Here is a 144179-nt window from a genome sequence, read left to right on the forward strand (position 1 = left end):
ACCATACCCAGTGCCTAACCACTTAGAAGATCAATGTCTTTGATAAACAAATTTTTATTGATTTGACAAAAAGACACCAGCCATACATTACGACACCATGAAGACCAAGAGTACAATCAATGATCTGCGCGACCCATTTTATGAATACAATTGAATATAAAACACATGTTAGGACATTCCCCTTGAGACTAAACTATTCCTCTCAACCACTTCCCCTAGTTCTTACGATATTTCTTAGGACACCGATGTGCTTTATACATAGTTTTTTCTTGCATGGCACACCAGTCAGCCCCGGTCCGCCAGCGTCTGACACATGGGTGTCAGGGCATTTCCATGAGGCAGCTATGTCCCTTTTAGCCGCCACCATTGCTCTAGTAAAAAATAACTTGTCATTCCTAGACCCATCCAGCCCATCAGTGATGCCCAGGATCGTGTGTTTCTGGTCATGTGGGATTTACCATCCCAGTATTTCAGTGAGTTCCTCCTCAATGTCCCCCCAGAACCGCGTCAAGCAAGGACATGCCCGTACCATATGGAGAAAATCAGCTGGGTCATGAACACATCTAGTGCAAGCGGAGGTCTGGATAAATCCTGCTCGATGAAGGCGTACAGGGGTGAGGTAAGCTGCATGCAAACAGTAGAGTTGTACAATACAAAGCCTGGCAGGGACCGTCCTGGGGGCCATAAGGGCGTGATGCCAATCTTCTAGAAGATCAAGGTCTACCCTTCATCCACCTCCAATAACTGATCAGAAAGCAGAGGCTCCTCAATGTGTTATGTGTTTTAACCAGAACAAGGGCTCAAGGGATTGACGAAAGAACAAAGTGCAGCGCATGCAAGTCTCAAAGGGCAAACATGTTTTTATCTGCATCTAGTTTCTTCCAAGATGAGGTTTTCAGCCGAGCAGTTGATCTAAACAGCAAAGCAAATGTATTTGCAGTGGATTTGTATGCCCACCTGAACTGCATGCCTGCATACATACATTCAATAATATAAATGTACAATGAGCTCCCAGCAGCAACATAACAGCCATCCTTCAGTTCAGTTTGCACTCTTTGAAAAAACAAATTAAGTTTTAAAGCCATTCTTGAGTTCCGGCTACGGATTCACACACAGTGAAATAATGGTCAACATTGATGAAACTGCATTGATCCATAATAATGAAATTAAGATTTTTCTGGCTAGTGTGTACAATAACAAAATTCATTTTTTTTGTCTAACAAAAAGAATGAGCCACTTCAGGTGTTCTCAGCTGATTTGACTCCTGAAGTTCTTGCTGCCAAAATAACATCACAAGATGCAGTAAAATCAGCAAGAACCATTTTTGGGAACTTCCTGAAAGATTTAGTTTTGTTGTAATTACATTTTTTCATGCCTCAGTGCTACGCAAATCATGGGTCTACAAGAATGCCTGATGTCGCCTTAAAATGTTGGTTATAAATCAAAAGGAGCAGCTCCTTTTGATTTATAACCTATATCCTACGGGGAAGTGAACTAGCTACCTCAGTTCCTCTCTCTCCTTCTTGATATTTTGCCTTAAAATTTTGCACATTATTGTTTAATATCAGCAAAGCAAAACTGTTACAAACTAAAGTTCTTTAGTTCAGAACAGAAGCCAACAAAATTGACGATGGCTTTGAAGATATAAGCAAAGAAGTGGAAGACAATCTATTGAACTTACAGGCTTATGCTGTGCAAATGTACTGTCTTTTCCAAATCACGCTTAATGAATTACATCACAGCAAAAGAAAATACTGCTACACATGACTGCTCGTGCAATCTATGATCAGTGCAAAAGTAGATGCTAATCAATTCAATGAATGAGATTGGTGTATCAACAAGTTATGATATAATGCGGAGCAGGAACTTGTTAGTAGCTCATGCTAACAAATCTTGTGAATCTGACAGCACACCACATCCAGCCTATGATACTGCCATGGTGCTTTTTTCAAGACTGTACCAATGAAGTAGCTGCTAGAAAACAAAGTGGGTTAGCTGTAGGCATAAACATAGCTACAAACTTATAATCCAGCTGCCTTGCCAAAGTGTGCAAAATCATGACAAGCCATCAAAACGGCCCAGTCTACCTGACAGTTTCAAATTGGCTGCGTACACTGATCGTCTACATGATGCTGTGATCCGCAAAACTGATATAATTGAATTTATCATATTGCTTATTCTGTGCGATCTGAAGGATGAAGAAGAACAGTAGTTACTTACCTGTAATCTGTGGTTCTCCAGTATTGGTGTCTTTCATAGATTTACATGCCTGAATCATTCCCCGTCGTCTGAGTGGGAGTCCCACGGTACATAAAAAAGCAATAATATGCATATAATAACCAAAAACCTTGGTAATAACCAACTAGGAAGTACAGTAGCCCTAAGCTACAATAGCAAATCTTCCACACTTATGACTAATGACTATCCTAGTCATTTTGTATAGACCAAACTGCAGCCAATCAGGCGACAGCACCCACTAGAAAGTTCTCTCCAGAGGCTCAGGCTCTCAGATTTTCTCGCACAGGAGTGAAGCCAACATAATCGCCTTAGGAGCCTCTGAGGGGAGGTGGGCGGGTGCATGTGAATCTATGAAAGACACCAATACTGGAGAACCACAGATTACAGGTAAGTAACTATTGTTCTTCTCCAGTATTGGGGTGTCTTTCATAGATTCACATGCCTGAATCAGAGTAGATAGCAGTACAAATCATAATGCTCATAGACGCTCCTTGTATCATAGTACATATGCATTTTTTGTAAAAGAGAATAACATGTAAAATAAGAGTCTAAAAATAGCATAGAGGAGGAGGGAGAACAGAGGCTCACTTATTTCAAAAGATTGTGAAGAACTACTCGTCCCACTGAGGAATCTGCATCACTTGCAGCATCCAAACAGTAATACTTGGTGAACGTATGCCTGCTGGACCAAGTTGCCGCTCTGCAGATCTGATGGAGAGGCACACCAGCGAAAAGAGTTGTAGAAGAGGAACCGCTCTTGTAGAATGTGCCCTTGGCAAAGACTGTAGAGGTCTTCCCGCTTGTTGATGACACAGACTGATTGCTGAGGACACCCAGTGGGCTATAGTCTGCTTGGATACAGCGTATCCCTGACGTAGCCTTCCATATGCTACAAATAATTGATCCGTCTTTTGCAATGTTGCAGTTCGTTGGAAATAGAATTTGAGACATCTCCTGATGTCTAGGGAATGAAAGGCTTTTTCTGCCGCTGTTTGCGGATTAGGAAAAAATGGCTTTAGTATTACTGGCTCATTAAGATGAAAGTCAGAGGGAACTTTAGACATGTAACTTGGATTGGTACGAAGCACCACTGAATTTAAAGTGAATTGTAAAAAAGGAGACTTGATGGTGTACGCCCGAGTGTTGCTGACCCTACGTGCTGACGTCAGTGCAAAAAGTAGAGAAACCTTCCATGAAAGGAACTTGAGATCCACTTTATGAATAGGTTCAAAGGGGTGACGCATGAGCTGAGCGAGCACCACATTTAAATACCAGGATGGAGGTGGAAGTCGAATAGGAGGAAACATTCGAAATAGACCTTTAAAAAATTGTCAAATTATTCTAGCAGAATAAAGAGTGTTAGAGCCATCATGACGGAATCTGGAAATGGCTGCCAAAAACACCTTCAGTGTGGAATGAGATAAGCCGATCTAGCCAAATGAAGAAAGAACGGCAAGATCTGTTCTGGTTTAGCATGAATTGGATGTAAATTGGCAGAGTGACACCAGGTACAGAACCTTTTCCATTTAAGCGTGTAAGTCTTAATTGTGGCAGGTGCTCTAGCATTGGCTAAAACCTCTTGACAATCCGCAGGGATATCTAAATGGGTGAATTCAATGTGTTGAGGAGCCAAGCTGCTAATTTCAAGGAAGCTGGGTCCGGGTGACAAATTTGACCCCCTTGCATGGTCAGTAGATTCGGTATTGGTGGAAACTGAATGGGATCGCACTCCGAGAGGAAGAGAAGCTCGGTGATCCAATATTTGCGAGGCCACCTGGGCGCAATGAGAATGAGGCGACACAGCTGTCTCTTCATTTTCCGGATGACTCTGGGAACCAAAGGAATCAGAGGAAAGGCATATGCATATATCTGAGACCAATTCATCGAAAGCGCATCCCCGTATGAGTCCTTGTGGGGAATCCAGCTTAAAAAGTGTGGGCATTTTTCGGTTCTGAATTGTTGCAAACAAGTCCAGGTCGGAGTGACCCCACTCTCGAAAGACTCGGTCCAAAGTTGGTTGATGGATCTCCCATTCATGATGGGATATTGCAGATCTGCTGAGAGAATCCGCTAGTACATTGGACATCCCTGGAACATGAACTGCCAAAAGATTTATCTTGTGATCCAGAGCCCAATCCCAAATTTCCTGGGCTTGCTGAGAAAGAAGGGCCAATTTTGTACCCCTTGCTTGTTTAAGTAATGCATACTAGTATCGTCTGTCCGGATTAAAACTGCGGACCCCTTGATTACTGTTCAAAAGGACTTCAAGGCCAGAAAAATAGCTCGCAGCTCTAGCAGATTTATGTGCCACTTCTTTTGTTGCATATTCCACTTTCCGTTGACAGTCATTCCCTGAAGGTGTGCCCCCCATCCTTCGAGGGAAGCATCTGTGGTGATGCTATAACTTGGCACTTCCGTCAGGAATGTACATCCCTCTTGCTAATTTTTCCTTTGAATACACCAGTGAAAGGCTTCTCTCATACGGTAAGTTATGCTGATCCTGTAGTCGAACGACCCCGAAACCTGCACCCATTGGAGGCTGAGTTCCTCTTGTAAAGGTCTCATTCGGAGAAGACAGTTGGGTATCAGAGGGATGCAGTATGAGATCATCCCTAGAAAAGATTTGAACATCCAAACTGAAACGTACTCTTTTTGTTGTAAGAAGAGAGCCATCTTGCAAATCTTGAGCTGCCTTTCTTTTGAGACGAAAGGCTGAGTGACTAGTGTGGCTCCCAGAAACCACTTCCTTTGAGACAGAGTTAGATGGGATTTTTCGAGATTGATTGAGAGACCCAGAGACTGGAATAGTGACAGGCATCTTTTAACATGCACTCTTGCTGTTCCTAAAGAATTGGCCTTGATAAGGCAATCGTCCAAGTATGGAAAAATTTGAATGCCTTCCAAGCAAAGATGTGCCGCCACTGGAGCTAACATTTTTGTGAACACACGGGGCGCTGAACGAAGTCCAAATGGGAGAACCTTGAATTGAAAATCCCTGCCAGCCACCCTGAATCTGAAGAACTTTCTGTGCCTGGGAAGGATCGGTACATGAAAATAAGCATCCTGAAGGTCGAGGGTGGCCATGTGAGAGAAGCTGAAGGATTTCTTGAAGCGTTAACATCTGGAAGGATTTGTTGAGGTATTTTTTGAAAGCACGCAGGCCGAGGATGGGGTGCCATTCTCCTGACTTCTTGCGTATGAGGAAGAACCTCGAAGGGGGGGGGGGGCGTGGCTTGAGCGCCGAGGGAAATGGCGGCGTGAGCCCGGAGCTCCGTGCCTCTTCCCCACGATAATCCTGTCAAAAGGGCCGGAGAGCCCGTGTGTGCCCCGGCGCCGATTGAGGACTCGTTGGTGACTGGCTGGGCAGGGTTTGAGCTGCTGGCGGCACTGCGGCATTGAGAACGGCCGCCGATCGCAGCGGCCGCCGGAGCGGAGAAAAAGAAAGCGGCGCGCAAGATGGCTGCCGCGGCGGAGCCCTGGAAGACTGAGGGCTAGACAGCGGACCGCACTGCCGGAGCACACGGAAGGGGCGCGGTCGCCGGCACGGACGTCTCCAGCGGCGATACCCCCCACAGCGGGAGACGTTCCTTGGCCCCCGGCTGCGGTGCGCGGAGGCCGCGGAAGCTGGCAGGGAAGACCGCCCGGGTGCGCCACTGCAGGCGGAGCTAGCAGGCAGCCTCCATTGCCGAGAGGGCGGAAAGACGAACAGCGACCCAGCCCTGGGCCTCGGACATGCCAGCAGGTGAGTGGGGGCCGCTCTGAGCGGTGGACCACGGGGGACGGAACACGGCGCAACACATCTCGGCCCCCCCCCCCCTCGCCCCCGCCGCGGAGGCTTGCGTTGAGTGTGGGGACAAAGCGGAGAAGCCCATAGGCCAGCGGAGGGACCTCGGCGGTGCCAGGCTCCCTGTGGCGCGACACGCCAGAAACGCTAACCCAGGTGGGTGAGGACAGACTGCCGCAGATCCCGGGGGACGAGCATCACGGCAGGCGCTACTTCTGAAGTGCGGTATCTGCGCAGCGAGTCCCCATAGCGCACAGGAGCTGGCCACGTGGCTGAGGCCCGGGGGAAGCAAGCAGTCGAGAAGGACGTGAGCGGCGAGGCCGGCTACAATGGGGAAGCCGAGAGCCAAGGCGGAGGAGGCGGCGACGTCTGATGTGGCGGAGGGGGGCCCCACTGAGCAGACGGACCTGCAGCGATTGCAGGATCGGATATTGGACGCCATAACGGCCACTCGAGATGCGCTCCACAACGATATAGCGCAGGTGGCGTCGGGCTGGGCTTGCTCCGGGCGGACCACGACAAACTGAAGGACAGGGTCAAGGATGCTGAAACGGTGATCGAAGACCTGGCGCCAGCTCACAAGGTGATGGAGGGTAAGCTAACGGAGGCCCTGGACCGCATACGCACCCTGGAAAGGCGAGCGGAGGACGCAGAAAATAGAAGCCGGCGCAGTAATGTGCGGATCGTAGGCGTGCCGGAGACGGAGGGGACGAGGGACATGGTTGCCTACATGGAGGAATGGCTGAAAACAGTGGTGGCGCCGGAAGGGCTTTCGCCATTCTTCACTCTGGAGCGTGCTCATAGAGTCCCCTCAGGGCCTCCCAAGCCCGGGCTCCCGCCCAGACCGATCATAGCCAAGCTGCTTCACCACAAGGACAGAGATCTGCTCCTGCGAAAAGCTCGGGAGGATGGCCCCTTCTAGATTGCGAACAGCAGGGTCACACTTTTCCCAGATTTCACCTTCGAGACGCAGAAGCAGCGGGCCTCCTTCCTTACAATCAAAAAGGAACTGCGGACTGAAGGAATTGCCTACTCCTTGCTTTTCCCAGCCAGGCTACGAGTGGTGGTGGACGACAAGGCGATCTTTAGCACGTCAGCGGACGCCTGGGACTGGTGGGAGACATACAAGGCTGGAACTGACGGTGCCAAGGCACAAGAGGAGCGGGAGAAGGAGCGGGAACGCTCGCCAACACGGCTGCGGAAATCGAAGAGGCTGAGGAAACCAGGGCAGGGGAAGCTGGGGCCGACGACCTCCCAGACTGAAGCAGAACGGCAGGCCGCGTTACTGGAAGTGGGGAAGCTGGGACGAGCGGAGGGCCCCGGCTCTAGGGGGGCCACGGACTCGGACACTCATGTCTCGGCCTCAGGCTCGGAGTCGGACCTTTCTGGGATTCATCGGACTGAAGGGCCGCTGGTGACACCGCAAACGGCGGATGAGATCCTGAATATCTGAACTGCTGGCAGAGGACAATTGGTAATGTTTGGATAGCTGGGAGGGGAACCCATGCCTACGTACATAGCGGGGGTCGGGGCACACCGGGGTGCTCAGAGCAGGGAGGTCATGGGAAATTGGGGAGGGAGCGAGGAGCTGGGCAGCGCAGCCCCCCTCTGGACGAGGCCGCGCTCCGTAGGCCCTTAAGGCACCCACAGCTACGGCTGTGTAGTTGAGACCTGGGTCAATCAGGTGTGGGAGTTTGGATGGGGACTGATATCTCGATATTGGGGCCTGTTCTGGGGGAGGAGGGGGGCTCCACAGTTGGGGATTGTTTATTCTTTTTGAAGTTATTGACCCTGGGTATACCATGGGTAGGACTGTTGAGAAGCTTTGTTTTGTTCAGGGGGGGCACCACCACCGTCGAAGGGCAGGAACTGGAGGGAGTGTTTCGACCGGATCACTGGGACAATGGCTAATGTGAATAGGCTGAACTGTATTACCTGGAATGTGCGGGGCCTACATACTATGCAGCGCAGACATAAAGTGCATGCTTATTTAGTGCGGAGGGGAGTGCACATAGCAATGCTGCAGGAGACGCATCTCACACGACAGGAGGGGGCGGCACTACAGAGGAGATGGCGGGGACAGGTTTTTCACACCAGCTACTCGGCCTATGCTAGGGGAGTACTAATATGGATTAGGGCAGGCACACCTTTCCAGCTCACGCGCCAATGGGTGGACCAGGAAGGGAGGTATGTGGTGGCGGAGGGGAAGCTAGAAGGTAGGGATGTTGTATTAGCTAGTATATATGCCCCGAATACGGACCAGTTGGCTTTCCTCGCGACACTGTCAGGGACGCCGGCTCACTCCCTGGCGGGCCCGGTCCTGCTGGGGGGCGACTTTAATTCCATTGCAGACCCCTCATTGGATAGGTCCCACCCCCCACTACACGATTCCCCGGTACACAGGCTATCTAAAGGTAGAAGGGAGTGGCAGGAGAGCTGGGAACTTACGGATGTCTGGAGAGGGCAACACCCGACTGACCGGGATTACTAATTTTTCTCCGGGCTGCATGATTTGCATGTCCGATTAGACACGATACTCTGCTCCCGGGGGGTGCTGCCGTACGTTGCTGGATCGGAGTACCTGTCGAGAACGATCTCAGACCATAATCCACTCCTGATCCGGCTAGCGTGGGTAGCGGAGAAACCCAGGGTCCCGATCTGGAAACTACGGCCTGAGACCCTGGAAGACCCCCTATTCGAGGCGGCCCTGGCGGAGGGGGTGGCTTTATATTTCACGGAGAATGAAGGGACGGCGACCTCTAGGGCGACGGAATGGGACGCCTTTAATGTAGTGGTGAGGGGTATCTGTATCAAGGATTATGTAGGCGTGCGGAAAGTGTTGCTGGGCGATTTGGCTAAGGCGGATACCAAGCTGAGGGAGGCGGAAAGGGAGCGGCCCGGACACCCAGAACTCCAGGAGACGCTTTGCTCGGCTAGGGAGGCGGTAGCCATTGAAGTAGAGAGGCTCCGAGCCTTTGACTATAAGCGATATGTGCTGCGCTCCCATGTGGACGGCGATAAGGCGGGCACCCTCCTGGCGTGGCTTTCGAACCCCACTAGGCGATGCGCTCCCATACTTCAACTGAGGGATACATCGGGCGTGGTACAACACACTCAGCTGGGCATAGTTGACGGCTTCCAGAAATATTACGAGGGCCTGTATAAGAGTGCCCCGGGAGACCGGACGGGGCTGGCAGAACCCTTCTTGACTGGTTTACCCCTACAACGGCTGGAGGCAGAGCAGGCGAAAGACCTGGGATCGGACATTGAACTAGGGGAGATCAGGTCGGCGGTGCGGCGCATGGCACGGAACAAGTCGCCGGGAATAGACGGGCTCCCCATAGAGTTCTATGGTAAATATCTAGATGTCCTGGCGCCGCGACTCCTGACCGTTTATAAAGAGGCCAAGGCAGCGGGCCGACTACCGCAGTCAATGCGGGAGGCATTAGTGGTTCCACTGCTGAAGCCCGGCAGAGAGAGTAGTGACCCCGCGTCTTATCGACCACTCTCTATGCTCACCGCAGATTATAAGATCCTGAGCTCCATACTAGCGGCGAGGCTCCTGCCTCACATGACGGGACTCGTGCACGAAGACCAGAACGGTTTTATACCGCCGCGCAACACCACAATAAATATCAGAAGGCTTGTCCGTCTCATGGACGGGTTGGACGGCGGGGCTGGGACGGAACTGGTTCTCTCGGTCGACATTGAAAAAGCCTTCGACAGTCTAGAGTGGGACTACCTCTATGCTGTAATGGAGCGATTTGGGCTGGGAGCTGGCTATATTCATTGGACGAAGGTCCTTTATGCGGAGGCGATAGCAAGGGTGAGGGTGGGATCGACGGTGTCCCTCCGCTACCCGGTAGAACGAGGCACTCGACTGGGCTGCTCCCTCTCGCCGCTTCTATTTGCATTGGCTATAGAGCCGCTGGCGGCTGAGGCCCGGACGGGGCGGGGCGGCACTTCCGTGGGGTGCGGGCCCGAGACGGGCAACATTTCATCTCGCTATATGCCGATGATTTACTGCTATTCCTCCACGACGGTGTTGAGGACTTGCAGGGAGCGGAAGCGCTACTAGAGAGCTTCGGAGAGATGTCGGGCCTGAGGGTTAACTGGCCCAAGACGAGTTTGTTCCCGCTACTGGAGGGCGCTGCCCAGCCACAACACCGGTCGGAGGCGGCCTGGGAACCTGCCTGTATTAAGTACCTGGGGGTCCATATTTACCATAAGGCGGATGACTTGCTTGAGGGCAACCTGGGGCGGTGCGTGCGAGGACTGAGGGGCTGCATGGCCTTCTGGGCCACGTTACCGCTCTCGGTGGCAGGCCGGATCTCCTTGCTGAAGATGGTTGCCCTGCCGAGATTATTGTATTACTTCCGGACGCTCCCAATCTGGATACCTAGCTCCTTCTTTAGGCTGCTTAAATCTCTGATTACGACGTTCATTTGGGGAGCGGGACGGTGCAGAGTGGCGCTGGCCACGCTTTCTCGCCCGAAAGATGAGGGGGGTCTGGCGGTGCCGGACTTTGAGCTTTATTATCTAGCGGCCCAACTGCAGATCTTCACGCAGGAGGTGGCGAGAGTGTTTCGGGGCCCAGAGGACGAAAGCTTGCGGGGGACGCCCAGACACGTCCTGGCGTATATTACCCTCCATCAGCGGCTGGACAGTCGGGATTTGTCGCTGGAACAACGCACGTACCGTCAATGCTGGAACCGGGCACACAGGAGGGCAGGAATTCAGCGCCCATATGCGCCAGAGATCCCTCTGGGCATGCTAACAGCCTTACCGCATGGCGGCGACTGGTCGCATCTGCAAGGGTGGGAAGAAGCGGGAGTACAGGTGGTTGGGGACCTTTATGAAAATGGCACGCTGCTCCCGTTCCAGGAGTTAATGGAGCGCTTCGACATCCCGAGAGGGGGATTTTTGCTTCATGCGGCAGTAACCAGGGCAGTGCAGGCCCACTGGGGTACGGGACTTGAGAAACCGGAGACGGCAGCAGCATGCCAGTACACTATGATGGCGGCGGGCACGCTCAAGGCGGTCACGTGCCTTTACAATCGAATGGTTAGAGAGAATATCCCTCCTCTTACATCCCTGAAAGCCAAGTGGGAGGCGGACCTGGGTAAAGACATACCTGATACAACGTGGGCACAGCTTATCCGTAGGGCTCGCAACAGCACGAGAAACGCTAGATTTCAACTAATCCACTACTATGTATTGCATAGGGCGTACATGACCCCGGGAAGGATCAGGCGGTATTTTGGCGCGGTAACAGCGACCTGTCCTCGGTGCCCGGAAGAGGGGGCCGAATTAGTGCACATGCTGTGGGCGTGCCCGGCCCTACGGGATTATTGGCAGGACATTGGGGATGTGTTGAACGAGGTGACTGAAAGGGCCATAGAATATGGACCAGCGGAATGTCTCTTACACTGGTTTCCCCATACCCCCAAAAACAAACTCACGAGCAAGTTTATTGATATGGGGTTGATGGTGGCTAAGAGGGAGATCACTAGGAACTGGAAGGCGAGGGTGGGGCCAACTCCACGGAGGTGGCGGCAGGAATTTCTAAAATGGGCGAAGGCTGACAGCACACACAGGTACCAGCTTGCGCGCAGGACCCCTAGCCAGACAGCGGCTGACACTGCGACCTCGTGGGAAGTAATGGTACAGGCACTCAGGGATAGCGAGGCTGACGAGGAGGAGGAGGCCCCCGAGGCAGGTAGGGCGGAGGAGGCAAGCTGAGGCCCTAGGAGCAGCAGATATGCAGGGGGGCTGACACCAGTACTTCAGGAATGACCGCTATAAAAGCCTTAGACGGGTGGTGGTGAGTGGGGTGGGACAGGGGGGGGGGGGGAGTTTTAGGTTTTGCGCAGGGGGTGGGAGTTGGGGATTAGCGCATAGTTGAGTAGAACTGCAAAAGTAGTCATGCACACAATCCGGACACCAACTACTCCTTTATCTTGAACGTCAGGCATGGAAGAGCAGAGACATCATCGCCGCCCAACCCCCGGGTTGTGGGCATGACGGCTGTGTACTGATCAACAAATCATATTTTATACCTGCTCAATTTTATGAAGCTGCTTATATATGTAAGGGCCTGTACAGGTATGACTACAATAAAAATTATTTAAAAAAAAAAAAAAAAAAAATGAGGAAGAACCTCGAATAGAACCCTCTTCTTTTTTGCAATTGAGGAACCATTTCGATTTCTCCTTTCCGAATCATTATATTTATCTGGGAGAACATCTCCTTGAGGTGAGCTGGTGGTGGACCTTTGGGAGGAGAATTTGGAGGGGTTTTAAAAAATTCTAAAGTGTGGCCCCTGGCCACTACATCCAGGACCCACCTGTCCATAGTAATATTGGACAAATTCGAGAAGAAATGGGATATTCTTCCTCCAACTTTCGACCTGGGGATGGGCAGAGGTGGTGGCACGTGGTATGTCTCATTGCTTCCTGGAGGAATCTCGTCCCCGGTAAGAAGACTTCCTTGTTCCTTGCGAGTAACTGTTACCTCGCTGTCGGTATGTTTGCTGTTTATACGGTTGATACCGCTGGTTACCTTGCGAGAATTGGTACGAGCGTTGCTAAGAGTAGCCCCCTCTATTGGAAAAAGATTCATGTCCTTCGGCACCACAACGGGGAAGAAGCCGAAGACATTATCATTTAAGACCTCAGCGATGAAAAGGTAACCGTCGACGTTGAGGAAGCGTCAGTGATGTTGATCATCGACGGAGGAGCCGTCGACGACACGGTCGTCGACGAGGTCGTTTTCTGAGGTAAAACTTTCTGTGACAGTCTTTTTGATTGCAAAGACTTTCCAGACTTTCTCGGGGGCGTACTAAGTCCAGATCTTTTTTTGCGGTAGAGGAGGAAGGAAAGCTAGAATCCTTGGTGGATTGAGCTTTTCTTAATACCTTAGCCCCAGGAGAAGATACCTCTTCCTCAATCTTCCTCTTTCTAGAGGACATAGTTGACCCAGAGGCCACACTTCCTACCTCTGATAGGGGGTTGTCCTGGTCCTTGATCTTCTGCAGCCACAGGAGAAGATGACCTTCCCTGTCTCTGACGGTCTTCTGAGGAAAGGTCCTAGAGATCTTACAATCCTTTACCTCATGGTCTGGATACAGGCAATAAATACATTTTTTGTGGGGATCTTCTTTAAAAAGCCTAAGCTTCCCACAGGATTCACAAGGCCTGAAGAGAGATTTAGAAGATGACATATTTAAAGTAGGTAAAAACCCAGCCAAATTTGAGAAGTACTGAGCAGAGCTCAGGGAGACTCCCTTCACACGACGTGCAGTAGAAAATCTGAGAGCCTGAACCTCTGGGGAGAATATTCTGGTGGGTGCTGTCGCCTGATTGGCTGCAGTTTGGTCTATACAAAATGACTAGGATAGTCATAAGTGTGGAAGTTTTGCTATTGTAGCTTATGGCTACTGTACTTCCTGATTGGTTATTACCAAGGTTTTTGGTTATTATATGCACATTATTGCTTTTTTATGTACCGTGGGACTCCCACTCCATCGACGGGGAATGATTTAGGCATGTGAATCTATGAAAGACACCCCAATACTGGAGAAAAGCCAGTTCATCCGTGGGTGGAATTTATGCTCTGATCTCCCAGAATATGGTCCCACTGAAGAAGGTTGGATTTTTACCAGTAATACCATCTCCTGTCACAAAATACTCAACAGTATGCACTGCTCTAAAAAGAAAATTCCATACGTTGTTGCTCAGTTTGAAGGCCAAGTTTCAATGTTTTCCGAATTGTAGCTGACATTTTTATCAGCAATTCAGTAGAACTTGATTATCTTTATCCAATGATGGGTGTTTTCCACATGACAAAAGTTGTGTTGCGGTGTGCAGGAAGTTCTCAGTGAATGTGGCATAGACAATGCACTTATTGAAGCTGCAATCTTTGGAAGCAAAGCTTTCCAGTCAGAATTGAGCATAACTCATTATGTTTGTTACAAGGTATGTTAATCATATCTGAGGTTATAGAAACATTGCATTGGAATGCTTTCTGGGAAAAGAATAACAAATTATGTTTTGCATATTTTATATCAGAAGTGAACAAGGCACATGGTGCACTTCATTCAAAATACATAATGCAACGCCAGGCAATGTTCAATACACACTGTTCAAAATCAGAAAACCAAGTTTGTAGAGTTGGTCAAAGAACGTGAAGAAAAATCACAACTTTGCAAGTACTGGGGAAATGTTTTACATATGATCGCTCTAGTGAAAAACCTAGTACATGCTGGTACAAGGTGATTGGGAGCTACAGGTGAAGACGGTGGAGTCACTGATTACTGTATCACAAATTTGATTGCATAATCTACCTGAGATATGGGTCCTGGTATTTGGAAAAAGTGAAGAAGATAGAGGTGGAAAAAACATACCTCTACAGACAATGAATCAAAAAACATTTTGTGGTGGAAGACAGGAGAAAGCTTCAATGCTGTGGCTCCAGATATGAAACTGGAGCAGACGATCCAGAGATTATAGAAAAGCTCCAAGGGAATTGTTGGTCAGGCATGTGAATATGTTGCTCAATATCAGCTAGTTTACCATGAAGTCCTTTCTATTTGCAATGTTTTCAGAGATGACAAATGAAATTTAATGGATGATCGTGAAACTATTCCTCACTACGAACTTGTGGGAAAAAGAGGTGAACGTTTTAATTAACATGTTGACAGCCTTCTTCATTTCATGCAGATGCAATAAAACCACATTGAAATGCCTGTGTGACTACACAACTTTGTGATCAAACAATACGTGGCTAACAATATAAAGATGTTAACTAGATGTCCTGGAACATGGACTGAAACTATGAACGAACTGATACCAGAGAGATTTCTATTGAAAGAGAAAATGTTGTTTGACAATCTCTAAAGCTAAACTTCCACACTTTAATTGCCTTAGTAAGAGTTTTCTTCAACCAGCCACTACAAAACAAGTTACAAAAAGCAACTTTAGCGAGCAGAGAGATGAATGTAGCAACAGAAAGGGGTGAATTTATCAAGGACATTCTGTCGCATGATCTTCCAACAAATAATTTGATGGAGATGCTGCAACCAAACCAGTGAAGCACAAACTCATACAAGAGCTCGAAATAAAAACCTTTCACCTGAAGAATTTCAATAGGAAAAGTTCTTCTCATTAGAAAATGCTGTTGTTATGGACTACATGTCACAATTTTGAATGGTCAAGATTTCAGCCATGCAAAACTTCAAAGGTCGTTGAGACAGTTCAATAGATCTCAAAGCCAGTGTGCACCATGCAAGAACTGCACATTGTCTTTGACAGTTATCTTGAACTATTCGCCAAAGAATGTGAGAGAATCAGAAAATGGTCTGCAAGTGGAACAATTGACCATGCCTGCATCAAAAATTCGACACATATATCTGTGCAACTTGATAAATTCTAGTCATCAAAATCAAACAAGATGAACTTGGAGATGTTAACTCGCCAACAGATTGCTGATGCTTCAGTGAACGCTGAATGTCCTAATATTGCAAGTGAAATGATTGTCAATAAGGAGTTGGTGCCTGCAGAGATTTATTCAAGAGGTACGGGCCATGTTGTTCAAGAACTTACCAGCAAATTGGAGGAAGCTGACCTTCGTGCTGTGCCACATAGTGGGCTGTTCAAAATGGTCCCAATTGAGACACTGTACTGTCAGAGGAGACAGATATTATTGTGCTACTTAGATTTGCTGCAATGCTCATAAGTCAAGGATTGTCAGTTATGGATATGCTATGGAACAGGCAAGAAAATACACAATCCCGCTTTATCTTATGTAAGTGAAACTTGACCCAGAGATGCCCAGTGTTCTTATCAATGTACTTTAGAAATGGTAAGATGCACACTGACGTAATCCCGTTTTTTTTTTTTTTTTTAATCAAGGCGTATACTCTTATGGGTGATAACACTGAGCAAAATTGGAATAAAGCTTGTAGCTTTAACTGCTGATCCTGTGAAGTTTCTAAAAGGATTTGCTGAGGCAGAAGAAGAGTGTGACTTTAAAGATATAGAAAAATACCTTGTGCATGTGTGGAAAAAGAGTGGACCGTCACACAATTGCCGATCTCCGGTACAGTCAATTCAAGAGATCAGTCCCATTAAGTGAGCTTCCACCGATGACATATTCTGTACGTGGACACATTAAAAGAGTCCTCCTGATCAGAAAATCTGTAAATGTTTTGGATTGCGTAAATGTAGAGAAAGATCTGTGTGAATTTGGATGGAATGAAATTGATGGAGTGCTAAAACCTACAAAATTTCTAAAGCCTCTACACACAGAACTTACAAGTACTTACAAAACCTATGCTACAAAGACGTCCCTGTTGATATACTCTTCTCAAATGTTTAACATTCTGCAAATGTATCACAAGCGATTGCCGAAACAAAGTGAACTATGAAAATGTGTCAGGAGTGATACATTTTTTTCATATTTAGATCATAAACATTGTTTGGTGTATACATTATTTGTTTAATTTCTATATAGGTCTCTTCTTACTCTAAAATAACCGATATTTTGGAACATGGGGAAAGGGTTTCTCTGAGGAGTTATTTTCTGTCTGTATAAGACTATTTGACACCCAAACCTATATTTTGGCACCAAAATGAAAAACTAGGTCTCATGGTTCCTGAAATATTACATCATCACTGCAACACATCCGCCATTTTTTAAAAGGTCATCCAGAAACATTTGTCCCGGATCAGGGGGCTGGGATTCGCTCAACATGTAGTGAGATCTGGCAAAAATAATCACAGAGCAGGGACCCACAAGTTTCCTCTAAAATTCTGGCCTGGAGTTTATTTTATTTTTTTAACCGTTCAACTGAAAGTTTTAAAGGCTGCACTCAGTGCTTGGTACGGAGTCAGGAAGTTTCAGGGTAGTAGGTACTCTTCAGATTTCACACCACTTGGGACTCCCCTGGTGTCAGGGTTGAGCTGAAGAAGGCTGAGAGGAGTGGGTGGTTTACAGTGCATGGGCTATTTCCTTGGAAAGCTGTTAGGGCTAGGACTGGGGTCTCCCAATCAAGATTTTAATACTTGCAGCTCTCCTCTTGGTATGCAAGTGCCAATCTGGAGAGCGGCAGAGCCTGTGAAGTTGAGTCACTCTTGCAAGATGTGCGGCCCATCAATAAAGAGGTTTCCATATGGTACTGGATGCTCTTGGACGGTGACAATAGAAACCTGGAGGCCCCATATATGTGATTTGGGAGGGGGTGATCCCAGGGTGTGAGCTATTACATCTGTGTCAAGCATCCTTGAAATTGCTGTACTCTACGGTTATGCCGGCTAATTTACAAATGAAAAATTATTTCACCTGCAATAGAATATTGTTGCCCCCCCCCCCAAAAAAAAAAAGATTGCAAGATTTGTTCAGAACCAGTTTACAAGATGCAGAAAATGCGGCCACCACGAAGCAAACTAACATGTTTGCCACCTGTCCTTCAATCAGCGGGTACTGGGATATTGCGAGAAGTACCATTGAGGAAATTCTGAGAGTTGGAATCAAGCTGAGCCCCATGTTGGTGCTGTTGGGTGTAGATACTGCATCACTTGGCCTCTTGGGTACACCTTGCAGTATTTGCTGTTTTATCTTGTGCTTCTTGCTAGAAGGGAGATCTGTAAACGCTGGTTAGAACCATTACATCCCTCCCCAGAGGTTTGGCTAAAAGCTTCACATCAGACCTGCAGACTGGATCTAGGGAGCACTCCAGGAAGGGTGGATGCTATCTAGGCTGATTTTGAGGTAGACTGGTGGGTCATTCCCGGAAAGTCGAGTAGTCCCACGATTATACCAAAGCACAGATATTATGGGCTTCTTAGCCCAGGTTGGTGTGGTGAGGCCAATCCAAATTAATCAGCCTTGAGGCCGGTTCCCTAACGTCACCCGAGTTTTGCAGCAGCTTGACTGGCCCTGGGAGCGAGGGGGTGCTAGTAAGAAGCATTGCTCAAGCTTTTGTTAGAGGGGGCGATATTGCAGCACTGATGCAAAACAGGCCCCCAGTGACAAAACCAGCCCCCCACAGCCACTGAACAGGCCCCATGGCCACAAAACCAGCCGCCACAGCAAAATCGGACAACACATCGCCCTTGCCCCTATCAGGATATTTTCCAAGATCCTGACGAGACCCCACATTGATCTGGCCTCGCACTGCTTTGGGTACTAATACCATTCACACTCACCCGGGTATCAGACCACGGTTACCGCAAATATTGCAAATAGTGGTTGGCAGATAGTAAACGTGTCACACGAGGACACTTTCCAGTGCAGACATGGTCACAATTGCATCCAGATGGGCAACTTCACAGGCATCATTTCTTGTGTCCTGATCATGATCCCCCAACCTTAGCTAGGAAAGAAACTTTTTCAACTTTAGTGCCTTGACTTAATTAGTTTAATCTATATTGTTTATGAGCAAACATACTTTGCAATTGTGACTCACTGATTGTGCATTTACTTCACAGTCACTCAAATGTATAATGCCGGAGGTCTGGAAATCTCATGATTCCATGTGTTTGCCAACTTATCTTTTGGTTTTTATGGTTTTGAAATATTGTTCAGTTAAATACATGATCTAATTTTCCATTTGGAGAGGATTAACAGTTTTCATTGTATCTCAGTTTCATTGTTTATCACTTCAGGAAGGGACCATTGTTTTTGTTATAGACAGCAACCAGCGATTAGGGCTTCTAATAAAATAAAAAAAACCTCAGTAGGCCCTCAAAGAGCTTTTGGCTTATCAAAAACCAGATAAAAATGGTAAGGGCAATCGCCCTCCTCCGGATGAGTGAAGGACACTCCACTGACATGTTCAGAACTGCATATACTCCCTACTAGAGGAGCTACGCAATGACTGATGCAAGAATTCCATAAGGAGATTCATGCCTTATGGCAAGATATGAATAAACCACTAAAAGACCATGATCAATCTATAGTCACAACCAACACTGAAATCACAAGTTGTAAATAACCTAACCAAGCAAAGTCACACCGAGATGAATTGATGGACAGAACGACATATTTGGGCTATCAAACAGTCTGACAAGAACAGACAAACCTGGGTCAATATTCGCTTAGTAGGGCACCTCACTGATTTTGCATATCACGCTAAAATAAATCTTTCTCTCTCTAGACACTGAAAAGGCTTTTGATAGGGCTGAGTGAAGGTACTTAAGAAAAGTTACTTTATCGGACAGAACTGTTGGGTAACATGCAGACCTATGTATTAGTTAATTTAAAAACACCCAAGGCAAAAATAGAGATCAATGATGAATTGTTGGCTAATCTTACTTTGAACAGAGGTTCTAAAAAGGGATGCTCTCTTGATATTTTCCCAGTTTACACAGCTGCTTACAGGCACGATTCAAAACAATCCAAAATATTACAGGTTAAACACTAAAACTGAAAAGAATAAACTAGCTCCTTTTGCTGGGGAGGTCGTGTATGCTGTAAATTTCCTTTACCGCTCTGTACTGGGAACCTGAACTTGTCCCTGCAGCTTCAGGGTTCAGAGTTAACCATAATAATTCAACAGGAATTAGCAATTTGCGTACCCGAGGGGAAGCGAACTCCACACATTCTGCTGATGTCCAATAAATATGTAGGGTTCTACCGCCGTCAACATGATTGACCTGTGTAGCTGACGTTCCACATAGTTTAGAAGTTATTATCTAAAGATTTATATATATGGGGAAAGCTAAAGACTTTTTACTTTGAAACACCTCTTCTCTGCTTTAAGTCAACAGTAGTAAAAGAAATCACTAACCTTTACAAAATGCTGAGAGAACATACTCCACACCAAGCGCACACAACAAGCACTGGAAAAGCAATTGGTCTGAGTTGAATGTGCTAATGGCTGAAGGTGATAGCACATTAGATGAAGACACAAAGGAAGCCATCACAAGCGGACAGAACAGTCGATAGTTGTAAAATCCATCATGCATTCCTATTCACTCAAGTGAAGGAGGAAGATACACAAGCATCCAATAGCTTTAGGTCAGAGTTGAATACTCCACTTAGCTGAGCCAACAAGTCATTGAGAATGTGTCTCAAGCCAATGGCTGAAAAAGGTTAGTCGAAAGGACATGACCAAAAGGCCACTATGTATAGCCTTAGCAATAGGTTTGTGACAACTCTTTCAAAATCCACATCTAAATATTGGAGATGGAACTTAATAGGGAGATTCCTGAAAGTACATTGGATATCATTTGGATTAGGGCAGAATAATCTTCAATACGCACACAGTACAAGCAAAATTCACAGATGTTATTGATAAGGTGGTACTATGTGGCTGTTAGATCACATCCCATGTTGGAAACTATTGACCATTGTTGGCGGGGTTGTGTCAAGAGGGGGATCAATGGTCTAAAAGTGGTGGAAATGCACAGGGGTTGATGGTGCAGATTTACTAGGGTTGGCATTGGGTAAACGTATTGCACACATAGTTTGGTCTGCATGTCATTCCTTTTGCCAAGTTCTGACTACAAACAAACCTTATTCACCCTCTCCCCATAGCCTCTAGTAAACTAAAAGGTGTTTGATTTACACTTTGAAGAAGGGTACAGCAATAGTTCACAATAAAATGATTAAATCTATAAAGATAAGGATCCCTTTCAACAGCTACAAGAGGAGAAATATGCTGAAAGATTTCACTGTATATGCACCAGTAGTCATAGAGAAATAATCTAATCTATGAAGCAAACCCCACCCCAACCAAGGACGAATACATTTAGTATAAGCTTAGAGACGTGTTTCCACCCAAACATTTTGAAATGCAAAATAAAGTAATATGTTAATGTCATGCAGGAAGATTATGATGTTGTTTTATTCCCAGATTAGTATGGCTGAACTGATGTCTAGCGATAAGAATAACTGTATACATCCATAAGCTACTACACCTACTGGAAGTCTTTTCTTCAATACGGTCTGACTTGCAAATTAATTGTTTTTGTGGCTCTGTACCTATACAACTTAAAGCTGTTAAAGATTGTTAGTTACTATTGGCCACTTCTCCCTGTGCTGAGAACGGTTACAGCAGCACACTAGTTTGTCTTAAAAAACACTTTGGCTAAGCGTTTTTTGGTTTTCTGAAAGATATAGGTTTTGCCAGATTTAATTGCCAACAGGATGCTGTATTGAAGAATTTCATAATTTCAATCTTGATGCCATTTAATAGAACACTTAGGCCTCAAATTCAGTTTGTGTGACCAGAACATTTATCAGGCCTGTAGAAGGGCACCAGTGCTCTTTAACCACATCATGAATTTGTATTTTTTTATGTATTGGTTTCAGGACTTCATACCTATATTTCCTAACGAATAGTTTACCTGTTGGTGTAGTATTGTAGCTTGAAGAATTTTCTGGATTCACAATGCTGTGCATTGTTCCGCCATCTAGTGGTTGGGTCCGGAATTGTAGTATTTCTTTCCTATTTGGGGGGGAGGGGGGAGCTGGGGTGTCGCGTACCACTATTTAGTGTCCTTCTGTGAAGTCGAGGTGCTTCTTCCAGAAGCTCCCTTCTTTGGTCGAAATCTACAGATTTTTTTTTTAATGAGGCGGGTGGGTTCGCTAGTGAATCCAGAAAATTCTTTAAGCAGTAAAACTACACCGACAGGTAAGAAACTATTCGTTTTGCAGGGTGTATCTTTTCTGGATTTACAATGCTGTGCATAGACTTTGTAGCAGTTTGCTAGTCTTGTGGCGGCTCGGTGGAAGATGAACTTTGGTTTCCAACCAGATGCTGTAAGACAGTTTGTCCTACTTTTGCTTCTTTGTTCATTTGAATATCTACACAGTAATGCTTTGTGATTGTGTGTACTGAAGACCATGTTTCAGCATGCAGATGTCTTGAATTTGAGTGTTAGCTAGGAATGAAATAGTTGTTCCTTACTTCCTTGAGTGTGCCTGTGGCACGCCTTCTAAATTTTGTCCTGCCTGCCTGGGGCATAATTGTATGACTTGCACGGCTTGCACTATCCATCTTGCAAAAGTGTTCTTGGTTACTGGCCTTCCCAGAAAACTTTTGGCGAAGGATACAAATAACTGTTTTGTTTTTCTGTATTCCTTAGTTCTTTCAATGTAGTACATGACAGCTCTTCTTGCGTCCAGTGTGTGCAAAGCTCTTTCCGCTTTGGTCTTTTGATTTTGAAAGAAACTTGGTATCTGAATACTCTGGTTTATGTGGAATTTCGATACCACCTTTGGTATGAATTGAGGATCTGTCCTCATGACAATCCTGTTACTGTGTATTTGGAAGTAGGGTTCTGTAGCGTTAGTGCCTGCAGTTCGCCAACTCTACGTAGGGATGTTCTTGCCACTAAAAAGGCAGTTTTTAGCATGAGTATATGTGGCGTAGCTTTGTGTAGTGGTTCGAATGGTGCTTTCATAATTTGCACTAGAACTATGTTCAGATTCCATGTTGGAGCTGGTACCATCTTTGTTGGTACAATTCTTTTTGCTCCTTCAAGGATCCGTTTGACCATATGTGAAGTGAACAAACAGTTCCCGGTTTCACCTCTTGTATATGCTACAATTGCTGCTCAGTGTACTTTTAGCGAAGTAAAACATCATTTACTTTGTAGTAAATGTGTCAAATACTTTAGCACAGTCCTTTCATTGAAATTTTTCTGTAAAGTCCTTTTTTAGACACTATTGTGTGCATCTTTTCCATGTTGCTGTATAACATTTCCTTGTTGTTGGTTTCCTAGCTTCTCTCAGGACAGCCATTGTGCTTTCTGTTAATTTGAGATGTGTGAATTTTAAGTCCTCAGGAGCCATGCCGCTACGCCTAAGCTCTCTGGTTGAAGCACTTTCCCATTTTGCATTGTTAGCAAATCTTTTCTTTTTGGAAGTTTGCACATTGTTCCCTGAGAGATTTCTATTATTTCTGAGAACCAACTTTGTGTGGCACACTGTTGTGTGATGAGTATCATTTTCATCTTGCTGATCCTGCATTTGCTGATCACTTTGTTCAGTAACGGTATTGATGAAAAAGCGTAAGCAAATATCCCTGACCAGTATTTCCATTGCGCATTCCTTAGTGACTGACTGCAAGGTCGCCTGGATGCGAAGTTTTGGCATTTTGCATTCTGGGGTGTTGCAAATAGGTCTATTTGTGGAGTCCCCCATTCGGTGGAAATGTTTTGCACTTCTGTTTGATTTAGTTCCCACTCAGGGGATGATGGTGTTTGTCTGCTCAGTCGGTCTGCTTCTATATTGTCTTTTCCTGGTAGATGTATTGCTATAATGCCGATTCCCCTTGGGATTGACCATCTCCAAATCTCTTGGGCTAGCGTCGAGAGTGCTACAGACTGAGTCCCCACCTTGTTTCTTTATGTAAAACATTGTTGTTGTGTTGTCTGTTTGTAACACCCTTTTACCGTAGAGCTCTTTCTGAAAGCCTTTTAAGGCTAAGAATACTGTTTTTAGTTCCAGGATATGGATGTGTTTCACTGCATCCTGCTGTGTCCACAATACCCTTACTTTGCGGTTGTTCATATGTGCTCCCCATCCCATTAGGGACGCATCTGTTTTGATTGTCACTGTTGGAGTTGGTGGTGAGAAAAGCCTCACCTGTGCTGTTTGTTTTGTTCCACCATGCCATCTCTTGGTGAAATTTGTTTGTGACAACCACTAGATCCTCCCAATGCCCGGTCGCCTGTGACCACTGTGTCTGGAGCCATTCTTGAAATGTTTCCATGTGTAGGCGAATGATGGGAATTAAATGAATACATGAGGGAATCATTACTAGTAATTTCCCCACTGTCCTCCCTGTCAGATGATGCCATCTCTGGTTAATGTGAGTCTCCTTCAATAGGGCTGATCCCCTTTTCTCGCTTGGTTATGCTCTCCCTAACACTGTAGTTATTTCTGCGCCTAAAAACACCTTTATGAGTTTTGGTTCCATCAATGATTTTCCCCAATGTATGGAGAAGGCCAGTTGAACTAGTGTCCCTTTCACTTGTTGTATATGCTGTCTGCATAGACTGTACAAGTTTGCGCTTACTAACCAGCGGTCCAAGTAGGGGTAAACTTGAATGCTCTGCCTTCTGAGATGTGCTGCTAGGCACTTTGTAAGCACTCTTGGTGCTGATTTTAGTCCGAACTGAGTACTTAGAATTGGTAGTGTTTTTATTCCACGACAAATCTTAACAGCCGCTTGTGTCTCTTGTTCATTGGGATGTGTAAATTCGAATCTTTTAAGTCTATTATTGCCATGTAATCTCCCTTTTGCAACTGTGGTAGCACTTCTTGTGGTGTAGTAATTTTGAATCTTTGTGTTTTTATAAATTTGTTTAGAAACCTTAGGTCTAATATTGGCCATAACGTTTTGTCCACCTTTGGAATTAGGAAGTATGTTGAATAAACTCTGTTCTTTTCTCTTTGTGGTATGTGCTCTATTGCATGTTTTCCATGAAGTTCCTGCACCTCTGACTAGGTGAGAATTCTTCTTTTGAATGTCTCCTTTGCGTTGGCCTCCCGTCTGGAGGTTTTTTCGTTAACTTTATGCAGTAACCGTTTTGTATTATCTTTAAAATCCATTTGTCTGAGGTTATTTCTCTCAATTTTTTCAGGAAATAAACTTAGTCTGCCTCCTCCTGGGGTAGTATGCTGTGGAACTGTAAACTGATTTGTCTTTGTACATGTTTTTCTGTGTGTACCCTTACTGCTGCTGTTCGTGAGTGTACCTTCTTGTGAGCGCAGTCACTTAGTAGAGGTTTGTTGTCCACCACTTTTGTGGCTGACCTCTGCCACAGGGACACCCTCGAAAGGATGCTCTTTCTTGGTATTGCCAGCTTTGCTGCTGTTCCTGTTGTGAACCCTGGTTTCCAGCTTGGTATGCTTGCTGGTAACTTTGATGTGAGGTAGTAGGTTGGTGTGTACACCTCCCAGCTGGTCTCCTTGATGGTGTGCCTCTTCGCATGCCTCTGAACTGTAGAGCCCGGATGGACCTTGCAGTTTCGTTATCCTTTTTTAATTGATTGAGCTTTTCCATCAACCACGCTTCCAAACAATTGCTTCCCATTGAATGGTGAGTTAATGATGTTACTTTGCACTTCTGGCTTGAAGCCCGAGATTCTAAGCCACGCATTCCTCCTTTCTGTGATACCAATCATCATTTGTCTGCTTGATGTTTCAGCGGCATCTACGGCTGATTTTAAACATGTATTTGCAATATTTCTACCCTCTTTCATCAGGTGGCTAGCTCTTTTTTGGAATTGTTCAGGCAGATTTCGTAACAATTCTCCTACCTCCTCCCAATGTTGATAAGCATGTCTGTTCAACAATGCATTTGAATTGGCTATGCGCCATTGGTTGTCTGCACTTGTTTCCACCTTCGTTCCTACCAGGTCCATCCTCTTGCTTTCTTTGTCTGGAGGTGGTCCCACTGTAGTTGGTACATTTGCTCTTTTCCTTGCTGTTGAAGTAATGATAGAGTCAGCTGGCACCGATCCCCTGATGTATATAGGATCCTTAGAGGGGTGGTTATACATCTTTGCTGCCCTTTGTGTGATAGCCTTGCATGTAGCAGGCTCTTTGAATGCCTCTTTCCCCTTTTCTAGCACACTTGGCAACATTGGGAGGAATTGACTGATGGATTATGTAGGCATCAGTGTCGCTGATAAAAAACATGACTTTTTTCTTCCTCCAGTTTAACCCCATAAGTTTCTGCCACTTTTTTAAATCACCTGATTATACATGCCAATGTCATCTGGGGGAGATGGCCTCAAAGGATATGTTTCCCCAGCCTCCTCAGGTGATTCGGCGTCGAGATCTTGCCATTAGAGGTCTAGATTCTCCAAAAATCGCAGATTTGGCATAAGTTTGTTAGTCTTCTTTGACGTTGTCTCCGAAGAAGAATGGTTCTTCTTCTTCGATTAGTTCTGGTGTCGGCAGTATTAGCCTTCAACAACCTTTACGCCGTTTGTAATCTTTGTTGTCGTCGGTATCTTGAATTGGTTCAAGATTTAGGCTAAGCCTTTTACGTCGCACAATATTAGCCATTTCGGCTTTGAGCATTGTGCGCTTTCTCGATTTTAGCCGTGTGTGTTTCGGCGTCGAGATTTTGGGCTCTCCGTTTTTCGTCTGTTGACGTCGAACCGGTCGTCAACCCATGCTTGGGCCTCTCCTTTCAACGCTGAAGAGTCCTTTTCCAGAGTGTCTTTAGATGTCTTTGCCTTGTCAAGGACCTCTGCCGTTACGGAGTCCTTATACAAAGATCCTACAGTGTGTTTTAGTTTGGATGCAGCTGCGGTCGCCGAGTGCTTCAACGCTGAGGCTCCCTTTGGTGGTCTGGAGATTGATTTTCGAGACTTCTAGTTTTTTCGAGGTCAACTCTTACCTCCTTCGAAGTCTTCTTCTCGACCTCCACGACAAAAAACTTCTGTCCTCGTCACCCTCTGGTCCTTCGACAACGTTATCTTCCTCCTCACTGGAGAGGCCCAGGTATCGCAGTGAAAGGGGTTGCCCTTGGCCTTGCATGTTTGTTGGCTCGTCGCTGTCTTTCTCTCACCGTCAACGTCTTCAGGGTGAAGACGGAGCAGGCGTTACAGTCTTCTCTCTGATGATCTAGCAGCACACACAGGTTGCAGACCAGATACTGATCCTTCTGTGCGTTCTTATGGTGACAGTTTTTGCAAAACTTTGCAAAACTTGAACGGTGTCTTGTCCATTACTGTGCGCAGGGGGCCCCCCTGCATGAGAATTCTACGATCGTCGCCGATGTTCTGTTTTTTGACCCTCCGTCAATCTCCGGTTGTATTGGGTTGAAAGTCGCAAAAACGTCCTACTGGTGTTTCTTTTGATTTTCCTTTATGTCTGTAGATTCTTCTCTACTTCTTCATCGATCCAGACCCAACGGTGGAAAAAAAGAATCTGAAGATGGCGATCAAAGGTGGAAGCTTCCGGAGGAAGCACGTTGACGTCACAGAAGGACACCAAACGGTGGTACGTCAACGCCCACCAACCAAAAAAAAAAAAAAAAAGAGAAGAAATACTACCATTCTGGACCTAACCACTACATGGCAGAATAATGCACAGCATTGTGAATCTAGAAAAGATTCACGCTGCAAAACTATTCTTGAGCCCAGTGTTTCTAAGAACAGTGGTTTCACTGTGCAGCATACTCTTAGCATACTGTGTATGTGTGCAAATACTAGATATCTAGCCACAGAAGATCTATTTTTATGTTTAAAGAATTCCTCCCATCAGCTTAGTTTCACCATCTTGCTCAACCTTAAACAAAATAGTAACTTTTGTAGAGACAAATTTTGACGAGACGCTTCAATTCAATGCAACAGTGCAAATTGAGCTTGATGGGAATTAAGACTACAGGACCAAACTTAAATGGTAAGTTCTTGTAATGTCAATGGAGCAACACTCAAATGTGAAAAACACTGAACTAGAAAAATCCAGGTCTTTATGAAAACCAAATATTTTTTAATGCTCCAGATGGATTCTGAAGAAATTCCAACAAATAGGCTGCTCAGTCAACCATAAACAGTTCATGTAAAGAGATGGCAAGCTTACAGGACATAGCAGAATAGATAGGTGTGAAGAAATTAAAGGAAACATCCGTTACTTAACGTTTAGAATGACCTCATGTACCAAATGTAGGTTTATGATCAATTAATGCTGCAACCAAAGGCCAATGGAGCATTGCCACAACATAAGACATGCTTTGAAAGCAGAAATGGTTAGAAGGAAAATAATCCAGATGTGTACACAAACTAACGGTCTGTCTTTGTTTTAAGGATTTGTATTCTGGGAACTCAAAAATAATACTACATTGCCATTTCCATCAGCTGTTGAATCGTGTACATCCACAGCTAACCAAATCATCTTATAATCAGGAACACACAATGCAGATCAGACCACCTTTTGCAGTTGTACACACAACATAATTACAAGCATAACAAAGCCCACCTGATTAAGCATTCTGGATAAGATTGGTAGGCTTTTGGAACCGTGTAGATGGTAGGTGCACCGTGGGAGTGTCAATGCTAGTAAATGCTTTTAGAAGGAGAACTTTCTTCTCCACATAAATCCAAGGAGCCTGTTCTAGTGGGGAGACTGGCCACCAGCAGTTGTAATAACATGTCCCTAATATGGGACACTGACTCAATGTAAATATGTCGAATATACTCCTTATTAGGACACTCACGAATATTCTTGTGAGCACCATCAATATAACTTACGGGCCTCACTTTAGGGAGATTAGGTATTACATTCTTATTGGTCCTGAAGAATTACCACTGGTCCTGGGTAGGGACACAGGCAAAAAAAGGTCTACCTTCAATTTAACTCTGGGAACATTACAACCCATAGGGTTCTATTTTCAGTATTTAGTTTTAATGTCTGTGGATGTCCTTTTTAAGATTAATCTAGTTTTCCTTGTAGTCTGTCCCAAGTCCGGCCCACGTAATTCTGTACGGCTTACATTGAGAACTGAAAGTCTTCAGACGTATAGACTGATTAAAAGGTCTCTGGCAAAGCGGCCCAAAGCAAGGACTGTGTAGTTTTGTGAGGCCACCTGAGAAGCACGACTCGATTAAGCATGGCACCTGGGCTAGTGAGAGCCAGTGCATCCTAAGAGGGATGCTCCGTGGCCAATGAGGCCCAAGCAGGATTCTTTTTTCTGAATTGCACATCTGATTGATTTGATTAAGGTTTCTAGGCACCATGAAAGGTTTAAAGAGGAAGGCAAGATGGCGGCGGCTCACTAGTCCGCTGTGAGACACTCTCCTGTGCCTGAGTCAACTGAATGGGCTAGTGGAGGGGCTAGGATCCCGTGATACCCATGAAGACACCGTGAGAAATGCGATAAACAACTGGTGCAGTAAAGGACAAAGCTAGCAATAATTTTTTGCCCTGCAAGATGAATAATGAGTGGCGCCTGTTTCAAACCACCCGGAGACTCATCGCTCTTACCTGAGCAGCCACGCTCACGACTTCATTTAATCGCGTCAGCACTCGGCCTCACGGTGCTCAGACTCTTTCTTCAGCTCCATCAACAGCCTTGTTGTGCTTCTGGCATCGACTACCCCCAAACGAAGACGCTGATGGCTCCGAAAAATGCTGCGGCGGTAACAGCTGCCTCGAAGACCCGTGCAGCCAAACAAGCGCTTCGTGATCAGAAACTTGCTGCCAGGCGCGCTGGGTCATTAACGGACGAAGCTGCCGGATCGGATGGGGGACAAGCCCAGCTCCAACTCCACCCAAAGCAACAGAGAACTACGAGGAACACTAACACTCCAGGGCCGGGTCCCTCTGTGGTAGACTTGCTTCGTAAAACGCCGGCCGGAGCTGCTCCCTCCCCTTCCAAACAACACGCAACAAGCGGGACGCTGATTGCAGCTCCGCCAGTAACTCCAACAGCGCTCCCCAGCTCGGATTCGTCAGCGGCGGCAGCAGTGTCTGTGGCAGCAGTGTCTGAATTACCAGCGGATCTAAATTCTTCAGTAAGCCCTACACAGTTAGCTACTCTCGTAGCTACAGCTGACCCGCTATCATCACCATTACCGTCATTACCGCTGCAGCGCTCAACTGTAACAGCAGATACGCCAGGGAGTGTCATTGTAGAGGTGGCTACAGCAGAAAAAGCCACAATAATTATTGCGCAACCACAACTGCAAGCACCAGAAAAAATACGTGTTACAGCTGAGAAATACACTTGACATTGCTAAATCCTGTCAGTGAGGAGGATAAATTAATATCACCCTCTTCAACGCAAACATTTGCTCAAACTCAAGGCACCTCTGCACCAGTTGGGGAAGGAAATGTTGAAGAGCCAACATTGCCTGGGCCAGACTACGAAGGTGGAGCAGGAATCACGTCTGATACAGACTTGGAACCTCTTGAATTTTACACTATTTCTGAAGGTCGTGAGGACCCAGGGTGGCACCATGACTTAGACTCTGACTTAGATTCTCTATCCGACCTGCATACCGGCTCCAGTTCCAGCACTCAAGACAGCGATGCGGATGAGCTATTGGGAGAAGCCACAGCCGGAAGACACACAGTGATCAAAAAAAAGAGAAGTCACCATATCCCAGCAGGCCCTCATCGGGAAGGCATTCCCGCATTAGCTTCTAGCTCTCATGGAGCTTCTTCTTCTTCAAAGGAACAAGACACAACCTTAACTGCGGTAATGGACACGGTGTTGCAGGCAATCGCATCACACAGAGAGCAAACGTCTAAGGATGGTCGGAAAGCACAACAAGCTCTACAAAAGGTACAAGGGGTGGTACGTAAACTTTCAAAAACAGTGGCAGCATCCAATGCAAGAATGTCGGACATGGAAGATCGAATTGTGGTTATTGAGGCGGAAGCAACTGTGGTGAAAGAGCAGGTCGATGCCCACGACGCGGAGATGACTGACGTAAGATGGAAGCTTGAGCAGATGGAAAATAGTATGCGTCGCAACAATCTCCGAGTACTGGGAGTACCCGAAAAAAGTGAGGGAGATGATATACGCGTCTTTATGATTCAACTCTTTAAAGACACTTTTCCTGAGCTATCTTCATGGAACTGGGAACTGGAAGTTCAACGGGTCCACAGAACCCCTGCTACACTGCGGCCTACCAACTCGCAAAGCAAATATCCTAGGGCAATCCTCGTCTACTTTGGTAACTTTTTGCTACGTCAAATCATTGCAGAGAAAGCGAGACCTGAGGCCCATCGGATCCGAGGCGACATCTCATACTTTGTCAGGCCGGACTTCTGCCACACAACTGTGGAGCGGAGATGGCGTCTCCTTCAGCTAATCAAACCTTTTTTGGACAAAAAAGCTAAGGTCTATTTGAATAATCCCGCCATACTCAAGGTGTTGTATAATGGTCAGGTAAAATTTTTTTCCTCCGAGATCAAAGCGAAGGCTTTTTTAGATAGCCTGACCTAATTTTTTGAGTCAATAGGTTTTTCTTTAAGAGCCCTAAAATGCAACGGTTATCTTGACTACAGTATAGCCCCCGGATGGTGGGCTTTGTTTCGCAATTTAGAAAGAATAAGCACATCTTAAAGAATAAGCATATTTCAAAGTCCTAAGTTTAACACCAACTCTAATGTTTTTCGGATAAATCGCTTAGAATAGGACTAGAATATGCTGCATAATCTATTATCGTTATAATGAATTTCTCTCCCAGCATTTATGGTTTTCTTCGTATGGCTCATTGGGTATTGCGTGGCTCTAGGATGTTTATTCTTTCATAGCTTTGCATGTTTCCTTTTTTTACATACCCTTTCACTAGCCTACACATGTGTTATTTGAAGTATACAGAATTAATGATAAGGCACGGTCACAGGGTGTCTCTCCATCATTATAGACTCTAGTGAGAGTCTTCATGCCTCATAGGGTGGAGTGCGGGGGAGGTGGGGGGGAAGGCCTTGGGGAGGGGGCTGAGGAGGGGGGGAGGGAAGGGGGGAAACCAAAAAAGAAAAATTGGCAAATTCGGTCATAGACTACGTTGTATTAAGAGTAAAAGCTACAGAAATGTTAAAGAAAAGCAAAACCGTATTATATATTTTAAGGAGATTGGGTGTTTTAAGTTTATCGGGCTAGTCTTTCAAGTTAATACATGGGGAGAATAAGTCTTTGTACGTGGAATGTGGCAGGCCTTAATCATAAAGATAAAAGGGCCCAGTTATTTCAATTAATACAACAAAACCCTGTTGATATATTATGTCTCCAAGAGACACATATCGCATATTCTGACAGGAACTTACTTAAACTACCTGGTTATAACCTAATGGCAGCTACATCCCAAACATCTAAAACTAGAGGGGTAGCCATTTTCGCTAAACCTATAATAGGCCCCCCAATTCGTAAATCAGCTGATAAACATGGCAGATGGTTGCGAAAAGTGAGACACTGGGGGATCCCAATGTCTAAATGGTAACGCGCTGCACACTTTCACATGAGCCACTTGGTTCTCCTCAGGTATGCATGTATATCAAAATAATAATGATCCATACAGTTTTCCTTATTTTCAAAGATCTCTGTTTATTACTTCTTTCTCATTCATTTGAATTCTTTCGTTTCCAGGACAATTTTATTTATCATCTCCCATTTACCCAATGCATTTCGGGTCTATGGTGACCCTTCTTCGGGGGTCTCTAGCCGGCTCGTCCTCAGCCGCTTCCTGCCCGTTCAGGCCCTCCATAGCAACCTTGGCAGATGGGTCATAATTCCGCTTCAGCTGGATATCACTATTTGTGCAATCTATGGTCCAAATTTAGATGACCCTGCTGTTTTTCGAGAGCTCGAAATTGAATTGGCCTCTTGGTCAGGTTCCCTGGTCTTTTGTGGAGATTTCAACATGGACATAGGGTTGTCTTCTGGGAACTTTTTATCTCAAAATTATAAAGGGCGCAAACCAAAAGGTATATACAGCATTGGATCAGATGATGAAAAGTCACAACTTGGTTGACGTCTGGGGTCTACTCCGGGGGCCAAATGTGGATGGCTATACATATTTCTCTTTCCCCCACAACAAATATGTTAGAATCGACTATATTATGTCAAGTATAAATCAGAAGGATATTATAGAAATAATTAAATCCCCGAAAACCTTATCTGACCACAATGCACTGACCTTTACCTTCGACACGGCTAATTTAGTTAAACCTATAACACAGGGGACTTTTGATAGGAGGTTACTGGTTAATCCAGAATACATAGCGTATATTAAATCATGGACCCAGTCCTTTTTTGAGTGTAACCAGTTTAGTGCACCCCGTATTATAGTATGGGACTGTTTTAAAGCAGCATTGAGAGGAGAGACCATTTCATTTGTTGCTAATAAGCGAAAGCTAGAAAAACAATCCAATATGGAAATGATGCAGGAGTTGTCCAATCTTGAGGCCCATCATGCCTCCCAGCTAAATCTGTCTCGTAGAGGGCAAGTCGATCCTACCTTAGATCCTGGGAAAATCTTAAATAAAATAATGATCTTAAAAAATGAGATTAATAGTACGTTAATTCAAAAAGCGGCGGAAACCTATCAGGCCAATAAGGATAGACTGTACGAATCAGGGGAAAATGTGGGGAAGCAGTTAGCACTACGCACACGACAAAAGCAATCATTGAGTAATATTAAAAAGATAGAATTTGAGGGAAATGAGTATACTACCCCCAAAGACATTGTTAAAGTATTTCAAAAATATTATCAAAAACTCTATAGTAGTGATATCTCACATCCTGATAATGAAATTACAACATTCCTAAATAATTGGCTCCCAGACCATATTAATCATAAAAATATCGATAAAGAAAATAAGATTTACCTAGACAGAGAGATTACGTTCACTGAGGTGGAGATTGCATTAGCCGAGATGGCCAATGGTAAGGCGGCTGGACCGGATAAAATTCCATTGGATTTATATAAAATCCTTGGTAATCATATAACTCCCTTTCTGTTTGATTTGTTTCTTGGAGTCCAATACCACACAATTCCCCCTGAGTCTTGGAAACAAACAAATATAATAATTTTCCATAAGAAGGGTAAACCACCCCACCTGCCTTCCTCATATAGGCCTATATCCTTGATCAACTCCGACTCAAAGCTATACGCTAAAATATTTGCAAATCGTCTGAGCGGGGTCATCGAACGGCTTGTATCCCCGTGGCAACACGGCCTTATACCCGGCAAAGGCACTACAGACCATACTCGTAGAGCCATAACCCTACTTGACATCATGGGCGCCACGGGGGGCGAGATGTCGATGATCTTCCTCGATGCCGAAAAGGCATTCGATCGAGTATCATGGCAGTTTCTCTGGAACATCCTGGAAAGCAAAAATTTCGGAAATACTTTTATCAATGCCATTAAAGCCATTTATGCCAACCCCACGGCAAAAATCTGTATAGCAGGAAATGAGTCGGAGGTCATTACGATTCAGAGAGGTACAAGGCAGGGTTGCCCATGCTCTCCGGTTCTATTTGCACTCTATATAGATCCCCTTATTCAAAAATTACTAACCTCAACATCCATACAACCAGTACTTACAGGGTCCTTTTCCATCAAAGTTATGGCATATGCGGATGACATTGCCGTAATAACCACTAAACCGTCTGAAGCAGTCTATGAAATTGAGACAATTACCCAAGCTTTTGGGAAGTACTCAGGGTACTCTTTGAATAGAGATAAGACTATGGTATTAGCCACTAGTAACACTCAATACGAAAGCACTCTCAGGGTTAAACAGGCCACTTATTTAGGTGTAGTACTTTCGGCAGAGATAAGTAACATCAGCGATATTAATGATTTTCCCCTTATTGATAAAATTAAAAGCGATCTAAGAAGGGTAGACAGTCTACACCTCTCTATTATAGGTAGGGCCAACTACGTTAAAATGAACGTATTCCCGCGTGTTCTATATATGTTTAGAGCAATCCCCCTGTTACCTGCAGAGCACTCTATAAAGACTATAGACTCCCTCATAGCAAAGTTTATGTGGAGTTACGGAAAAATAAGGCGGGCCCTCCCCCTTCTAGCACTCCCTCAAAGTAGAGGCGGCTTAGCCTTACCAAATTTAAGATTATATTTTTGGGCATCATTATTGCAATATATGGATCCTCTTTTGACCGCTAAACCAGGAGGCCCAACCTTTATAATTCCTTATATACCATCAATATATGAGCTCAGTCTAGGCAAAAAACATAAGGGACTTTTTCTAAGGCAGGTTGAAACATCTTATTACAAAAAAATTAAATTAAAGACTGTTTTAGATGCTCTTTCAGTCTGGAAAGCTATTGGCAAACATCTAGGGCTTCCTACATATACAAAATATACACCTTTATGGCAATGTAAAATTTTTCCTAATATCCCTAATGATAGTAGATCCCAGAGGTGGGAACTCCTAGGTATTAAAACAATCGGAGATTTCTTTGGTAATAATCTCCCACTTTCTTTTGAGCTCTTTCAAGCGAGATATAATGTCCCCGCGAACGATTTTCTAAAATTTTATCAAATATCAGCTAGTATCTATAATACCAAACCAAAAATTCTACCAGATAATATCCCATTATTTGACATTATAGGGAAAAAATCTACCAGAATCGGGGTCCTATATCAGTTACTTTTGGCCAATACCCCTGATGATTTAGAGCGCACGGAACAATCTTGGGCCTTAAAATTAGCTAATCCAAATGTAGATCTAGATCTCTCATTAGCCCTCTCAACAAGATATTTTATAGCCTCTAACTTAAAGGCTCAATATTATAGAATCATTTATAATTTATATTATACGCCAGCTAAATTGTTTGCATGGGGGCTTAGGATTGATGATAACTGTCCCAGATGCAAACAACCACTCGCAAATCTCCTACACATGTTTGCTGAATGCCCTACATTGGTTACAATCAAAACTATGATGTGGGAATTTTGGGCCCAAATTTTTGGGCACCGAATACATGATTCTATAACATTGCTCCTATTGGGTCATGATGACTCTTTGAAACACAATAGAGAAGAACAGGCGGTACTATTTCTGGGATACGCCGTGTTACGGATAATTCTAGCAGCTAGGTGGAAAGATACAGAGCCCCCTACCTTTAATATGTGGCTTAGCCGTTTTATAGCTATCTATAAACAAGAAATCTCAATATACGCCACAAGAGGTAGAAAAATGAGAGCAATAGGAACACAGATTTGGGAACCTATTACCAGGTGGTATAATGAAGAAAGGGGAAACCAGATACAGGGCCTCTGATTGATTCTGATTTTATTTTCTGTTTCTTTTCAGTACTCTTTCTCTTAATAGTTATATCTTTCCCTGTGGTAGAGCTTTGTTTATATATATCTGTGTATGTACCTCGTAATCCATGTATACCACATCATTTCATGTTGCTTATCCTGTATATTTATGTTTTATGTTTTGAATTTGCCAATAATAAAAATATTTAAAAAAATAAATAAATAAAAGAAAGGTTTAAAGAGTGGGTGTGCCACAGGGCACATGCATATGGGAAGTACAATTGCACTTGGGTAAAAATGAAGATTTTAAAACAAATCAAGATAAAGAATTCCATTCACATTCTGAAATTCCCAGGAAAGACCATTTAAATTTTACTACAGTTGTATCAGAAATATCAAAAAGAACGGTCAGGTTTATATTTGGCAAATGTGGAAAGAATTATAAATTACATTTTGTAGTATACAGGAAATGGCTAGCCAACCCAAATGATAAGTATTACACAGCTAATAGATCTCACGCCTCTGGACCTATTGGCTTTTCCAGCGGACTTCAGGGACGTTGTGTATCACAGATAAAGAATAAAAGAAGCCAACGTTATTTTGTAGATCTGTGCATTAAACAGGCCTGCAAAATGACCGTATTTTTTACTTACTATCCAGAGTTGGACAAGGAAATAAAAATAATCCCAATGCAGCTTTTTTTCATCATTTTTATTTATTTTTATTATGGAGGTGATGCAACATGGGTGGAAGCCACATTGGCAACAAGAGGTTTCTAATGAAAAGAAACACGGGTGGGTGGGGCAGGGAAAAACAAACGGGGACGGGAGAGCAACATGGAGTGTGAGAACGCGAGAAGCACACTATTGAGAAAGCAACAACGGGGTGACAAGCACATGAGAGTATCATGGAGTGGAGTAGGGAAAAGCACAGACAATAGAGCAACAGAGCAGAAGAGAAACAGACTAGTTAGTCAGCTAGAAGACACACGCAACCTCAGAGTGCTTAAGAAAAAGAAAAAAAAATTGTTCCTAAAAAGTAAGCAGTGGAAGGACACAAGTAAATTGGATTAATATTCTCTAGGAGATGGGCAGACACATGATGGATAAAGCAAGCCATAGAACAGGAAGCAGACAAATAAGTGACAGCAAAGCCAACCAATGTTAAGCAATGAGAGGGCTGCAAACCACTCCATGCTCTTGGTAAGAGCACAATATCTATTTAGCAGGCAGGCAGGCAGGCAGACATGCTGTCTGGTAAGCTCGACCTAAAAAGGGTGAAGAGAAAAAAGAAGAAAAAAAACAGAAACCATTTGTCTTTAACTTCATTTTTTAATGTTCATGATGACTTCTGGCTGATTCTGTATGGTACAATGAATATCATATTTAAATGTTTTAACAAAAAAAATACCTTTTCTAAAACATTTTTCCTGCTAACAATCCATTTCAGAGTAAAACGTTCACTGCTTAGTACGGAGATCACTGCAGATCCACAACTGAAGTGTTAACGATGAACTGAAAAAAACTTCAGTGTCTCTAACGTGAATTTTCTTTTAAAAATACCAAATATATTTTAACCAAACTTCTCAATCCTTCAGGAAAAAGTGTTACCATTGGTTCACACTGGTCTTTTGATAAACTCTTTGCTCTTCTGCAGAAATCATACAGCATAAAGTTCATACATCTTCTTTGCGCAGTAGAGCAGAGCGGCAAGTGCTATCGTGTTATGCAGTCTCTTTCTGTGCACGTCATCCTTCCTCACCAGCACAACAGGAGTGGAGGAGGTGAGTGTGTGCAAGGGCAACCGAGAAAGTTTGTAGGCATCATACTCTACTTGGTACTTGCAGCACGGGTCAAACTGCCATGAGATGCCATAGAGAGCAGAGCAGGCAACGCTTAGCATGCCAGCGGGCAGCGAGACATAATGAGAGTAATCAGATGGAAGTGCCAGTGGAATGAAGAGGCAGGCAGTAGCTGAAAGAACAGCGGTCTTGTGCAAGCAGTTTCCCACAGTGATCCAGCGGGCCGTCTCATCGCCAATACGCGTGGGCTCTATCACTATATATTTGTACTGGGCTTCGAGGGCCTGTTCCAACTCGTATTCAAACTGGTCCTGTGCATTGTCCCCATTGTAGATCTCATGGACAATGTAGCACTCCGTGGAGGACAGGGCAACCCTAGTGAAAGATAGAAGACATTTTATTTGGATGAGGAAGAAAGCTTGTAATCAGAAACATAGGTCATGAAGCATCACCCACTCAATATTTGTGCCATTACAAACGCTCTTAAAACCAGTCTTTAGCCCTATTCCGAATTGTTATCGTCTTATCCCCACACGTCTTTACAAAATTTAGTAACCCCTTTCGTTGAGGTTTTTTTTTTTAACTGCTCTCTACCTGTATATGCTGCTGTCCTTTAATGTATCTCAACAGCACCAGTTTAGCTCTATCTTAAAGCAGTTAAAAAGCAAACAAGTATAACTCTTGAAGGCATACAACTGACCAAAATGGAAGTGCACAACATGCTAAACTGTCTAGCATAGTGCTTCACAAATTCTTTAGCACCACAACCCAATTTCTAGGACAACAAACCTTTGCGACCCCCCTCGCCTTAATGGACACGGGATGGGGGGATTTTTTAACGTAATAACAGTTTGAAAACGTCACAACTTTGACCAAGCACTTTGACAGACTCTGGCCAAGATATTCCATAAGAGAGCCAGTTGGTGAACTGCACTGTAGTCTTGAGCTGGAACACTTCTCTGAGTGGCATGCTAACATGTGCCATCAGCTCACTAAAATCACAAGGCTTCTGAAAAATCTTGGTGTTGATACCAGTGATTTAACACCATGCGCTCTAGCGGAATTCCACTCGCACGCTGGGTTTTGCGGAAACGCACTTTACGTGATGAGCTGGGCTCGTCATCAGCGTGCGAGGAGGCTACGCCATGACGAGCCCAGCTCGTCATCAGGGTCGAAGGGGTTAAGTAAATTTGAAAAAAAAAACTTTTTCAATTAAGTTTGGGGTAAGGACTCATTCACATTTGTGTTAAAACAAATCCCAGTGGTGCATTTTAGAATCCATATATATTTCACAGTTTTACAAGTCTCGAAAACGGTCCAAGGGATTTGGACCTCTTCAAATTAGCAACAGATAACAGTACATAAAGAGATTAATTTTATTATAAGCACAGAAGAGTAAGGGATTTGCCCAAAATCAAAGGATGTCGAGTCAACATCGGGTTTCGAGCCTGGTTTCCTAGAACCAAAGTCAGCAACTTTGGCCCTTAGGCCACAACCAGATTTTTCAATGTGTATGTGAAAGTCATAAACAAGTGGTATGGTTGTGTATGATCGAGTATAGTGAGCATATTCTCTGCTGAAATAGCTTTATCAAGAAAAAAAAAGAACAAACAAACAAAGAAGCAGAAGCAACTGGAAGGTTCCACCGGAGTTTTGCTTAGGAATATTGGATGAGTTTGTTTAAAAACAGGACGTGAGGGCATTGTTAAGGATCTTTGCATTAGTGCACAAACAGGGCTAATCACCTTTAATATTAAATATATACACACACCAGGATTTTAGCTATTGCATTGCAGATGCTTGTTTAGAATACACAAACTGATTCCTTTAGGGCATTAATGCATTTACAAGTTTGGTTTTCTCCACTACAGTTGTAAAGAAATCTGCACTTTAAATCCTACTCAAGGGGTGGGAAATGGGCGTTTCCAAGGTATGTTTTGTCCAAATTCACGTTTTGGAGCATTCCAATACTACTCTCGGATGCCTTTCCACCCTGGAACATCTACATTCACTCCAGCCAACGGCTAGAGTAACTCTGCTTCCAGGATGGGAAGTGGAATGGATCAGATATGGTGGGGGGAGTAAGGGAACGGCTTTCTCCCCAAGAAACGTTTTCCCCACAGAAAAAAAGTGTGTTTGTGTGGGAAAACCCATTCCCCCATGCGGACATCTCCGCTAGGCGGGGAATAAGAACCCCTGGGAAGTCACCAAACATTCCCACTAGTACGCCAGTAAACCATGTCCGGACTTTCTCTGCTACAGAGAACTACACCTAGCAGGCATTGGAGCCCCTAGGAAGAATAACCCAACATTCTCACAGATACTCATGGAATACAACTCTTGGGTTCAGCTTTCCAGAAGTAAAACTAGGAACAATGGAGAATAGAAAACAGGGGAAAATCTTCAACTGCACGAAAACATAAATCATTTACTTTCTTTTTGTTAAGCAGGCCTGTGTAGTTCATGGATAATCAACTGCCCCGATGTCACAATACTTTTCTAAAGAGCCAAATTCCGTGTTATTGAAAGCTGAAAAAGTCTGCCCTCACACATTTTGTGATCTTCCCTGCCAGAGCTCAAGATTGTTACTGTCGCACACACTGACCTTGTTCTTTAGCAATTTTCAGTTTGACAAGCAAATTTTACTTTTTTTAATTTAAATATACGCATGTGGCCAGAGACCGAAACCCTTTTGTTACTTTTTGGAACTTTGGAAAGATGTAGGCCACTGTTGAGGCAGACCACCTCGAATCCTTTTTGAAGTATGCACAAAACACTCCGGTGTTTCTGCACCATGTGGCAAACATTTTGTGGTGTAACAAAACTAAAGAGGGACATTTTAATGTAAATAAAAATGATGCTGTTAGGTGTAAACAAACTCAAAACAGCATTTTCAATTAAATTGGATGTCAAGATCAACTTTATTTGGTATATTTGCCGTAAAAGCATAAACCATATACAAAAACACGATACAATATTAAAACTTGGATTTCTCTGCAACACTAGAGATGGGAATATGAAATGACCGAAGTATAGAAAAGTCATTGAGGAAATGGGCCATATGCAAAAAAGTGGAAACTCACCTTTCAGAATGATTATTTTATTTCTGGTTTTATATAGCACAAAGATCATCCAAAAGGTTCCAGAAAGAATGTTGAAATCCAAATGCAACAATCAACCATGTGTTGACTAAAGAGATGTTAAAAAGCTGCTATAGTTTAGAGTATAGCGTTTGCTAGATATTTACGGATGATTTCTTTACAAAGGTCTACCCAGTATGTGATACTGCATTAGGACGGTTTGATACTGTGTTTGACATATGATACTAGTATAAAAGTGTGTAAAGTAAGTAATGATGCCCTAACAGATTGGCATGACAGAGTAATTAGTATTTGGCAGTTTGTGGTATGCCAAAAGTTAGCTGGGAACAGCAATATAAAAGGAATATAGGGGGCATATGACCTGCATGAGGCAGGATATACAAGTGTCAGGAGGGATGGCTAGATTTCTAAAAACTAAAGTAAAGATACATTAGAGAAATAAATATGCAGATAGAACATAGAAAATATCTGCATGTAGCACCATAGCTGCGACCTGACGGAAATAGTTTTGCCTAATAAATAAGCAGATAAATATCTCAAGCGGCCCAAACTGAGCCCAAATCTCAAAATGAAAAATGTGTGACATGACAGTATCATGGTTGTCCAGCTATCCTGTAGGCATCAGCAAGAGCTTGAACACCTGAGTAAGGAAGAATGGTTCAATATTGCAAAGTTGGCAGAGCGGCCTATTGCATAGCACTGACAGTGTAAAAGTTCCTTCAACCAAGTATTGACTCAAAGGAGAGGAGAATTGTCAGATTACAATGTTAGAGTTTTGTATGTCCGTCTGTAGGTAGTATGCAAAGGCAACCTACAATACAGTATGAAATTAACAACTCACTCGTTCCACACCAAGTCTGTCAAATTTGTTTTTAACAACAGTCCAGGTCAAATATGTATCTAGAAAATAGAGTAAAAATGATTCAGTTTTGGGTTTACAGAAAACCCGACATTGGTTAAAAAAAATTAAACAGTAAAGGAAGAGGATTAAAATAAATCAAAAACATTTGCTAATTCTATGAATAAACATGCTTAAACCTATTTAGCAAGATGTTCTCAAATAATCCAAATTTATTTAAAGGGTGAAAGGAATGGATTGAGTTTCAATGTAATATGTACACTACTCTTCGTTACTTATGGATCAAGGCTTCCAATGCTCCTCCTCTGTCATATACTGAATACGTTGCAGATGCGATTGGTTATTAGCAGTTTCTGTTCAGTGCTGACACTGATCTGTTGAAAGAAAGGAAAAAGCTGTTCCAGCAACAACAGCAGCAAGTGTTTGAATAGCGAAGCTTCCAGTGCCAGGATACCACACTACCCCTTTTTGGGGAGGGAAGTGGGCTGGGGGAGTCACTGCTCCAGATACTTTACAAAGTAAATTCACTTATTCAAATACTTCCTTACAACGATCAATACTAACACTACTTATTACAATTATCAAAATGCTCTGTAACATGACAGTTTTTTTTTTAAACAGTCACTCTTTCTTGACTCCGCTCTTTCAATACCGTAGCTCACCACTGAATTCAGCTAGGCGCATTTAAAATACATGAAACTTAAACACACTGAATATAGTCTCTTTTAATCTCATACAAACACAAACATACATAAGAAGCAATCAACTTATATTATAGACAGTCTGCAATAAAGCGCACTCGGAGAATGTTCTACTATGTGATGGAAATCGTCCATAGCTGTAGCCAAATGTAGACAACATAATCTATCCCCACAGTCCCTTAGTGCACCAGTAGTTTATCACATATTGTTTCCCTGCTGTTACGTTTCCAGGCATCTCAGCTACAAATACAACAGCTGGAAACAGCCATCCAGAGCTCACATTACTTTCTCCTTGATGGGCAGTCAAGAGTTAATAATGTTCAGGATAGGTAGCGCACAGCTGTTTTGGTGTGTATTTAGTTCTTTTAAATTAAAATTTTAAAATCAGTTGGGTGCTCCACCAGGCAACGTGTCCGTCCTAGGCACGTCTATCCAACAAATATAAATAGTGTGTCACCATGGGACCATGGTGTCATCCCTGTACATTGGGCACTCCTTTGGTTCTCAAAAAAGCGAGACTCCAAGTATCATTTGACGAATTATTTAATCATTCATCTGTGTCATCATTCTGTTTCATTTATAACAGTTCCGGTCGTATCAATTGATCAAACTTTTTTCACAACATGAGAACATCCGATTGCTCCAATGCATTTCGGGCGGAACATGCCCTTCATCGGGGAGCTTCTGTAATAAAGCGAAAGACATAGCCCTAAGGATGGGCGTCCATCGTGCAATCAAAATAAAGTTAACTAAATAAAGTTATCAAAACGGTGTGCGAGGTCGCGGTGCTGATTTAAATTAACTCGGCTGAAGGAAAGTCCTGTGCGATACGTTTTCCAGTTTAGTGCAGCATGCTATGGAATCAGTGAAAATATTAGTTATCCGTGGTTGTTTGCCAGAGTGAGGAACAAGGGTCTATGCGCACCTTCTGTGACCGTTAGCGTAGAGTGTGCTTTAGCGTAGGGTAAACTATAGCTGCGGGTTTCCAGTGCGAGTGAGCTACGTAACGTGCAGTGAGTTTAATGGTAAAACTAAGCCGGTGATTTGTTAATATAGTAGAACTTGCTAGATGTAACAAAACTTACTCGATGTGTTGTGTTCGGCAGCTACGGTCGGCGGTGTCGCGATCTCAGTGCGGAAGTGAGATGCAGGAAGTGCTGTGTGTTAGTAGATTTAGTGAACGTAAACAACGGACTAAGACACGCATTAAGAGGGGTGCGGCCATCTTGGATAAGAAAGAATTGTGACTATGTTAAAGAGCAAAATATGCTAAAATATAAAACAAAACACAATCGCATCTTGCGGGAACAATGTCAAGAAGTTAAGCATTTAAATAAAGCATGAAAATTCTAAACGGTCATTGAGGCCCATGGGTTTCATGGCCTGCAGGCGAAACCAAGCCATCTCTCTCTGGAGTAGGTGCTTATTTTTGTCCATGCCCTCGATCTTCTGCACTTGTTCTAAGATCAAAAACTTCAGTTGGGACACGTTATGTCGATTTTCATTCAAATGTGTTGCTACATTAGATTTGGGGTTCTTTAGTCTGATGTTGACATTGGAAAAACAGAGAGAAAAATAAAGACTCGCATCAACGAGCATAAATCTAACATCAGACTAAAGAACCCCAAATCTAATGTAGCAACACATTTTAATGAAAATCGACATAACGTGTCCCAACTGAAGTTTTTGATCTTAGAACAGGTGCAGAAGATCGAGGGCATGGACAATAATAAGCACCTACTCCAGAGAGAGATGGCTTGGATTTACCGCATGCAGGCCATGAAACCCATGGGCCTCAATGACCGTTTAGAATTTTCATGCTTTATTTAAATGCTTAAATTCTTGACATTGTTCCCGCAAGATGAGATTGTGTTTTGCTTTATATTTTAGCATATTTTGCTCTTTAACATAGTCACAATTCTTTCTTATCCAAGATGGCCGCACCCCTCTTAATGCGTGTCTTAGTCCGTTGTTTACGTTCACTAAATCTACTAACACACAGCACTTCCTGCATCTCACTTCCGCACTGAGATCGCGACACCGCCGACCGTAGCTGCCGAACACAACACATCGAGTAAGTTTTGTTACATCTAGCAAGTTCTACTATATTAACAAATCACCGGCTTAGTTTTACCATTAAACTCACTGCACGTTACGTAGCTCACTCGCACTGGAAATCCGCAGCTATAGTTTACCCTACGCTAAAGCACACTCTACGCTAACGGTCACAGAAGGTGCGCATAGACCCTTATTCCTCACTCTGGCAAACAACCACGGATAACTAATATTTTCACTGATTCACTAGCATGCTGCACTAAACTGGAAAACGTATCGCACAGGACTTTCCTTCAGCCGAGTTAATTTAAATCAGCACCGCGACCTCGCACACCGTTTTGATAACTTTATTTAGTTAACTTTATTTTGATTGCACGATGGACGCCCATCCTTAGCGCTATGTCTTTCGCTTTATTACAGAAGCTCTCCGATGAAGGGCATGTTCAGCCCGAAATGCATTGGAGCAATCGGATGTACTCATGTTGTGAAAAAAGTTTGATCAATTGATACGACCGTAACTGTTATAAATGAAACAGAATGATGACACAGATGAATGATTAAATAATTCGTCAAATGATACTTGGAGTCTCGCTTTTTTGAGAACCAAAGGAGTGCCCAATGTACAGTCAAGAGTTAAACCATTGGCGGAGAGGTTGCCTCTAGTAGCACATGAGAAAAAATGCACTTCCTAACTTTTCTTCTATACCGCTTCAAGTGAATCAAACATTTTCATTTCTCCTGCAAAGCACTTTAAAACATTCTAATCACCATGCCACTCCCTGGCCCAGAGAACACAGTTTCCTATATTTTTCCAGAATAAACTGGCAACCAAATCTAACCTGAGACTGGTTACATCAAAAATGTTCCAATCAAAAAACCTCCTCAAAAGAGCAAGATTAATTAGAGCAATAAAATGGGATAAGCTCAGCCTGAATAGCAACCTTATATCCTGTATTGTTTTTGTATCTTTGATGGAATATTCACATCGTCATGAATCCGAGTGTCACCATCACTTAGTTTCTCCAATGTTTATGCTTATTTTTTATTATTGGGTAAGCGGTTGGAGGTGTCTCATGTCCTCTCTAGTCTACTTTGCTGAAAATAAATCAAGCTAAGCAGCAAATCTCTGGTCTCCTTTTTCACTACTTAATGCCTCTCAAACAAACTTCTGCACTGGACCTGAAAAAATGATCATTTAGCAAGATGGCACCAATACAAAGTCAGCAACTTCTTCAAAGCTGCCCTAGCTAACTAAGGTTGTACAGTGTAGTGTGCTTGTGGAATCATGAGCACGCTTACACTCCTTTGTCGGTTTTCCGGGCGTTAGAATGCCTGGAAACAGATGTGGTAGAACCTCCAGGCTGGTGGTTTTGATGTGTGTTGCCGAGGGCTAAAGTAAAGGAATAAGGACTGGGAAAACGCTACCTTTCTGACGTGTTTTCAGCTGAACAGTTTTTTAAAAAACACTTTTTATTGGGTTTTTCAGGTTTTGCAAATTATACAATAATATCTTATGCAAACACAAATCCATAAATTATATATTGCAGTGGTATGTAGTACAATTGCATTTCAACTTTGGTCCAGACTTTGATTAGCTTAAGTAAAACGATCTTGCAGCATATTATTCACTGAAGTAAAATTCGACTGTAATTGCAGCAGGTTGGCTAGATACATATGCAAGTTTGTTAACATTATTTCGAACACGTACTTAACTACCCTACCCACCGCTCCCAACTCTCCCACCCCCAACTGGACCCACCCCAATACATGTCATTGTCATACAAGTCTGTTATATTGGCCCCAGTATCTCTTGTGAGGGCAGCCCATACATGGTATTAATGCGCAACAGTGCTATGCTTTGGGTAGTTCTGCTTTGTGTGGGCAGACACTAGTATATTGTTTATAACTACTCCTCTTGGACTGAGGAGACAGGTGTAGGCTCAAGTGATTTAAATGCTTCCATTATTAGGTCCCATTCCAGTGAGATTGGCCTTCTACGTACTCCCCGGGCTTCCTCGCCTTCTGGCCGCGCTTTCCGCGCCCCTCCACCTCACCACTTATCCGTGCCAAGTGTATTCAGTTAGGGACCTGGCAGACCTCCACCTCCTAGTTATACAGCGTTTCGCTATTAGCAGTCCTTGGGCAATGAAGCGTAATTGTACTCTGTGCTTGAGCGACAGGCCATACCCACTAGGCAGCTGCCAACTGTTTCCCGCATAGGTAGGCCTGTCGCCGAGCTAATGCTCGTGATTATCTTACTCCAAAATTCAGTAAGCCCTGGGCACAGCATCGGATATCACCCAGGTTGTTCGCCGCCGGGACCACGCACTAATGACAGGAAGCAGAGATTCATTCGGACTTCCTACAATCGGAGACCACGACTGCGGCTCCGTTTGGATTTATGCATTATATTGAATCAGGATCCAGCAGTTCCGGAGCTCAGTTACACAACACTTGCCCACCCACGGCAATTGCCATCGTGCCTGAACCCCCCGGACTTCCGGGTTCTTGGCAAGTTCTTTCATATTCGTCCGAGTGACCACAACTGCGGCACGCTCGCCCTCCTTGGCCCACACTTTGCACTGACAGGAAAACCAATTGCGCCCCGTCATTATTTGCCATACGGCAATCATTGCTATATGTATACAGGCATGCTATCTTTAATGTCCTGAAGATGATCCTATTAATTAAGGGATCGAAACGCCGTCAACAGAAAGTACACCATATACATATATTATACTGTGATGTTTAATATGTAATGGTGTTCCCACATTATTTTGTTTGGTCTATTCTCAACCGTATATGCAGACACGTTCCTTTTGCCTGAACCCTTTCCTCCATGTTGTTTTGTTCGTCTGCGTCAGTTGGACGCAGGTTGTGTCCCACTTGTAATTTTTCTTTATTTTATGTTATTTATCTATTCCATATTAAAAACCTGTCCGGCTGGACAGAAAAAATAGCACTGATTGAGTCTATATTGAATTACATTATACTAAACGTCTAGGGACCACTGTCTTTAGAAATAGTAACGTACCCGAGGTCCCTGACCAACTGCATATTGGGTTCCCTTGTGTTTTTTCAATAGCACAACCATAGCATATGGAGAAGATCAGCTAGCTTAACAGATTTAGAGACGAAAACTCAAGCCCAGGATACACATAAGTTGTGAATAACCATAACAGCATAAAGACATAATAGAAATTTCAAGGACACTGCAATACACATCAATTGGATATTTTAGGGGATGTATCTGTTTTAAGATACTTTTCCACAAGGATATTCAGTGAGAATCAGCCAGAAATTAGGAGAGTGAGTGGGGCTGTTAAGCAGTGCATCTATTTAATTTTTGCACCTGTCATTAGTCTACTAGTCCCAAGGTGAACGCCAAGCTCCTTAAGCAGGTTTTTCTCACCGAGAGCCGGACTGTTCCACCTTTGTATGCTGGAATCCAAGTCCCAATGAAAGAATGTGCAGGATTGTATGGGTGTATCAACATTGATGAATGTACTCAAGAAGACGTGGAAGGAGTGACATTGAACTCGCACCCTGGGACTGGCTGACAAGATGCACTCAGTGTGTAATGTCATCACACTAGCTGCCATTTTGCCTTGGATCACAACAAAGCACTGGAAATGTATAAAAAGCCTGGTGTACGGCTGCAAAGATGTTCTCAACTGGTTGGGTGACGTGGTTACATATATTGTCAACCATTTTTACTGTAGTTCCAGCAAAATACTTGGGAATGAGTTAGGAGCCATTGGAATTTTGGCTGTGTTGTCAGCAAGGAAAGGGGAGGAAGTCAATGCTGAGGAAGGAGCTTTATGTTTCAGCAGATAGACACCTGCATTTTATACTCATATTTTCACATACAGTCAAGGTAATAGTCACCAAATAGACAATGCAGCTTTATTCATAGTATATTGTTATATATCTGAACAGTAAATTCCAGGATTGGTTAAATGGTATTAGTAACCAGAAAATAGGTCTACATTAAATCTACCATCCCCTCAACCATTTATGGTGACGGGGAGAAACCTCAATGTAATGGGAGGAGTGGAAAGAATACTTTGGCAATTACCTTTCTAACTTTGAGGACGTGGTTTTCTCACCACAAAGGAATAAGAAAATACTGTTACTTTGCCTAGATCCACGGGACTATATATAGTCCCGTGGATCGACAGTTGGAAACGCCAGTTGGAAACTTGTTGCTCGACAGTTGGAAGCGCAACACGCGATGTATAAGATTTCACCTTTATATTGAGACAAGCAGCTTTCACAGTCAGTCAAGGCTTCGCAGCATACATATTCCGCCGTTCTTGCCATACGCGTTTCGGAATTCATTTCCTTGTTCTCTGGCTCGGCTTGCGGTGAAGTACAGCTTCATGGATTATCTCGCACCTGCGCGTTTTATTAACTAGTCCCACCCATCCGAGCGTATTCTTAAGTGCATGCTGGTTATAGAAGTCTTTAAATTCTTGCCATAGTGGCATTGCTGTGTTCTTCCTCCATTAATTAAAAAAACATCAGGTTGCTGTAAAATATATATATATCTCAACAGTTCCAAACTTTGACCAGCGCTAACTTGCTATGGAGCGCCGCCTGCCGCAATCCGGACACGGACCCAAAGTATGTGCTTCAAAAGTTCTTTATTCCAGTAACGTCAAGGCGCGTTTCGCAGCCTCAGCCACTTGTTCACTCGACAGTTAGTGCAAACTCATGAGTGCCTTTTAAAGTGACAGTGCATGTAAAAACTATTCAAACACGTGACTGACTCAATCATGAAGCTGGAAGACATACTCTGCGTCCTTAGCAACAATATACATGTAAAATACATTCAAGTATAGTTTATAAAATCGCCCAATGTATATCATCGTCTAAATACCAATTTGGGAAAATATATATATTTGTAGTAAAATTACATGTACATTTCAATTTCATAATAAGGCTCAGAGTTGGTAATAGTCAAAATAACATCATTTGAGTCATATGCTTTTGAACCAAACACCTTAAAAACCCTTGTTTTCATAATAATGTGCGAAAGTGCTAACAAGTGTTGAAATTAAAATTCACTCCTGCTAACATCACAGCTAAACTGTAACTTCAAATATCCTGTTTCTGGTGTTGTGGTCCAGGGTAGATCGCAGTTTTGAGAATGGCCATTCTGTGACTACCTATTATGTAGGCAAATTATGTCAGAATTGGCTCAGACATTCTACCTTGGCGTCAGTTAAACTGCATTTATCTAAAATGACTGATGATGTTGATCTGAACGATTTTATAAAAGGCCAGGCTAAAGGTAGATCTAAAAGAGGGATATATGTTGTTTATAACGAATTCTGGAAAACATCCAAGATTAAGCCGGCTACCTGCCTTAGAGCTATTGATCAAGCTAATTTAGAAAAAGTGCTAGCAGTTGTAGATAATAGCATAAACACGCTCTCTTCCCGCATCTACACGTTTGATAATATTGTGTCATCTGTTGTAGATATTGTGCAAGATGAAGTGTCTGTTTTGTACCACGGTCAAAATCAATTGCGTTCTATTATGCAGTTTGCATGGACATTGCAGACCCTTAAAGCCGGAAAAGTGCCATGGCATTACATGAATACATCATTGTTTGCCTCGTTTAATTTGACTGACAAGCAGCGCTTACTGTTCGAGTTTAAGGGCTGTATGAAGTACTTTGCTATTGGTAGATACGAGCCTCTTGGAAGTTCTTATCTCCTTGAAGCTTGGTCGCTTCCAATTACATATAGATGCCTTAGGGAGGGAAAAGAAGTTTATTTGAATGGTGAAGAATGCACTGATCATTCATTAATGCGTAGACATATCGAATTACATGGCTCCTGCAATCAGAACAAGCAAAATTTAGCCTGTATTTTGAAAAGTACCACCGTGCCTGCAATAGTTTCCACATTCACATTACTGGCAAATGGGAGTCATTTATTTTTGAACAAGGAAGATTGCTGTGGGTTAATAAAAGGGATTGTTTATGTCGTTACCGTCAGTGAGCGTGTGGTTTGCTGCAAGAATGTAATGTATCCACCCCGCATGGGAACCTTGATGTTTCCATCTGGCCTAAGATTCCGACTTTGAAAGCAGAGTTTAATAAGATGAGTCGCATAAGAGCTGTATTGTCCCAAAAAGAAGTTGCCCTCACATCTGTTCGTGAAACATTTGTCCTTCACGCGGCTAACGCCCGCACAGAGGTGCATGCCTTATTAAATACTGATTTGCCCTTGCATTTCGGTGAATTAATTGACACAATCTTCAATACATCCCCCACATAGGGGCTGGCTCACTTTTTTAAAGTTGTAAGCAGTGGCCTGGTGACTTCCTTTCAAACTATTCTCGGGGTCTTTCCAGCTTTCTTCCATTCTATTTTTTCCAGCCTGTTCAATGGATTTCCCTTATTACTGGCTCTTGCTGCTGGCGTGCTATTGCTGTTTTGTTGGTTTCCAAATGGATGCACATCCTGTGTTACAAGACGAGCTGTCTCGGCTGGGGCTGCTTCGCGCCCGGATGTTTGAGTAATATGGAGCGCTGCCTCTTGCTACATTGAGTGCAGCTAATGGATTATCGTTTCGATTTTCCTACTTTACATGCGTCCAGCCTGTCTTTCATTGTTTGAGTTGCGACTTCGAATGGGCCCTGGATTTGTGTCTCTGCAATACGGTGTCTCCCGATGTGGATTATAATCAATTTATGAGCCCCTTAGTTGCTCATGAATTGCTTTGTTCTGATGGAGGGATTATGGCCTTTGCAGTGATGCATGGAATACTGGGGCGTAGGAATGTGTTCGCAGCGGCGCAACATTTCTTGGCTCACAGTTTCCTCGAAAACCCACTGAGTTGTCCTCTGATGATGCTAGAGGCTCCGGTAATTGATGAACATGTATGTCCTTTCCCTTTGTTAAATTGGATGGCCGAATTGTTTTCGGATGAGAACAGTGACTTCCTGTTGGAGGCTGTTGCTGCATATTTTGCATATTCATTATTAGGATGAGATGTGCTTGCAGTGCGGCTTCCTTGATCGACACCTTTCATTGGATAATCATATTTGTTTTTTCACACATTTTTTTTTTAGACCTAACTTATTGACTTTATTAATGTCCAGAGGCTAGATTTTTTTTCTTTTCAGAATTTTGTTTATTTTTATCTCTTCTCTTGAGGTACAAAATTGGAGGCTTGTGTTCGGACTGTCGATCTTGAACTCTGCATTCCTAAATTTGCCCCTATACTTGTCCTATCCGTGCTCGGATCAAAGGGAGGGTGTCATGTAGATAGGTTTTGCCTTCACACTGTGTTATGTTAGCATGAGCTTATTAGAAGTTTAAACGCCATTTTCCTTTCCTGCAGCCTCTGTACACGACACATTTTGTTATTGAAGCTGTTCGCCTAGTAGAATATTTTGCTTCACACAAGAATAATATGTTTGCTTATAATATCAGCCTTGCTTGGTAAGCTATGTCTGTACAGTGAGTGCCGAGGCCTCCAAGGTTATTTCAACATAGCGCTTGTTGTTCGGTTTCAGCAGTGCACGGTCTAGACATAACACATATGCAGCTGTGGCCAAATCTCTGGGTTTTAGGCGCGATTAACAATGTACTGCACAGAGCATGAACACACACACTTGATGAATATTCGCATGCAGAGTGTTGGTGCAGGAGAAGATGTGATCCATTTCTGCTAAGAGCAGAGGTATGGGCCCGCCCTTCTAAACCCAAAGAGACCATCTGTAGATATAATATAATATACTAGCAAGGGAGGGTAAACTGAGGTTCTATTTAGAACTTTTTCCATTAGCATTTTAACATGCTTTCACCCTTTGTATTTTATGTAATAGTACCTATGCTGCTAACCTTGTTCCTTATAATATGTTTGCTTGTATTAGCTAAGATACTGTGCTTGAGAACACTGCATTAGAAATAAATATTTCAAACTTGCACGTGTCATCATTTACTCCTTGTTCTGGACTGATATGTTAGTAGAACGAAAGAGTGTTCATGTGTTCCACGTTACCTGAGGTGTTCTAAGTGCATGTTCTGAGTTGTCTAATCATTGGGGGTGTGTAAGAAACAATGAGAGACTGATATACATTATATATATATATATATATATATTATATATATATATATATATATATATATATATATATATTCGTACATGGACCGGTTTTACATGCTAATGAAGATTAAGACATGTATTTTTCGTTAACAGTATGCATTTCTATTTACTTTTTTTTTGCAAAGGAAAGTGTATTAATCAAAAAACTAAAGAATATGTTTTCACACTAAAAAAACTAGCACCAACATGATTCATTGATTAGGGATCAAATTAAGATGCATTCAGTGACACTAATATACAAGACAGACCGAGTCAACGGAAAATCAAGTTTAAAGGAGGTGCTAGTTATAGTTAGTAAAGCAGAAGACCCAGGTACGCAAAAGTTGTTTTAGGTAACAAAAATGAGAAAGAAAAAGCTAATACTGCAAAAGACATCACAATGCAACAGGAATCCGCTAAAAGATAGTAATAAAAAATATTCTACTGGAAAAGATTGTAACAAGTGTAGGATGAATACCTTTAAGAGCAAACGCTACAGATGAGGTAGGTCGGACCAATTAGTTTATGATAAGAAGTACCCTGCAGCAAATCAAAAGTGTTCGACTTGTGGTGTCAAGAGTAATTTCATCAGGGTTTCATTGCAACAATAAGAGTTCAATGTATAGCGGATGATTTTACTCAAGAAGCTGATCATTGATTTGGAAAAAGGGGACACACAAGCAATGATGGATGTATTCATTAAAATGTTTTAGGTGTCAGTGTTAATCCAAGTAGGAAATCAGAGAGTTATATTTTTGTGGGAGGTGCAAGCATAAGGTTAGTTGCGGACTCTGGTTTACTGTGTACCATAATCAATAGAAAGATTTGAGAGTGTTTCATTACAGTAGTTGGTACTAATCCGAAAACCTGAAATTAAAGCAAAACTTTTAGTGGTGTACTCATTAAATTACTTGGGTTTCACAAACCGAAATTTGAAATTTAGAATAGATTTGCAGAGTGTAAACTTTATAATGTGAAGAAGGGTTGGTGGGATCAAGGGGAGTTAGGTATTTTAGTTGAAACCAACCATCCAGATCCAGTGTTTTTTTGTGGGTCGAGATTTCAAAATTAAGGAAAATGTCAGAATTTCCAGAATTATTTTCAGGTGAAACTGGGGTTTGGAGTGTATTTTCACACAAGATAGTCCTAAAAAAAAAATGTATTCACAAGGTTAGTAACATTCCACTTCGCATCAAGGAAGAAGTGGCTGTGGAATTGAATACGCTGGTGACTGCTGGAGTAATTGTACAAGTGGAATCTTCCAATTGGGTGGCTTCTCTTGTTGTTGCCCGGAGGGCCAAAAGCCGTATAAGGTTATGTGTCGACTTAAAGGATTTAACAAGAACAGTTTGGTGGATAGGTTTTTCTTACCACACATCAGTAAAATAATAGCGTTAACAAAGAATATGAATAGGTTCTCAATTTATCTCACTGGTATACCAGGATAATAAACAGGTCACCACATTCAGCAAGCCCCTGCGTTTCCTTTGGACTGGCTTTTGCAGCGGTCATGTTTCAACGGCTAACGTATATGTTGTTCAAGGACATTAAGGAGGTCTTAATTTTCCCAAGATGATATACTAGGAATTTGGGAAAAATATGATTTAATGGCAGAGGCATCCAATGAGGAAGGTCCGTTATCTAGGACATTAAATTAGTTGGAAGGGCATATTGCCTAAAGAAGAGCTGGCTGAAGCCATTAGACTGGTTCCACCACCACACAATAAGGACGAAGCCTGCGCCTTCATAATAAACAATTAAGTGATGCCCGGTCCGCAATTCTATCTGAATTCTTGTTATTACCAGCACCTAAAAAGCTATTTTCTGCTGCACCGGTTCAGCGCTCTGCGAACACTGGACAGTCTACCTCCGTGGATAAAACCAAGATATGATACAGGGGACACATGTGACATAGTGGAAGTTACAATAACCCATATAATATAAAACTTCTAAAATAGCGCAGTCACTACTTTAGGAAACCACTCAACCATCCTGAAGTCCACAACTGCAGATATGCGGTCAATGAATATATATACCGTTCAAACACCAGCTTGAATGTTGGATTTGTTAAGTTTTTGAGATACTTTGAAAAACAGATCGAGACTGTATGGACGTGAAATATGTATCAATTCTGGGAATGTTGTCCACACTTAATTACCCAGAAGATACATGCAAGGATCGGTTAACTAAGCCCACAACACATTTGGCGAATCTCACATTTATGGATAACATGATCATCCATTTAGTCTAATTGGAAGTTATTCGGAGTGTCGCAAAAAGGAGGTTTTATTCTGAGTGTTGTGGACAACTTTATGGCTCTCTAAAAACAAGTAGAGATCAATCAACCCTAGACTTAAACATACTTTAAGTGAGCTTTATGAAATGGAAATGTACCTTTTATTGGAGGTCATCTGTATAGTTTATGTAATGTATTTTTTTTATTGGAGGTCATACGTGTTGCACCCCCACTACGCTTTGTAATAAGAGGGTTTTATTCAATTGTTGTCGACATTCTAACGATCCCGTTGAAACATGTATGGATCAATTGGTTAAAATCCTCCCGACCTAAATGCATTCTAAATGCACTTCATGCTATGACAAGTAGATCATGCCTCTCTTGTTCAGAACTCATTCAAACTGTATAATTACTACATTTGGATTTAAGCAGTTTTATGTTTATATTCCGTGTTATTACACATGTAAGGGTTTAAAACTCAACTACACAAGTTAAATAAATAAAAGTTCTTAGGCCTAGCAGGAAAATTATACCTTATCAGGGACTAATGTAAAATGATCGGAGGTAAGACTGGTCTCGAGATTGTTAATTTCCTTTTGAGTACATCAAGGATGATCTATGCAAGGAGCACTTTTAGCAGGGGGTTTGACCCAAAATGTAAAAGCATTATTACAACTGATGCTAGCGGCAAAGGGTTGAAAACAATATTATCCCAGTGTAATGAAGGAGCAAGGACTGTGGCATAGCATTTGCTGTTTGTGCTTTAACGCAGACACAAGAGAAATACTCTGCTATAGAGAGAAACCTCAGGATGTGCAAGTGGTTGAAGCATTTCCATCAATTTGTATGGTGGTCAAATGTCTTTTTAAGGTGAAACCATAAACCCTTACGTTGCTTACCGTGGAAGATCTCTACAATGCTTCACCTAGAATTGAGATTCTCAATGTAACTGCTTGATTAAATGAGATACAATACATACCTGAAGCATGCAATAAAACTGCTGATTTTCAAAGTGGGTGATCTCTGCTGATTATGGAAGAAGGCAAGAGTGGGATGAGTGTTTGGTGCCAGCTTGGACTCGTAATGATTTGAATGGTTTGTTTGCTGAAAAATGGAAAACTGAAGTGCAGCAGGATGTGTTTTTGGAAAAAAGTAATAGATTATGTCAGTAAAGGGGGAGGGCAGAGAAAATAATTTTGGACGAGGAGTTAGTGCAGTTTTGGGAAGTGAAAAATGAACTTTCGGTTGAGAAAAAAATTCTTGATGAGAAGAGGACGAAGTTTGTAGCCTTGTGCCATTAAAGGCATTTGGGTAGAGTGAAACATTCTTATGGGTGGCAGGGAATTGACAAACAGGTTGAGGTTGTGGTACGAGACTGTATAAAATAAATTCATTCAGATAAGTCACAAATCACCTTTAAACCATCTATACATCCCATTGAATCACCACAGGTGCCGCCGTGGAGGATTAGAGTGGAAGTATTTGGGCCAGTACAAAATAATGATAGTATTGCTCATTTTGCTATTGTAGTTATTGACCATTTTTTCAATTGACCAGAGGTAAAAGTGGTAATTAAATCAGACGCCAATGCGGTGGTGGGATTTAGGAAAGGTTTTCCTTACACCATAATTGGAAACAATTGAAGCCAATTCTTACAGAAGTGTTCATAGAATTCCTTGGTAAGAATGAAGTAAGACTTTAAGCTATCATCCAAACAGCAATAAAAAAAGTGGAACGCTTTAAATCGGGTATTTTAAGGAATCATTGAATCAATCAGTAAACATCTGGACTGGGTAAGTGAAATCAAAACGTTGCGGGTAAACAAAATCACACCTTGTGGTACCACTGGACATAGTGTCTTTACCTTAATGAGAGGCAGAACACCATGGACTAAGGATAACATGGGTTATCTCCTGATGTAGTCAATGGTAAAATAGAGGTGACACAGTCTTGTTAAGAGAACAAATAGGATGAGTCACATGGTGTGAATAAAATAGAACTCAATGTGCGAGTCTTGAACGTCAAAAAATGTCTTTTTTATTTTTAAAAGGTGAATGTAAATTATCAGCTCCCTAAAGTGTAAGGAAAATGTTATGTAAGGCAGCATTACTGAGTGACAGTAAGGTGTGGCACGCTAGTCGCCTTTCCATATTCAATGCAAAAAGGGATAGTTGTGGTTCACCCAAGGCAGACAGTTTTAATTGGTTGGACAATGCTGTGCACGTTACAGATACAAATAAGAATGTGCATGCACCAAACGCAAATGCTAACTTGATTCATGGATCTGGGACCTCATCGAATGTTGCCACTTGAGCCACAAGTAACGATATTACCTGGGGTTATGAACACAGCAGTTAGTGATAAGGTAAGACTGGGTAGGAGAGTGACTAACCTCAAATGTTTTGAAAATTTTGTTTGTGATTAAAAATGTGTAATAATTGAATTACTTTTATGGTAACTTCGTATTAGTACACAACCTTTCGGGTATCTAGTTTAACTTTTTTGTAGCTATTCATATGCATTATTTACTGTATTTTGATTATTGATTATCTTCCTACAGCACGGTTGGATTATATTTTTCTAGAGTTTGTGGACAGTATTTTTTAAACCTTTGTCATTTTATAAACAACAAAGCAGCAAAGTGATCAAAGGTCGCATTGCAATATCAATATATACAAAACATGGTTCATATCATGATGACAGATACAGGTGCGAAGCACAACAAGGAAGGTAAGAGTAGTATTCGAGTGCAAAGAGTGAAATGTTTATATCCCGCCACCGGCTCTGACCTAAGTGTCACCACTCTGTAGTTATACATCATTATCCGTGGAGTCATCCTCTAAGACGTCTCCCACCAGACCCAAGAATTTGCTACATATTATACTCCATGCTTCCAAATCAACTTGTAGTTTAGCCTCTGAAAGTGTGCATCGTATTTAGGTTTCCTATGCCACCGACCACTCGGAAATCTCATTTCCAAGGGGTCTCAGAGGGAGCACTAAACCCCATCCATGTGATTGCCACCTACCTCCTTGCCAAAACCAGGGAAAACTGCAGGAACCGGTATGTCATTTTACACTTCTTGGGGAGAACAAGTGCCCAACAGACAAAACTGAAGTGTGAGTGTGCAAGCCAATGTGGTAGTCTGATTCATATTATATACTACCTGCACACAGAAACCTCTGACCCTAGGGCAGCCCAATGCCAAGAGCCTAAAATATGCTTCCCAAGTACACAACAGGGTCAAGCAGTAGTGCACTCTAGATAGATTCTGTGGATGCCAACAGGAGTCATGTATGTACGGTGTAAAAAATGAAAATGAAGTAAAATGAAACTGCCATTGCTGGATTGATGTCAACATACAAATCCTGGCCTAGTACACATCTTTAAACTATGCCCCAACATTTGCATCCCAGACCTGCCTTACTTTCAGCGGCCCACGGACCGCATCTGCCTGCAGCTCCTTGTAAATCAATAAGATGACGCCCAGACCTCTGCATCAACAGCGCACCCAGCATAGCAGACTAAGGTAGCACTAGAGGAAAGACGTCCAGACATCCTTCACTACGCCAGTTAAGCCAGCATGGTGCAAGAACTGCCTAGGTCCATGCCGGAACTGAAAGAACAAGTTACCTACCTGTACACTATGGTTCTCCAGTATTATCTTTCATAGATTCACATGCTTGTATCAGAGTAGATAGCAGTCCTTGTTGTCAGAGCGTTTCTAGGCTAGACCCCCTTTTTTCCTCGGGCTGTGTGCCATAAACTCCTTTTAGAAAAGGAATCCATTAAGAATCAAAAAGGTACAAACAAGCGACCTTTGTCATTACAGTCATTTGTGCAAAAAACAACATTATAGAAAAACAGTAGAAATTCATAAACATGTACCTTATTTTAAAAGATGTCACAGAACTGCCTGTCCCACTGCTGCATCTGCTTTACATTCTGTGACCAGACAGTAATGTTTGGTGAATGTATGAACATTCGACCAGGTTGCTGCTCTGCATATGTCTGGAAGGGGTACTCCTGCGAGCAATGCAGAAGACTTTGCCATCTTCCATGTATCGTGAGCACGGACTTTCATGTCGAGAGGTCTTCCTGCTTTCTCCTGACAGAAGATGATGGCGGAAGCAATCCATCTAGAGATGGAGGATCTTGAAAGGGCCAGACCTTTTCTGGGCCCTGACTAAGCAACAAACAATTGGTTCGATTTGGCAGTCCGGGGCACGGGGCTAGAACCCCTGCCCATTCTACCCAGACTACCATTACTAACAGGACACATATTAGGTACACTGCCAATGATCTGCTTGCCATACGCCCCAAGATTAATGAGAGCTGCCGCCACACTATGTCCGTAGACCCTCCCACTATGCATTGCGCGTCCTGCCATTTCGCTATAAAAACTGGAAAAAATGGTAAGCCAATAGGGAATACTCTGAAAATGGCACTACTTAATTGTAGATCCCTCAAAAAACATAGATCAGAGATACATGACATGGTGTCAGATGGGGATCTCGATGTACTTTTTTTAACAGAGACTTGGCTGGACACCACCTCGACTCCAGAAACCTTAGAGGCGGTCCCGGTAGGATATAGCCTGCTCAGAATCGACAGAGTAAAGCAGATAGGAGGGGGACTAGCTATAGTACACAAGAGCGACCTACACTGTACTTTAGAGAAAGTTACTCTATCAAATAGCGAGAGTGGGTTCTTCTCGATAAAGACCAGTCCTAAAAATAGCATTAATGGACTTTTAATATATAGGCCTCCGGGTAAATCCTCTGATTTTATCACTCAGTTGACTGAATTAATAACGCCACATGCACTTCGGCATAAGAAATTCCTCATCCTGGGAGACCTTAATTTTCATTTTGAAGATTTGAAATGTAGAGAGGCACCGGCCGTGATAGAAGCCCTGAACTGTCTATCACTCACACTGCAATCACTATCCCCATCCCATCAATTTGGCCATCTTCTAGACCCTGTATTTGCTAGCTGGGAAGGTCTCAAAATGAATATCCCACTACAGATTACATGGTCTGATTATTTTGTCATCCCCTTTGAGGTACAAAATGTTCTTGAGGATTATAGCACGATTAACTCTAATGTGCCCAACTCTAATCCCATGAATCGTAGAGACTGGAAGAGCTTTTCAGAAGAAAAGTTTAAATCTGCCCTTGGGAGGGAACCTCCCCCCTCCAGCGACTCCCTACTCACGGCATGGGAAGAATATGAAAAATGGATGTCCAGTGCTCTGGACATAGTAGCACCGTGGACTTCCAAACCCTCTGTTAGAAAGACTCAAACGGCCCCATGGTTCTCCAAAGAACTCAAGGAAGCGAAAGCCAAATGTAAGAACATCGAACGAGGATGGAGGAAAAACTACGATGTAGAGGACAAACTAAAATATAAAAATGAATTAAAAATGTATCACAAACTTATTAGAGCAGCCAAAGGTGTGTATTTTAAAGAACGTATTGAAAATGCTAAAAATCCCACTAAGGAACTGTTTTCAATATACAAAGAGCTCACGGTCCCCACCAGACTTGAGGCTCGAGACACATACTCTAACGAGTTATGTGAGGAGATTGCAGATTTTTTTGTGAAAAAGGTAGATTTAATACACGATACTTTCTCAAACAGCCCCCTTGACCATCACTCAACTGTGACAAAGGTTTCCGACACCAAGCCCCAGCTGACAACCTTTATAGTCCCTAAGATCTGACCTGCTCTCGATTATGAGGGGAATACAATCTGGATCCCCCCTGGATGTGATCTCCCCTAAGCGATGTACGGGAGTCCTCGATGGCATGGCCGAGCAGATTGAACAGCTTATTGCTCTCTCTTTCCAGGAGTGCCATGTGCTGGATGCCTGGAAAACCGCTCAGGTTATACCCCTGAAAAAGAAAGCAAATATACAGATCTCTCAACTGCAAAACCTCCGACCAATATCTCTTCTCCCCTATTGTGGGAAAGTTGTGGAGAAGGTTGTGAATAAACAACTTATGCAATTCATTGAAGAGAACTCCTGCCTCCACTCAACCCAGTCTGGTTTTAGAGCAGGATATTCAACCGAATCTACGGTTCTGTTTTCTACAGAACGCTTAAGACAGCTTGTTGACGGAGGGCAGACAGCAGCGTTGGTGTTATTAGATCTCAGTGCAGCATTTGACACCGTGCTGCACTCAACGCTGCTGTCACGTCTATCAGATATGGGAATTGAGGGTCCAGCCTTGGAATGGGTAAGATCCTTCCTGGAAAACAGGAGTTTCCAGGTACATTGCCCTTCCTATAAGTCATCCCCCCGCAAGTTAAGGCATGGGGTTCCACAGGGCTCAAGTTTGAGCCCCACGCTGTTCAATATTTATATGGAGCCTTTGGCACATATTGTGGAATCCTATGGTGTGGATATCGTCACATACTCTGACGATACCCAACTAATAATTCAACTTGCTAATAACCAACCTGAGGAAGCCATTAATTTTTCCAACTGTATGCGGGCAGTTGCTGGGTGGATGAACAACAACTGCCTTCGCCTTAATGGCGAAAAAACTGAGCTACTAGTGATCGGCAAATCGTCATCTACCTGGTCTCAGGCCTGGTGGCCAACGGAACTAGGGCCTATCCCCCTCCCAGCAGAGGCTGTAAGAAACCTGGGAATCATGATTGATGCGGAGTTGTCCTTCAAGCAACAAATTAATAAAATCACTGGAAAATGCTTTGGAATTCTCAAAACCCTCCGCAAAGTTCTCGACCTGCTACCCTTTGGTGTCAGGAAGAAACTTATCCACGCCCTAGTCACGCCGCATCTGGACTACGGCAATGCCCTTCTCCTTGGCCTGAGCAAAAAAGGCATTCAACAACTTCAATGTGTCCAAAATGCCGCCGCCCGTTTAGTATTAAACCTTCCACGTAGGGCATCTGGCACAACGGCATTACGCAAACTCCACTGGCTCCCCATTGTAGAGCGTATTAAATTTAAGGCACTTTGTATGGCTCACCGCATTGCCCACGGAAAAGGCCCTAAATACCTGCAAAGACTCCTTATCACCCATCGCCCTTCTCGTAATCTTAGATCCGCTGGAGCGATGTTATTCAAACTCCCCCGTGTCTATAAGTCCAGAATGGGAGGCAGCTCATTCCGCTTCTTGGCTAGCAAGCACTGGAATGGCCTCCCCCTGAACCTTCGGATGGAGCCCTCCGAAACAAGATTTAGACAGAATCTAAAAACTCATCTTTTTCCAGAGTAAGTGTATTCTGACACTTCGGGAATTTCCTGTACCTTGGTTTTTAGCTTCAGTTGGGAGCAGCAGTCTTTCAGCGCGGGGACACACCGTCACTGGTGTAACCAGGCGCTTAAGAAATGGCCTTATTATTATTATTATTTGGTCTTTTAATGTAGAACTTTAGACATCTGCCAATGTCCAAAGTATGAAGAGCTTTTTCAGCCACTGTAGAAGGATTCTTGAAATATGTAGGAAGAATCACCGGTTAATTTAGATGAAAGGAAGAGGGTATTTTAGGAACAAATTTCGGATTAGTTCTTAGCATCACTTTATCTGGCCTGAATTGTATGAAGGGATCCTGTATTGAAAAGGCTTGTATTTTGCTGACTCTCCTGGCTGATGTTAGTGCCAGGAGTAATGCTACTTTCCATGACAGGAATTGCAATTGATTTGTGGATTGGCTCAAACTGAGCTTTCATGAGTTGAGACGAGACTGTGTTAAGCTGCCATGGAGGCGGAGGGCGCTTAACTGGAGGAAACTTTCTGAATAACCCTTTTAAAAATTCCTTGATTAATCTTTGGGACCACAGAGATGGGCGCCCTGGAGATCTTCGGTGTCTGGATATTGCTGCTAGATGGACTTTAATAGATGAATGTGACCGTCCTGATCTGGCTAAATGCAGCAAATAAGGAAGAATTTGCTCAGGTGAAGACGAGAAGGGATGCACTGTATGAGCAAGGCACCAATTATATAATCGTTTCCATTTTGCAGTATAGGTCTTGTTGGTAGACAGTGCTGCAGAACTTTTCAATATTTCACGACATTCCAGATGGATATCTAATGACTGGAATTCGTGCTTAAAAGGTTCCAAGCCGACAATTTTAGAGAGGTCAATTGTGGATGAAGTACTTGGCCTCTGTTCATGGAAATCAAATCCCTGGTTACTGGGAACTGTATTCTTGGTTCCACCGACAGCTGGAGAAGTTCTGTACACCAAAACTGCCTCGGCCAGGCCGGGGCTATTAGAATTATTTGGCAAGATTCCGATCTCATCTTTCTCAATATTCTCGGAATTAGGGGAAAGGGAGGTAAGGCATAAGCAAACATCCCTGTCCATCGGAGATGAAGAGCATTCCCTCTCGAACCCTGCTGAGGGAACCTGCTGGCATAATGCTTGCACTTTTTGTTGCTCTGAGTTGTAAACCGGTCCAAACCTGGCTTGCCCCACAAGTTGAAAATCCGATTCAGTTGGACTGGACATAGTTCCCACTCGTGGCAAATGTCGGACGACCTGCTTAACAGATCTGCTTTTGTGTTTTCTATCCCTGGAACATGTTCCAGTTGCAGAGATATTTTGTGACGCAGTTTTCTCCATACCCTCGAATACCAACCCCCCCCTGGTGTTGTGACTACTTTCCCCCTCCTACCCCACTCAATGGAACTATGCCTGAAGAAATCCACTATGTTTGTATATTTTTGTATATAGGGATAACTCTAATCACTAGTATTGACAGTAGACCTTTGTACCATCTACCATTCCTAGGTGACTCTCGAGTATATCCATTCATATCCCTTCCCTATGTATATAGAGATAACTCTAATCACTAGTATATGCAGAAGACCATTGTGCTCTCTATCATTCCTATGTGACTCTTAGAGTGTATACATGTGTATCATATATATATATATATATATATATATATATATATATATATATATATATATATATATATATATATATATATATATATATATATATAGAGAGAGATAACTCTAATCACGAGTATATGCGGTTGACCTTGGTACTACCTACCATTCCTATGTGACTCTTAGAGTATATCCATTTGTATCTCCTCCTTATGTGACTTTACATCTTGTACATTAGCAATATTTTTCTGGTTGTATCCTTTATGTAACGCATGTAATCTAAAGTCCTTATGTTTCTCAGATGGTTCATATGTAAAGCGCTCCGACACCTTCGGGTAAAGTTCGCGCTATATAAAATCGCATAAATAAAAATAAATAAATATGAGAGAGGCCCTTATAGTCACGCTTTTAAAGCCGGACAAAAACAACAAATCTCTGGATTCCTACAGGCCTTTATCTCTCATAAATGTTGATGTGAAGATATATGCGAAAATAATTGCGGACCGCCTATTGCCGTTGCTTCCAATGGTAGCCCTCCCCGATAAATTGGGGTTTATACCGGGCCGTGCAACCTCGCATAACTTACGGACTGTTTTCTCAGTACTACACTACCTTCACCCAGACGTGCAGGCCACAGCGGTATTTTTAGATGCCACGAAGGCCTTTGATTCTCTTGAATGGCCCTATCTCTTCCGAATACTGGAACGCATGGGGTTTAGCCCAATGTTTATAGCGCTGATTCGCCCACTCTACACGGCACCTAAGGCGAGGGTGAGAGTTAATGGCCTCATATCTGCACCTTTTTCTATTTCCCGGGGTACGAGACAGGGCTGCCCCTTATCCACGCTCCTATTTGCCATTGCGATGGAACCGCTGGCGGACAGAATTCGGCAACACCATACTGCGCGAGGGATAAGTTTTAGCACCCGCAGCCTATTGATTTCACTGTATGCTGATGACGTGACCCTGTATGTCTCGAAACCGGCTGATAACTTGAACCCGCTGCTCCGCGATTTGTAAAATTCGCTGGGTTGTCAGCCATTTCAATAAATTGGGCCCAATCGGTCATTTTTCCACTAACTGACAACACCCCGGAGGTGCAATCCGAATTCCCTCTGCGGTGGGAGGCAGATAAAGTCAAATATTTGGGAGTCTGGATAAGCCGCAAACTCCAGGACATCTGGACCCTAAATTTTGGCAGAGCGGTTGTTTGGCTTGAAGGGAAAGTTGCCATATGGACAAGACTGCCGCTATCTCTTGCAGGCAGAATTGCCCTTGTAAAGATGGTGGTTTTGCCAAACTTCCTGTATCTCTTTGTTAATATTCCGATCCCCTTGACGAAGCATTTTGTCGCCTGTTTGCGCTCCCATCTACTAACATTGGTGTGGGCGGGCGGACAAGCTAGGCTGTCTTGGGCGCTCCTGACGCTGCCGTTACAACAGGGTGGCATGGGTGCGCCTGACATGCACCTGTATGCCTTGTGCGCGCAGGCCCAGTTTGCACATTTTTGGCTTACCCCACTCCCTATTAACCACATGTGGCGGTGGAGATGGACTCAGTGGCTCCGCTTCCACTCAGTGTAGCCCTCTATCACAAAACCCCGAGATCATCACTAGACGTGGACACTGCGAAAATGCTGCGCTGGGCGTGGCAGGAGTTGCGAAGGCGTGCAGCTCTTTTTCTTTTATACGCACCGGAAATCCCTCTCGGGCAGAACCCAATGATGCCATGCCTAGAGGAAAGTAGAGGAGATATCTCCTTGGCGGGAGCGACATTACACACATTCGCTGATCTTTATCCTAATGGCATGTTCCGCGATATGCAATTGGCGGAGGATGGACCGGCCCAGTCCTTTGCAGACAGGTTCATGTACCACAAACTGAAATCCTCTTGTAAAGCCTTTGGTGACCGCTTTCCGGAGGAACCTCCACAACTTCAAGCTCTCCAAAACATTCCGGCAAGAGCCTCCCTGAAAAAGTTGATATCACCCTTGTACAATGCAATGCAGGAGCAATCCCCCCTTGTCACTCCCAAATATATGCAACTGTGGAATGCTGAACTCGATCCGCAACTGACTGAAGACCAATAGGCCTTTTGCTGTAAGCAATTGTTGGACCTTTCCCCTAATTATAAACTCCGGTTCATCCACTTCAAATTCTTACATAGATTTTATCGCACCCCTGTTTCTCTCCATCGAATGGGTCTGAGGGAGGACAATAAATGCTGGAAATGTGGCGCGGAGGGTGCCTCCTTCCTCCATGTGGCATGGAACTGCCCATCCCTTCATAACTACTGGAAGGCAGTCTTAGATGGAATAAACCAGATTCTTAAGAGAACGGACACGCCAACCCCGCTGCTGGGACTATTGGGGTGGGTGGCTGGCAGGGAACCCAAGTGTCGCAAACTGCATGCCCTCTTGCTGCTATATGCCAAGCGGCGATCTGCTGGGGGTGCAGAACCCTTCCCAAATTTGCAGACTGGTTATCAGACGTGACTTATGGCCACACTCAACTTGGAACATATTGGGAGTCCATGCCGACTGCTTCTCGCCCTCGGGACATCTGGGAACCGTTCCTCCAGTGGGTGCAAGATAGAGATGTGTTGCTGTCTCCTGGGCCCGCTAGCACATCATAGAACGGAATGGCTGCCAAAGGGGTGGAGTGTCGGTCTGGGCGCAAAGTTGAGGTTGTTACTTCTAATGCGCTGTTCGCCTTTAAATCTCTCCTATTATATACATTGCTTGTGATCACATCGCTTTCTCTGTCTTGTGAATCCATGAGATACCCCTTGGCATCCAATAGAGCCTGTATGACTATGTCAAGGTTTTCTGTCATCCGACCACTGATGTCCTAGCCTTTTGTACCATATTTTTGCTACTTACAATGTGATACACATGTTTCATTCTTTGAAGTACTGCCGACAGCCTAAGTTGTTATACCGTTTACTAAAAACATGCATCCTTGTATATGAAATTGCAATTGTAAGAACTTTGCTAACTATACTGCATTTGTTCTATGTGTAAGATGCAACTTGCTTTGTAAGATTCCATTCTTCAAATAATAAAAAGTTTAAAAAAATAAACAAATAAAAAAAGATACAGACCGATAGTCTCGCTGGTTTAGCACTTCAGTAATTCAGCCTAGTTGAGGTACTTCTTGCAGCTTTTTTTCAAAACAGATAGTCAAAAGATCGGATGAACATGTAAGCATTCGAGACAAAGAAACTATGGGGAAGAATAGGATGTTAACAAGGAAGGGGACAGGGATAAACGTAGAATCTCTTTAGGAGACGTTTGTTGCAGGTATAATCCAATGGCATTATGAAGGAAGCCTTCTAGAGCCCCCAAGTTTGAACGTTACTGGCATGCCCTTCAGTTTACCAGACACCGTGTATAGGCGTTCTAAATTGTTTGGAACCCTTACACGTGTATTAATATAGCCTAGGGGTATTGCATACTGGTAAGCTTGTAATTGTTTCTTCTGTGACACATGCCTTCACTAAAACCCATGCAAATTTAATATTTTTATTAAAGTACTTTACTCACGCCAACCACTTCGAAACGTCCCTGGTGTCCTTCTTTTACATGATACATCAAGTTGTATCCAAGTTTTTAAGGATATGGGCCCAGTTTTCTGACCTAGTGTGGTCAAGTACCAGGCGGGTGCTTAGAATAGCAGTGTCTTATGCCTTTGATGCAAACCCATAGCTAATCAGAGAACCCTACTATACTAGATGGTCCTGAAGACAATGGCATGTACTGCATTACATCTGACCCTGTGCTCGGTCTGTGCAAAATGCAGGGCAGGTTTAACTAAAACCTATGTGGAAACTTCCAATTTTAAAAGAAGTCATTTGCTGTCCTTCAACTGGGCTGGCTTTTCAAGGGGCCTTGGAGCACGGAATCCACCCTGGCATTACTCTGCAGTGGAATGCATCGCCCATCCAAGCGGCCAGTGTGTATTCGGACCATGAATTCCAAGAGTGTGTTGCTTTACCACAGCTCCTTGTGCCTCTGAACTTCTGCTCATTTCTCCTGCTCTCACCCGTGAAAATACATGTTTATTCAAAAAACGAGTTGATAACTTCCACAAAGAACTACGGAACACATTCTAAGGGAGAAAGTATGTGAACATAAACTAAGAACATGGATGTTAAGTCATGCAGAATGTTTCGGGGTGATAGGGAGGGTACACTAATTTACAAATAATTAGCTGGGCCATTCTTCGTACATAGTTTGTGAAGGGGAGGGCGGTCAAATACTCAGATCATTTGTTGCCATCAGAAATAATGCAAAACAACAAAACCAGCATGGTGTGGTATCAAAACACTGCTGCATCAACGACAGTCGGTTATCACCTCCAAGGAAATCATTATACTGCAGACAGATGTGGTTCGCATCATTACAAGCAGCCTGGCGAGCTGGCTCCATGTGTGGTTTGGATAGCTTCCAATGTTTACACACGCACATATTCCGGCGCTGGGCATCTGTGTCCTCAGTGAAACGTACGGCTCGATGACCAAAAGTAACAACTATTCAAATCACGGTGGAAGCAAGACGAGACGAAATGAAGCCAAAAGAAGCACACAATATGGGGCACTAGATGCGGTTTACCCAATATTCGTAGCTTTTTAGCTCAGCTCATTTAAACAAGCGCTACAATACCATGGCGTTTTAACAACTTTTTAGGAAACGCATTCGTTTATGTTCACGTGCATGCATTTTAAAGGTATGTGTACAACGGAGACGGCCTAAAAACACAAGTACTCCCATGGAGTGCTTGAAAACAACAGTGTAAGGAGACATGCATTGGTCCATGCGCTATGGAAGGGCCAAACACAAGAGGGCATGATGCGAGCATGCCATGAAGAATGGCATCAAAGAAAACGAGAGCGATGCTGAAGTTTACAAATGGTGTGAGAAGGGCAGCTTGTAAGTCCACAGATAGAATACAATACGTCTTTGAGACAGCTCATGTGCTGTCTAGCCAAAACCGAAAAATAACTTATTTTCATTCGGAGATCAAGAAATTAAAGGAGCAAGGGCTTTTCAAATGCCTTTGTGAGATTTTAGGCTGTTTCTCAAAAACAAAACGAACAAACAACAATTTAAAAGCACCCCAGGGGCATATCTACCCATTATGACAAATCTAGATTTAGAATGCCCATAATGCAGCAAAGATTGTAATCCCTCACCTATCTTCCAAAACAAACCACGCATTAAGTCCCAGTAAAAATAACTGAAAATAGCGCCAAGTAAGGCAACGAATGGCACTTGGAGAACAACAGGGGTAGTGTATTTAACTTTTTGCTGGCAGGGTTCAGCATTTACTATGTTTGTTTCCACACACTGGGTGGATTCATTGGTAGTGAATCGAGAATCAGCCGGCAAGGGTGAGATGGCCATGTGTGCCGATTAATCCTCTGTAAGCAGCACTATCATTGTTAAGCATCCATTTAACTTTGGTTTGTGAATGCTGAATTTCCTACAAATTAAGTCACTGTTGTGAATTAGAAACGTATTTCACAGTGAATACCTATTTTTGGTGAACTAAGTTCTCTCAAATCCCTGGCAAATAATAAACAAGCATTGGCAAAAACCAATAGGTTTCGTCAATGTTAGATCTATTGGCTTTGCCAATAATTATTTTTGTCTTAAATATTGCACAGTGGTGTGAGCTGCTGTGCTACATAGCTTAAAGGAAATCTGTGTGTGTGTATATATACACACAGTGACCATAACCAAAGGAGGAAGTGAAGAGGTACTATAGACGGTGGACTCAGCCTCCTCTATGTATTGCAAAAAACACAGAAAGACCACCCTTTACCTACATGGTAAATACTGCCCTTCCAGGGACTGTTCTGAACTAAGCGTGGGAAATCAGTATGTTTTCCTAGGGGTGTAGAGGAAAAAATATATTTTGTTAAAATAACCCTGACCCACCAAAAGGTCCTTTGGTGGCATGCATCATCGGGTTCTTCCAGCCCTTCTGTGGGACGGGGCATGTGACAAACTGACGGAGATGTGGGAGCACTTATTAGTGAGGTGATTCTATGTGTAGGTGTGAGAGTGGAAGGGTGAGAATCTAATGTAGTGAGTTCATCCAAAAACTGCCAGCGATATTTGTCAACAGTACATTTCAAAAGCAAGAATATGCGGTCAGCGATTCATTTTTTCAAATATAGTTCTTAATTAGAGCAGAGACAGTCTCATACTTTTATAGAATCGCTCCAATTCGATAACATGCCATACATGGACTCGCAGTATCCATAGTGCATTGCGTTTGTGCTAGTCAATACGTTAATATTATTGCCTCAAGGAAATCAATTTCATGTAAGGCATAGTAATTTATTGTCCTGTCACTTACGAAAGACGACACCTCTGCCATCATGTTTATTTTAAAAAACAGAACAGTTGTTCAACGTAAATTTGTACATAATTAAAATTGCTTACAAAATTGTGCAGGGTGAAAACCAACACATACCCTGGCTGTTTCAATTATTTTCCAGAGTTCAAATCTCTTGGGCAGGCCTCGTTTCTCACAGTGGCCTCGCCCTGAACAAAATACTCCTTCTCACCTTGTTGCAAGCCGACGGGCCTCGTCTTAAACATTTCCATAAGCGATTCGACGCTGGAGGAATGCCCAGCCTTTCGGGTCGGGGCTCGCAGAAGGGCATCACCATCATCTTTCAGAAGCACATATATGCCATGTATGGCAGGTCATCAAATTAGAGCGATTCTATAAAAGTATGAGAATGTCTCTGCACTAATTAAGAACTATATCTGGGAAAAAAAATCACTGCCCACAAATGCCTGCTTTTGAAATGTATTGACAAATATCACTGGCAGTATTAGGACGGACTTATGAATAAGGAAGTCTTTTTTTAATATCTATGTATTATGTGCTTAAAAAGACGATTGGCTCAACATGATTAAGACCCAGAAGGGTTGAAACCTGTTATGCTAGGTTGGTCATAGTGCTTTTTTACTCCAGGCTATGCACATACAAACAAGATAAAATTGTTATTTTCTCTATACTGAATAAACAGTTTATATTCTTGAAAAAATGCAAATTGCAGTTACCAGCGGGTCAAATTGCAAGTTAGCTGGAATACTGAGCGCGGAGAGGCTCTGGCGTAGCGGTCAGAGCTGTTGTCTTTCGAGCTGGCAAACAAGGTTCGAGTCTCTACATGGGTTCAACATCCTCGGATTCTAGGCAAAACACTTCATCTCCCCATGCATGCAAAAATTAATGTGTCCTTGTGTAACGTGACTGGCGCTCGTGTAAAGCAATCCAAATGTTTCCAGTCGACTCTGCGCTATATAAAGCAAGTTATGACTAGAAATGGGTTGGAGAAGGGGCATGCAGTGACGAGAGCGAGGTGGTGAGAGAGGCCAGCAAGGAATGTGGAAGGGGCATGTAAGGAAGGTGCATGCAGCAACAGAAGTGAGGTGGTGGTAGGGACGGCAAGCAACTAACAGTATGCGAACACTGGAAAGCAAAACAAAAATAATAATAAAACATCTTACTACTGCGCAGCCTGTGGAAGGACACTGGCTGCCGGAAGCAGTACTTGGTCCAAGCTCCACAGGAAGGACAAAGTCGTGAAGCCGAGCAGAAAGCTGGAGGAAGCACTGACCAACAGGAAGAAAGTAAACAAGAGTGACATGGGAGCCAAGTAATGGGCGGGCTCCAAGCCCCTATGATTTTTAGGTCTCGCAGAGAGACCTATTGCCGCCCATCCACAAAGCTGACTTTTTACGATGAGGATTTTCAACAGTTCATGTGAATCACGTGACCACAAGCTCCTCGTGCACAAGCTTGCATTCGATCATCAAAAGCACACAAGCTTCTCCCAGTAGGCAGCCCACACCCCTCCCTCTCCATATGGTCGTTCGAGTTGCAGGCTGCCCACCCCCTCCCTCTAATCTGACATCTGCCCGAGCCTTCTGCCTATCAGCCTCCCTCCCACCTCCCCCCTAATTGCTTTAATTTTCACGGCCTCAAGGCCGTGAGCTACTTCAAAGAGATCCGCTCCGCAGCTAATCAGCCTGCCCACCCCCTCCCTACAAAACATAGAATAGCATAACAAAGCATAGCATAACAAAACAAAACATAGCATAGCATAACAAAACACAACAACACATAGCATAAGTCAAGTCAAGTCAAGTCAGAGAATTTATATAGCGCACTACATACCCAGAGGGTCTCAGGCGCTTAGGGGGGGGGGGGAGGAGGATTACTTGTCAAATATCCACGTTTTAAGTTGCTTTCTGAATGCTAGGTGGTTCTGGGTAAGGCGAAGGTAAGTGGGGAGTGAGTTCCATGTTTTAGCAGCCAGGTATGAGAAGGATCTGCCTCCCATGGTGGTCTTGTTGATGCGAGGAACAGTGGCGAGGGCTTGGCTGGAAGAACGTAGTTGGCGGGAGGGGGTGTAGAAGGACAGTCGTGAGTTGAGGCATTCTCGTCCGATGTCGTAGAGTGATTTGTGTGCGTGGGTTAGCAGTCGGAAAGTGATCCTCTTATTGACGGGTAGCCAGTGGAGGTCTTTCAGGTGACCAGAGATGTGTTCGTTGCGCGGGATGTCTAATATGATCCTGGCTGAGGCGTTTTGGATTTGTTGGAGTTTCTTCTGGAGTTTAGCGGTAGTACCTGCGTAGAGGGTGTTTCCGTAGTCCAGTCGGCTCGTGACCAGAGCATGGGTGACTGTTTTCCTGGTTTCGGTGGGGATCCAGCGGAATGTTTTTTTGAGCATGCGAAGAATGTTGAAGCAGGATGAGGAGACGGCGCTGACTTGTCTGTTCATTGAAAGTGAAGAATCCAGGATAACGCCTAGGTTCCGTGCGTGGTCTGTCGGGATGGGTGCTTTTCCAAGGGCTTCCGGCCACCAAGAGTCGTCCCATGCAGAGGGGGATGTACCTAGGATGAGGACTTCTGTTTTATCTGAGTTCAGTTTCAGACGGCTGTGTTTCATCCATTCAGCAACTTCTTTCATTCCTTCGTGTAGGTTAGTTTTGGCGGTGCTGGGGTCCTTGGTGAGAGAAAGGATTAGTTGGGTGTCATCCGCGTAAGAGATGATGTTGAGGTTGTGTTGGCGGGCGATGGCCGCGAGGGGGCTCATGTATACGTTGAAAAGGGTGGGGCTGAGTGAGGATCCTTGTGGTACGCCGCAGATGACTTCAGTGGCCTCGGACTTGAATGGTGGAAGGCGGACTCTCTGGGTTCTTCCGGTGAGGAACGAGGTGATCCATTCAAGTGCTTTTCCTTGTATTCCGATGTTACTGAGGCGTTGTAAAAGGGTGCTGTGGCAGACTGTGTCGAATGCTGCAGAGAGGTCGAGGAGGATGAGGGCGACTGTGTCTCCATTGTCCAGTAGAGTTCGAATGTCGTCTGTTGCTGCGATGAGGGCGGTTTCAGTGCTGTGTTTTGCTCGGAAGCCGGATTGTGAGGAGTCGAGGGATTTGTTGTCTTCGAGGAAAGCGGCGAGCTGGTTGTTGACAGCTTTCTCGATTACTTTGGCCGGGAATGGAAGGAGCGAAATGGGGCGGTAATTTTTGAGTTCGGTGGGGTCCGCTGTGGGTTTTTTCAGAAGGGCGGTGAGTTCAGCGTGTTTCCAGTTTTCCGGGAAGGTGGCGGAGTTGAAGGAGCAGTTGATGACGTCTCGGAGGTGCGGTGCTATGACGGAGTCTGCTTTGTTGAAGATGTGGTGAGGACATGGGTCTGTGGGGGATCCTGAGTGGATGGAGTTCATCAGGCGGATGGTGTCCTCAGTGGAGATTGGGTTCCAGTCGTTAAGGGTGTTCGAGGGGGGAGGAGGTTCAACATATGGTTGGGTGGGTTGGTCTCCGGGTTGGTTGTCGAAGCTGTTGTGGATGTCTGCAATCTTGTTGTGGAAGAATGAGGCTAGGGAGTCACAGAGGGCTTGAGAGGGGGTGATGTCGGAGTTGGCCGAGGGATTGGAAAATTCCTTGACGATGTTGAAAAGTTCCTTGCTGTTGTGGGCGTTGTTGTCAAGTCGATCTTTGAATTCTGTTTTCTTGGCCTTTCGGATAAGTTGGTGGTGAGTGCGGGTGGCGTTTTTGAAGGCGTCCTTGGTGCTGGTGGTTGGGTCTTTTTTCCAGGCCTTTTCAAGGGAGCGGCAGAGTTTCTTGGACTTCTTGAGATCATCGTTGAACCATGAGGCCTTCTTGTTGCCATGTTTGCTTTGACGTTTTTTCAGTGGTGCTAAGGTGTCGGCGGTGTTGGATAACCATAGGGTGAAGTTGGCGGCGGCTTGGTTTGGGTTAGAGGAGTGGGCTGGGGTGTTTAGAAGGAGCGATGAGGAGATCTGGTCGGTGGTGATTTTGTTCCAGTTTCTTTGCAGAGTTGGTTGGAGGTGGTTGGTGGGTTTTGGCTTGTTGTAGGTGAAGTGAACGCAGCTGTGGTCAGTCCAGAGGAGATCCGTAGTGTGGCTGAAGGAGACATGATTGCTGGAGGTGAAGATGGGGTCGAGTGTGTGACCTGCGATGTGGGTGGGGGAAGTGACCAGTTGTTTAAGTCCGAGGTTGGCGAGGTTGTCCAAGAGGGTGGTGGTGTTGCGGTCGTTGATCTTTTCAAGGTGAAAGTTGAGGTCTCCCAGAAGGATGTATTCTTTGGAGGGGAGCGCGTGTGGAGTGATGAAGTCCGTGATGTCTTCACTGAATTTTGCGCGGGGTCCTGGTGGTCTGTAGAGGAGGGTGCCTCTGAGTGTGGTCTTGGGGTCGATGTGGATCTGGAAGTGAAGGTGTTCGGAGTTGGCGAGGTTGGCGTCGGAGCTGGTTGAGATGCGGATTGTTTTCTTATGGACGATAGCGATTCCTCCTCCTGTATGGCCGGTACGGTCTTTGCGAGTGATCTTATAGTCTTCAGGGATGGCAATGGTGATGTCTGGGGCGGAAGAAGCGTTCATCCATGTTTCCGTTAGGAAGGCGACGTCTGGAGAGATGGTGTCTAATAGATTCCATAGGTCAATGGCGTGTCTGTGGACCGAGCGGGTGTTGAGAAGGATGCATTGTAGGTGGTTGGGGTCGGGAATCAGTGGTGTGGTCGTAGCGGAGATGTTGTCGGTGCCGATGAATTTGCAGGAGTAGCAGGAGAAAGGTCCATGGGTGTGTCCAGGAGCCGCTTGGACGCAGTTGGGGGCGCGACCAGGGTTGAGGGCTAGGAGGGTGGCGGCATCGTAGGTGATGCGGGAGGGCTGGGCAGCGCGAGGAGCATGGGGTCTGGCGCTGGGCGCGGTCCAGGCGCGGACGTCGGCGCGAATTGGGCGCGGTCGCTGCGCGTGAACGCTGCACGCGAAAACACCGGTCATATATGGATGGAGGAGGGGGAGGGGCGAGGGCGTCTCAGCTGGGAGGGCCAAAGACGAGCACAACAACAAACATAATGGAGGCGGAGGGGGAGCACAGCAAACGCGCAAACCGAGTGGAAATACACTTCAAATACTCAAGCAAAATGCAGGCAAGCTCAGCGGCGACCAGGCAGGCAGCAGGCACAAACAACTATGCAGCCGTGGGAGCAAAGCGGCACAGCGCGCAGACAGGCTTGAGTCAGCCAAATAAACAAACAATTAAAGTGCAAGTTAGCTCAGTGGCGATCAGCAGGCACAGGCACAAACACAGTTGTCATTAAGCAAAGCAAAGCGCCAAAAACGATACCAGCGATCTCAGAGGGACACTGGGGAGCGACCACTCCGCTCTAGGGAGGGGAGCGAGTCACGGCGTCTTCAGGTGGAGAAGCGCTGTTCTACTAAGTGGGAGGGCGTCTCAGCTGGGAGGCGGGGCGGGCCAAAGGCGAGCACAACAACAAACAAAATGGAGGCGGAGGGGGAGCACAGCAAACGCGCAAACCGAGTGGAAATACACTTCAAATACTCAAGCAAAATGCAGGCAAGCTCAGCGGCGACCAGGCAGGCAGCAGGCACAAACAACTATGCAGCCGTGGGAGCAAAGCAGCACAGCGCGCAGACAGGCTCGAGTCAGCCAAATAAACAAACAATTAAAGTGCAAGTTAGCTCAGTGGTGATCAGCAGGCACAGGCACAAACACAGTTGTCATTAAGCAAAGCAAAGCGCCAAAAACGATACCAGCGATCTCAGAGGGACACTGGGGAGCGACCACTCAGCTCTAGGGAGGGGAGCATAGCATGGCATATCACAACAAAACATAGCATAACAAAACATAACATAACAAAGCATAGCATATCGCAACAAAACAGAGCGTAGCATAGCACAACAAAACATAGCACAACAAAACATAGCATAACATAGCACAGCAAAACAAAGCATAGCATAACAAAACATAACATAGCATAACAAAACACAACAAAACATAGCATAACAAAACAAAACCTAGCATAACAAAACAAAGCATAGCATGGCATATCATAACAAAACACAACAAAACATAGCATAGCTTAAAAAAACATAGCATAACAAAACACAACAAAACAGCATAGCATAACAAAGCACAGCATAACAAAACAAAACTTAGCATAAGATAATACATAGCAAAGCATAACAAAACACAACAAAATAGCATAACAAAACAAAACATAGCATAACAAAACATAGCATAGCATAGCAAAACACAATAAAACATAGCAAAGCATAACAAAACACAAAAAACACTCACTCACTCAACACATATTGCATTACAAATGCAATAGGTGTCACATTTGCGAAAGTTTAAGCTATTGGCATTGTAAATGACAATGCTATTATGTATCTATTTTCAAAACCAAAACATAAATACAAAATTTGAAATTTACAATGCCACTAGCTCAAACTTTCCTAATGCGAGACCTATTGCATTGCAAATGCTTGTTTTTTATGGTTACAAGAGATTTCACAAACAGGGAGCAAGTGGCGTGTAAGTGAAACCTAATAAAAAGGATCGGTGGAGGGTGTTACTGCTCCTTGAAAACATGTGCCATGAACTTTTTTCTGAAGAGCAGGAGGGCTGTTTTAGTTAGGCCTCACCGACCAGACAGTGCAAGCCGTCTGAATGCGAAAGACCAAATGTAGGCCTACCAGAAACTTGAAGTGGACTTAGGTCCCACCCGTAGCTTACCATTGATTGGCTTTATTAACAATCATTCACTTTCTTCTTTTTTAATGCCTTGCCTTCCTCTTCTTGCCTTTGTCCCTCTGGAGTATGGCTCCTTTAACTTTACTCTGAATGGATGATTGGCATCCATCCACTGCTTACTTTTAGTAAACAACACTTTTCTTTTTGACTAAACATGCGGATGCATGCGCTTTCCAGCCCTCTCCTTCGGGTGCTTTTCACTCATGCAAAATACCCATCCCCACACTCTTGCACTCTACCTCGTGTGTTTATCCTTCCATGTTGCTTCTTCCTAATCTCGCACACTCCCTGTTGCTCCTGCCTCGCCAAACCACTCCTGAAACAAACTATATACTGTGAAATATAAAATAAAGCAGACACAAATCTCTGGGGTTTTAATTCAATAGAAATGGGAAAATATGACAATTGATCACATATAATTTGTAAGACTCCATACATTTGAGAGGCCCCCCCATAAGTAATGAACAGAACTGTTTTCTAGGCTTTGGACTTGGGTCCCGCACATCAATAAACTTGATGCACGAACCATGGCCATGTTAGCATACAGCAGAATTAGTATTGTATGCAACATTGCCTGAACACATAAGAAAAATCATGCCACTCACGTCTTCCTAGCTGTGCACCATTATGGACCCAACATTGCTTGCTTTTCTTGCCAGTTAAGGGCAGGGTGCTATAATATTGCCTGCAGAAAAGAGATTCTCTCACAAGTTTTCCCGACTTCTAATGCCCTTACCCATAGCAGCCCAACTTAATAGAAGAGGAAGAGACATCCACCAGTTATCTCTTTTTCTGAAAGGCGCTTAGAAAATATACAGCATGTGACCCAATAATTTCAAGAAAAACAAAACTTGTGGATGACAGAGTCCGCCTCCTGTTTCATGTGCTAGGTTCTGTAGCATGCCAGGATAAAGGATTTGTATGAAGGTTAGTGGGAACATGTTTCTTTGAGAGTTAACCTTTTTTGAGCAATGATGTTAGCGGTCGTGTGCTCCAGACACAGCAAACAGCACTGATGGACATGAGATGGAGGTTGTGTGTTTGTGCTAGTAAGTGATGGGTGTGTGAAGTTTTTAGTGATGTGTGTCCAGTAAGGGTGTTTGCCTAGTCTAGATAAAAATAAAAAAAATCTTTATTGGGGCGTGGCTTAGCCAGCGAGCATGGCGGTCGTGTAGAGCGCGAGCTCCGACCAGCCGGCTATTATCCTGTATATATCTCCTGGCCCTGAGCATTCCCGAGGGCGCCCAGCGTAGAGGCACACCGCCCCACTCCGGGGGCATCATCCGGCAGAGGCTGAGGCCTTGTGGTGGCTCCGTAGGGCGAGCGGAGGTCCGGTGAGGCGGAGGGGCCTGCCGGGTTCGGCTGGGCCTGAGACCGGGGCCTCGATTTTGGCGCTCCCCGGGCCGGACGCGCATGGCTGGGGCAGCTGGGAGCTGGAGAGGCGGCGGTGACCGGAGCGCGGCTCGCTCGTGGTCCTGCGGCGCTGAGTGCGCCACCATCCTGCGTCTGGGGGCCTGTCATCACCCCCCAGGAGGTGGAGAGTCGTGCTGCGGTGCCCGGCAGGGCAGCGGAGGAGCCGGTTCTGGAGGCGGCCGGCGGAAGCGACCGCCATTTTGGGTCCTCCGAGCTCTCTGGAGGGACCTGCAGACGGAGACAGATTGGGGGCTCTGCTGGGCTGTCCCGTGGTCGAGAGGAGAGTCGGGCCCCGCTGCGTGTGGCCCGGCTGGGCAGGAGTATTCCGGCGTACCTAACAGCACCGTGAGCATTGCGGTGAGTAAAGCCTACCAGTGGTCGGCGTGGCCTAATGGGCTGGGGCCCCCCTGAAGGTTTGGGAACTCGGGGGGCTAGATCGGGCCCCGGTGGGGGTCGTGTGCTGATCTGTGGGACCAGTGGTGTGGCGTCTGTGCTGGGAGGCCCCCCCTTCCCTGCAAATATACCGTGATCAGCAGCTGCACTGTCTGCCTGGGGATTGGATTGGGGGTCCCAGGGGCTGACCGAGGGGGCACTACCCGCCGGAGGACCTGCCTGTGATTGACCAACTGGCCTATTCCTGCACTATTTGACTATGTGACACGGGGGTCGCGTCGGGCCCCGGAGGCGATCAGTGGTGGCCGGTGCGTGGACCTGAGAAGTGGCCTGGGGATTCATCCTTCTGGACTGGCGCGGGGGTGATTTGGCGCCCCGCCTGGTGACTCCTCTCCCACCCCTGCTCTCTGAGGAGCCGCGTCGAGTGGGCCTGTGGGCAGTTGTGGTGGGCCCGCCTGGACCTCTGCTGACCCACGGGTCCCAGACAGTGACCGTCGTTAGTGCAGAGGTTGGTGTTGTCTCTGGGCTCGTTGCTGCGGCTGCCATGACACGGGGCCAAGCGGGTGGCGGACACTAAGCAGGGAACTCTGGACAAATTCACTGAAACCGGCTCGTCGTCTGGTGCTGCCGGGATGCAGGCTCCAGCCCTGGATAATGCGGCGTTGCTGGCTGCTTTCACGCAATCCAGAGACATGTTGGATGCTAAGATTGGGGCGGATATCACACTGCTCCGCCAAGATTTACAGAACGCGGTCGAGAGAATTACCGGAGCGGAGACCCGCATCTCTGAAGTGGAAGACGACGTCTCTGCTCTAAAGAAGAAGATGGCGGCGATGGGGAAGCTACAGAAGGGCCTGGCCATGCGGGTGGAGGACGCGGAAGGGCGGGCACGGCGGAACAACCTGCGCTTTGTTGGATTTTCGGAGGGTTGCGGGGGGGACAACGTGGAGCGCTTCTTGGCCCAATGGTTGGAGGGTTGGCTCCCCCAGATACTCTATCCCGCTGCTTCGTTGTGGAGCGGGCCCATCGGGCCCTCATGCAGAAGCCTCCTGTGGGTTCGCGTCCGAGGCCGATCATCGCCAAGTTCTTAAATTACTATGACCGGGATGCTATCCTGAGACAGGCGAGAGTGAAGGCCCTGCTCATGCTTGACAACGCTACTATCCTCATCTTCCTGGACTACACGAGGATGGTTCAGCAACAGCGGCAATCGTTCCTAGCAGCCAAGGCCTGCCTTCGCTGCCTCAAACTTCAATATGCCTTGCTCCATCCCGCGAGGCTGCGTGTCATCTACAGGTCCCGCACGCTATTCTTCGATTCCCCGGAGGAAGTGTGTCAATGGACAGATGAGACGGTCAAGATCAAAGTCAATGCGCCCTTGGGAGGCGACTCGGACTCTTCATCGGGTGGAATGGGCCGTGAGGGACTGAGAAGTCAACGGAGTCGTCGTGGAAGATCCAGGTCTGGCCACACATCTCGTGCGGGATCTGCATCTCTGCAGCCTGGTCAGGAGAAGGGGCTGCGGGTGAAGTGAAATAAAGACTGCGACTCTCACATTTAACTATGATTACTCTTGGAATGCTCAGGTGCCCTGTATTGGGCTGGACACCTACCCAGTAAGAGTGGGTGGGTAGGGGTGGCGACTCCCTAGTTATGGGGTATGTTCAGGGGATCCATTGGAGGGGGTGGCTTTTGGCCCCCCGTTGGGGGCCATGCCATGATCTGACCGCGACAGGTACTTCCATGTTGGGAGGTGCGGTGGAGGGGGGGGGGGTGTTGTTGGGGTGGGGGGTGGTTTTGGTTGCACTTATTTTGCTGCTGTCTGTACACTGTGATGTTTGCATGCTGGACCGTCTGGGCCTCCGCTGCCCATATAATGCCCTTTTCCAATGTCGACTGCTCAGGATGGGGGGCGAGTAGCTCCAGGCACACTACGTACTTTGAGCTGGAATGTACGGGGGGTGTTAGATAAAGTGAAGCGGGGGGCGGTTCTCCGATATGCCAAGAGGGCCGGGGTGGATGCTCTGCTGCTACAGGAGACCCACCTAATAGGTACAAAGGTGCTTTGCTTACAACGTTTCGTATACAAACATGCTTACCACGCAGGCTTCACGCGGGGCTCCTGGGGGGTTGCTGTCCTTATACATCGCAGAGTTTCCTTTGTACACGAACGGAGCTGGTCCGACCCGCAGGGCAGGTATATCTTTGTCCAGGGGAGGATTGGGGGCGACAGGGTGACACTTGGTAGCATTTATGCCCCGCCGCCGTTGCAGTGGTCCCTGGTGGAGAAGGTCATGTCCCTATGGAATGCAATGCCGGACACCTTTGCTATAGTTGGGGGGGTTTGGAACGATGTGATGGACATACGCATGGATCGGTGGCGGAGGGGGGAGACCGGCGCGGCTGTGGACGTGGAGGGACCCCCTACCAGGCTCTGTGCCCTCGCCACGGGCCTGGATTGGGTGAAGGTATGGGCATGGCGCATGCCGAGAGTACACCTATTTCTCCTCTGTGCACGGCTCGTTTTCCAGGCTGGACTACTGGTTTGTTCCTAGGGGGCTGGCCCAGAGGATGGTGTCCTGGGACATCCTACCAAGGGCTCTGTCCGATCACTCACCAGTGGCTCTTACTTTCCGTGTAGGCCCTGCCAGGCACCCATTTCGATGGCGCATGTCTGGTTGGCACTTGCAACAGACTGGCTATAGAGAACATGTGTCTCAGGAAATTGGCCATTACTTGACGACCAACCATGACTCAGTTGACTCCCCGAACACCCTTTGGGAAGCCCTGAAGCCTACCCTGCGTGGGGTGGATATCTTCTGGTGCGCGGCGGCCCGGGCGGAGAGGCGGCAGGCTCTTGTGCGGCGGGAGGCAAAGTTGGTAGTATTGGAACGCAGGAGCAGGGAGGAGGGTGGTAGATCTATAGGACGGAAATTAGTTCTGGCTCAGCAGCAGTATACAAGGGGCCTACTTGATGAGGCACGACAGGCCTGGTTGGCTAACCATAGTCGGGTGTACCAGTGGGGGACAAATCCTGTAGGATGCTCCACCGCCTAGGTCAGGGCGCTTTTCATGCCCAGCCGCTGCCCCAGCTGTTGGACTCGGCGGGATCGGCGGTTTCTGAGCAGTCAGCTATCGCGGAGAGCTTTGCCACATATTACGAGGAGCTCTACACACCTCGGGAGTGCCTATCGGCCGAGGTCGTTCAGCGGTTCATAGATGACCTCCCCCCGCGGTCGGTCTCTGACGAGGCGCGGGACCGACTGGATAAGCCGTTCACTGATGCGGAGCTGGGCACGGCCTTGGGTGAACTCAACCCCTGGCAAGGCACCGGGCCACAACGGGTTCCCTGGTGAATTTTTTAAGAGATTTCATGTGCAGCTGGGCCCCCGTCTGCGTCCGGTAATTGAGGAGGCGAGGGAGAGTGGAGTGCTCCCACCGGACTGGAGGCATGCCCAGGTGGTGGTCTTTCTGAAGCCGGCCCCCACCCCACCCCCCCACCCCCCCCCCGGAGAGCCACGCGTCCTACCGCCCAATATCGCTTCTTAACACTGAGGCCAAGGTTTTGGCCAAGGCCCTAGCGAACAGGGTCAAAGCCCTATATCGCGGACCTGGTCCACCCGGACCAGGCGGGCTTCATGCCCCGGAAGGCAACACGGCAGAATATCAGGCGGGCCCAGGTGTCGATCTCTGCCTGGAGGAGTTTAGGTGAGCCGGCCGCATTGTTCTTGGCGGATATGGATCGTGCCTTTGATTCCCTGAGCTGGACGTACTTATTGGCCCTGTTGCGGCGCCTCAACTTGGGCCCTTGTTTCTGGCCTAGGTACAGCTGCTGTGTTGGGGAGCAGTTTCCCCACCTTTTTCAGTTCAAAGGGGTACACGACAGGGATGTCCCCTCTCCCCGTTACCTGTTCGCACTGGCTATGGAGCCTTTGGCTGCGTGGGTGCGTATTGACACCCAGCTCAGGGGCTTCCGATGGTCCCCTAGTCTTACTGATAAAATAGCGTAAGCGGACGATGTGCTGTTTTTCCTCACGGACCTTGATCGGTCGGGGCCGCGCCTGCTGCGCATCCTGCAGATTTTCGGGGAATCCTCCGGCCTATATGTGAACCCGGGTAAATCCACCTTGTGGGTGCTGGGCGGCGGACGGACGGTCGGTGAGTGGACGGCGGACATACAGTTGGCTGATGGGGGTATGAAGTACCTGGGAATCTACCTGTCCGAGAGTGCGGACGTCTCCCGAGCTTGTAATCTTGCACCGGTTGGGGATCGCACACGGGCGGATCTGAAGGTGTGGTTTCGTATGCCATCGTCTCTATATGGGAGTTCGGCAATATTCAAAATGGTGGTGCTCCCACGGCTTGTGTACCAACTACAGAACCATCCATACCCTATTCCACCCCGCTGGGTTCAGCAGGTCAACTCGGCACTGGGCGGATTTCTGTGGCAGGGGGGGACCGTGAGGGTGGAGCTCCGGACATGCTTCCTGTCCATATTCGCAGGGGGCCTAGCTACATCGGATATCCTCCCATACTACCAGGCAGCGCATCTCTTGGTCCTTAATGACTGGTCGTACGGCGACAGGGGCGACCCAGCTTATGCAGTGGAGCGTCACATGATGGGCTCGTCGTTCCTTCACACATTACTATATTCGGGGCCGCTTGGGCGGGGTCTTCCATCCGCCACGCAGGTGATCTTCTCTATCTGGCGGCAGGCGCTGCGCAGGATGAAATGGTGGAATGTCCTCACTCGGGAGACCCCTCTTTGGAGCAATGGCCGCTTCCCCCACTTGGAGAGCCTTCGGGGTTTCGGTGGGTGGGACGCAATCGGTATCTCCTCTTTGGGAGATGTAATGTCGGGGGAAACCTTAAAGTCTTTCTCAGATCTGCAGAATGAATTTGGGATGCCCCGCACTCAATTCTTTCGGTTCCTCCAATTCCGACATGCTCTGACACCGTATCTGACGGGACTTGATGCTCTCCCAGACTTTAGTATTAAATCTTTTTTATTGAGCAGAAAATAATCGCACTGCACCTCATAAAAAGCATCAGCCCCGACCTCGAGGGGAGGCAGTCTAAGCCAGAGACATTGCTTACGCCCAACATGGTGATACCAGACGTACTTAGTTAACACAACAAGCCGCCTACAACCCATCCGGGCCGGCCGCGTCAAAAGAGGTGCCCAAGCGAGGCCAAGATCTTGGCGAAGGCCTTGGCGAACCGCCTTTTGCCTCACATTGCTGACCTGGTCCACCCAGACCAGGCCGGATTCATGCCGCACAGGGCCACCCGGCATAATATCTGACGGGCGCAGGCGGCGGTAGACGCCATGGGTACTAGAAATGAACAAGCGGCACTCCTTCTGGCGGACATGGACCGCGCCTTTGATTCGGTGAGTTGGACATATCTGTTCACCCTGTTAACCCGCCTTAACCTGGGGCCTGTCTTCCTGTCATATATCCGTCTCCTCTACACTAATGTTACGGCCTCGGTCCGCGTGGCCGGCGCCGTCTCTGGGCGCTTCCGTATCGGTCGCGGTACTCGACAGGGTTGCCCGCTATCCCCCTACCTGTTTGCCCTAGCCATGGAACCCCTGGCGTCGCGGATACGGACAGATGCCCAGCTGCGTGGCTTTGTCTGGAACGATGACCTGACGGATAGGATTGCCCTGTATGCAGATGATGTCCTTCTATTCCTCACTGATCTGCGGCGCTCGGGTCCCCGGGTTTTAGAGATCATGCTGGTGTTTGGCGAGGTCTCTGGTCTCCATCTTAATCTGAACAAATCGACCCTGTGGATTTTGGGTGGCGGAGAGGTCGCCGACCCATGGGCCGCCGAGTTGCGTGTGGCGGCGGATGGCCTGAAATATCTGGGCGTTTTTCTTTCGGACTCGCGGGCCGTGGCCTGGGCACGTGGTGTCTTGCCGGTGTGGGAACGGGTCCAGACTGATGTTAAAACTTGGTCCAGAATGCCGCTCACCATTTTTGGGAGGTCGGCCATCTTCAAGATGGTGGCACTGCCGAGGCTTCTATACCAACTCCAAAACTTCCCACACCCCATTGGAATGGAATGGTTCCGTCAGGTTAATTCCGTGCTGGGCCGCTTCCGGTGGGATGGTGGTGCAGCCAGGGTGGCCTTGAAGACGTGCTTTCTATCCACGTACTGTGGTGGCTTGGCCACCTCGGACCTCCTCTCCTATTACCAAGCGTCTCACCTACTTGTCCTTAATGAATGGTGGTATGGGGACAGGGGTGATCCGGCCTATGCCCTGGAGCGACTGCTCATGGGTGATCGCACGCTTCACACCATTCTTTATTCTGCTCGCATACGCCGTGGCCTGCCGTCGGTCACTAAAGTAGTATTTGCGGTGTGGCGGCAATCCCTACGCCGCATGGGTTGGTGGGGCAAATTAACAGCTGAAACGCCGCTATGGCACAATGGCCTGCTTCCGGAACTGGCGGCCCTGGCCGGGTTTGAGGGCTGGGAGGCCATTGGAATTACACAACTGGGCCAGGTCATGTCAGGCACCACTCTCAAGTCCTTCGAGAAACTCCGCGCGGAGTTCCAGATGCCTCAGTCCCAATTCTTCCGCTACCTCCAGCTGCGGCATGCCCTCGCCTCGAGCATTACCGGCCTCGACTCCCTACCGGAGTTCAGCCCGATTGAGGCAAAAGTGTTTATGGGAGACCTGGGAGACAGGAAGGTCTCTAGGATTTATCAGACGCTTGTTATCCACTGCTCCTCCACTCTCCGCTCCCTTCGGGAAGCGTGGGAGGTGGACGTGGGCGCCCTGGACGAGGACGATTGGAGGGAGGCGCTGGAGTCCCCGCGCGGCACCGCCATTGCGGTCCGGCTCCGCCTGATTTAATTCAAGTACTTGCACCGTGCTTATTATACGCGTGAACGTCTGTGGAAGGCTGGCTTGATTGCGTCCCCGGAATGCCTGCGTTGTGGGGCGATGCCTGGCTCCCTAATGCATACGGTGTGGTCGTGTGGTCGCCTGACTGGATTCTGGAGGGGCGTGTGGAGTTGCCTGGCTGAGGTCCTGGGTTGGGATCTTCCTCGTACCCACCGGCTGGGCCTGCTGCATATTATGGAAGGGGTTGGGGGCAACATATATAAGCGTCACCTGTTGCTCCTGGGGCTGGTGGTGGCCAAACGAGACCTGGCTCGGGCATGGAAGTCTGTGAGGACCCCCCCCCTGTCTGCATGGAAGGCTGGGTTAGATTATTTCATGGGCCTGGAGAAGCCGATCTTTAAGGCGCGGGGCTGCCCGCGCAAACATTTCAAGATCTGGAAGCGGTGGGCCGACTACCGTGGCCTGTCCTTGGACCCCCCGGCGGAGCAGGAGGAGGACATTTGAACACAGTGACACGTCTGGCCTGCAGCGACAAAGCCCTGGTTGCGCTATACCTGCTTATTCTTTGTATATTTCCTTTTCTGTTGCCTTTTTGTACACGTGTGGTGGGGGGGGTTGGGGGGGAGTGTTGGTACGGGGGGGGGGTGTAGTTGGGGGTTGGAGTAGGCTGCTGGGGCATTTCTAAACTGAGCTTATTTTGTATTTACTTCATCCTTTCTTATATATGTCATAGATGCATTGATGTTGTTGTGGTGATCTTGGTGTGTGGAGATGCCACATTCTTGATACTCCTATGCTCAATAAACTTGGTTTTGAAAAGAAAAAAAAAAAGAGGTGCCCAAGAGATGCAAGCGGAGCTAATAATGATGCAAGAATTAACAGGAGTCTTCAACACAAGACAAAACAACCCCTGTAGCCCCCCCCCCACACCCTCCCCTCCCCTTGTCCAATAGTCAAGCATGAGGTGACACGCCATCACTGCCTCATGTACGAGCCAATCGGAGCCACACACGCTGGGCCCTTGCGTTTGTGTGTGCGCGTCTTAGGCTCCGGTAGTGGGGTATCTGCGAGGCGCAGCAGCCGCAGGTATCGGGGGCAACTCACCTCCCGGAATTCCCCGGTCAACAGGGAGAGGAAGGGTTGCCATAAAACTGCAAAGTCTGATCCCCTCCCTGCCGCGGTCAATGATAGCTTCTCCATTCCCAGGATCGCCCATAGCCGATGCAGCCAGCCTAGTTGCAGTGGAGCCTGTGCCACCCTCCAATGAGCCACTATGTTCTGTACCGCTGCCCCCAGTGCCAGTGCGATCAGTTTCCCCCTCCAGGATTTCAGGGGGTACATAAGGGCGTTAGGCAGGCCTAGTATAATGTAGGCTGGGAAACGGGGCAGTTGCGTATCTAGGTGAGAGTCAATTAGATCCAGAATGGGAGTCCAGTACGGACGGAGTTTGTCACAGCTCCACAGTAAATGCTCCAGTGTCCCCAGTTCCCCGCATCCCCTCCAGCAGCAGTCGCTCACCTGGGGATCCCACCGGTGCAACCTCTCGGGTGTATGATACCAATATGTGGCAATTTTGGTCATCGTCTCAGTGAGACCGGCGTGGTGTGCCGAATGTCTGGCCCTGTAGTAAACCCCTTCCCATTCCTTCAGTGTGAGTTGGCGCCCCAAGTCCCTTTCCCATCTGATCCTGCCCGCGTTGTATGTGTGGGTGTTGGTGAGGAGTAACTGTTGGTAAAGATCTGAGATTAATTTCTTGTCCGATGTGCGCGTCAGCAGCCACTTCTCATAGTGTGTGAGATGTCGTTGGGCGCCCTCTCCCAGACTTTAGTCCGCTCGAGGCCCAACTGTTCATGGGAGAGCTTCCAGACAGAAAACTGTCCCGTATATACCAATCCCTGGTGCGACATTGTTCTCCTGACCTACAGAAGCTGCGGGTAGCATGGGTGGGAGATACGGGGGAGCTGGGGGAGGAAGACTAGATGGAGGCCCTGGCGAGTCCTAGGGCCCGCCTGAGGCTCATACAATTCAAATACCTCCACCGTACGTATTTTACTAGGGAGCGCCTATGGAGGGCAGGTATGATAGGCTCTCCGGACTGCTTGCGCTGCGAGTCAGAGGTTGGTACACTTTTACACACCACGTGGGGGTGTTCGGGGTTGCATAGGTTCTGGACTGGGGTCTTCCGCTGCCTTTCAGAGGTGTTGGCATGGGAGCTGCCTAGGTATCCGAAATTGGCATTATTACATGTTATGGAGGGGGTTGGGGGAGAATCGCTACAAACGCCACTTGCTGCTGCTTGGTCTCACCCTGGCTAAGCGTGATATTGCTCGAGCCTGGAAGGCACCATTGGCTCCGTCCCTGGCCGCTTGGAAAAATGGCATGGACTTTTGTATGGGACTGGAGCAGCCTATCTTCCTGGCCAGGGGGTGCCCCCGTAAGCACTTTCGGATTTGGAAACTATGGGCTGATTATAGGGGGCTGGACTTGGATCCCACACCGGAGAGTGATTCCCTTCTGACACTTTAGTTGTAGGGGGTGGCTGGAGTACGGTGGTAGTGCTCCAAAGGAACTGGCGTGTATTCAATGTGTATACTACTGTTTTTCTTTAGTGGTCTAGAGTACGGCAGCAGCGCAACCTGGGGGGGGGGGTTGGGAGGGTGTTTTGAATGTTATGAAACTGTCTGATGATGCTATACTTGTTCTATTGATGTGTGCAATAGACTCCGGAGCTCGGGGCTTTGCTTTTCTATTTGTGCAGACGAATAAAAATCTGTTAAAAAAATATATATATATATATATCTTTATTAACCTTTTAAACATACAGGTTGTACAGCCATCAGCATGCACCAAGACAGAGGCATATCACATTACTCGGGCATTGTCCAGATCTCTCAGGTCGTAACCTACGTACCTGGTCTAGGTTTGAAGGTAGGCATGTTGTGTGCTGTAATGTGCGAGACCTCTGATGCGGCTACTGGCTCACCTGATGGGCAATGGTTATGGGTACCTGGCGATTCCACATTCACTGAAGTTGAATCTTTTAAGTATACAGGAGTGTGGCCTTATTCTGGAACAAGGTTGGTGCCACTTAAACAACAAATATGTAATCTTTATTTGTGCTTGGAGCTCCATAAGCGAAGACCTTATGACTGGAAGGGAAGGATGCCCTATTTTTTATGCTAAGAATTTTTTATAGCATGGATTTCACCATGTGGGTTAGGAGGTATTTTGCAAAGAAAAAAAACTAATTTCTGCTCATTTCCTCTGAACCCTCAAGACACCCAATCCAAGTGGGCCATACTGACATACTAAACATTGCACCCACTACTGCTGACAGCACCAAACGTTTGATTTTGTTCTAAGAGAAACTACACCTACAACTGTAGATGTCTAAGAATACCTGGTATTAACTTACTCTCCTGTGGAAGAGGTCTCTAGTTGACGATCCAAGTTCTACTTCTCTCCAGACTATACTACTAAGTGCTCTAAACAGGTTATCCAAGGAGACCCCTACCACAATTGAAGCAAACTTACAGAAAAACAGATAATTATTACAGATGGAGGGTTAGGGGATGACTGACCATCCATACTTGTACGATAAACTAAGAATCTCTGTGGGTCATTTCTCTTCCGGGTAAAACGAAAAATTAGCTTAGGGACACCTGGCTGCCTCGCCCCCTCCCAGTAACTTTGGCAGATGGCACCGCACATCGTCTTCAAAAGAAACCCGAAATGTCTTATATTCAAGTCAACAACTTCCCGTTTAACTTTTCTGATGCACTCTGAAAGTGAAACTGTCCCACTAGTACATCCCCTCACACTACCTCTCCACCTTATCTTCTTTGCCTCACCAATCATTCCTGACCCCCCCCCCCGGTGATACTTCACCCCTACTTTGCTTTTGTTTTTTAAGGAATTTGCTAATTTTCAATGAAGTTTAACTTTCATATCTCTCGACCTCACTTTCATGTCTGCCGACCTTCGACGGACCCCAAAGTTCCTCTCCATTGTCAACACTGGCAGGTCTTTCTCCCCACATATTTATCCACAAAGTGAAGTCGAAGTTTAATGTAGCCCTGCACCACCCCTACCCAGTTGTAAACTATGTAATAACTTTTCTACATTTATATTATTTTAATTGTTGCACCTATGATCTCGTAGATTCCTTTTCACTACATCTACTGTTTGTTGATCTCCTGTGTGCAGCAATGTGTTGTCAATTTGACTTAATTCCAGCCAAATCAAAACTATAAAATTAAATATTAAAGAAATACAAAAACACAAAAACGCAACAGCAGGAGACCAATCTGTTCCGAATACAGAGAGGTGATCTTCTAATACAGAAATATGTCCAACTTAAAATTAGAAGGGAAGTATGTTTTGAAAAGGCAAGTCTTTAGAACCTCATAAAAGGATAGAATATTAAGAGAAAATGGACTAGCAGGCTGGAGTACCGCTGTGTAAAGGGAAAAGCAAAAAAAAAAAAAAGGGCTTGGTTCTGGCTCTTTTTTATGAGCGAGATCTACAGTGCAAATGTGAATTTGCTGTTTGTGAGATGAGATTGCCTTATAATTTTTCACTTAGGTTGCAAAAATGTCTCCTGTTCATTCAATCAATGATGTGAAGCTAGTGAAGGATGTTGGATATGGTTCTTTTGTAGGTTGAACACGGCCTTTTGCCTCCTTTTTTTCTGACCTGCTTTAGGACTTTGGACACTTCACCGCTGCTGATCAGTGCTAAAGTGCATATGCTCTATGTGTAAATTGTGAATATGGTTGGTTATCCATGATTGGCATATTTGGTTTACTGCCAAGTCCCAAGTAAAGTGCACTTGGTGTTCACAGGGCCTGTAAATAAAAGGCTACTAGTGGGCTTGCAGTACTGGTTGCACCACCCACATGAGCAACCTGTAAACTTGTCTTAGGCCTGCCATTGCAGTGTCTAAGTGAAGTTTTAAACGGCCATGTCGACCTGGCAAGGGCACCCATTTGTCAGGCCCACACATTCCCTATTCCTACATGCAAGGAACCCCTAAGTTAAGCCCTTGGCACCCCCATAGGGAGGCTGCATTGTACATGAAAGGTAAGACATGTACTGGTGTCTTTTACATGTCCTGATAGTGATATACTGCCGGTTTTGTTTTTCACTATTGACTAGCTCTCCCATACGCTATCATTAGAGTTGCCTTGTAACATCTTACAAGTATAACTTTCAATTGGGACCAGCTAGAGATTTGGAGTTTGGGCTCTCTGAGCTCAGGATAACATCTTTTAGTAAAGGTAGTTTTTAAATTGGGTTAGAAAATGCCACTTTTAGAAATTGGGCCTTTTTTTGTTTAACCATCCTGTGCCTCTGCCTGCCTGTGGAATAAACATCTGGTTTAGACTAACGGGGCCTGTTTATGAATTCACTCTAGACAGTCACACAAAGGGAGTGAGGTGTGCCCTGCATATCCTGATGGCCCACCACCAAGTTGATGAGCCTTCCTGAGCAAGAGTGGTTGGAGGAGCAGTCACCTGCATCTGAATAGGGCTGTGCCTGGCCTCTCACAATGCTCTCTCTGCACCTCCCGGAGGGTGTCTGGAGCCAAGATCAGGCAGGGCAAGAACTTGTACACTACAAAGACAATCCTTTGAAGTATGCCTACTTCAAAGGCCAAAGGGGGTATAATTACTGGACCAAAAACGCCAGAATTTTAGCACACTTCTGGATCAAGAGGAACCTCTGCCAAGGAGAAGAGATGATGAGCTGTGAGGAGAAGTACTGCCCTTTGCTGGGTGTTGCTTTGCAGGGTTGGCCTGCAGTTGCTGATTCTGCTTTGGAGACGAAAAGGGCTGGACTTGGCAGTGTATCCTGCCTGTGAAGTTTTTCAAGGGCTTGTGTGCTTGCCTCCATTTAAGAAGTCTCAAGGCCATCAAAGACTGCATCTGCTGCTTCTCTGAACTCTAATGCTGGGAGTTCTGACCTGCCAAGTAGTGCCAATTCCAGTTCAGGGGCCTTGAAGGTATTTCCTGCTACAAAAAGCTGCAAAATAGATGCTTTACCCTTCCAGCGCCTGTTTTTCCGATGCGGGAAAACTTTCCATGCACCACCGCAGTGCAGCTGAAGAAATCAACAGCACCTACCTGCAGCCCGAGGAACCACCACAGCCAGAGTTCAGGGCACCAGTCTCCTAAGTCCAAGACCCCCACAAGGACTCAGTAGCAGGCCCTGCTGTGCAGCTGAGAATGAGTTTGAGTTTAAAAATATTTGTATAGCGCACTTTCACCAGCGGTTTCATGGCGCTACAACAGACAAACCCCTAGGGTGGGAATAACAGAAATTAAATAGAAAGGGAAAAAGAAAAGAGAAAAAACCCCCCAAAAAAACAGCAAGTGATCAATTAAAAGATTTAGCAAATAAATAGGCTTTGAGCTTTTTTCGGAATTGAGAGTAGAGAGGTAAGGCTCTAAGCTCTAAAGGCAGGGAATTCCATAGGACTGGTGCAAGGGTCGCGAACTTCGATCCTCCCCATTTCTTCCTCCGAAAACGAGAGACTGTTAGGAGGGATTGAGTAGATGAGCGTAGTTCCCTAGTAGGAACATAGGGAACGATCTCTGATGTAATGAAAGCCGGAGCCGTGCCCAGTCGCGCTTGAAAGATGATGGAAGCAAGCTTGAACTGGACACGTTCACGAACAGGGAGCCAATGTAGGGACTTGAGAAGGGGAGTTACATGGTGGGATTTTGGAAGATTGAACACCAGGCCTGGTTCTGAATCAACTGCAGACGCCTTAGGCTATATGCAGGTATACCTGCATATAGAGCGTTGCCATAATCTAGGCGGGATATAACCATCGCCAAGGTGATCAATTTCAAGGCATCAAAGGAAAAGAAGCGGGATACCTTGCGTATGGTGCGTAGTGACAAACAGGAAGAGGACACCACAGAACTGACCTGGGAGTGAAGAGTGAGCTGAGAATTGAGTTTAATACCTAATGTTTTAACTGAGGTAGAAGGGACCGGGGGAGAACCAAGGGATGGGGGCCAAAAAAGTGAGGACCAGGGACTGAATGAACCACCCGTCAACACCAGCTCGGTCTTGTCTGGGTTGAGTTTCAAATGGTTGTGGTTCATCCAGTCCCGCATAAAAATCATAATAGACTGGAAATTTAAGATAGAAGCAGGGGAAGAAGACAGATTGAAGACAAGTTGGAGGTCATCCGCATAATTGTATACGCCGACCTCCATTTGCTGCAATGAGAAAATAAGGGGGGCAATATAAAAGGTTAAACAAAAGAGGTGAGAGGGAGGAACCTTGGGGGACCCCGCACTGGACTTTCCGGAAGTCCGCAGAAAAATCACCCAGGCGAACAGCCTGGGTGCGGTCCCTCAGGAAGGAGGACAACCATACCAGGGCGGTACCCCCGATCCCCGCCGCCTTGACACGGGAAAGCAAGATGGTATGGTCAACCGTGTCAAAGGCGGCTGAGAGATCGAGGAGGACCAAAGCCTGGGTCTGATTGGTATCCATTCCCTCCCTGAGGTTGTCGAGGACCGAGAGTACTACGGACTCCGGTGACATGACGTTCGAGCACTTTGGCCAGAAATGGCAGGAGGGAGATGGGGCGGTAGTTGGCGGGGACCGAAGGGTCAGCGCCAGGCTTCTTTAAGATGGGAACAATAACTGCTGTTTTCAGTGAATAAGCTACAACCCCCTGAGAAAGAGAACTGTTGAGGAAGTGGAGAGGGGGGTCTGGACAAGTAGTAAAAATATGGCGGAGCATGTGCGCAGGGCAAGTGTCTAATGGGGAGCCAGATTTAACAAGGGGAATTATCGAAGTCAGGGATTCCTTGGTCAGGGGAGGGAGGGCATCGAGTTGTCCCTTGGGAAGAGGGCACTGAGGGTCAACAAAAGTAGGGGAAGGTGGGGGAATGTTGGCTTTGATAATAGCAATCTTCTCAATTAAGAAGTTATTTAAGGAGTGACAAAGTTCCTGGGAGGGGGTGGGCTTCAAAGATGTCCTGTCGGAGAGTGCCAAATTATGCACAATCGAGAAAATTTCCCTCGGTTGATTCTCAGCTGCAAGAATCTTTGAGGAAAAGTAGGCTGTTTTGGCCGCCAAGATAGCCTTCTTGTATTGAGCCAGAATACTAATAAACTCAGATCTGAGTAAGGGACAGTAGTTCCTCCTCCAGGCACGCTCGGCGTACCATTAGTTTGGTAGTCTTAAGATCCTCGTTAAACCACAAGTTGGCATCCTTCTCCCGCTTTGAAGTGACCCGCTTCAGTGGGGCAATGGAGTCACAGCCTGAAGAAAGCCATTGTTCAATGGCAGTGGCCTGAGAGAGAGTGGATAGACCTTGTAAGGTGGGGGAGGAAGAGGTTAGTAATGCGGATAGATTGTCAGGATCCACTCGACTCCATGCGCGGACCCAGACATTCTTAGGGAGTGGGGGCCTAACAGTGGGGTTGATGGAAAGGGTAAATGAAATCAGATGGTCAGACCAGGTGCAAGGTAAGATGGATAGGGAGTCTACCAGACAATTCAGGGACCAGATCTGGTCTAAGATATGTCCTTTGACATGGGTGGGAGAGTGGACAAGGGACACAAAATTAAGAGATTGAAGGGTATCTGAGAACTCTCTTGAGGACGGACATTCCGCGGGGTCTGAAGGCCAAAAGTTAAAGTCTCCCAATAATAAAATAGAGGAGTTATTGACCGTCATCGTGGCCAGTACCTCCTGAAAATCGGAGAGGAACAATAAAGGTGATTGTGGGGGACGGTAAGTAAGAACACAAGTAAGAGGGGGGGTGGTAGATGTGGTACGAATAGCCAGGTACTCCGTAGTGGCAATATCTGGCAAAGATAAAAGTTGAAAAGGGAGGTCAGCCCGGGTAATGACCGCTACACCGCCCCCTGCCCTACCAGCAGAGCAGTCCACTCGTAGAGCATAGTATGGAGCAGGAAGGGTGGCCAATAGAACGGGGAGAGAGTCATCACTAAACTAGGTCTCTGTTAAAAAGAGAAGATCCGGTGCGTGGTGGTCCAGCAGTACCGACAGTTCGTGCGAGTGGGCCACTGCTGACCGGGTGTTAAGGTAATAGGCCGAGAGAGTTCTAGGTGATCCTGGGCTGGCATCTCCCCCAGGGAGATGAAGGGGAATGGAGGGAAGGGGGGGATGGGAGGAAGGGGGGGCAGGGGACAAATCAAGAGAAGAAATGCGAGAGCGAGCACGGGCGGTTAAAGGCCAAGTGCCCTGGAAGCTGCGGAGTTGGGAGGAGGAGTAGGTGATACATTGGGCAGAGTGACGTGCCCCTAGCCCCGGTCGGCTGCAGACGGGCTTGACTTATGCGCGACTTCGGCGCGAAGTCGGCGCTCCCGCTGAGCTTACTCCAGGTCGCCATTTATTCCGTCTTGCCGTGAGCCACTAGACCGCTGACCTGCACGGTGGAGAGGCAGGGCGGAAGTGGTGCAGAGCCAGGCAGGAAGTGTCGCTCGTAATGCTGACCCTCCGCACAAACGGCACACTGCCGGGGCGGACCGGGGTCGAGAGCTAGATGAAAGAGGTAAGCTGGCAATCAGTTACCAAAGTGCAAAAATCAAGATGCTGGAAGACAGATGCATCAGGAAGCGCAGCTGTAGAAATTGACAATGCCTGTTTGCCATCACATCCAGATTTCCATGGGTCGCACCTGTGTGCCAAGTCAACATGGACGCTGGGCTTCTGCAATGAACCAAGGCTGCGTATCTGGAGAATCGAACCATCAACCCCCACGCAGAAAAAAAACAGACGCATCACCTCCTCTCACAGCAAGGAAGTGATGCATCACCCCCCCCGCGTGGCAGTAAGGAACCGACGCATCACCTCCTCCGGGAGCAAGGAGCAGACGCGTCACCTTCTTTGAGTAAGGAACCGATGCACTGCTTTGCTTTCCAGCACCTCACCTGCACCAGTTATCGAGTTGTAATTTTGATGAGTCATGGGAATTTAGCACAAAAAGTGATTTGTCATTTTAGTCTTGCTTGGATTAGATAAATATTGGCTATTTTTTAAACTGGTGTGATGTCCATTTTGTGGTGTTTTCACTTTGTTGCTGTGTGTTCATGTACAAATGCTTTACATATTGCCTCCGAGATATGCCTGACTGCTCATGCCAAGCTACCAAGGAGGTGAGCAGTGGTTATTTTAGCTGTGTAATCCCCTTACCCTGACTAGAAGGAAGGGTCCATACTTGGACAGGGTGCATACCACTGCCAACTAGAGAGCCCCATTTCTAACAGAGAACCTTGAGAATTTAAGTGATGTGGTTGATTTGCTTTAGCACCTAACCACCAAAGTAGCTGCACAGGTAGGATAGAATTAATTGGAGGAAGTGAAGATTTAAGGACACCAGCGAGCATAGAGCTGCCATGGTCCATGTAAGAATGAACCAATGGTTGTATCACCATTCTGAAGTTCTCGGACAGGAGTGGGTGTTTCGCTTTTCATAGAAGGTGTAGCAGTGAGAAGAACTGATCTGGTGCATAAACTGAGTACCTAAATCAAACACTAGATTCATTTGCATCTCCATTTTTTTTTCCAGCCTCCTGAGTCAAAGTTGTCTTTTCAGACCAGCGTCGGCTAATAGGTTTTAATGAAGTGACTTGAGAGGAGTGAAAGATATGCAAGACATTCTGCAAATGTGAGGACTGCTGCTTACTGTTCAGAAAGAGTTCAGGATACAAGTGTTATTTTAAGACATTTTTTTAATCTGTCGCGTTAGAATATTCTCATTTGTCTCGTCATTTGACATTCATGGACGCCAGCCAGAACATAAAAGGTATTGGAGTGTGATCTGGGTACAGAAGGGCAAAAGGTAGCAGGACATTAAGATGATGTGATTTTGAAAAAAAATAAGTCAAGAATGTTGCTCTTGTTCTGTTTGGAAAGGAAGACCAATTATTCCATATTATAACAAGCATTTACAATGCAATAGGTCTCGCAGCATTAAAGTTGGAGTTATTGGCATTGTGTATGACAATGCCAATAGTTATAACTTTTGCAAATGTGACACCTATAGCATTTGTAACGCAATATGTGTTGTACTTACGTGACTTACAGTTATTGATATTACCAATAATAATGGCTGTTAATATTTTTAATAATTTATGTCTTATATAGTATAGATGGGGGTGGGCAGTGTCATTACTACCATAACTGACTGCTGGGGGCTCTGACTCATGAGAAGACAAGCCTCGAGAGAGTCATACTGCCCTTTCTCTTCATCGACAATGGTACTGTATTGTGGACTGTACTCAGTGCTTTATAACTCTGACAAAGCCTCTAAGCGCTTAATTCCCATCGGGCTCCTGACCTGCTTGTAGGAGTGCACAACTGGTAGAGTGTGAGCTCTGCTGTGGCACACATATGAAAGGTGTCAATAAACAGAATATTACTCTCCGTGACTCTAGATACAAGGGGTGTGCCACCTTGTTGTTTCCATATGTGCAAGTTCTAAATATCGGAATTTACCCGGACGTAGGCTACAAGGGCATTATTACATCCTCATCGAGCAAATCTCTGTAAAGTGATTGTAATACTGAATACCTGGGGCAGTAAACAATGATTTCTCAGGTTAGTTACATTAACCCCGATACCATGGGATTTGACCTCAGCATTGTACTGCTCAACACGTGAATATGTGTGTTAATACAAGTGCGTCGAATGGCTTGTGTTAGACATCAATGTCATTCTTTACGTTTCGTTGCATTATGCCGAGTGGCATCCCTTTCTGTTCCTATCTCCAATGCAAGACGCGGGGCACCCGCCCCAGGCCCGCACGCATGTCTACAGATGCACTTACCGAGGCCGAGCGGGACAGCGTCAGACTCCACGCACACACGTCAGGCGTGGTGAAGCGCCGTGGTGGGAGCGCCCCCCACCAGCCGCGCTGCCCCTGGCACCAGCTGTACTGCCGGGAGAGTCGGGGCCCCGGGAAGCCCCCGCTGCTGGCTCCCGATCTCAGACTGGCGCCCTGGCGGGGGGCCAGCAGCTCTGACGTCCGTGGCAGCGCTGAGTGGAGATGAATGAAGTCCTGGGGGCGCCGAGCAGCTGGCGGCGGGTCGTGGGTGCCTGGGCCACGGCGCCCACACAATGACGTGGGGGACGCCAGGCATCCTGAACCTGCGCCGCCACCCACCCACGGTGGTGGTGATACGACACTTCCTGTGAAAGCAGGTCGACAGGAGCGTCAGTGTGCCCAGACAGGGCAGGGATGGGAGAGGGGCTCCTTGTTTTGGCCGCGGGTGTGGTAAAGCAGCTGTCAGCCTGCGGGTGTCCCCAGCCCTCGTGGTCCGCTATTTGCTGGTCCGCCCGCTCTGGAGTCTGTTGTTCATCCTCTTCCCCGGGCGAGCGCTGCACCGGGGGCGGGGCCTGGTGGCAGAGTCCCGCCCTACACAGACTCCGAGGAAAGCCGACCCTAACGCTGCTGCCGCTGCGGGCCCCGACGATGAGAGAACCCTGAACCGCAACTCCCCCCGCTCCGCTCCCCACCCCGCGGATAATTAGAACAAGCACGGAACTGCACCACAGAGAAGCCGGCGCGCGCACCAGAAGAGCGGGGGCAAGGGAGCGAGAGGACACACGGAGATGAGGTAGGAGATGTGTGTGTGTAAGAGCCGTGGGTTGTGTGTGTGTATGCTCGGCGGGGGAAGGGTTCTGTATGTATGTGTATGCGCGGCGGCGGGGGGGGGGTATGTGTGTTGTAAATGTGTTGTGAAGAGCCTGCCGGAATCGGAGCGCGTGTTCATGCGCGCGACCTGATCCGATTCCAGCAGGCTGCGTGCGCATAACAGCCTCTTGTCCGCTCTGCCTAGTCCTTGAAAGCAAAAAACACTGAAACGATTTGTTGTAACTTAGTTCTGGTTTCCCCCGCAACCTTAGGCAAGTGGTGCCTACCAGCTCTCCTGCGCGAGAGCATCCATTGTCCCCTGCCCTCCTGATTGGTTCCCCAACATTCCGCACTGTCCTGGTTCCGTTCCCTTGCCCCCAACTGCCATAATGATTCTGACTAACTGACCTACGCACCGCCTTAAGGTGTGGGGCTGATTGAATAAAACTTCTACTTCTTTATTTCACCTTGATTCTGACTTTCATTGCAACAGTGGCGACGAGGACCTCAGCCCCTCACCGCGAACCCACTGCCTTCAAATCTGAATGCGGAAGCAACCTTTTCTAAAGGCACGGTACTGCATCTGAGTCGGAGAAGAACTGGCTCCGTATTCCGGCAAGTCGACCTTTGAGTGAGTCGAATGTGAAATGAGCCATCGACTTTTGAGTGAGTCGAATGTGAAATGAGCCATGGATGCATAAGCAGATTAATTCGACCAGTGAATACCAAGTTAAACTCAGGCGTCTTGTGAAACTGACAAAGTAAGACTCGAGATAAAGGGTAACTGGACTCTGTGCACGTTCATGTGGTGAGCCGTGAAGTACAGCGAGGAAACTTAGCAGCCTCCGTGAATCTCGGCAAGTTTAATTGAAGAGTGAAAGTGTAAAGTGAACCTTGGACTTTAAAAAGATTAATTGTGACCGGTGAATACTAATGAAAATTTGGGCGTTTTTGTGAAGAGAAGATATTAAAGGAAAGAAAAAAAAACGTAAGACCCGAAGTAGGTGATCCCAGGAATCTGAGTAAGTCCATGAAGTGAGCCTTGGTAGCCGGGTGGTGGAGAAGTGAGTGCAGCAGGGAATTATACTGAAATAATTTCTGTAACCGCGTTTAATGATGTTTATGCTGCGCGTTAGCGTGTGAAGAGGGACCCTCCTCATATACAGTGCAACCCAAGGCACAGAATCACCAGATGAGTACATAAGCATTGAAAGGATTTTAACGCGTATAGTTCTCCACAGTGTCAGAGATTAGTGCTACGCATGACTAATTAGCCGTGTCTTAAGTAATAGTGAAGTGCAATTAGAGCGGCGTAAACCTTGATTGTGTAACAGTCCTTATGAAAAAATTGTGACTCTCCTCAGCGCGAAGCGAAGAGGCCCATCTGCACCATTGAGGAATCAGCATTGACAAGCGTCAGCTGTCCTTCTGGCCCTTTTCTGTACAATTCAACGTGATGATTAGCTTACCTTGAAGTCATATATTCGAGAACTTGAGTGTATGCGGCTGACAGACCCCAGCGGCGCTCGGCGATCGTAGAGTTTTCCTCAACACTTTGGGCGCGAAGGGGAGAACGACGCACTTCACGCAGCAGCGCCACCTTGCCGTCTAAGGCCGCAACAGCATCCGCACACGATATTCCGAGAAATAATGAAAGCGAGTGGTACAGCACATAAGTGAATAAGAACAGTACGCCTTGGTGGAATTTACGAGCAACTCGTCAAGAAAAAGTGTTTAGAAATAAAATTTACGTCGTACACTAAATGGGCAGATAAATGGAAACGTAAGGAAATAGGTATGCCCAGTTAAGTGACAAAGTCTGAACACCCACCTCTCAGTAAAATCCATTAAAATATAAACCAAATGAGCTACGTGAGATGAATCCGAACTGAACTTCAAGTGTGAGGAAGATCAACTGAACTAAGCGCATCATCCACAACAATATAGGAAGAAACCACGGTACGGTCAACACATAAAGGGAAATTATACAAGTCGAATTTGTTGCAGCAGTAACATGGATAAAAACATAATGTGCATCTTACCCCCACCAGGAAAAGAAGCCAAGAAGGGAGCGAACAGAAATGTATTTGAGGAGGTGAAGGATGACTTAAGTGAACATTACAAACAAAAACTGTTTGCCAACGCACTAAGAGACAAAATTCACTGGGAAAATGGGGATTGCAAAAATGAATTTAACATGAGTGAAACCAAACCTGAGTGTACCATTGACATAAGTGGAGTTGGGATTGACGTTATCGCTGATTCAGGTTCGAACTGTACATTGATAAACAAAGGTATATGGAAGAGTAAATTGGCTGTGACTCTAGGGAATGAATTGGAGGAAGCTGAAACGTCCCCGAAAACATACACAGGAGAAAACATTAACCTAACGGGGTGTAGAGAAGCAAAATTGAGCTATATGAAGAGAAGCACATGGAGTATGGTTTATATTTCAGTAGAAGGACCCTCGGTACTAGGGTGGGAAGAACAGAAGAAATGTAACAATGATAGATCCCAACCGTACTGAACCTCTGAATAGGCTGGCACAAAACAACAACAAACTCAGTACAAGCTCCAAGATGTTGAGTGAGAGAAAGCCATCGTCCACGACCAAAAGTGGATGGACAAAGGCTGCATGGAGTAAAGAATGGAAAAATGAAGCAGCCATTGACAAATTCAAAATAAAACAAAATGCATTCATAAGTTATGATGTTGAGGACAATATTAGTGAAGAAGTTCTGGTAGATAAAAGTGAACCGGCCTACGAAGGAACATGTATGGTATCTCAGTCCACGGTGCTAGTGGAGGACTTTTGTAAATCTACCTGCCACAGAGATGAGGAAGTGTGGCACTCTACTGCACTGATTAAGTCAAAACCCATCACAAGAAAGAATGATGCTGATGACAGTGACCAGCAAGAAGATGATGGTCAGTGTCTGGTGGAGTCTAGGTGTAACATGCAAGGAGAGTACTATGACTGGTTACATAATGTAGAGCCAGGGAATGAAAGTAAAGAGGCACACAAACACGTACTATGTCCTCACCCCAAAGCTCAGTTAAGGAAAAACAAGAGGCTTGTGGAACGCTGGAGAGAATGTGAGTTAAGAGACACAGAGGACACAACCACATTCTCTAGTGGAACTCACTTGATGAAATTGGAAGGAGGACAGGTCTTTGTGGATGCACGCATTGAAGGAGTGAGTTGTTGGAAAAGAAAGTACAAGTGACACTGGTACAGAGTACAACAAGAGAATTGACGTCAGACCTATCACCGAGGGTGACAACGTGAGGGATACCCGTTGTATGAGCAAGCGTAGGCGTAGACGCAGTACATTATGGTCCTGGAAATATCCCAAGAAAAAGGATTCTAAAGCCGTGGTCACTCACCTGGATGGAGAAGTCTGTACAAGTAATAGCAGATAGGAGCACAATACCAAAAGGGATTGCCAAGGCGGAGTGAACGATGAGGAATCAGAGAAAGGGAACAAGAATGCACTCAAACCAGTACTATGCCCACACCATGTGGTAAACATAGGAATTGACTAGATGCATACTGGACTTGCGGGCCAGCATAAGATCTGTGGACCAAAAGACTCAGCGAGCCCTCACGGAAGTTCACCATTCACGTTGGGGATTTAACTGAACTGTGTGTGGGCCTGCACGAAACATTGGCAAGTTAAACGATGTAGTGTCAGACGATGAGGAAATGGACACACTCTAACACCTACAATGTTCCCACCCTGAAGGGAATATGCAAAGATATGTGAGTTGATGATGATAGAACCAAGTTGGACACTGTCCCACATTCAGAAACACGAGTTCACACTATCTCCCACCTGCCACTGACTCAGCTGACTGTCAATCACTCAGACCAGCCTCTGGGGGTCACTCCACGCACTCCGATTACCAAACGGAACTGTACGGTGACTCCCACTCCGTCTCTGAAGCCTAGTTTGGCGGTCACTGCTTCAGCGGTAGGTTTGGTAGAACCTACATGGAATCCCATTCTGACACAGAGAGTGTTCCTCATGCCCTTGTTGCCAAGGGAACATCAGGGAGAGCCGTCCACAATTCCAAATGTTATTAAGACCTTGTTTGTGACTAATGTTTACTAGTTCACTTATCACCAAAGTTCTCTTTGCCACACGTTGGCCTACCTGTCAAAACCCTCAAGAGAGGAAGATGTGTTGTAACCTAGTTCTGGTTTCCCCCGCAACCTTAGGCAAGTGGTGCCTACCAGCTCTCCTGCGCGAGAGCATCCATTGTCCCCTGCCCTCTTGATTGGTTCCCCAACATTCCGCACTGTCCTGGTTCCGTTCCCTTGCCCCCAACTGCCATAATGATTCTGACTAACTGACCTACACACCACCTTAAGGTGTGGGGCTGATTGAATAAAACTTCTACTTCTTTATTTCACCTTGATTCTGACTTTCATTGCAACACGATTACAATAGACTCGCTCTGCGACAGCAGGGGCTTTCGCCCCTGCAATCGCAGGCGCGAGACCTAAAAAGGCATAGATGTGCTTTAGAGTTGATATTATAGAGTTGGAAGTGAAATTCAGGGGATGTTACAGTCCCATTAGAAACTGTTTATATTTTGTTTAAAAAAAAGCACTTTAGGTCTCTTAATTGATTTTAAGCTTTTGGAGAGTCGCAGCTGTTCTAAGATTACTTTAGACATGATTTAATGATGCTTCAGAACACCATCAGGATGCCCATAGGATTCGATGTCCGCTTGAAACTGCAAGACAACTGGGGCCCCTCGTTCTCAGCAAAAACATATAAAGATCTATAAAGGCCCTGTCAATAATTAAGACCACATTTACACATTCAACTTTTCAAACTCACCCTTCCCTTGACACATGCAAATGTTGATGCAGTTCTTGAAGTCAGGCTCACAAGTTGCAAAGAAGGTAGCTATGCATCAGTACACCACCTGCACTGCTCTATCTCTCCTGTCTAACTGTACGAAAATACTAACTCTCCTACAGAAAGCCCTGTCAGCCACATTTAAACTCGTCATAATCACACTCAGCTGAAGGCAGCGAAACAATGCTGTGACTCATCACCACACAACAAGCATTAAACTCTAATAGGGCCCACCCAACGAAGCAATTGACTACAAAACTACTTCCAGCATGTTTAAGACCATGCCACACCCTATACAGTCAGTGGAAACATCTTTAGTAGAATATTTAAAGGCATCCGATGCCAGGTACTGGAGGAAGAAACTGAAGACAATAACCTGCCCTTCTTTTTCTTTCTAAATCTAATGGTCATACTGAGAAAAAAAAATTGCACTTCAAATCTGTGGGCCATGCATTTACAACATCAACCCTGCCATAATACCATACTGGAGTAAAGGGATCACTACCAACTAACTTGTGTCATTCAAAAATAGCTATTCCACTGCCAACAAAGAATGTCAAACTGTGAACGGATGACCCATATCCATGGGGTAAGTACCAACCTTGTGCTCACCTCTGCGCAAATACTCTTAAGGGTGTCAACCATTTACAATAAATACAAATCTTAGAAACAAACTGCAAAAATGATGGACTGAACACCTGCCAATCTACCTCTTTTTTATGGAAATCAATACATACCACATACTGCAAGTTACTTACTCAAGTGTAGAGGATTGTAAAATGTCACGGTCCTCAGTTTTCAACACAAAGTTTAGAATAGCTTATATTCAGACCTAGGATTATTAAAGCAAAGACATTATTTAATGGTCTTGGCTATGTATAAATCTTCAAGGAAGAAACACTGGTCAAGTCATTCATGTTAAATTACATTTCTTACAGCGTCTCTCAACGTACAGCACTAAAGATCCTTTAGGAGCCCTTATCCATATCCGTAGGGACAGACCCAATGGGCACTTACAAACATCTTCATAGTAAGTTCAGAGTCCATCCAAACAAACCTAAGAGTTGTTGCTTTGAAAATAACAACTATTTTAGTACAATGCTTCTGCAAAACAATGTAAAACCCATGCCATTGGTACAGCTGTTTTCCATTAACATTGGCTTAACCAGGACAAAGCTAACTACCAAGATATGGATGTCTACACAAAGGCTACATTGAAAAGCAAAGTAAGACAGTTAGTAAGCTGGGCAAACAGTCATTAAATAAAATTAAAGGAATCATGTATTTAGGGCATTCAAAACCTCAAAATATTTAGTTTTTCTTCTTTATAAACCAAACTTTGCTTGCTAACCCCAAATCACAGCTGATTTGATACATTTGCATCCTAAACAAGAGACCACTTATCAAATCTGTCCAGCCTGTATAATAAACATTGAATTTCAGTATTTTGAGAAACTTCAAGAAACGCACAATATGGTCTCTACATACTTTCCCCTCACAAGATTGTGCAAGCTTAGTTAAAATGAGAGATTTTAAATTAATCAGAAAACTCAAATATTGAATTAAAAAAAGGAAAGCTTAGTTTAGCATCCATAGACACAAACAGTCACAGATTTTGAAGTTTGATCGCAAATAAGTTTTTTTTTATTAACAACTTTATTTTAGGGTTTTACGGCAAGACACATATGCAGCTGCAATGAAAATCGCCAACTCACAGACTCACAGGGAGCCATGCAGGCCTCTGTCCAATCCTCTTTCTCCAGGTCTGCCACTCAGGTCACGGACCACTGCTTGGTCCTCTCAAAACCATCGGGGCATGTATTTTCAGTGAGAAGTGGATCACAGAGATTGCCCCTGTACCCAACCGCCCCAAAAAAATAAAACATACCTCCAACGCATGCTGTAGCTGGAGGTAACGTAAAAACTGCAAGTTGGACAAGGTCCAGCCTTTAACTTTTGAAATGACACAATATGTCATCCCCTGTAAACATTTCTGAGGTAAGAAATCCTGATACGGTGTCATGGGACAAAGCCCTTCAGGGTCGAAAGTTGACTAAGCCACATACCCCGCCATACAGGGGTAATCCCAGTGAGGCAACGGACCCAGCTGGAGAGCAGCCCTCGAGAGCAGGTGAGGGACACCCGCATACAGGAGGGTTATGTATTGGGCAGACACGCTCCGTAAAGAAGATCAAGCAGGCCGTCCAACCCCATCAAGCATATCTCCAAGCGGTAAGCCGGGTCGTCCCACCCGCCCGTGAACCAGTCATTAATGGGTACCAAATGGGCTGTGAGGTAGTATAGGTAGATGGCCGGTAACACAAGCCACCATCAAAGGGGGATATGTGCAGTGATTGAAATACTACCTTGTGCCTGCCACCTGCCCACACAAAATTAGTGATTTTGGATGTCAGAGAATGGAACCATTTATGGGGATGGGGTGGGGATAATTGCCCAGAATGTACATATAACATGGCAAGCATTACCATTTTAAAAAGGGCGGTGCATCCCAAGGGGTTCAATGGCAAATTGGCCCTGCGGCTGAGGTCACGGTCAAGCATAAGGTCCAGTCTCCTGAAATTAAGAGGTCAGATCCGGGAGGAGGGACAAATGACTACCTAAATATTTGAATGAGTTATGCCGGTTAGGAAATTTGGGACACCAAACCAGTCCCACGGCGTCTCTTCTCACCGCAACCAGACAGGACTTGCCCTTGTTGACCCGGAGTCTTGATGCCTCACCATATAACTTATGGAGTGACAGACACCTGGGGCCAGATCACTGAGGATCCTTCAAAAACAGTAGGATATAGTTGGCACATAACAATATGCGGTCTTCAAAGCCATTCCCCCACCATAAACCCCAGACCTGGGCGTCACTGAACGGGCACAAGAGGTGCCGGAGGCTCCACGGGGACAGTTGTGTTCCTTGCAACTCCTCCCGCCATTCCGAGTTTAATCTTCCAATAAACTCGTATGTAGATTCAGTGTTGGCGGAATTCCCTCCACATGTCCAGATCGATTTGATCACCTGTTACCTCTTTTAACGCCTGACTAAGGTAAGGGGGTAGAGGAGACTGGGACTGATGGACGTCCTGAAGAAGACAGACGTGACGTATTGAATGGGGGCACTATAAGGTCGAAACATGTTGACTTTAGCAGTTTAAGGAGGAGTGTTACAGGATTCTGATTTCCTCCCTCAACACCACCATCCTTCATTCAATTTTTAATCCTGACCTTGGAACCTATGAATAAAAGGTATGACAGGTATCCATGAGCCAGTTTTAACCTCACAAACTTGAATGCACTTTGTTCTATCACTGTACCCAGTCTTGGGTTAACACTTTTTGTTGTGAACACTGTTAGTCACTTCTAAGTTTGTTTCCATCTTTGTGTTTTGTGTTCCCCTATCCCTATGCTCCGCCCTGTGCGTGGCTATGCCAGGGCATTTTGTAAGCAGACCCGATGGTGAAGCATGTCACACACATTTGTGTGTGAGTGTGGGCAGTTTTTCAAAACACACAGTTGTACCACTGCTTATTTTTACCCCTTCCTTGGGGTGGTTTCCTCTCCACCCCTTTATGTGTGTATACGTCACAGCATATAAGCCATCTCCTGGGCCAAGGCACTTGGTATGGAGGCAGCAGTATGCTATCCAGAAGAGGGTTCACAACTTCAGCTGCTGGTGGGGTCTGTCGAGAGTACAACCACCAGTAAAAATCTGTAAATGCCCGAGAAATAACAGGAAGGTCCTCGCAGAGATATCCTTATTCAAAAATCACCAGGATCACCTGGTCAGAGATGCCACGGCCGCTAACTAATATATTAATTTACCCGATTTGTCACCAGAAGCATACACCTTCTGCATAGATGCCACCTAGCAGTCCTTGGCATCCTCGAGTGAGACCTGCCACAGCTCTGCATGGCCCAGGACTAAGAGACAGCTGGTGTTTTTCAGTGTCGCATTGGCGCATGTTGCCAAGAAGGAAGTCTTAAGCTAACCTTAGCACAGGAAAAGATACTGACCTGCTAGTTCCGGAAAAAAAAAAAAAAAAAAAAAAAAAAAACACAAGAGTCGCCCAACGACTACAGGAAACAACCTATAGATCGCGGATTTTACTCCGTAATACAATCACAATGAGGTTGTTACAACAACCGCATTGTAACCACGCAGTGCATTACTACACAAGTCATTACATCGACCTGCAGTAGATAGCGCTCTAAAATAAGGAATAGTTTAGTTTACTATTCCAACACCTTCCCTACTGTTACATAGGCTGGAGTTGGAATTGTAAATTATACATTTCTAATGTTACGCTATCTACTACAAATCGATGTAAAGGCTTGCGTAGTAATGGCATTGCGTGGTTACAACGCGGTTGTTGTAACGACTGCGTTGTGATTGTATTGCGGAGTAAAATCCACATTGTAAATGTATATATTCAACGACTACACATCACTACAAGCATTTTATTGAGTACATGTAGAAGACCATCACTTCATGCTACCCTAACTCCACCACTCGTAGGTTTATAATAAAAATACTTATGCCACATTAAGCATATTATTGGTACAATGTCAAACACTCACAGAGATCTGGGACCAAGTCCATTGTTTTTTTGCTCACTACACCACTCCAGCTTGGACCCAGCCATATGCAAATCAGTCTTGACCCTGCTCCCCATTAGAGCAGTCCAGCCCGAACTGCCAGGCCAGGTCCTCCATGGACCAGAAACAAGCATCCTAGGACCGGTTAATGGGGCATCACCTCATCAGCTAGGATAGCTTGAATCCAGTGGAACAGTGAGCATGGGACCCACGGCTGGTCATGCCTGTCCCACTCAGGGGATGAACTCAAAAAGAACAATTGAAAGACGGAATGCTGATCAATGTCAAAACACTCACCCCTATTACAGAGATTCTGGCTGGACTGACCCCATGGGGAGCATGGTCAAGACTGATTTGCATATGGCTGGGTCTAAACTGGAATGGCGTGGTGAACAAAAAAACACAATGAATTTAGGCCAGATCTCAGATTGGGTGTGAGTGTTTGACATTGATCAGCACACCATCCATCATTTGTTTTGCCACCAAAAAAAAAAAAGTAAAAAACACAAGTCAGACTATATACAGCTAATGTAGACAAAAAGGGCAAATAAATTGAAGGTGGAAAACTAAAAACACAGTAGTAAGCATGTAAGAAATTACTAAATGTATTCACTAAATTGGTCACTACTTTGTCACTTAACCCAGGGGTAAACTCAGCTGAAGCACATTTAATGTGATCTGTGGAAATAGAGATCGTAAAAGGAGTGTAAACTCACTCAGCAATGCCGGACTGCGAAAAATGGGTTCCATGGATAACTGAGGGACCCTTTCAGCAAAAATGTATAAAAAATTATTTCAAAAGGTGATAATGCTTGAAGTCAAAACCTCCCCCACCTTGACTTGCTGTAAGATTACAAAGGCTAGGTGTAGAGAAAACTATCATCTAATCAATGAAACTTACCAAGAGGGGAGATTTTATTTTTTTTAAACTGGGGAGTGGCCAGGCAGAAATTCTCAATCGCGCTCCTCCATTTCCCTTACTTTGTACATTCCAGTACCTATGTATCTCTTTCGCGTGCTTAACCTCACTGTAATGAGGCACAACGTTTCCTTTGGACAGTATACTTCTTGATATTATATAATCTATATAAATACCAGTCACTGGGTCCATTCCTCAACAAATACCGAAAAGCAGGCCTCGACCAAGAGGACGAAATAAGTTCAAATCCGTAGTTTGGTAGAGATGCAAAAACGCTGTCTAAGGACATCAAAACGGAGCCTTAACGGAAATTACAACTCTCAAAACAAAACAAAAACTGTCCTTTATCGATGCTGGATAAATTATGACAAGTGCTTGCTACTGTTCCAACAGATACATGCAGAAAAATATGTAGGACGTTATTCTGGAAAGAAAACTAAATCACAGAAAAGAGTACGAACCGTAAATGAGAGATGTTTGTTTGTTAACATCTGCATTTGGAGAAGGTTTTGTTAAACCCGTCGGTGGTTAATTAATACCGAAGCTACACTATATTTTAAGGAATGACGAATTTTAAAGGCCTGCTTAGAAAATGATAAGTAGCAGGGCAATAAATCGCAACAATGTGTGCAGAAAGGAAAGAAAATATATATGAATGTTGTCTGGGCACGGCAACAGCACATGGCAACATAACTGCGCATTAGCTAGCCGCTACACAGTGCACTCAGTACTTCATCCAAAACTCCGAAAAGCCCTCTTAGAAGCATGGAATTCGTGGTCCTAAGTTATTGAGGCACATTTTTGGGGGAGATGTGTTCACAAAAGACGCCACACTGATCACTCAAAAAATGGTTTTACTGAAAGAGCGGCATTTATCTTTACAGAAAAGGATACAGCATGGATTCCATATGTTTCTTTTCAAGCAGAGTATGAATTAAAAAAAAATTATATGGCCGGAAAAGCAAAAAAAATAAAATATATATATCATGATATGACCTTTGCAAAAGATCCGTGGCTCCTGTGTTTTGGATTGTTACTGCTGTCAGCCAGCAAGAACTCCCCCGACGCTGCATGCGTGCATGCTGTGCACGTGCGGTTTCTCGCGTTCTGTCACCACCACCCTCATACCAGTTGTTCAAAGCTTACAGCGATGCGACACGAAGAAAATATTATGACTGAGAATGAAAAGTCCTAACTTGATCAGCCAAATGAAATATTGTTTTCAGTATTGACACCTAATCATTGATCGAGCGATCTCACACCAGGCAGAGCTGTAGATTAATCAGAACAAAATAAACATCCTCGCTGGACAATTCGGACTCCTGTTTGCGATAGTGGCAATACTGGAGTGGCGCAAGAAGACTAGAAGGCCAGACCACTGTCAAAACGTGCATTGTGCAGGAGCCAACAAAATGACTTGACCAATAGAACATTATAATACGGGGGATTCTGGAATCCCTGTATAAACGGCAGTGGCTAATTTCTTTATAATCATAAAGAAAAGATGTCTGAACTCAGCTATAAATTATTACAGTCTAGTATTGACATCATGGAGCCTGCTGACAGCAGCCAATGTGAAAGGCAGGTCAGGTCACAGAGCATGAATGGAGCAGCTGTTAAAAGCATAAAAAAGGGATGGTTCTTTTCCTCCTGCTCCATTTTATTATCTTACAATGAAAAGCAGAGAGAATGTTTATTTGTTTCATTCCTTAGATATTTAAAAGCTAGAATCTATCTGAATGTTTCTATAAGTTTCGAGTTACTGCATTTTTTTTTTAATCTGACTTGCATTCAACTGTTTCTATTATCGGATTGCAACACATAACCGGGTTTTTTTTATAGGTTTAATTTTGCAGCAAAGGTTTAATTTTTATTCTTCATGTTTTCAAACAGGTTCGCTCTTTCTTATGAAAGAGTCCAAGGTTTTAAGTGGTTTGTGGGAAAGGTGATGGTGAGGACATGTGTTATCTGAAATAAAGTACCCCCTTGGCAAGGCACCTCGCAGTTACATAACCTTATAAAGGAACTCTGCCTCCAGTATCATTCTTCCATACAGCTATGGAACTCCTCGGGACTTGCAATATCCTTATAATGTACGACAGAGGATACTTTATCCCTAATATAACAGTACAGGAGATTCAACTATCAGTATTGGTTTGGTATTACGCGCCATATTTTAAGTGCAACAATAGCCATTTAGAGAGCTCTTAGTTCTGACAGTTGCCTCTCTCGCTTTTCACTCAAGCCTCGTCTGTGAATGGTTTGTTGCATTAATGCTGAAGCCCTCTAAGAGGAGTACGTATGTGCACATCAGAGCCCAGTTTAGATCACTCCTTCGAGTGTCGGGTACAGAGACGCCTGCTACACCTATGAGTCGTTTATCAACTGATAGCTCAGGGTAGAAGGTCATCAACTGGTATGGAGGAAGGGAGTGGTCATTGTGGATAGTAATGTTAGGAAGGGGTGGGTTTGTGCCTCAGTACCTTTTGGTGTGTGCAGGTGATTCATTTGTTTCCAGTTACGTTGTGTCTATTTCTAGGACTACCCAGACAACCAACCCAGAAATATATGCAGCGACATCGACCCCATGCCACCACTCTAATAATACCTTGCAAGGTGCACTTGTGCTCTGTACACCACAAGAACTTCTAAGACACCAAGCAGACAAATGTTATAACCGACATGATTTCAGCAGGTTAAGTAACTGCTTATTCCCCACTGAGATATGCCATGTAATTACACCTGCAAAACAACTTGGCCTCCTACGTTTGACCTGAAAGCTGCCATCCCCACATATCAGGAACACAGCTGCAGGGAAAACCCAAATGCTCAGCACCATAACACTCAATATATTGGACATGGTCTGACAACGGACGAAACCACACTGCTGGCAGGTCTGCAAGGAAAAGCACAAAAGATCCAGGTAACCAGCCAACGTACACTATTTAAAAACCACTTAAAAGTGTGTGGTTGAATAATGTATCGAAAGGTTAGCTTTACTAAAGTGGAAATTAAGAGATGGATATGAGAGTCAACTTGTTGGGACAATGATGGCCATCCCACCCTCACACAGGAGTTCTCGCAGATATGATGAAAATAAGAATTGGCAAAATCTGGTAAGTGTAGGTGTGATGCCTCATGCTATCAACCTTCACTGAGAATATGTGCAGCTGTTACTTTGACAGACAGTGGCTTCAAAATCTTCTTTACTGGCTCCTGGACTTTCATATTGGTTGGGTGGTCATAGGATTCTCCAAATTCTTATGTGGAACGAGTCAAGGTGGAGCCAAGGCATTGAGAGGGCAGCCAGGGTATTCAGACTTCCGTGTGTGCTGTCTGGCAACTGTACCCGTATACTTCAAATTGGTGCTGTAGTTTACGGGTGCATGCATTTGTAACTTTCATTCAGGCAAGATGGCTGAGAGGTAGTCATCTCTAAGGATGGGCGTGATTTCACTAAAACAGGACTTGCAATGATGGCATATTTGCTTTTTTGTGGGGGGGGGGGGGGGGGGGCAAACGCGTATGCATCCACACACAGCTTCATGTGGTCATGCCTCTGCTCTTATCACTGTGCCATTGCTCATACTTCATCTGCGCAACCAAATTTACTTTTTAAAGTCAAAACATCTGAATGCTCCTAAATAAATGAACAAATAAACTGGGGAGGCAGGCAAAGAGGGGCAATGCTTTGTGCAGTGCCCGCAGGTCACACTGCAAGCAGCAGCGTCCGTGGACACGGCTGGAGGGATGGCGCCGACATCTGTGGTCCAGGACTGTGGTGTGGGAAAGGGCGGTGTATATTTACCTCACGAGCAGTGCCCACAGGCCACGGTGCAGGCAGTGGCATCGATGGTGGCATGGAGCGTCGATGTTGATACCAGTTATTCGTTACATGAAAGGGTAAACCCTAGAATGACCGGGACCTGGGTGTACCACCCACTATTGTACTGTTGGTGATACCAGGGCGGCGATGTGAAGCGAGGCAATGAGAGGTGCAGTGACCACAGGTCATGGTGCAAGCAGCGGCAGTGAAGGCGTCGGTGATACAAGGGTTGTACTGTGAAGTGGGCGATGCTTTGGGCGGTGCATTCAGATCACGGAGCCGGCAGTGGGCGTCGTAGTTGTTTTTCTTCTAATGCAGCACAAAACACACAGTTCTCATTACTGTTGGCAGATGAACTTTAAGACTTAGATGTTCCTGAGATTTCCAACAGGAGGCAAGCTCTACTTCAAGCCCTAGGAGAAACTCAGGAAATAAGCTGCAGCAAGTTCAGTCTAGTCTTTTTAGTGACCAAGATAGAAGTAGCGAGCAGGAGGCCAACAAAGCAAATCACACAGCAAAGTGGAAGTCCCACCTGACAGCTTCTCCAGCTCTTCTTCGTGGCAGGTTCCTTAGTCCAAAAGAATACTAAAAAGTTATGGGTCAATGCCCCAATACTTATACCAGTTTTAGTCTTTGAAGTTGGAAAACTTCAAACAAAAATATTTCTTGTTTTACTAGAACCAGTTCTGTTCTCCCTGGTCCAGCCACACTACAGGGGGTTGAGACAGCATTGTGAAAGATAGACACAGCCCTATTCAGGTGTCAGTGACAACTCCTCCCATACTCTAGCTCAGGGAGATCCGTCATAATATACAGGGCACACCTTAGCTCCCTTTGTGTGAGTGTCTGGAGTGAATGCACAAACAGCCCCTGTCAGCCTAAAGCAGACATGAATTCCACAGGCAGGCACAGAACGGTTAAGCAAGCAAATGCACACTTTCCAAAGAGGCATTTTCAAACATGCAATTTAAAAACCACCTTTACTAAAAGGTGTATTTAATAAATTGTGAGCTCAGACATCCCAAAATTCCAACTTCTATCATCTTCCAATGCCAATCTGCACCAGAAAGGTATTTCCGGCCAGACCCCATATTAAAACATGAATGAGATAGCCTTTCAATATTAAAAACGAAATGCACAGTATTTCACCACCAGGATATGTAAAAACACACCACTACATGTCCTACCTTTTAAGTACACTGCACCTTGCCCATGGGGCTGCCTCGGGCCTTCCTTTCGGGTGACATATAATATAAGGGAAGGGCGAGGCCTGGAAAGCAGTTCCCCTTGCAAGGCCGACATGGCAGTTTAAAACTGCATGCGCAGACACTGTAGTGGCAGGTCTGAGACACATTTGAAAGGCTACTTGTGTAGGTGGCAAAATCAATGCAGAAGCCAACTAGTAGCATTTGACTTATAGGCCCTGGGCACGCCTGTGCCCAATACTATGGACTTCCTAGTAAAGCAAATAAGCCAATCCTGGAAATACCAATCAATAACAATGTACAGAGGGATCAGTAGTGGTAAAGTGAACAGAGACAACATGCCACAACCAAGTCCAGCATACCATCAAAGCAGGAGGTCAGAAAGCAAAAGGGCAGGGGAAACAAGCCAAAAGATGCCAGGTCTAACACAACCCATCCTTTTTCATCCACTAATCCCACTCTAGACACAGGCCTGCATTATGTAGATCAGAACTGCCCCTGCTCTCGTGCGAACAGTCCATTCTGATAAACAATGGCATAGAAAATTAAATGCTACCCAGAGAGATTCAGTGGTTTAGACTATATGCAAGCATTCTTCCTATCACCTTGTATGTTTGATATATGCCCTGCGTGACTGGAGGTATGCCCAGACGTGGATCCCTTGCTCACTGTGCTACAAGACCCAAATAAAGCCTTACTGATGAGGGATGAAGCTGGTCTGGGGTTTCTTGGGTTCCTTTCTGGAGGGCGACTCGCTTGGTAGTTTTGGGTGGATTGTTCCCTGGAGGGGCAAGGCCATTACTGATTTGGAAAAGGTAGGCCGAAGTCTAAAGTGGGCCAGTATGAGAAAAATGATGGGTTGAGATGCTACCCAGAGCAATTGCCAGTGAGTTAGATTATTAGCAAGTATTTCTCCAATTCCCTTTTGCGTGGTTTGACGGAACTGAAGAAAAACCCAACCCTTACTTTTTTTTTTAACACAAAAAGGAGGCAGACGAGAGAGGTTTTGACAGCTCAAGCTTCAAATAATAGTTTTACATCCCAGAAGAAACATAAAAACACACCAGCCAATAAATCGGTAGCAAGGGTAGGTTTTCTGTAAAAAAGTTTATAATTAGTAAAGAAGGAGTACTAAAACAAAAGAGACAAAAAAAGTAAAAATTGTACAATTAGACTACAAAAAGAAAACTATAATATAATGTTATCACAAAGGTAAAAAACGAAGACAAACCTTGAAAAAAGGTATGGGTTATATTTAGGGTGCAGACTAAATTATGGTGTGTGGTTAGACATAAGGTAAAGTGAGAGATTTAGGGTGATTTAATTTTAGAGGATGGGTCAGAGTAAAGATGGTATAACAAAGTTATGGTTAGGACTGAAGTAAGATATAGTGTTAGGATTGTATCAAAAGGTGGTTGCAGGTAAGGAAATGTACACCGAGTAAGATATGGAAAGGGCGGTAGGCTGACAGATAGGTTCCCTGTCCGAAGAGGGGTAAGGCAGGGCTGCGTGTTGGCGCCGACCCTGTTCTGCCTATTTACGAACGGGGTGATAGAGCACTTGAGCAGGATCCCTAATATCGATGCGCCACGATTAAACAGCAGCAGGGTGCCAGCGATTATGTCGCGGACGACACCCTGCTGCTGTCAAAAACACCAATGGGGCTACAGAGTCTTGAATGGGTTCTTGGGATTCTGCAATGAAAGGGGATTAGAAATAAACCCCACCAAGACCAAATTCAAGATTCTTAATCACAAACCCAAAAGCTGCCCAAATCACCGCCTGGGATCCACATCCCTAGAAAGAGTCTATGTAATTGAGTATCTTGGCATAACCCTAAACCAGAACCTGACCTGGTTGCTACACAAAACAAAAGCAACCACAAAACTAATTCAGAGGGCTGGTGCCATTACAAGAATCGCCAGAAAATCTCCTCTTCGCCCACTGGCTCCCGCCATACATATCTATAAAGCACAAGCTCGGGGAGGCATTACTTATGGGGCTGAGTTATGGGGACATACACCGTTACAGACCATACAGGTTGCAGAAAACAACTTCATTAGACAATTGGCGGCTCTTCCACCGAGCACTCCTCTTCTCCCTTTAAGAATGGACTTGGCATTACGACCAATTACGGAGGAATTGGGCCTTAAACCCTTGACTTACTGGAGGCGCTTGTGGAGCAGCCAGGATCTGGTACACTATAGAAGCGAACTGCAGGAGCTTCTCAGATCAATCCACGTGGCTAAAATCCCATGGATAAAGTACATCAGGGACATGTGTACGACCCTCGGAGTCCCAGAGTTATGGTCCAATCCGGAAGCAATGTCAGCAAGGCTCCCGAGGAAAGAACTTTCTAAAGTGTTTTACAGCTTTATGCTCCAGAAATCTCTGAGTTCTATCCGGGAAGGATCCCTAACCGATACATTTACCAAGGCAAAAGACTCCTACAGTCCTGAGTACGTCTTAGACGGTATGACGCCAGTGTTTGTAAGGAAGATCTTTATGCAATGGAGGTACGGTTCTCTCCCCCTGAGGTCCCTTACCAAATCTTGGGACGGCAATCTGGACTCGGGGAACTGTCCAGCATGTAACTATAAACTGGAAAGTGATCTTCATGTGGTACTCTTTTGCAGAGCTTATAGCAAAATCAGGAGCTATTGGCTGGTCCCCTATTTAAGGAACCTGGGCTTCCGAACTTATGCCCCAGCCTACAGAGTACTCAAAACAGATTTAACACCTCCAACTGTGTTCGTAATGGCGAAATTTCTGACGGCAATGTGGAGATTACGTGCAAGAATTATAAAGAACTCTAATGCTGTATGAACTCCCGGTTCTTAAATCAAAAATGTATTTATTTTAATCTGACTGTAATTATGAATTGTATATTTTAAAACACTGAGCTTATTTCCCGTGATTTTAATGGTGGCATTTATTTGTACATCTTTTATGATCTCTAATGATCGAAATAAAGAATAATTGAATTGAATTGAACATTGTTTAGATTAAGTTTAGGACTCAAAGAGTAATGACAAGTATTACGTTAAGCGGTACAAAAGACGTGAGTCCCTTGCTCACTTTGCCACTGGATTCAAGCAAGCCTGGCTGAAGATGGCTGTAATGCCAGAAACCAGTCCTAGGAAGCTTATTTCCGGTCCAGGGAAAGCATGGCTTGGCAGTTCGGGCTGGACTGTTCCCATGAGGCACAGGGTCAGACTGATTTGCATATGGCCATGTCTGAACTGGGGTGGCAGAGTGGGCTAAAGAACAGTGATGGATTAAACCCAGATCTGTTAACTGGGTGTGAGTATTTGATTGGTTCAGATGCTCCGTCCAACACCACCCCCTTTTGTACCGCAAGTATTACATTAAGGCAAACAGAAGGTACGAGGCAGGGTGGCACAGGAGTGGATATAGTCATTTTGGAATATCCCTGCAAAATAGGTAGGCACAAAATGATGTAAGCGATAACCACTTATGTTTAAGCAATAGTTAAAGTAAATCTAATTACAATTCACACAGGTAGTGGTCAAAATTATTATCTACCTCCATATTTTTGTGTTCTCTATATACATATGTTAACAACTATTTTACATCTACGTTTGAGCAGTTGAACCTCCCAGTCTGTCCAAATTAAACCAAATTAAGGTGAGTTTCCCCAATATGGGCTGCATCAGAATAACATGAAAACATTCCTTTGCGACGTGTATGATCCAAGACTTCAATATATTAAGAAGCACCTTCCTGAAATTCGTAGAATCTTTGTGTTAGCGCTGCTAACTTTCACAGTGCTTCCCTTGAATTGGGAGTGCTTCTGGTAAACCTGTTTATGCCCATTTAATAACCCTTGAAAATTAAAATCTTGGAAAACTATTTCCTTTCAAAATACATCAAATGTCCGATCTGCTCCTGCACTACTTATCTCTCAACAGAAACCTTTAAAAAAAATACTCTTTATACTGGCAAATTGTGTGCACATATGCAATTAACAATACACTAATGCACACTTTATTTCTAAATACAGTTAGAATAGCTTAAGCACACCAGGGTCCATCATACAAACATTGGCAAAACCAATAGTTAAAGTGTTGGCTGTCAGTGTTTTGGCTTGGTCAATGCATCTCTTTTTATTACTTTTATGTTGAGAGGGCGGGGTGTTGTGCCCGCACCAAATATATATATATATATATATATATATATATATATATATATATATATATATACACACACACATATATACACATATATACATACACATACATACATACATACACACAGGAAAAATGTATCTAAAATGTGAAAAATATTTATTTGGATCTCCAAAAGCATACACTGCCATCAGTCACCTTGGGAACTACTTTGTATGCGAAAGTGATATAGTGAGAAAGTAGAACACAGTCACTCACAGTGAAGTTAACCAATGGTTAAAGTGGGCTGACCCAGTGCACCTTGCCGTTAACTTCTAGTCCCAATACTATACGGAGGGTGTGACACGATGGGTTAACCTAGCTGTGAGAGGGTGTGGGGATATCAAAAGAGGACACCCCTTAAGTGGGAAGAAGGGAAATCGACGAGCGAGAAAAGTGACACCAAAAAAAGGCAGAGGTCAACGGCGTGATTAAACAGGACATATGAATGGACAACAAACATTGGGTATATAAAATGGTACATGGGAAGTGTGGGAGATTGAGAAGCGCATTCCAAAGTTGGCTGCGTTTTGAGGCACAGTGGGCCTTCAAGAAATAGGCGAGGGTTTAACGAGGAACTTCTCAGGTGTGGGGAGAAATGGCACTGGAGGAAGAGGGGTGCACAAAGTAAGGAAAGGGGAGCGGCAGTAGTAGAAGGAGGCCACAAACAAGAAAGAGGTGAGTACCAAGGGGAAGGACAACCCGGGATCGTATCAGTGCACGTTTGTCCGTCCCTTTAGGACACCGTATTGTGAGGGTCAATCAGTATCTCTCCCGCCAGGGCATACAATCCCACTCCCGCAGCCCTTAGAGAAAGCGACGACCTCGGCCATAATTGTCCGTCTTTGTCTAACCGTAAGTCCCTAAAGTTCGACCATGCACACAAGCGGAAGACTCCCAGCCCTGGATGCCAGTGTTGTACGGCTCCCTAATCCACTAGCACTCGTCACCTCACCTCTCCCTGCCGCCCGTTCCCAGCCGCCTTCTTCCCCAAGCTGCCATATTGGAGAGTCGGCCCGCAAATGTCTCCGTGGAGTAGGCCGCGTCACGGAGCTCGTGGGAAACGAAGTCCTAAGCGAGGGCCGAGCCTATGTCTGTGAATGGCACCACCAGAAACGCAAACTACTTATCCCAGGATCCTTTGCCTAGTCTGCTGAATCCCTTTGCGTCATGGGAAATGTAGTTTGAGTGCCTCACTGAGGTTTGCTTTCTGGGAAATATTCCTAGATCATACCGGGCATTGCTCGTAGGAAATAATAGCAAAATAACGGAAAACAGTTGCAACAAAAATGACACGAAATTATTAAGTAAATTGACGACTCTAAAAAAAATTCATACGTCTTTTACGTTTATTACCCCACGTTATTTGATCATGAACTGTTAGCGAAAATTGTGTTTGTAAAGAACGAAGGGTCCGTGGATGTGGTGCATCATCTTATACTATGGTAACCAGAGGATGCACCACGAGCACAACGCCACAGTTTTCCCCATTAAAATATCAAGACACAAAATTGGGCAGCACTTGTACTGTCCATGATGTCTTTATTGGCAGTTGAGACTTCTACATGATTGTATGATGGATTTTACTTAATTTGTGCTGACCCATGGAACGCTAGCATTTATAAGTAGGTGTTTCTTCTTTATGTAGGTATTACATTAGTTCGGTTAATGCATGTGTATACGTTAAGTAATATGAATGAAAACAGCATACATTTTTTAACCATTTGCATTTTTCTAATATGCTAAACGAGTGTAGTGCAGTGGTGGGGTGGCTAAGTTGTCCCAAACAAACTTTCTCCTGGTTCCCCACTCTTCTTGTAAGTGGATAGAACCACAAGATAAAGGCAGATTTGAAGCTACTATTAGACTACTAAATCCCCCCTTCCTTTCTGGCACCACTGGGGCATGAACGATCTTGCAGGGCATTGGCACGTAGAGGGCTCCCTGGGGGTGGGATGTACATTTGTAATGTATTGTGCATTCCTCCCCTTTCTGTTCAGTATTGGTAGCAGGCCAAAATAACAATACACACAAAGAAATAATACAAGCCTTCACTTCTACCTATTTACAAATCATGGATTTTACGTAACTCCTTGTGTGCTTCATTGGGAGGCACTGAATATGTGCTCTTTGAAATTTGCCGAGGTCCCAACCTCAAATTTCCAGACAGGCACCAGTCCAATGCACATATCGTAAGCAGCAATTGCACCAGCTATCGCAAATCACCATACATCTCTAAATCCGTGACTGCCTGTAATAATTGACATTTTTAAAACAGTTGTAAACAAGAATTTTCAATTTTATTAATGAATGGAGGTGCCAATTATGCATTCTCTTCTCTGCTTTTATAATAACAGCAACCATGTAAACAACATAAAACCATTACAAGTTTGTAGTAGAAACAAAACTACAAAACCCATAGTTCCCAAAGAGAAAACAACATTTCCTAACAGTAGTATGTCAATTAGCCAATTACAACCTCCATGGTCCTATAAACTGAGGCAGAAACCTGTAAACCGCCTGGTCTTGCTGTGAGGAACCACCCATCAGATTAGGACCATCCATCAGATTAGGACCATCTGGAACTCCCTCTTGTTTTTGGTCTGAAATTATAAAAACAAATACCTAAGTAGTCCTTCTCACCACAGAACAATTATAGCAGGGTGGGTGTAAAAAAACCACATTAAATCGAAATCGCTATTTCATGAGTACAACATGGGTGGGGTAATCTTTTCCTCCGCATCCTTAATAGAATTGAAAGTTCTTGTTCACAACTGTTATAAAATGGATTCTATCACCGGATTGGAGGCTTCAGATTATGCACGTTTAAAGCATATCTACAATCATTGAAAACAGATTACTTACTGGTTTATAATAGAACTCCTTAACATGGGATCTGTTGACCAGTCTGCCAAGTGGATACTTTCTTGCAATCCTGCTTCCACCACAAAAGATTTTGAGGTGACTGAGTTGGCACCAAAAATGGAAGTGTCAATGCCCTCTTCCAATAAAATCCATTTAACTCAATGAGGTAGCATAAGGCGGGAGAGTGGTGCATATGAATGCACTAGTAAAATTAGGAGTTGACCAGGAGGAGTGTTCCTGTGGAGAGAAGTGATTCTTTCGCACTCTTGAAGACAGTGAACCGCAAAAAGCTTCTAATCCAATGGAAGCAGTGGAAAGGACTCACGCCTGGTTGCTGTTTTAGTTCTTTTGGTAATCACAAAGGACACTCCTTCCGGGGTGAAAACACCTTCCTGCAAATCAAAGACTCAAACATCTGAAAGTCGCTTGCACAAAGCAAAACAAAAGAGTAAAGTCAGTTTAGCATAAAGTTGTATCCTGGAAAGGGAGTCATTGGCTAGCCAGGATTGCAGAAACCTCAGAATTAAAGAAACATCCCATAAGGTTGAATATCTGGGTCTGGGACAAGCAGAAAACCTGATGCTCCTCAACAGTTTCGGAACCAGACGGTGTTTGCAAATAGGCTTGTTCGCAACTAGAATGTGACCAGCGGAAATCGCTGAACTGTAAGAGCTTTATTGTTCTGTAAGACAGGCTGTGAGACATAGTTAACAGAGGTTAACTTCCAACATCCGTTTCACATACCAGCATGCTCATCTTTACCAGGCTGACTTGCATTGTTAGTGAGCTGGGTCGGCCCAGGCTTTATTGATGAAGTCAAGAGCTTTCTTCAAAACTTCTTGCACTTGCCAACATTTCCAGAAAGTCTGCTAGTAACCCGTCTCACTTGATTGACCAATAAAAGCGGATGTTGTTGGTTAAGAGGATCCATTAGAAGAGTTAGGAACAGCGATGTGGAGGGCAAGGGGATATAGCTTGTTTTAAAAAAAGGGGAAGAAATCTCTTGATCTATGACTTTTTGTTTCTGAAGTTGTTAGAGTCATTCCAGAAATCTGTCTGGTTGGGTTTTCCTCTGGATGAAGAGGGCTGGTAAGTGAAGCGGCTGGCCGAGCGGCCCCTGCCGAAAATATAAGATTGGAAAAACCTTTTCAAAGCAGACTGGGCCTTGTCTACTGCAGTGAAGGTGTTTACGAAACGTGCTACTTCTTTAACAAATGCATCTCCAAATAACTTTCAGTCTGCTGAGGGGCCTTCTTCTTTAGATGCCCACTAACAGAATTTAGGGTCTGTTCTGAAAAGAATGGAACTTCTGCGATCTGAGGATAGGGTGCAGTTTGCGTTTCCCAGTAGACTTATGGCTCATTGAGCCCATCCTGCTAAGACCTACGGGACTATCATGGTGCCCTGATCTTTTGCTGTAAAAGCCTTGTCTAAAGTTTTCATGAGGGAGCCTGCTAAGTTTAAAATATTGTCCTGGCAAGCTTTCCAGGATCGACCCATGTCCTTCTTAGGATCTTTTGATGAACTTTCCCCAAAAAGTCGACTACTTGCTATCAATGTGTGGGGTCATGGTAATCTTGCCCATGAGGTAAGGTCTAGGGCACTCAGCTCTTAGTCGTTTACATACCTCTTTTAGGAAGGACTTGCAAAGTATTCGTTGGACATATGCTGCCATCTTCGAGGGTAAAGTCCACTCAGAAGAGCGCAGATGAATGAATTATGTCCTCTTGATCGAATGTATCTTGCAATAAGGAGATACGAGGCAGATACCCCAAAGGGCCTTTTGCTGTAGCCCCTGTTAGGGACTGGGAGCTAAGAAAGAATATCTTCTCCTTCAGAGGTATCTGAGAATGTCTCAACCCCACAGTTTTTGTTGAGGAATACTACGCTCTGTGCTGCATCTCTGCTAGTTTCGTCCGGGGTGGGGGGGGGGGGGTGTATGTGTGTGTGTGTGCGCATGCATGTATGCATATATATATATAGTACAGCAACATTGTTGGTTTTGTAAATAAGAAAAAATTATGAACAACCCCTTTTTGATCACTGACCTGTATTCTGTAATTGTTTAATCCCTTTAGTATAGAAAAGGGCATCATAGAATCAGTAATTATTACAGCCCTGAACACAGTGTGTCAATTAAAGGCACTTGTAGTACGTCTTTGATGTAGGGAAAGGCTTGTTTAGGAAGGGAGGGCCTAGTGGTGAGCTGTAAAGTGTGAGGCTGTCACTCAGTTTGGGCAGAGGGTGCACCTGTTACCAAGAACGGGCTGACAACGGGTCCACTAGTAGATGGCAGAGTGTTGGACGAGCCCAGGCCAGGGCACTGTGATCCGGGGCTCAGACTGTGAGGCCCTGCAATGGACCGGAAGCTATGTGCAGTGGGAGGTGAGCGAAATCTAGAAACATGATTATTGCTGTTCCTTAGAAGAGAGAAGCAGATAAAAGGGAATATAAACCAACCTGACCAGAATGGTTCCAAGTCGGGAATCCATTTAGTTGAATTAGAATGCCCTCACACACCTGGTAGGGTGTCATGCTTCATCATCGGGTCGGCCGTGCAATACCCGACGGGCTCCCTATAGTAGGGGCACTTTAACGGAGATCTTTTACCACCAGCCGTAAGATGATGTGGGGGTGAGGGGTCTATTATGTGTAGTTGAACGTGTGTTGAAAGTGGATCTAAAATAGGGTTGGGAGTACCAGAGACAATAATTTAAATCAAGAGACCTCCTACCCTAAGTAAAAACTGTAGCATAAGGCGCTCAACTGAGTTTTATGTCTCAAATTATGGCGCTCTTATGGGTGACAAGGTCAACATGTTTCTCACCATATAGCTAATGTGCGGGCGATTCGTCAGGGCCAATAAACAATATTTAGACTATCTACAACAACAAAATCAGACTGTGTGTGGCTGCACACTCAAAACAACCATACGACTCACTAGTCAGATACCTGGTAGTACTGGAACTACCCTTAAATGTGAACTAACCAGGCATCACAGTACCCGGTAGGTTTCAACACCAGAAGTTCCTCATGTATGTTGTGCCTGTAGCACATCTCCGGGTGACCTACCCTTCTCTACGGGAACCGGGTGGACTTATGACTGCTGCCACGTCCACATAGGAATGGACAAAATGGTACCATCCAGTGGCAGTGCCTCCATTAGGGCTTTGGAGCATTGCCCCACTCATTATTTTGGACCCCTGGTCCCCCCAATAAATGTCTTAGCAAACCTTATATATTTTAAAGTGCTGCACCTGTCTGCAGCATAACTCGACAACTGATCGAGCAAGGAGCGCTCCAGGTGAGTCCTAGAAAAGCCATGCCAATGCGGGCCTGAGGGTGGGGCTTATAGGGTCAAGAATATTGCTAGTCAGTGAGTCTCAAACACCGGTGTGACCTTCATACTGTCTAGCCCAAGATCACTTAAGTGTGCATGTCATATTGAACTGCAGCCTTTCTCCTGCCAGTCCGACATGCGCATTAGGTCTCCAGTCTCAGCAACACAGCACACATTAATGAGACCGGAGGTGACTTAAAGCCACAGCCCCCGGTCCCAGTATGAGCAGGTGACATCTTCTGCCCCAGTCAATCCTGGTGCTGCAGAAACTGCAGAAGCAGCGTTAGGATTGGTTTAGACTGGGACTCTGGATTCATTCCAATATGCATGTGACGTGAGTCAGCGCAGGGCGAGAGGAGGCTGTCTCTCTTCCCTGTCGTCCCTTTTCATGCAGAGGAATAGGCGACAGGCCACAGGCGTTGTTTGCTGACTAAACCTGGCCATTCCTGACTGCAACAAGAGCTACAGCTGAGCTGAGCTGAGTTGTTCAGAGTTTCCACAGGTAAATTTAACAATGAGTTGGTGGAATAATACAAACTCGTCATCACCCGTATAGTAATACACATTATCAATACAGTACCATGATCCTCGTGCTAGGCCCTTGCTGTTGTTGTTGGCGTTGCCTAGTCTATGTCTTTACTTTATGGAACTCCCTGCTCCTGTTGTTGGCGGTCCAGCGGATCCCCACAGTTCCGCCCCTGCTAGTCCCACTACAGGGATTGAAAAATCATAAAAATGTTGCTAGACCTGCAGGTCTAGTAACTATAAAAATCTACTCGACCTAACTGTAATGTACTTGACCCATGAACTGGTCTCAAATTGTGTGATCCTAGGCAAATATTTTGTCTTATGGAGCCGCCTTTTTCTGTATTATCACATAAGAGAGCACCTTCAAGTATGCAGTTATTTCAGTCTAGTAAATGAAAAGAGTTTTTGTACAGCAGAAATAGTGAACGCACTAGCTCGAGGGAAACGAGAATCATACCAAGGTTTAAAGCATAAATGTATCTTCTGGCTAAATAAGTACCGCCCATTTCCAGTGAACATGCGAGCTGAAATGATGGGTGTCAGGAGAGTTAACTGGATAGGCAAGGGATGCAAGACGGTAGCAGGAGACTGTATTATTATTAATTTCAGAGACCAGATATGTGTCAACTTTATCTGTAACTGGTCTCATAATGATCTGTGCAATGGGATACACGTTTTACCCGTAGCTTACTTCTATGGCCCCCCTATTCCTGTTTCCTTTGAGAGGGATATGTTTTCTCAGGGAACAGTATCTAACTTTTGCCCCATAGGGAACATAAGGTTGTTCAACAGATTACAGGCCCTGTCGAGGTTAGGGGACTGTGATTGACAGTATGAACCACAAAAGTCCATCTTGGGTAGTAGGGGAAGGGATGGAAGGGAAGGGAAGGGAAGGAGACTGGGAAAGGGAATGTGCCCGTCCAGAGTTGTAAAGATGAAGGGTTGGTTGATGCTGGCCAAAGTACTGCATGTGATATTAACTTTGAGGCACTAGAGGTAGATCAGTCCTTGAACAGGCAGTATAATACATATTCTGGCTTAGGGGGACGCCCCGTATGGGGCAAATTGGGCACAACATCAGACGAACCACTATCCCGGACATCGCTGGTCTCTTGGAATGTGGCAGGATTGGGGTCGAAACTTAACTCGCAGGCTTGGGCAGACTTTATTGACCACTTTGACATTTGTTTGTTCCAAGAAGTTTGGGCGGTTGAACCAATGTTTAGAGTTGGCTATCTGAATTTTTTTTGTCCCTGCTGTAAAAAAAACTAAAGGGCGACCTATGGGGGGGCTTAGTTATATGGGTCAAGCAGTCTCTAAAATGTAACACCCAGTTGCTCCCTATTGTATGTAATGACATTCTTGGTGTTAGATTTAGTTTCCATGCCAAATTAGAGATCGACATTTATAATGTTTATGCTAGGGGGCTTCAAGATGGTAAGAAATCGGAAGTTGTAGCTAAACTTGATACATTACTACAGGCTACCCCAAATAACATAATGTCATTGATTGCCGGTGACTTCAATACCACTTTTGAACCCCTTGGTCTGGACGATATCCATTTGACAGAGGAGGAGGACGCTAGGTGGGGAGTTCCTCAGCTCAGTACTAAACCCATAAAAAAATGGACTGAGGCTGCTATCCAGTTAAAGGGTCTCTGTATGGAAAACGAGCTGAGAGCTGCCAACGGGCGCACATTGTCAGATAAAATGGGAAAGGAAACCTTCGACAATGGTGCTAGGGCAAGTAACATTGATTACTTACTTGTCCCTCTTAAGATGTGGTCCACTCTCCTCGATATGGAGGTAGTCCCTCGTATTGAAAGTGACCATAATCCTCTGAGTGCAAAGTTTAACCTGGGCATTCATACAGGGGCTGTTGCTCATGAAGGGCATCTTTACCCGGATTTAGTTATGGCAAATGACGAGCGTCACCTTAAATGGTGTCAAGTCGCAGAGCATCAGGAAATAATTAGTATTATTGAGGGAGACTTGGAAGGGGCCTTAAAGGCTATGGAGGAAGCCACCCTGAAAGGATCTCCCCCTTATCTTCTATTAGAGGCACACAATAGGCTCTTTGTTAAACTGAAAACATACTTCTGCAAACCTAGATTAGGAAAAAGTAGAATTCCAGTTAAAAAACACAGAGCTGGTATGATGGCTCCTGTCGCCAAGCTAGAAGGGAGTTGGGTCTAGCCCTAAAGTCTAAAGATATGGGTACATTAAGACTAACTCGTGCGAATTATAAGCTCAAGCAACTCACTGCTAAAAGGGATTGGGAAGAGGGCCTGTGGCAGGATTTGAAAGAGGCGTGCTCTGCAAAGAACCCCAAACTTTTCTGGGAAATCTTTAAATGGGATAGGGGAGGACATCGAGAGAGCCCTCATAACAATGTCGACCGTAATTCTTGGGTTGACTATTTTAAGCCCCAATATGCTGCTAGCGCTATTGATATTAGCGAAGGAGCCTTTGTCCATACTGTGTATAAGGAGCCTATCTTCTCTTTGAGTGATGTGGATAGGGCATTGGACCAACTCACTGAGGGTCGTGCTACCGGCATGTCATGTAATGTAATGTAATGTATGTATACTTGTAAAGCGCACTGTTACCTCGTTACGTGGCGTCCTGGCGCTGTATACCGCTGGGGAACCCGTCCTGGCTTTCCCTGTGAGAGGACACCCCCAAGGTGAAGCCAGGCATCCCCGGCGCTGCTGGGGCCGTTGTGGAGATTAAGCAAGCTATTGCCCAGAGTTGCAGAGTGGGACCCATGGTTAGCGTAGACACCTAGGCTAGAATTTTAAAAAGCCAGCGAATTCTATCTAGACAGAGAAGGGGCCGACCTGTTACATAGAAACCAAATGGTTCTAGAAATGATGGAACTAGTGTTAACAAAAAACTATTTTTTATTCGATGAAGTGTGGTACCACCAAAAGAGGGGTACTGCGATGGGAACAAAATTTGCACCATCGTATGCATGGAACCAGAGTGCCTCCCCCTGGACCAACAACATCGTGTTCGGGGGAGGTACATTGACGATATCATCTGTCTCTGGTCAGGATCTGAAATTGATCTTTTGGAGTATTTTGGGTATCTAAATAGGAACTACATGAATGTGAAACTGACAATCGAATACAGTAGAGAGAGTATAAACTTCCTGGACTTGAAATTTTACATAAAAAATGACAAAATCCATGGTACTCTCTTTCGCAAAGATACTGCATGCAATGCGGTACTGCACGCAAGTAGTGCACATGCTAGCTCTACGATAAACAACTTACCGTTTGGCGAGATGGTACGCCTCAAACGAAATTGTACTGAGGAAGAATTATTTGATGTGAATTTACAAATGCTTAAGAACAGATTTGAAGCCAGGGGGTACAACAAGGAGGTTATCCGTAAGGCGGAGAGTAGGACACGTAAAATCCACAGAAATGACACTCTCACATCTAAATCACGCAAAAAAACAAAAACAAATACAAACGTTAGATTCATAACAAAATATACCAGACACAATAGTGATATCTTCAAAATTTTGACAAATAACTGGCACCTCCTGAAGGAGGTCCCAGGACTGCAGCCACATATAATGACTACAAGTGGCTCTGTTTGTCTTCCTGGCAACCTCTGAGCTTCCCAGCGAAGTGGAATGAATCAACATATAGGCACCACCCATTTGCTCTGACATTAGTTGCTTTCTTTCCCGCTTCCTTTGGCGAAGATCTTGAACTCCGCTCCCAACTTTGTCGCTGTTCTGATGTCTCCTGAAAAAAAGATTCAGTGTGCTATGGAAGATGTCGCTCCCAAAAAGGACAGGCTTAAACCCATGCCCTAACTGCAGGAAGCAAATGTCAATCACATAGCATAATAAAGGGTGTCTCTGGTGACTGGGATCTGTTCACAAAATATGCCCTCGTGCATCCGAAGGCGATCAGGGAGCAGGAAAAAGAGCTCTACATTGCAGATCCTAAGGAGAGGTCATGCTTGAAGCAGCCGTCCTTTTTCCTGCTCATGGGTTGCTCCCACTCTCAATCACAGAGTTAGTTCTGTGCAAGGTTTCACTCCTACTGGAAGTCTTTAGGTACATCAAAGCCCCAACACGCTATAAGCTGAGCAGAATTCGACCCCTTTTAACAACTCGAAATCAGGCAAGAAGTTGCAAGAACAACAATTAAGGGTCCCTCTTTGCCTAGATAGCAGAAGAGTTAAAGGTCTTTATAGCAGTAAGCTATGCTGCAGATTTTCAAGACACTACTGGTCCCCTCTGGAGCTCCTTCATGCCCCATTGCACCTGAGGCACCCCATTGAGACTTTCACCAGCAGGCCCTCCCCGTACTGATTGCCCTCTCAGAACCTATGTCCAGGTCCACACAGATGCTGGTCCAGACCTCTGGTCCCAGCGTACATGCCAGGCCCCTCCTTTGCATGGCCATGCCCAAATTCAACGGCGCCTGTACCAGAACTGGCTTCAACACTGGTGTCCAGCCTGAGCAGTCGTCTGCCCACACCAGGCCTATGTAATGAAATTACCAAGAGACAGCCAGTAGTGATTGAATTAGACTCTCAACCTCTAATACGCTGGCATTATTACCAGTGTTAGGACCCGGAGCTCTTAGGACAGGTTCTGAGTGTGTTGTAGGGTGTATTTCGCCTAACCAGGACTACATGTCCCAGAATGCCTTGAGGCGTTTTGCAAACAGCCATGTTCCTCATGCACCAATCAGAGGCCGGCTGGGTGGTTCTTATGCCTCCTTCCTGTTAACGGCGGTGCTTGGTTTTCTTTTGTGGATTCCTGCCTGGGTCCCGCCCTTGGTATCACAGAGTCTTTCCCTGCTCCCGTGAACTGGTTCGTGTTTTTTTATCCTCCTTTCGCTTCCGAGCCTTGCGCGGCTGCGCTGGCTCGTGAGAATTACCTGGTCTTCGTCGATCCGAGAGGCTGAGTGAAAGAACCCCGCCGAGGAGTAAACAAGCTTCGGACCCGCTTCCTTTTTTTTTTTCCGCTGCTAGCGGATCACAGGTGGGCCGTCATCCCGTCCTGCGGATACTCGCTGTGCCCTTGCCCCCGCTTACCGGAATCGGTATTTTCTCGGCGTGTCGGTTCTCCGACGAGAGAACGGCCGAGACAGTTTTTCTTTTGTGAGTTGTAAGGACGTCAAAAGCTATCGTCCAGCTGCTGCTATTCCCTGGTGAGAATTCCGGGGAAAACGGATTCATTTGAATGAACTTTGTTTTGTTTGCCTAGCCGGGGTAGTGAGAATCATCACAATCCTGCAAAAACACTTTCCTTTTGGAACTCTTCGAGTGGAGAAGTTTTTGAGACTGTATTTTGGAACTTTCTTTTCTTCCGTGGAAATTTTCCTTTGACAAGAGAGACTTACGCATCTACCCTTCTATTTTTGGGTTCTTATTTTATGTTTACATTGTGGATACCTTTTGGGTGCGATAAAGACGTTGGGCAGGTAAGAGCCTTGCAACACACTCAGCACCGAATCCATAGGTTAGTTATTTCTCATCCCTGTTGGTGTAGATTCCTAGTAACCTGTTTTATGTTTGTGTTCTTCTCTCCCCTGCAGACTGCGACTTCCTATTCGCATAAAAAACTTCTGTGGACCCTGTCTTCAAAATAGGAGACCTAAGGGTTTTTAGGTCTCTCTCTTTTCTGGCGTCACTACTCATTCTGTGGGTATTTTATAACAGTAGAGTGCGTAGTGTCGTGGGAACAGAGGGGGTCACTGTCTACACTTCTGAGGAGCTGGTTTCTGCCTGGAGCCTGTTGATCGCCCGACAGAAAACCAAGCCCACGTTTATCTCTCCTCCCGAGTGTAGTCAGTCATGGACGACATAGGGATGCAGGGAGAAAATGATGAGATAACCCTAAGGGACTTAGCCACCACAGTGGTGAATTTACAAACTGAACTAAAATTGATGAGGAACGAAAACCAGAGATTAATGGAAGAAAACACTAGGTTGAGAGAAGCCAGTACAACTCCAGAGACACAAGATAGACCTAGAAGGAGCTATATACAGCCTTCTCACTTTCAAGCGGCTAGTGCTAGTACCCCTGGGGCCTCTTCCTCATCTACCCCATCCACATCTCCAGTTCAGGTTACCGTAGTCACCCCACCTCAAACACCATTAGCAATGCCGGAAAGATTTAGCGGAGATAGTCAGAAATTCAAGGTATTCATGAATCAATGTCACCTGATGTTTTTGTGTAAAGCTTCCTCTTTTCCTGATGACGCGGCAAAGGTTGCTTTTATTATTTCCTATTTAAGTGGGAACGCTGCTTCATGGGCGGTAGCGTTGGTTGAGAATGACGATCCTGTTTTATACAATCTCAACCTATTTAAAGAGCGAATGAGAAGCCTTTTTTCTAGGCATACGTATATGCAGGCAAGTGACAATGAGCTCCTTAATTTGCGGCAGGGCTCAAAAGATTTGTTGACCTATATCACCGCCTTCAACCGCTTGGTAACTGAGACACACTGGCCCGAGGATAAGAGAACTTCATTGTTTTACAGGGGGCTGAAAGACGAACTCAAAGACATCTTATCGCAGATGGTAGATCCCCCTGAAAATTGTTCTGAGTTCATTGACTTAGTAGTCAAATTAGATCATAGACTGGCTGAGAGAAAGGGTGAAAAAACTCGTGGTGATCTCCCTAAATTCCTGATAACCAAACCTACAAAAAGAGAGCCCACAGACACAAGTGAACCCATGCAGATAGGAGGGATACGTGGTCCCCTCACACCCGAAGAAAAAGAAAAACGACGTAAGTTGAACCTTTGTTTATATTGCGGAAAGGCTGGCCATTTTGCCCGAGAATGTCCGGTAAAACCAAAAAATTCCTTGCGAGAAGGGTTACCTGCATACACCAAATCTATGCCGTCGGGAAACTAAGTGACTTGGGGAGTACTGAGGTCGCTCTTCCAAGTCCTTCTCTGTCCCTGACCTCTAAACATGTGGCCAATGTCTATTCCACCATTCCCAAACCCTTTACCATCTCGGTTGTGTTGGTGTTACCTTCACAAGGCCGACATTCTATGGCTATTCTTTTGGATTCAGGAGCCACAGGAAATTTCTTGGATATCACCCTAGCTAAATCTTTGGGCATCCAGTTCCTTAAGAAAGATATACCTGAAAATGTCAGAGCTGTAGATGGGTCTGCTCTGTCCTCGGGAATGCTGAAATACCACACCCCTGAAATCATTGTGTTGTGTGATAATGGCCATAGCGAATGCATATCATTCGACCTGATTGATACTCCCAACTTCGGGGCAATATTAGGAGTACCCTGGCTACAGACCCATAACCCCCACATAGATTGGGTAGCCAGAACTGTTACCCTACGCTCTGCTCATTGTCTTATTCATTGTTACAGAGACATCAACCACTGGCATACTCCGGTATATTGCTCTGCAACCACGATCGATGGCGCCAAGTTACCTACTGAATACTTACAATATTCTGACGTTTTTGATGATGTGAAAGCATTAGCATTACCGCCACATCGCCCCTACGATTGTAGGATAGATCTCATACCTGGCGCCGATTTACCTGTTAGCCGCATGTATGCGCTTACAGAGACAGAGACCAAATACCTACAAGAGTACCTGCAGGATATGTTGGCAAAGGGGTTTATCAGCCATTCCTCCTCTCCAGTGTCTTCCCCCATTTTCTTTATACCCAAACGGGAAGGGGGACTGCGGGCCTGCCTGGACTACAGGGTGTTAAACAAAGCAACCATAAAGAACAAATACCCGCTTCCCCTCATTTCCACACTGCTCGATCAGGTTAGGAAGGCCACCATTTTTACTAAACTCGACTTGAGAGGGGCCTACCACCTTATCAGAGTCAAAAGAGGGGACGAATGGAAAACAGCCTTTAGGACTAAATTCGGGCTTTATGAGTATAACGTCATGCCCTTTGGGCTGTGTAATGCTCCCGCAGCATTCCAATTTTTTATAAATGAGATACTGCGGGAATATTTGGACCTTTTTGTCATCGTGTATATCGATGATATATTGATATACTCCTCTAATGAGTCTGAACATGTGTCCCATGTACAAGCCATATTGAGTAAACTACAGGAACATCACCTATTTGCTAAACTCGATAAGTGTATCTTCCATACGCATAGTGTAGCCTTCTTAGGATTCATCATCTCTCCCAAGGGAATACATATGGATCCTGCCAAAATATCTGCTATCTTAGAATGGGCAAGTCCAAAGACGGTGAAGGAAATCCAATCCTTCTTAGGATTTGCAAACTTCTATAGAAGGTTTGTGGACCACTTTTCTGACCTAGTAGCACCCATCACTCGCTTGCTCAAAAAGGGGGTTGAGTTCATCTGGGATGTGGAAGCGGAAAAAGCCTTTCAGGCCCTTAAAGCTCGTTTTACTTCTGCTCCCATCATGAAACATGCTGACGAAACACAACCCTACTTTCTAGAAGTGGACGCTTCTCAATACGCGGTGGGAGGTGTGTTATCACAACGTGATGGTCTTAAAGGCACTCTCCATCCTGTGGCGTATTTCTCCAAAACCCTGTCCCAATCAGAGCAAAACTATACCATCGGAGAGAGGGAACTCCTTGCGATCAAACGAGCCTTCCAAGAGTGGCGTCACTACCTGTTAGGATCTCCCCATGTGATCACTGTCTATTCTGATCATCAGAACCTGCAATACTTTCGCACAGCCAAAGCCCTTACACCCAGACAGCTACGTTGGGTCGCCTTTTTTGGGGAATATGATTTTTTAATCCACTTCAGACCAGGAATACGACAAGGAAAGGCTGACGCTCTATCTAGACTAGGAGAGGAGAACAAGTGGGTTCAGGAAAAACCACTGCCTCTTATCCCAGAGAGTAGATTAGTAGCAGTAGGAGACAAGATCCCTGATTCTCATACCTTCTTGGACCAATTAGAACAGGCTTATGCACCTCTAGATTCGGTCACTTGGTTACAGGATCCACATAACACCATTGTGGATCATCTGTGGTATCATGACAATAAACTCTATTTACCTAACGAAGAACTACACCACCTTGTTCTACAATGGTGTCATAACATGCCCTTAGCAGGTCATCCAGGAGAAAATAAGACTAAAAGCCTTTGTCAACGATGGTTTTGGTGGCCCCAACTATCTCATGATGTTAAGCAACATGTCAAGGCTTGCTCTACCTGTGCTCGCCAGAAGGCCTCACATTCTGTTCCTGCAGGGTTATTACAACCTCTTCCCGTGCCCAACAGCCCCTGGACTACCATTAGTATGGATTTCATCACTGACTTGCCTAATGTTCAGGGGTACACCACAATCCTGGTTGTTGTCGATCTGTTATCCAAGATGGCCCATTTTGTTCCCCTGAGAAAGATCCCCTCCGCCATGGATCTAGCAGAAGTTTTCATAAAAGAAATTGTCAGGTTACATGGATTACCCTCTGTCATAGTATCAGATCGAGGTCCCCAGTTTATCTCCAGGTTTTGGCAAGGGTTGTGCAAATCTCTCTACATTGATCATCGGTTATCTTCCTCCTACCATCCCCAGACCGATGGTCAAACTGAAAGGACGAACCAAACCTTAGAGCAGTACCTCAGATGTCTTATAACTACTACATGTCAGGATTGGGTACAAGCTCTACCTCTTGCAGAATTTGCATACAATAATTCTACCCACTCAGCTTCCAAGATCTCTCCTTTCTTTTTTACCGCTGGTTATCATCCCAAAATACTTCCTCTTGAAGTACTCCCTTCAGATACATTAAATCCTGCAGTTCTTGACCATCACCAAACACTGTTACAGATATGGGAACAGGCGACAAAAGAACTAACTCAAGCTAAAGAGCTCATGAAGGCCCAAGCGGACCAACATCGGAGACCTGCTCCCATTTATGCAATAGGAGATATGGTTTGGTTATCGTCAAAAAATCTAAGGATAGAAGGGCCCCGTAAGTTACAACCCCGCTACCTTGGGCCTTTTGAAGTACTGAAAGTTATCTCTCCTGTTGCCCTCAAACTGGTGTTGCCCCCCGAGATGCAGATACATCCTGTTTTTCATACATCCCTTCTCAAACCCTATGTGGCCCCAACAATCCCTGAACCTCCTCCCCCCCCTGTTATGATTGGAGGCGAGAATGAATATGAAGTACGACGAGTGCTAGACTCACGTAGACACAGAGGTAAACTCCAGTATCTCATTGATTGGGTGGGTTACCCGCCAGAGGATAGAACTTGGGAACCTGCCGAACACATTCATGCCCCTAGACTGGTGCGTAGATTCCATGCGCTTAATCCTTCCAAACCTAGACCCGTGAGAAGACCATTAGGGGGGGGTACTGTTAGGACCCGGAGCTCTTAGGACAGGTTCTGAGTGTGTTGTAGGGTGTATTTCGCCTAACCAGGACTACATGTCCCAGAATGCCTTGAGGCGTTTTGCAAACAGCCATGTTCCTCATGCACCAATCAGAGGCCGGCTGGGTGGTTCTTATGCCTCCTTCCTGTTAACGGCGGTGCTTGGTTTTCTTTTGTGGATTCCTGCCTGGGTCCCGCCCTTGGTATCACAGAGTCTTTCCCTGCTCCCGTGAACTGGTTCGTGTTTTTTTATCCTCCTTTCGCTTCCGAGCCTTGCGCGGCTGCGCTGGCTCGTGAGAATTACCTGGTCTTCGTCGATCCGAGAGGCTGAGTGAAAGAACCCCGCCGAGGAGTAAACAAGCTTCGGACCCGCTTCCTTTTTTTTTTTCCGCTGCTAGCGGATCACAGGTGGGCCGTCATCCCGTCCTGCGGATACTCGCTGTGCCCTTGCCCCCGCTTACCGGAATCGGTATTTTCTCGGCGTGTCGGTTCTCCGACGAGAGAACGGCCGAGACAGTTTTTCTTTTGTGAGTTGTAAGGACGTCAAAAGCTATCGTCCAGCTGCTGCTATTCCCTGGTGAGAATTCCGGGGAAAACGGATTCATTTGAATGAACTTTGTTTTGTTTGCCTAGCCGGGGTAGTGAGAATCATCACAATCCTGCAAAAACACTTTCCTTTTGGAACTCTTCGAGTGGAGAAGTTTTTGAGACTGTATTTTGGAACTTTCTTTTCTTCCGTGGAAATTTTCCTTTGACAAGAGAGACTTACGCATCTACCCTTCTATTTTTGGGTTCTTATTTTATGTTTACATTGTGGATACCTTTTGGGTGCGATAAAGACGTTGGGCAGGTAAGAGCCTTGCAACACACTCAGCACCGAATCCATAGGTTAGTTATTTCTCATCCCTGTTGGTGTAGATTCCTAGTAACCTGTTTTATGTTTGTGTTCTTCTCTCCCCTGCAGACTGCGACTTCCTATTCGCATAAAAAACTTCTGTGGACCCTGTCTTCAAAATAGGAGACCTAAGGGTTTTTAGGTCTCTCTCTTTTCTGGCGTCACTACTCATTCTGTGGGTATTTTATAACAGTAGAGTGCGTAGTGTCGTGGGAACAGAGGGGGTCACTGTCTACACTTCTGAGGAGCTGGTTTCTGCCTGGAGCCTGTTGATCGCCCGACAACCAGATACTGAAGGCCCTTTTTGGCTTCAACTCTGACAAGGTATACAGGGATCTAAAGAATGCAAGCGAGTTAGACACCTCTCAAAAAAGTGAACTGGACTCGCTACCTGGTCCGCCAATGGTAGAAAGCTCCACTTTCGCAGTGGTATTACGCGAAGGAAGCAGAAGTGGCAGACGTGCATCTGCCTACTGTTGAGACTAAGTCTAATTTATTAATGAAAATACTCCATCTAGGGCAGTTTCCTGAGAGCCTCTTTTGCCCTTTAACCAGGCACTAATGGATGCCCTCATGGGGCACACGACCCAAAACATGCACAACCCCCATAAGTCTGTAATCCTGTGGCCAGACAACACTGACGGGCCCCTGGTGGCCCTGGTTTCCTAACAAGAAACTCTACACCAGAAAGCCATGTAGTACGGGCATCGACAAGTAAACTGAACCACAATACCTTTTTTGAAATCACCCGCACAGAGATTCCAAGTGCACTGAAGCTTGTGGTAAGAAAATGTTTTCCCCGGACACCCTTGCCGTAGGGTTCTTCTACATGGTGCGTCTTCTGGGCAGGTGCACACATGCATTGTACGACATGCCAGAGATGTCTGTGGCCACCATGTAGGGCCTCAAGGTATCACTTACCAAAATGATTTAGGATGGTCAGGATGCAATAAAATGAGTTCTGCGAGCTTGCCTTGATACCACCGATCACAGAGGCAGCGCTGTTGGCACCAGCGTAATGCTTAGGCAGCATGCTTGGATGTGAGCATCTGAATTCTCTGGTGACATCCAGGCTTCTGTCATGGACCTGCTCTTTGAGAGCTAGACTCTTAAGGTAGAAGGCTGATGCAGCACCAAGGTGATTTATAGATAGTCCTGCCACAGCATGATCCTTTGGATTATTGTTGTCAGCCCACCAATTGCACCAACCTTGTAGAAAGTTTAGGGGCTACTCAAGAGGCTCATCATACCAGCGACCTCAACCTTCGCAGCAGGTGCAGCAACAAACCCAGTCTATTTGTGCCAGACAATGCAGTGGTATAAACCACTCACATAAGCAGGGCCATGAACTTTCTACGTTCCTCTCCTCTGCTGCAACAGCCTCCAAACTGTTTTGATTTGCCCTCAGGCCTACAGCCAGTCAGTAAGGAGCAGAATCCGCTATTAATTATCTAGCTGGAAATCAATCCATCAACCAGGCCTCAATTTTAATGCAGGGAACCAACCTCCTTCTGGTGAGGGGTGTCATAGAATGAGTGCAAGACTCCGAGTGATGTATGCTTCTCTTGCTACTTTCTTGTGCCAAAGAAGAGCGTGGGCCTCATGCCTATTTTTTTTTACTTTCGCCATTGAACATCTTCTTGAGAAAGGACTAGTTCAAAATACTTACTCTTGTGCACATTCTCTCTTCTCTGAATCCTGGAGACTGGATGGTGTCCATAGATTTGCAGGACCCGCATTTTCAAATACGTTATAGCTATGTATTTTTGATTTTTACTTGTATCTGTTTCATATAAAGGATCCTCTGGGGAAATCATACAGTGCAACTTAGAGAGTTACTATCAATTGTCTTGAAAAAGATGGGACTTCTAGAACAAGTACCATGGAAACGCGTCAATGCATTTGTTACATAATTCGTGGAAGTGACTGGACCTGGAGTTATTAGTACACGATCTATCATACCAGGTCGCAGTTAATAATGGCTTCAACGAATATGTTCATTTGTTAACAAAGTATACTGTATGTATTCTCTCCCTTAATATTGGGTGATCCAATTCTTTTTTAATTAATTGTATCAAATGTATTGCATTTTTTATTTTTTAAACTAGAATCATCTAGAGATATACAATTGTATTCTAACCAATATTTTCATATCAAAATATTTGTATACACATCTTTTAATAAAAAATCTTTTGTGACAATTTATGTTTTGGACTACAAACTTTCAAAGTCTATTACATGGGCCTTCTTAACTTGTCTACTAAAGTGTGCATTTGAATGGTGATGAGTGAGTTGAGTTTCCTTCTAATCTAGTGTGGAGTCAGCAAGGGAAAACATTCTTTTTGTACTTGAAGTTGAAGTTTGACTGTCTTCCTGACTGGGGCCACAGCATCGAGTTCTTGCATCAGAAAGTGACAGACTTAGAAGACAGAGCGAGGAAAAAGAACTTTCGAATCCATGGAGTCCGAGAGGGTGAGGGAAAATTGCACAGGATTTCTTATCTTATTCGCATGCTCCTAGAGGCTCCTCTGCAATTCTCAGAGGCTTTAGAATTCCAACAGGCACACCAAATCCACTCCTTCCATGTCGTTAACATGACCCCCCTTGCCAAAGTATCGCCTGCGCACTGCATCAACAACACACAAGGGCAATACTACAGGTGACCATAATTGCATCGGCCCCCTCCTCATTGGCGACAATAGAATGTCATTAGCAACGGACTACTCAGCAATGAAGAAAGCACAGTGGCAGAGGTTCTTGGAGTTCCACACCAAGTTGTGCCAACAGGACCTCAAATATGGACTCTTGAACCTGGAAAGGATGAAGGTGACATTTGTGGGTCGCACCCGGGAATTCTCAGAACTCGGTGCCCTGGAAGCATTACTGGACACACTTGAAGACTCCTCAATAGACACATTCTACCCGGTCCCTGACATCAGCAATACCCAGGATGTCCCGCCCACTGCCTGGAACCACACACAAACTCAGCTCAGGTACCCGCAAGGAGGTTGGGCATCCAGAATAGAAAATGATGGAGCTGGGCTTCATCAAGTGGTAGAGGCCCTCCTGTCAATGTTAGTTCCATATTTGTCACAGTTTTATGGCACCCAATATTAAGGTTGTGGAGTCACCCTCTCCTTTCTCCTCCCCAGCTGCTACGACCCATCAGGCGAGCTTCTTCTGCCATAACCCTTTTCTACACATCTTGATATTGGTTCCACCCTCTCCTCATTACCTCTGCTTCCACAACCACGGGTGACAAAAGTCTTCCTGTCCCTCCTCCCCGCCGACCATGATTGGGTGTCACGGAAAGTGCCTCCATAATCCCTGCTACCCTCTTTCCTCCTTGTGGGAATCACCGCCGACCACACTAGTGACATCGTACACAATCCTCGGGGGGGGGGGTGTACACTGTATACCCCACATCCAAGTGTCTCTTCCTCTTCTCTACCCACACACACCTAAGAAAGATACCTCCCCCATTGCCCCATCTTGCATCAGGCAGCCGGGGCAGGTGCTGGCCTTGCTCAAGAGGCCCATGTTAAAGTCTGAGACCGAAAGTAGCTAGTTTTCCCTTCCCCACCACTTGGTCACAGCCACCTCCCCAGCCCACCTGACTCTGTGCCCAACTTACTCTAGCACCGGGGCCTCATAGGCTTGTGCCTCTAATAGATATGATCATCTGCAGCACCCTTTGATCTCCTCCTACACATGGCCCTGGACATGTCTGTACCTCATAGGATAGTATCCTTAAACATTAACGCCTCAGCCACTACATTAAATGTAGGAAAATTCTACACTACCTACACACCAAATGAACTGGCATAGCCCTGTTGCAGGAGACTCACCTACCTATTCCCTGAGGAGTCCACCAGGCTGGGACATGACTGGGTGAACAGAATTGTTAGTAGTAGCAGGACAATTGATGACACAGGACAACTCTCCACTGCAAATGGCTGCCCCAAGAAGTGCACAGTGCTGATACTGATTCTTTGGACATTGGCTTGCCAGGTCCTCCGGACATGAACAGACATGGAGGGCAGGTGGGCATTTTCTAAGCTGGGAATATTATAACACTCCATGATAGTGGGAGAAGATCTATGCTCCAGTTGCCAATTAAACCCACTTTCTGGCCTGCTTTCATGACTCCTTCAGGAGGACACGTTTTTATGGGCGAAGACTGGAACCTAGCCCCAGACCCGACTTTGGACCAGTCTGGGCAAACAGACACTCAACATGGCCAGAATAGAGCACTGCTTGGTGACCTACTCAGTAACCATGCTATTTGTGATGTGTGGCACTTACTTCATCCTTTGGAGAAGGACTTCACCTTCCTTTCCTCCCTCCATGGGACCCAGTCCTGCACAGACTAAATTTTTTACTGCAGGGTGGGAGGCATCATAATCATCTGTGGATGTTAGCACACCACTTGTGGAGCAAAAAAGAAGACCCGAGGAGATATCCTTCTCCTTCAATGCCAAAAATGTGTTTGATCTGGACAAATGACAGTACCTCTTCAAAATCATATCTCACGTGGGCCTGGGAGAGGACGTCATCCGGAAAGTTTGCCTGCACTTTAACTTCCCTGAAGATGAGGTGTTTTGCTGTGGATTTCTGTACAATGTGGGTTGTGGCACCCGCCACGGGTGGCAATTTCCCTGCTCCTGTTCCTCCTTCTGATCAAACCATTATCATCCACAGTCCGCCAGTCCCAAGAGGTGAATGGGATTTCCACAGAGAAAGGAGCAATCAAAATCCGACTCTACGCAGAGGACATCCGGCTCTTGCTGTCACGCTCGCGAACCTTGATAGTGGCGGTTCGGTCTGACGTTGAAGTCTTCTCACAGTGGTTATAGGATCTATCAGTCAAAGAGTGACCCACTCCTGATGACCAGAACCGCCAACCCATGCGTTCATGGCTACACCGTGACTTGGGTTCCAAGAGGGCTTCGCTATTTCATCATCTGTGTCAACAGGGGCCTTACACACATGGTGGAGGACAACCTCCTTCCCCTCTTAGAGCGTACCCAACACAATTTCCTTAAGTGGTCCCATCTCCATTTGTCATTTTAGGGGAGAGTACAAACTGTAAAAATGACTACAGCCCCTCGTTTCCACTACATTTCCAGCAAGCTGCCCCTCCAGGTACCTAAAACCCTGCTAGCACCAATTGAAGCAGACATACGGTCCTATATATGGAGCAGGCTTTAGCCACGTATTTGAGCCTCATGACTTTGGGCCGACAGTGGCGGGTGGCCTCTGGCTTCCTCATCTTACCTCGTAGTCTGGCCTTCCAACTCTCAATTTTTTTTTTTGTCACTACAATTCTGCTCCCAAAGAAGCCCATCTTCATTTCACCAGAGACCCCATTTTGGCCTCACCTGGAATGCTGCCTCCCTCATCGGGGACAGCACCCCCTCCTTATCTATCTGTCAGAGACCCACGAGTAGCTTCTAATACAGTTTTTGGCAGCTATCCCGTGGGCCTGGCGAGATCCACAGCAGCTCCTGGGAGCACCCACCTCTACCAAAATGCCTCCCTCTGGCACAACTCTGCCCTGTGTGGGTGGGCACCTACTCCACTAGGTGACCTAAAAAAACCATGTCCTCACAGCTGGTAAACCCAAATCCTTTGCCCAGCTACAACATGAATTCAGGTTTCACCCAGAAGACCTTGGGCATTACCATCAACTAGTTCACTGTTTTTGCATGAAGTGCAACTCCCAACTGCAGGACCTACCTCAATCTTATATCCCAATACCTTCAGGTCTTTGACTGTTACAAAAGCTTAGTATTGGTCTCTATGCAGTTCTCAATGAAGGGCAACATTCCCCCCCCATCTCTCTCAGCTACTGGACTCCGCTGGCAACTTCTCTTGGGCAAAGCATATACCTTGGAAGACTGGTCACTGCTCCTTTCAGATCATGATATGGCCCAGAGGGAATCTCAGTTGAAGTTTTGTTACTTTAAAATCCTACAGGCCGGGGCGTGGCCAAGATGGCGGGGTGAGCGGACGCTTCCTCCCGTAGCTCCCCCGGCCCAGCTCAGCTCGAGCCCCGATTCCTGCGCTTCTCTCCCTCCGCGGCTGCACTGCGGGCGAGAGAACTGTGCCGGAGTTCTTGGGGCACATTTTGATACCACCCTGACTTCTGTTGCCCCGGGGGAAGTCCCCGTAAAGTTTGCTCAACGTTCGCTCCGGGGAGCAGAGCCTGAGTCGCCCCCGGGAGAAGGGCCTGGAGGCGGAGCATATCGCGGCGCTGTCCGCGCGCCTCGGCTGGGCCGAGTGCTGAAAAGCTGGAGACCCCGGGGAGCGGACTAGACGGACTCCGCGGAGTGTGGAAGCTTCCTGGCCGGCGCCCTTGTTGCAAGAACCATCGCTGGAAGACAGACCCCAGCCCGGCGACGGCGATCCACCCCCCTGCCATGGGTGTCGGTGTGTGACGCCTTGCGGACCCCGAGCTTGGAAGTGAGGGACGTCGGAGTCTGAGCCGGGCCCGGCCCGGGCGTACTGGCTGGTGTTACCGGGAGGCATTGGTTTCGCTCCTTCCCGACCCATTGCTGTTTGAGGGTCGCCCACGGACTTGCTGGCCTAGGCTGCCCTCCCGGGTTCCGCCCTCCCGCCATCTTGTCTTTGTGGAGCTGAAACTGGTGGCCCTCGCCCACATCACACGGGCGCCTTGGTTCCTCCTGGTGCCCACACATCTGCTGTCCTCTCTGGGAGCACATAGCTGAAAGCCTCCGTTTTGAACATTGCTGACCACCCTGACTGGCTCGATGGCCGTCTCGCCCTGGCCCGGGCCGCCATTTTGTCGCCTGTGACGCACCACCCTTGTCCTCGGTGAGGCCTTCACATCTGGTGCCCTCGAGCAGCTGGGCACATCCACAACGGTGGGCTCTGGGCCTCATCCACCGCGGAGGCCGAGATGACTGGGAGACGAGGCGCGGCACGGGGAGATCGCACTCTGCCGGAAATGCTTGGCAGGTCCCAGCAACTACGCGACAGGACGCAGCCGTCCCCGGGGTCCTCCCGGGCCTCAACGGACGCCACCGGAGGCGAACCACCAGTCACGAGGTCCTTTATGGAGGCCTTATTCAGCTCCCTCAAGGAGGAATTTCAGACTCTCAAGACCGAGGTGGCCGGAGAGGTTCGTGAAGTGCGTAGGGAGGTCGAAGGCTTGGGCGAGCGGGTCGACACTGTGGAAACGGCGGTCCAGCGTCGCGACGAAGAGATAGTCCACCTCCAGCAGGACGTCCTCCGCCTACGGGAGCAGTGTGTCGAGCTCCAGGCCCACTCGGAGGACCTCGAGAACAGGTCCAGGCGGAATAACATCCGGGTGCGAGGCGTTCCGTCCGCGGATGAGGGTGCGGACCTAGTGGCCTATCTGCAGGACCTGTTCCGCGACATCTTGGAAGAAGGAGCGGACTTCCAGATCCGCATCGACAGAGCACATAGAGTGGGCCGCCAGCGCCAGTCATCGGGGCCGCGCCTGATATCCTGGCATTCCTGCCGGATTTCCCCTTAAAGGAGCGCATCATGACGGAGGCCCGCAGGAAGCAACCGCTGTCCTTCCTAGAACGACCCGTGGCGCTCTATCAAGACCTGTCCGCCATCACGCTGCAGAAGCGCAGGTCTTTCCGCATCGCCACGGACTTTCTACGGGAGCATGAGACGGCCTATTCCTGGGGTCACCCCTTCCGTCTTATCTTTCGATGGAATGGGGTGCTACACCAGCTGCGCTCCCTACAGGATGTCTGTGGGGTGCTGGGTCTCACGGCTACGGAGGAAGAAGGAGCTACGCCCGCATGGAGGCGCCCCGAGCGGCGAAGCCGACGGAGATCGAGGAGGCGCCAATCGTCGGCGACAGCGAGTCGTCCTGACTCCCCTACCATCAGGGCGGATATGGCGGAGGCCCTGAGGACTGCGGCCAGGAACTTGCCTGAATCTAACGGCGTGGCCCAGACGGCCTAACTTTACTTCGGAGGGAGAGATTCTTAGCCTCTATGATGCTGGGCTGGGGCTGGGGGTTGGGGGGGAGCGGTTGGAGGTGTGTGGCTGGACGTCCACTTGACTGTTTTCTACTTGCCCTCTTGGGCTGGACTGAGACAATGGGGTGTTTTTTCTTGTTTTTGGTTTTGGCTGGTTGCCATGGGTTGGTTTTGGGGGGGTTTAAGAACTGGTTTGGTGCGGGGGAGGTCCCGTCCGATACTGTCCGATCATTCGCGAAGCCGATCCTGGCCTTCCCTGCTCCCCTACCCCGCGCGCCCCTCCCGCTGATCCCTCGCTTGCTGCATAGCGCTTTGCTTCCCCGTGAGCGATGCCGCCCCTGAAAGTAGTGACCCTTAACGTTAAGGGTCTGAATAACCCTGTAAAGCGTAGGGCGATCCTTTCCCTGCTAGAGGGGTTGCAGGCGGATATTTGCCTCCTGCAGGAAACCCATTTACTCTCCAAAGACTGCCACAGGTTGCGCTCTGCCAAGTTCCCCACGCAACTCTTTTCCTCGGCTGCGACCAAGACTGCAGGGGTGGCCATTCTTCTAGCTAGCTCCTTCAGGGGTGAGGTGTTATATAAACATGCCGAGCAGAAGGGGCGGCTTCTAGTGTATCGCATGCGCCTGGGAGGTGTTGCCTTTACGGTTGGTTCCGTTTACAGCCCGAATGACCACCAGGATCGTTTCCTGGACTCTGTATTAGTGGACGTTACTGCCTCGCCCGACCGCCA

General features: G+C 45.7%; 1 protein-coding gene across 1 annotated transcript; it reads right to left on the minus strand.

The window, feature by feature from the left end:
• Positions 1–37050: 37050 nt before the first annotated feature.
• Positions 37051–118538, minus strand: TMEM11 (transmembrane protein 11). The gene is made up of 2 exons (XM_086940862.1): positions 118445–118538; positions 37051–37915 (listed from the first exon to the last, which is right to left on the minus strand). Exons 1-2 carry the CDS (start codon positions 118489–118491, stop codon positions 37399–37401), a joined length of 564 nt encoding a protein of 187 aa, XP_086796988.1. The 5' UTR covers positions 118492–118538; the 3' UTR covers positions 37051–37398.
• Between the last annotated feature and the right edge of the window lie 25641 nt (positions 118539–144179).

The sequence above is a fragment of the Lissotriton vulgaris genome, chromosome 10 (genome assembly GCF_964263255.1).
Source record: "Lissotriton vulgaris chromosome 10, aLisVul1.2, whole genome shotgun sequence".
NCBI classification, from domain to species: domain Eukaryota; kingdom Metazoa; phylum Chordata; class Amphibia; order Caudata; family Salamandridae; genus Lissotriton; species Lissotriton vulgaris.

Coding starts and splice junctions, on each gene's coding strand:
- TMEM11 (XM_086940862.1), bottom strand. CDS start 118,491: ATGGCAGCTTGGGGAAGAAGGCGGCTGGGAACGGGCGGCAGGGAGAG. Junction 37,916..118,444: donor GGAACGGGCGGCAGGGAGAG/GTGAGGTGACGA, acceptor ATCTTTCACTAG/GGTTGCCCTGTCCTCCACGG.